Source organism: Barbus barbus (genome assembly GCF_936440315.1).
Source record: "Barbus barbus genome assembly, chromosome: 5".
NCBI lineage: Eukaryota > Metazoa > Chordata > Actinopteri > Cypriniformes > Cyprinidae > Barbus > Barbus barbus.
In genome coordinates, this window is record NC_136733.1 from 19,447,626 (window position 1) to 19,569,521 (window position 121,896).

The window sequence follows — 121,896 nt, forward strand, 5'->3', positions numbered from 1 at the left end:
TTCAGGCAGTCTTCCTCAGCACTGCCTCTACACCAGACTCAGCTCACTGCAGAAACTCAAGGTACAGCTCAAGACTGACTGACAATATTTCTTTAGCTAGATTTGATTTACAATACATTTTTAATTCAAAACTACCTTGATACCTATTTTTTCTTCTAATGCTTTTCTTCCTGATTTACAGGAGGAACTAGCTTTCACTGTCTGCCTGCAAGTCCAGTTTAACTTCCTAGATGACCTGGTCCAGTGGAACATGGACGTTAATGTCGGCAAGCCCCTCACTTCCAAACTGGATCTCAACCGTCCCACCAGGAAGAACAGCTGTCAGCTGACGTGTCACATGCCGCACAGCCCCTCGACCAGCCCCAGCCACAGTCCCGCGTCTGATCGCCGCTTCCACAGCCACGGCCCCTGCATGCCCCAGCAGCATACCAACCCCTACCTCAACGTCTGCGAGCCCCTCCACGGAGCTGTAGGGGGTTACGGGGACTTTCAATTGTACGTTGACCATACATATCAATATGAGAATATGCCGTGCTCACCCCTCCTGAACCCACCAAGTATTCCCATCGAGACCACTGATGATATTGACGACATGCAGAATGAGTTCATGAATAGTTTGCAACTCTATAACCATCCCTGAGTGAGTACACAGCATTAAACAGATGATTAAATGGATACTCCTCACAAAAATGAAAATTCTCTCATCATTTAGCCATCCCAGATGTATATGACTGACTTTCATTCGATGAACACAGATTTTTTTTTTTTTAGAAAAATCCATCTCTGTGAGTCTTTACAGTGGGGGAAAAAATAATTTGATCCCCTGCTGATTTTGTACGTTTGCCCACTGACAAAGAAATGATCAATCTATAATTTTAATGGTAGGTTTATTTGAACAGTGAGAGACAATAACAACAAAAAAATCCAGAAAAAAACGCATTTTAAAAAAAGTTATAAATTGATTTGCATTTTAATGAGTGAAATAAGTATTTGATCCCCTATCAATCAGCAAGATTTCTGGCTCCCAGGTGTCTTTTGTACAGGTAAGGAGCTGAGATTAGGTGCACTCTCTTAAAGGGAGTTTAAAGAAACACAAAATAACTATCAATCTCCCTCGGACTGGGGCTCCATGTAAGATCTCACCTCGTGGAGTTTCAATGATCATGAGAACGGTGAAAAATCAGCCCAGAACTACACGGGAGGATCTTGTCAATGATCTCAAGGCAGCTGGGACCATAGTCATCAAGAAAACAACTGGTAACACACTACGCCGTGAAGGACTGAAATCCTGCAGCGCCCGCAAGGTCCCCCTGCTCAAGAAAGCACATGTACAGGCCCGTCTGAAGTTTGCCAATGATTCAGAGGAGAACTGGGTGAAAGTGTTGTGGTCAGATGAGACCAAAATCCAGCTCTTTGGCATCAACTCAACTCGTCGTGTTTGGAGGAGCAGGAATGCTGCTTATGATCCCAAGAACACCATCCCCACCGTCAAACATGGAGGTGGAAACATTATGCTTTGGGGGTGTTTCTTCTGCTAAGGGGACAGGACGACTGCACCGCATCAAAAGGACGATGAACGGGGCCATATACCATCAGGGCCAGGGCATTGAAGAAAAGCGGTTTTCTGTATTCTCTCACTGTTAAAATAAACCTACCACTAAAATTATAGATTGATAATTTCTTTGTCAGTGGGCAAACGTACAAAATCAGCAGGGGATCAAAAAAAGTTTTCCCAACTGTATGGGACCACCAAAGACCACCAAAAAAACCTCACACAAAGTGAACTTGATGGTAATCCATGTGACCCCAGTTATGGAAGCAAAGGTTTGTTGTTAAAAAGTAAATATTAGTGTTTTTTCTCAAATACATGTGTTGTTTTGCTTCAGAGAACATTGATTCATTAACTGGGATCGTATGGATTAAAGTTGTGCTTGCTTTGTGTGGTTTTTGAAGCGTCGACTGTCAAAAAAAAAAAAAAGAAGTCATACATTAGAATGGCATTAGACCCTTTAAGGACTGTGGAGTTAGTATATTAAAGGTCAAGGGTGTCATTTTTCCATATATATATTTTTTAAGATGTTATTTTTGGTATTTTTGCCTTTATTATGATAGGACAAATCAGAGCTGACAGGAAGCTAAGGGGGGAAGGATTAGGAAAGGTCCTCGAGTTGGGATTTGAAGTAGTGCAGCAGTGATATATGACGGCGTTCTGCCCACAAGGCTACTGGTGCCAACATCATTTTTCCATGTTAAAATAGTGTCTATCGATTAATGTCCACTCTATAAATCAACTAAAATGAATTCTTTCATACATTGATCGCATTCTTTTGCATTTGCATTTGGTGGTGGTTGTAATGCAAAAATGTATCATCTCAAGTGATTTTATCTCTAACAGATTTCAGTCTTTACTTTAAAGGGGTCATATGATGCGATTTCAAGTTTTCCTTTCTCTTTGGAGTGTTACAAGCTGTTTGTGCATAGATAAGATCCCTGAAGTTGCAAAGACTGAAGTCTCAAAACCAAAGAAATATTCTTTATCAAAGTTAAGACTCGACCACGCCCTGCAAAAACGGCTCATTCAAACACGCCCCCACATGTCTACATCACGGTGTGGGAAGATTTGCAAAACACCGCCCAGATGTATACGCGAAGAAAGAGAGGGTGGAACTATTATTCTCGCTGTAGTCAAAGACTATAGAATACCTAAGACATGTCACTATAGTTTTGAATGGGGATAATATGGCCGCTCAATCGTAGGAAGCCCCGCCTTCTGAATGAAAGAACCAATCGCTAATCAGTAAAGTCAGCGCGTCACTGCAGCTGCAGTTAGAAGTCCCGGTTGGTATAGAAACAGTCAGCGCTCCGAGACGTGCGCTCAGGTCTGCGCATGCGCACTGGCTGATCTAGCCTGAGAAATAAGCTTTTTATAATGCTATTTGAGCAAAAGAAACAACATTTATGACACAGTTGTTGTCCGATTTCATTGGTGATTTCAAATATTAAATTTAATCGTAAGCTTGGTGAACCGTTTTGGAGAATTTGAGTGACAGGACTTGTCTTAAAGAGACTTTGCTGTAGTATTGTTGCTGCCGCCGGCACCATGTCCTGGAGACGCTGTGTTTCGTTGTGAAAGAGAAAGTATTTTGTTTGGGCTTCCAAAAGGACAGAACTAGAAATCAGTGGTTAAGTTGTATTTACAACACTGTTCCAGAACAGTTTGTGGGATTACAAATTTAAATGGGTGCTATTATGCTTTTTCACTTTTTGAATTTTAGTCAGTGTGTAGTGTCTATGTTTGGGTATAAAAAGATCTACAAATCTCAAAGTCCACTCCCAAGGGAGAAAAATCAGAGTACACCTCGCTTCTCAGAACGATGAGCTTTGTAAAAAATCGACACGTTTCAGAAAGGCGGAGCATAGAGCAGCAACAATAATGTACAGTATGTGGAAAATTAATGTGTTTTTTTAACCTTAAACCGCATAACACATTGCATTACACCAAATACACACAATAATGTTCTTTTTAGCAACGTCATATGACCCCTTTAATGTGACTAACTTATTACGGCACCTTCAAAATATTTTAGCGTAAAGAAAATACTGTAGCACTCTTACTGTAAGTATTTAATCATTTAAAATGATCATTTATGTTAAAAGTCCTGTCACCTTATTGCATCTCAAAACATCTCTTTTTTCATATAGATTTTAAACATATTTAGAAAAATAATCTTTATTTTTAAATAAAAAGTGCATGAATGTCATGATTATCTTTTAGCATGTTGATATTGGTCAGTCACAATTTGATAAAAAAATGTATTAATTAAAACAAGAAACAAAAGAAAAACAAATAATTTATTAAAAAGAAAAACAAGAAACCAAATGAAAGAACTCAGAATAAATGCACAAATTAATTTCTGAACAATGACATTCATCTCTTGTGTGATCAATATTTCTCAGGAAATGGAAACGTAATAGTTTCACTGCATAAGCAAATGTGTGTCATCAAGACATTAGACAACTAGATGACTTTGACTTCCTCAACACATTACATAAGAGTGCACTTCTCCTCAGCCTTGGATTTCATCTCTACTAATGTGGCCTGAGCCTTTTCTTTGAGCTGCCCCATATCCATGTTCTGAAGGTTCTGCATTTGATCCATGATGGACTCCTTTTCTTCCTCCTCTGGTGCCTCTCCATCCACCATCTTGATCATTTCTTCTGGCACGTCAATGTCGTCTCCAGCCTGCTGGACCATAATCTCATCCTGTTCACTCTTAGTAAAACAAACAGCACGTCAATCAAACCTAACAGATAAATCTTATAACACTTCTTTGCTCATATAAGTAAGAATTATATACCCAGAACCCATAGTTTGTAGACATGCCTCAAGCACGACTTATAAATAAAACAGCATGAGGTGATTTTACGTATTTAAACTACTTCAATAAATGGCCACATTGTCTCTCAAGATACTGATTTGATACTTATTTGTATTTTTTAAATGTTTAAATTGTTGATTAGAGCAATATACATACAGTCATGGCCAAAAATATCGGCACCCTTGGTAAATGTGATCAAAGAAGGCTGAGAAAATTAATCTGCATTGTTAATCCTTTTGATCTTTTATTTAAAAAAATTCACAAAAATCTAACCTTTCATTGGATAATAAGAATTTAAAATGAGGGGAAACATCATTATGAAATGTTTTTCTCAAACACACGTTGGACACAATTAATGGCACCCTTTAATTCAATACTTTTTGAAACCTCCATTTCCCAGTTTAACAGCTCTAAATTTTCTCTTATAATGCCTGATAAGGTTAGAGAACACCTGACAAGAGATCAGAGACCATTCCTTCATCCAGAATCACTCCAGACCCTTCAGATTCACAGCTCCATGACGGTGCTTCTTCTCTTCAGTTCACCTCACTCATTTTCTACAGGGTTCAGGTCAGAGGACTGGAATGGCCAGAGCAGAAGCTTGGTTTTGTGCTCAGTGACCCATTTTTGTGTTGTTTTTGAGGTTTGTGTTTAAATTATTGTCAGGTTGGAAGATCCAAACATGGTCCATTATAAGATTTCTAACAGAGTCAGTCACTTATTGATTTTTTTATCTGTTGGTATTTGATAGATTCCATGATGTGTCTAAACAAGATGTCCAGGACCTCCAGCAGAAATATAGGCCCACAACATTAAAAATACAGCAGTATATTTCATCGTACACATGGGGTGCTTTTTATCCCTGTGTTCACCAAACCCATCTTGAGTGTTTGCTGCTAAAAATCTATTTCATCTGACCATAAAAGCCAGTCCCATTTGAAGTTCCAGTCGTGTCTGATAACTGAATATGCTGGAGTTTGTTTTTTGATGAGCTAGGAGAAGTTTTCTTGAAACCCTCCCAAACAACATGTGGTGATGTAGGTGCTGTTTGACTATTTCTTTTAAAGGTTTTCTGACCCCGAGACTCATCTATTTTCTGCAATTCTCCAGCTGTGGTCCTTGAAGAGTCTTTAGCCACTCAAACTCTCCTCCTCACCGTGCATTAGGACGATATAGACACACGTCCTCTTCCAGGCAGTTTCATTACATTTTCTGTTGATTGGAAATTCTTAATTATTGCCCTGATGGTGGAAATGGGAATTTTCACTGCTCTAGCTCTTTTCTTAAAGCCACTTCACTAATTTGTGAAGCTCAATTATCTTTTGCTGCACATCAGAAATATATTCTTTGTTTTTTCTCATTGTGATGGATGATTAAGCGAATTTGGGCTTTGTTTTCCCTCCTATTTATATTTCTGTGAAACAAGAAGCCATGGCTGGATAATTTCATGTTCATAATCACCCTGGAGTACAGTGGCCGAGATAACGCAACACGCTGCAACTTCAGAAAACACATGCAAATAGAAGAAGCACCAGCTAATCAAGAAAACATCTTCATCAGTTTGACAGCAGGTGGTGCAAATGCTCACAACACAAACAAATAAAGAAACATACTGCAAATGCTTACAATACAACCAAATAAATTTTATTTGCACTGCGTTTCTTTGTTTGGTTGTGTTGTGAGCATTTGCAGCGTGTGCGTTGTTTAAATTGAGGAAGTTGTTTTCTTAATTTGCAGGTGTTTTTTTCTATTTGCAGCGCATTGAGCTCTCTCGGCCACTGTACCGGAGTCCTCAAAATTGTGAATATGAATGGGAATATACTTCAGAGATAATTTACTCATAAGAATTTCTAGGGGTGCCAATAATTGTGTCCAACGTGTATTTGAGAAAAACATTTATTTCATAATGATATTTCCCTCCATTTTAAATTCTTATTATCCAATGAAAGGTTAGAGTTTTGTGATTTTTTTTTTTAAATAAAAGATCAAAAGGATTAACAATGCAGATTAATTTTCACAGCTTTCTTTGATCATATTTACCAAGGGTGCTAATATTTTTGGCCATGACTGTATATGTTATTATTATTATTATTATTTTATTAAATTTTTTGTGCAGATTCTGGCCATACCTGAGACACTTCTTTAAATATTTTTGCAAGCCAGTTTGATTACGGACAATGAAAAATAAAAATAAGACATTAATTAAATTAAATAAAAAGAAAGCTTTCTTTGAAATAAAGGAAAAGTAAAAATGTAGATTATAAAAATACTTGAACATTTTATGATTTTGAGTTATTTTATGTATGTATAATTAACAGTTTCTTTAAAAATGTAAAGAGAATTTTATATTATCAGAGAATAGAATAATGAATCATTTGCAACTTTATGAAGGCCTCGCAATGTAGAATAAAAAAAGGACTAGGCTATCTGTTTGTTTGTTTATTTATTTATATATTTATTTATGTTTAATAAATATAGTTGCTTATTTAACTTATCTCAGAAAAAAATCTGATCTTCAAATCCCGAATATATGGTGACAGCTTTGTAAAAAGTTAAAAGTTTATTTATTTCTATACTAACCCTGAGTGTCCACTACATTACATGTGTATAGATTTTATATCAGTAGTTCACAACCAGGGGGCCGGAGCCAGGACCACTAGGGGGCCTTAGTAAACTTATAATGGGGACACAGAATTACTCACATTTAATTTAAAATTAGACAAAAGTATTAAAAGTCAAGATATTTCTAGGACTATAGAGGTAGCTTAAATCTAAACGTGTAACTTCTAGACCTGGAAAGGTCATGTAAAATAATAAATCCATTTTCATTTTTATACATTTTCCCTATGGAGTTAAATGATCTCTCCATCCTCTTTAGAATGGCCGGCATAAGCTTCCTTATCTATGAATATTTGACTTCAACAGACGTCACACATGAAACTGCAGCCGAATCACACAGTTTGAAAGCTCTACAGCAGTGCTGTTAAAGCTCACTTTAGGGATTAAGCACCGCAGGTGGTTAAGCCCTGAACATCCAAACTCACTATTTTAGTTTACTATATTGTGCCTTAATCTCCTGCCACAATCTGCACTGCAGCCTTAACACACTTGATAGCTTAACCATCTCTGCAAACTGATGCTATTCATGTGCTGCTTAAGCACAGTCAGTCAGGGACAGGAATAACTAAATTACTGAAAGAGATTCGTTTATCTGCTCCTGGGACTCTCACCTTTGGAAGTCGATATTTGTCTCTTAAACAAGTCCTCAAACAAGCCCTTTCTGCCTTTCTTGTAGCATATTCTGCATCTCTCTCCATCCTTTATTCCCAAAGAAGCAGGCAATGTACAGGAGATGAGAAAAGCACAAAGAACAGAAGCAGAAAATGAACAGGAAAAGTCAATACCAGAAGCAGTCAAGAACTGTTACAACATTGTTATCAGAAAACAGCACAGCATCAGGGTACTTCATTTAATTTAATACATGTATTTACAATAGGGGAAAATATAGGGGATGCGATTTCTTTCACCGCTCAACCAGTGTTAAGCCTTACATGAGCATCATGTGAAAGGTATACTTCACAAAAAATGTGTTTGAAGATTTATTTCAGTTTATTCCATGTTTACAAGATTATGAAAAGCCTCCTGGACAGAATGGGCTTGAATAGCCAATGTTTTTAAAAGAGTTTCAGACTTACTTTTCCTCCACCATCTGCTTCTGATACTCCTCATATTCTTCTCTGGACATTCCATCATGAGACATTATGCTAGTTGTTCTTGTTTCTTCAACTGGCTGATCACAATGAATGAGAACTGATGTTCAAAAAACAAAAGATACACTACTCCTTTCCCTTTTTTCCCAAATCAAGCTTTAGCTTTAGGATTGGTCTGTCCGAGTAAATCCAATGAGAGGCTTTTCTGTGCGACAGCCCTGCAGTTGCATCACCAAGAACATCCTGACAATGACCCTGGCCAAAAAAAGAGTAACCATATTCTGCCAAATTCCATCAGCTGTTCTGTGCCCTTTGTTTCTATTGTCAGAAAATAAATGAATTCATCTTTTGCTCATCATTTGCAATTTTGTCAAGGTCACTACTAATAATAATTTGCAATCATTAATTGTTGTTAAATACTACTACTAGTAGTAGTATAGTAGTAGTAGTAGTAGTAATAATAATAATAATTCTATCTCAGATTATGAATGTGGTTACAGTCTCTTATAAATTCTACTAGCTAAACTCTAAGCCAAAAACTTAAGCAGTGGCACTATATTTTATTGCATCACTATGTATTTTATACTTATAAATGTTTTTTTGCCAACACAGTTTCATTTAAAATATTTATAAAAATACAGAATATATATAATTTTGAAATATATATTTTTGTCCCATAAAACAGTTGAACTACTGTGCTTCTTAACAGTGAGGTGTTAACAATGAAATACTGACAAATTTACCTCTGTTTGAACCATGTGCTTACACAAAATAAATATATAAATATTTTTTCATGATATAATGGCAAGAAATGTTATAAGAGGTAAAAGCATAACAGTGTTGAACAGAAAGTACAGAAACTCTTCATACTGTCAGTTTGCAATTAATATTAAAGAACTGTAAGTAATACAATCCTCCAGTGCAGACTACTTTTCTCAGCACCTGACCAGCACATAAAATAAATAAAAGGCTACACTTATAACTACATCCACATTTGTGAATACAGAGTGTCCCACACAGTTGAGGTGTGAATCTGAAGTTGTCAAACACCAAGTTGTGCCAGCACTGGTCACAGTACCTGCTCCGTCTCAATAGAGGGTGATGTTACAGGATTTCAAATCATTTGATCAGGCAGTGCTGTTGGCCGCCTCCTGGCACTCATGGTTAATTTAAAACAGGAAGCTGCAAGCATACACCAGTCCTGCCAAGTCACCATGACTGCAGTAGTGAAGGGAGGAGGGAGGGGGAGGGGGGGACCTGCTTCTGAAAAAGACGCACCAGAAGAGATGCCTCGCCCCAGCCACACACAGCACAGCTGCAGCCAAAGAGCTCTCTTCTCCATGGCTAGCGTCAGACATCTCATCTTACTTCTTCTCTACTGTGATGGGATGAACACCGGTATGTGCATGTCTGCTTTTTAGTGTAGTGAAACATTTATGAGGCGTTGTTGTTGTTTTTTTACAAGCTTTGACATTATGACCTTGTTATCAGTTTGTCCCCAGATCTGTTGGTTTTTCCAGTGTTTTTAGGGGATTTGTAAAATAATTGTAAAATCATTCCTTGGTGTTTTATTAAGATGGATTGGGGCTTCTCAGTAATGCAACTTTCATTTAACCTTGACTAGGCCCATCTCTGTTGCAGAATGGTGAGTTGGTACTGTTGTTTATTCAGTGCAGCATCATATGGCATGTCTTTTTTTTTTTTCATTTTCTTTTTTTTTTTTTCTTCTTTTTTTTTTTTTTTTTTAGAAACAACCCCTTCCCCACAGTCTGATTCTGTAATTACAACACGAAAAGCTGTATCCAAAGGTATGATTATCCTATCATAAAGTCTACTATTAGCCAGAATAAGTATGCATTTGACATCTCCAGATAACATCAACAGATCAACAGATATTTGTAAGCATACAAATTATAAATTTATTACAGGAATGTTTGACCAAAAATAAAAATGTGCAAAAAAATAAATAAAATACAAGTATTCACACTCAGACCATCCAAGATGCAGATGAGTTTGTTTCGTCATTAAAACAGAATTGGAGAAATTATCATTATATCACTTGCTCACCAACGAATCCTCTGCAGTAAATGGGTGCCGTCAGAATGACAGTCCAAGCATCTGATAAAAACATTACAATAATCCACAAATAATTGACAAGACTCCAGTGCATCAATTAACATCTTGTGAAAAGTTGCATGTTTATAATAAACAAATCCATCATCAAGATGTTTTGAACTTAAAACAGTTGTTTCCAGCTAAAATAAGTGTCCTCTATCCATTTTGCTTTCTGTTAAAAAAGGACTGTTTTCAAACAAAAGCAGTCTAAACAGATCTAAACTAATATGTCAGTGGATTTTTGCTGTGAGAGGACAACAGGAGATGGACTTTTCCACTGGAAGAAGCAATATTACGGATAGAGGTTGAGTTGTATTTTTGCCAGAAGCAACGCCTTAATAATGGATTTGCTTCTTACAAACATGCAACTTTCTGCTTCATAAGACATTAATTGATGGACTGAAGTCATGTGGATTACTTGTTGAATATTGTGATGTTTTTATCAGCTGTTTAGACTCTCATTCTGACGGCACCCATTCACTGCAGAGGATGAGCCAGTGAGATAATGCTACTTTTCTCCAAATCAATTTTGATAAATCAATAAACTCATGTAAACCTTGGATGGCCTGGGGGTGAGTAAATGTTCAACAAATTTTCATTTCTGGGTGCATTTTTAAAAAATGTGAATAATAAGATTAACAAAAAATAGCTTCATTTCCTAAAGACAATACATTAAATTGTACATAATTGCAGAAGTTTGGTTTGCTGATTGGGCTACAATTTCTTGGCATACAGGTCAAAATCAAGTCATTATTGAAGAGCTTGCAATCCTGACATCCCAGTATATAGAGCTTTTATGTAACCTAACTGATATACCAAATAACCCTCCGTACATTACTGGCTATTGGACTAAAGATGGACAAGAAATTGAAAACTCTGAAGAAACTGTAAATAGAAACAATGAACAGTATATCCTTAAAAAGACGTAAGTGGATGCCTATTTCAGAAAATAATCATGTCTCGTTTCTAATAAATTCAAAATAATGCCAATAAGACATGTTAAAGAAGTAAATAAGCAATTCAGTACCAAACAATGACTTAACACTGATTTAAGCTGTTTAACCTGCTTCATAGTTTCAATATACAGGCCAGAGACCTGGGAAACTATTCCTGCATCTTCAGAGAAAATCAGGCACAAGTAACATTTGTTTTAGATGGTATGTTGTCATTTTTATGGACATATTGTGTTGTTTTAAATGGTTTATACTATCATATTTATAATTTAGATTGTTAAACTGATGTATTTTTCTATACAAAATTTATATATATTAAAATATTTTGCCCCCCCACCCAAGTTCCTGTAATAAAAGACAAAAAAGACAAGCCGGTAGTGAGCTACATTGGAGATTCAGTTGTACTGGAGTGTAAAGTCAAGCACACACCAAACACCTGGAACTGGTACAGGGCAAACAACACTGAAAAGGTGAGAAAGAATTGGGGAATATGAGATTATGCTACTTCAACCTAAAGCTATTTATTTATTTTTAGTTTTTACAGTTAAGTTTTTCAGCTAATATAATTTATGTTTTATCATTTTCTTTCATTTCCTTGTCCTTGTTACACGTTATATGTACTTAATAACAATAAATGATGCATAATTACATGCAAGTAACCCTAAGCCAAACCCTAACCATATAATAAGGACATGTAGTTAATTAATATTAATACTTAGTACTTAAATGTATAATTACACTGTAACAAGGACACCTTAAAATAAAGTGTAACCAAAATTATTTGTAATAGTTATACTTAATATTTCATTAACAATGACAACACTGTTCATATCAGTGTTTTTGTCTTCGCAGGGGCTCATCAATGTTACTGCAAACCCTCTGGACTACAAGATCTTCATTAATGGAAATGAAACAAAACTGACTGTACTGAATCTGACTGAAGAAGATTCTGGAAAGTACATATGCAGCGCTGAGTTTAGTATCAAACCCAGCGAGTCTTATGTAGAGCTGAAGGTCTTGTCGTATACTGAGCCTCTCAAACCCTTCATTGCTATAGTGATTGAAGTTATTGTCCTTGTCACACTGATTTTGCTTTGGGAAAAATGCAACAAGCCGCAACACGACAACTTTTCTGCAGGAGGTACAGTAAACTTTAATGAATAATCTTTAAATAGAGCTGTCCCCAATGACAATTAACAAAGGATTTATCCATTTGCAGAGAAAGATCTCTGCTCTGAACAAACCAGCAAACTGTAAGTGTGTTCAGATCAGTTTATATTATTTTAAAAGATTCACTGAATGTTTGGTAAAATTTTTAATAGTTACACTTGCTTGGAGACATTGGCAGTGATGGTGCTTATTTTTGTTCTAGCACTCGTGATGAGAGCAATGGAGTGGAGAACAACACAGCGAGACAAAGAAAACTGGAGCACTGAGGTTTTCATTTTAATAGATGAAAAAAAGAGTGCGCAATTATGTCATTTTATTCTGCTTTAGAATCTTGTGGCTTGAATCACAAAGTAACAAGCAATAAGGTTTTTGCCTAAACTAATTCTGTCACAGCAATATATGTAAACATATATTTTATATTATATTATATATATATTCTCTAGATTACATAAACATAAGGCATGTTTTAATAATCTTTAATAGTGTTATTGTCAAGGTTTTAAGTGTTCGTATGACCTTTTGGAAGTCAATTTAATAAAGGTCAACTAAAGAAAATACTTTTCTCAAGGTTTTATTTAAGGATTAAATCACTTCATGTGATGTTTAAATTTCAAATTGCTCAATTCATAGATTACTTTATGATACATTTTTGTACTTTGTGATGTGTGAAGGCTTTTGGTTGCTTGGACTTTCAAATGTCTTCATTTGTGTTTCAAACATGAAGAAGTCTTATGGGTTTGGACTGACATGAGGGTGAGAAAATTACAGAATTTTCCTTTATGGGGAACTGTTCTTTTAAATACAAATATGATAGTGATTCTTCAACAAACAATGTGTAATATTTGAATTTTCAGTTCTATTTTGGGCACTTCAATCCAAAGCAAAAACTGCTTTAAACAAATTATTAAACTTAAATGAAGACAAAAATAACATGCAGCTCCATATATTGTTTATTGACAGAATTTTCAAAACTGTGGGTTGTTCAACAAAAACTGCAGCAACAGTTTAAGAACAGCATCATTCAAGCCCACTACGTCTCCGTCTGTGATTCTCTCATACAGCTGCATGCTTTCTGTGCCCCAGCATAAGTTCTTTCTGCTATTGTTGCCGTCGGCCCTTGGACTCAAAGCCAGAGTATTGAGCTGATAGCAGAAAAATGAGAAGAACTGCCCATCTGTGATGACAGCCTGAGATACAAATGGCCTGCTCACATCCTCTTCACTCCAAAAGCCTGGGCAGATCAAAACATTTAGTTATTAAGGAAGAATGCATGAGCTGATTATAAAAAAAAAAATAAAATAAAAAAATTAATCGATTCAATTGAAAAGTGATCTTAACCTGAGCTCAGTACAATTCTGGCACTATTAAAAAAATCCAAAGATTACATAAATGCCAACCTTGATACATAGCCTGTGCCCCTGTCCATGCAAACAGGCTGGCAATACTGTTGGCTCTCAGTGACGCCTCCACCTGATCAGAGAGGCCTCTCTTGCTCATTTTGTCCCTGCGGAACCTGTCAGGCACCACGTGAAACTGTGTATGGCCATAGCAGCATGGATCTTCCAGTTTGGCACCTGTGGAGTAAAACAACACGCATATACTTTCAGAATACTGTCACAGATTTAAACTATATAATACTGTTATAAGGATAGCAAGTTGCTATTTACCTTTGATGTAATGCAAGTCAATAAAACTTTTTTTTTATTAGCATTTAAAAAAATATTTTAATATTTAATAAGACTAAATTAAAGATTTATTGGGGCCCCCCAGTGGCCCCTGGTTGAGAAACACTGCACTGCAGTGATTTAACAAGTGTTCTTATCAGGGCCCGTATCCCTAAAGAATTTTTGTGCAAAAAGTGGCTCCTAGCGGCCAAATTCTAAGAAAATTCTCAGAGTCATGACGTTTTCTTAGAATTTCCCCTAAAAGTGACACGAAAATCCCAGTTAATATAAAAGCTATTCCTCAAGATTCCTAGCGCTTAAAAGGGCTCCTAAGGCGAGATCTGCTAAGAGCAGGGAAGAGGACTTTTAGTGTCTTAGGAGTTCCCCTAAGCAGCTGCACAAAATGGCCAACAGAGGAGGCAGGAGAGATGTCCTGCAAACACTGGATGACAGGGAATTATTGAGACGCTACAGATTGGATCGTGCAGGAATCATGTTTGTGGTGGATCTCCTTAGAGATGCAATTACTACTTCATTAAGGACAGCCCCTTGAGATAGGCCATCTTGTTTTCAATGGGGTCCATATGGGAGTGAAAGTACAAAATATGCCAGCTAGGATATTAATATGAGCAAATAAGACACAAATCATTATTTGAACAGGGTGTAATGAGCTTAAGTTTTCACATATTTTAGATTCTAATGTTAGGCTATAACCCCTACAGCTTACTATTCATTTTCCAGATATTTTCTTGAATGTGAAATATTATTTACAATTACAGTCTGCATAAGATTAGAGTGTATAATTATGTTTATTGATTTGAGGGTACATCCTTTGCTCATTATCACCAAAAGTTCATTTTCATCAAACTTGTAGGATCAACCAATCACGGCTTTTGAAATGATGACTCATACCTAGCAACGGGGTCAACCACACCTCCTCACTAAGATAGGATTTTCCATCCATTCCTTGCTCAGAGTTCACTGAAAATGTTCTGGAATCACTTCTAAGCTAAAACTCCTGGCAAGGAATTTTTAGGTTAAGTTAGGAGCTCTCTGAGAGGATTCTCAGAATCTTTAGGGATACGGGCCCAGATGCTTTAGTACAACTGGCAACATCAAAGCGATAAGACACTAATGTTCAATAAATTGTTTACTTTGTTAATAACCAAATGACATTTAATTTCTAATAGTAAACACTTCTTTTTCTATGTAATAGTTCATTAGCCTAAATCTAAGCCCTTTACAGTTACAAAGCAACTTTCTCCAGTAATACTGAATGTGCAGCAACTTTTGTGGCTCATCCAATCAGCATTTAGAGTTGCAAATATCTGTTGCTTCATGGGACATTTGAAGACAAAAATCTGGGACTAGACTAAACTTTATCTTTAACTAAAACTATTAAAAAAACATTTCTGGTAAATCGAAATAAGATGAACATTAGATGAAATTAAACAAAACGAAAATCAAAAGTATAAGTGTTGTCTCTGGAACTAAGATAAAATAATCTAAAATAAGTACAAGTACTAAAACTGAGATAAAATTACAAATGCTAAAACTAAAATGACCATATAAAAGTAAAAGTTAATTCAAAATAATATAATGTCCCGGTTTCACAGACAGGGCTTAGCTAAAGCCAGGATTAGGCCATTGTTCAATTAGGATTTTAAAGTAATTTTTATAGACATGCCTTTGAAAAAACAATACTGGTGTGCATCTTGAGACAAAACAAGGGCACTGACATATTTCAAGATCAATCAGTACAAGTTTCTTTCAGTTAAAACAGCTCAGACTTAAATTTTAGTCAGGGACTAGGCTTAAGCCTTGTCTGTGAAACCGGGGGAATATATACTAAAAACACTGGAACACACCAACCTATGAAGATGTTGTTGTCATACTGTCTCCTGAACAAGGGGAGCAGGTCGGGAGCCAAAGTGATAACGGGAACTTCAGCAGAGATTTCTGCCTCAAGAGGAACAAACTGCAAGATATCACATCACTATTAAGCACATATCACACATTAATGCTATTTCTCCCAAGTGCTGCATGCCAACATTACCAGTTAACATTACCATAGACTTTTACATTGTAAAACAGTTGCATTCTTAAACTGCATGCACTCATGATTGAAATAATTTACACAAATTGGATTCATACAGCACCCTACCCCAGGAAGCTGTTGTGGGATCCTGATCTGACTGTGAGGTTTGTCATCAATCTGGAATCTCACTGGCTCGATCCGTCCTCTCCTGTGGCCCTCTGGAATAGTCCTTTCTCCCCGTAACCAGTAATAGTTGACATGAGGGTCAAAATCTTCAAATAATAAACAAAAAAGCACAAGTTAAAAACCAGAAAGCACGTCATATACGTTAAACACTATAAAGAGAAACCTGCGTTGCAGAAAAGTGTCAAACCCACCTAAACTTGACTGACTCAGCACGGGGTTTTCTTTGGCCAGAAGGTTTTTCAGACCACACACCGCGTTCCTTAAAAACGGAGTGACGAGTTGCTCTTGCTCTTTATGGATGAAAGTCCTCCCTTTCTTCGCGTGCCAGTGCTCTTGTAGGATGGAGTTGCAGACTACAGATCTCACCTCAGACAGCGCAGACTCATACACTACCGGCGCAGCCTCAGTGGCGTATTTTTCGGGCAGACCGCTGAGAAACGCAGTTTTTGAATAGTGCTGATACCATTTGTCCGCGTTGAGAGCAAATGTTTGTGGGTAAATCACATACTTCTTGCGCTGAACACGAGTGAGCGCTCGGATCTTCTCCTGAGCCGTGCACGAGCGCAGCTGCTCGAAGAGCTCCGTGACCACGCGCCGCTTCGCCGAGTTACTCTTCGCGGTGCGGGAAGGCAGAACTGGTGGATATAAACTCTTTGCTGTGGAAGCTTCAACCTGGAGGTTTCTGTTACAGGCGAGGCGTACTGACGCTCTGGAGAGGAAAGGATGCAAGGGCAACCTGCCGCAGGACGCCATGTTTCTCCCACGTGATCTTCAGAGTTCTTCTTCTTCTGTCATTTAGTGCCACTGTTGTGTGTTTGTCTGCTGGAGCGGAGGAGAGGAGAATAAGAGCAGTCTGATTGGAAATGTGTAAATCTCTCATACACAGATCTTTATCTAGTAAACCATTCTTTACAGAAATAAAAATAATAAATATAAACTAAAAAAAACTTATATTTTTTTGTAATAGCTATGAAACTATCTTGCTTTTGGCATTGTACTTATTCAGTTATATTGTGCTGTACATAATTTTCTAAATATACTGGATATTCAAAAAAAAAAAGAAGAAAGAAAAGAACGAAAAGTTTAATTTTAATAAATTACTTAACTTTTATTTTTGACCAAATTTCACATTTCTGAGTTTTTATAAACTCTTGAATAAGAAAGGTATAGAAACTTTAAAAGTTCGTGAGCTTTACACAGTATTAAATATTTTTATTCGACACTGTTCCCTTATTCTGATTTTTATACGATTGATTGATTTATGTATTTATTTATTTTGTGTAGTTCATTGTCCTTTTTTTGTATAATTTGTATGCATAATTGTTAATTCAATACACAAATTGTGAATTTCACGAAGATGTTAAGATTTTTTTAAATGTATTTGTCACATACACAATTATACAGAGTATAACCAGCAGTGAAATGTAGGTGTTAAGGGACATATCTCACCTAAAAATAAAAATAAAGAATAAACTATAATGAAGTTTTGTTGGTTTGTTTGTCAGTTATTTTGTACTTCAAAATAATTAACTGTGAATAGCGTGGAGGCTTTTATTTTGAAAAGCACATAACTTTTAGAACCGGATGTAAACATTAAATAGCACACTTCATAAAATGGGTAAACATGAAACGGGGAGGTGTGAGTTTTGTGGACAGGAAGAGACAGTAGAACATGTCATACAGTATTGCCAGAAATATGACAATGAGAGGAGAAGTTTAATACAAGAATTAGGTAAGAGGAAAATACAATTTATAATAAGATATATTTTACAAAATAATTCGAATAATGAATGTTTTAGTCTAGTTTTTCAGTTCCTTAAAAAAACTAAATTGTGGGATAGAATATAAATATACATTTAAATAAAAAGGGGGAGGGAGAAACTCATTTTGATTCACACTCCATACCAGTTGGTGGCGGAAATACACCATTAAGTTGTTTGTCAACCGCCAATAAAATCACATGAAGAAGAAGAACCGGATGTAAACAAATCTTCAGCAGCAGCACGTGAGAGGAGAATTTCCATGGAATATGGACGCTGTTTGTTCTTAAACAGTGCAATGACAGCTCGCAGTATTTTACTAACCCGGCAGGTTTTGCCTCTTGGAAATCATTTACGGCGTGTCTTTCCTGTGAAGGTGTTTAATTGTCTCTTATGCACACGCTGTCAGAGTTTAAGCGCGGTCTGTGAATTTGAAGTGCTCAGAAGACTTGATCTGCTGTGTATATGTTGTAGATATTTAGAAATGCTGTTTCTGAGGTTTTGTTTGTTTGTTTGTTTGTATCAGACCTTTTGCTCTTCCACGCGCGATGAGGTTGTCTTGGCACAGGAGGCCAGCAAGAAATACGGAAAACCTGAACCCACTATATTTTCTAAAATAATTGACAAAACTATCCCTGCAGCTGTCATTTATGAGGATGACAAGGTAAGTTACAGACCACAAGCCTTTAGGAAATTTGCCTAATGTAGTGTTAAGTAACATATTGGGATTTATTCATCTTAATTGAGTTTTTTTGTAAAGTTGAATAGTATGCATATCAGTTTGCATATAATATATATAAATGTTGTTGCAGTGTCTAGCTTTCAGAGATGTAAATCCCCAGGCTCCTGTGCATTTCCTGGTTATTCCAAGGATTCCCATTCCCAGGATCAGTGAAGCACACGATGATGATGCATCGGTTTGTCTGTCCATATACATTTTATTAATTTCTAGTTTTAATAATTACAGAGGATGACATACCTCTAAGATCTTGACATTTTTCTCCAGCTCCTGGGTCATCTTTTGATAGTGGCCAAAAACATAGCAAAGAAAGAAGGACTGGATGAAGGATACAGAGTTGGTGAGCAAGATATGCTTTGTTAGAAAAGGGTCCACTTAAGCATCTATATAATCTTTACGCTGTAAAGCTTAGCATATAAAATAATAGTCAGAAAAAAATAGTGGCTCAAATAGTATGTAGATAGAAGAATATGGAGCTCATAATCAAGGCGGAAAAAAACACCTCACTAAGCAAAAATAGGCAATTTGGTGCATTTGCTGATATTTTTAAGGCCAAAAAGTAAGCTGCCATTCTGTTAGCTTGTAATGTAAATTAATGAGGTTTTTGTAACAGTCTAGCAGACCGCCTACATAAAATACATATAAATACATTGATGTATAGATAATCAAGTAAATCTCATTTGAGTCCAGTTAGTGTTTATTTTGAGATATTACTCAAGTTATTCTTATGTTTAATTTATAAAAAGTCGCATGTAGACACGTACTGTATAAGGACATAAAAGGTTGACATTTTTACAATTATACTAAAAGGTCTTTACTTGCTAAAAAAGTATAAACTATCAGTCAGATGACAGAAGAGATGTATTAGATTGAGTACAATAAGTTTTGATAATGTTGATCATTTAAAGACTGTAGAAATGTGTGTATCAAATACAATACAGAAGGCTTTATAGGGTTAATATCTGCAGTTTATTTGGTATAGTACACTATAATATTAACATGTCATTAATTATCTGTCATTGTTATTTACAGTCATTAATGATGGAAAAAATGGGGCACAGTCCGTGTATCACCTTCACATTCATGTTCTCGGAGGACGGCAAATGAAATGGCCTCCAGGATAGATGGACCTTCTGTCAGAATAAAAGTAATGCTCTGCAGTTTTGGAGGAGACGAGCATAACTGATATACAGAATGATAATTTGGTGGAAATTACCAAAAAATGTTTGTCAAATAATGAGAAAGTGGGAATTATTTTCTACATTAAAATGAATTTTACTGGTTTTCAGTCTGCAGTTGATGTTAACAAGCTGTTGGTAACCTGCTGTTAACTGGGTTGGGTTACCTTTATGGTTGTTTATTGTCATCACTGGGTAATAAAAACCTTCTGGTGAGTTTTGCAAGTTTCACAGTTTGATATGGGCCTTTTGCACAATGGATATTAAATGTTTGGCATATGCAAAAACAAAATTCTGTAATTAAGTACAGGAAATATATAAATAGGTAGTAAAAGCACAATGGTTTTATTCATGAAATGCAAGCAAAACGAATTTCTTGCAAAAAAAATTCTTGCATAAATTTTTTCATTCAAGTCAATGGGACAATGTGTTTATACCATTTCAGGACATGCTGAATGTACAATCTGAAATCTTGTATTAGACCTGGTTTGGCCTCAGCTAAGATCTATTAACTCTTGAAGGTGGTGTGATGGAGTGACCTTGTTGGCCAGTAGGCTGGTTTCTATGGGTCAGTCATTAGTGTTTATATTTAGTGAACTTTCATCCATATTTACTGAAACATCAGATGCATCCGTACAGGCATCAAATCATGTCTGTGCTCACTAGAAAAAAAAGGCACAGTAAGACAGAACGATAATAATTTTCATATTTTAAACAACTATAAGCCTTTCACAATTCAGTTTAAAACATGTTAGTAACATATTAATTGAATCTAAATTTAACAAAAAACATTGGGAGTGTAGTAAAAATATAATCGTCATTTTATCTGGCATTTTGTTTGGATTTTTTTAGGTGAAGGTTGGAGAATGGCAAATGTCCACAGTTGTCTTATCAATAATGAGTTTTGCTTTATCTTATCCGCTCGAAAGCTTAGTGAAATTATAACCTCTCAGCTCTTTCATACTATTGACTTTGTGACCTTGGAGCTTACGTAACAATCTTAATGAACAACGATCAATTAACAACTCTTAAGTTAACTTGTCTAGCAATCTCTATTATCTGAAATATCAAAAGAATGTTTGCAAACATGAATGAGTGAATATTAATACAGAAATGTTTTGCAAGCATTCGTGCAGATGCCATATTTGAATTGTAAGTTGTTTTAGAATTAAAATTATATTTAAATATCAGCTGTAGAAAATTTACATGACATGCCAGATATAATCAAATTTCTTTAATTTCCGTATTAAGTCTGTGACAGACATTCATAAGTTGTATGTGTATTGTGAGCGCAGACACCAGCCGTGTGAAGTCCTGTCACCTGCTCCACACGCCACCTGAGAAAATATGAAGTAGTGCATAGGGCAAAATCTGTTTCATCCACTCCTGCTCTGAAACTACACAATTTCCAAAAAAATAAACCCCCAGCGTGAACACGTAAGTGAACTTTGATCACTTTTTGTTAACATTAGTGAATGTATATGTTATAAAGATTATAATATGTTTGCAAACTCATAATACGAATGACAGTGCCTTTCATTCTGCAAGTGTGTTTGAGCTAAACCGTCAGGTTTGTAGTAAATATTCAGGTTAATATTTAGGTGTTTAATTAACATAGAAGTGATATGTTGAGTGAATTCATGTTTCAATAAAGCCTAATTGTCACAAGGTAGATATTATTTATTTATAGCCTGTTTTTCAAATGTCTGGTTGAGGCAAGTTGTCACGTACGCTTTAAAAATGAAATGTTTTAATGACATTATTTGCGGGCCAAAACTATTTTGTTTGTCATTTACCTTGTTTGTTATTTCAATCATTGTGTTTAGCTACATTATTGATTTCCACTGTGATTTATCCAACCGCGTGACAGCCTACCTATAGATATATATATTGTATATTTTGTTATATAATGAACCTGACACCTGACAGATTAGGATCCAATTTCTTAGAACCATCACATTATTTCACAAGATTACTGAGACCTCTGTTGTCCTTGCTGGTAATGAACTGTGTCAGTCTCAGATTTTTTTGTCATCTGTGGACAAGTTCAACTGGACACAGATCATGATGTGGCCACACCTGTGTTGTAATTCTCATTAACTTTGTCCTTTTGCAATCTGGAGTAGTCAAGTTATGAACTTCTCGAGGCATCATTCTCAAGATTTAAAAAAAAAAAAAAAAAACTTTTATAGAATTGTAAAACGTGTCTTCTTTTGAGTACACTTATTTTTACATTGAGAGTGAATTTGCTCCCTGGCCCAATATCGCAATCACAAATATAAAAAATATGTCTTATAAAAATGCAATGTCCATTCTATTCAACTTAAATGAATAGTTCACCCAAAGGGAAAATTATGTCATCATCATTGACTTACCTTGAAGTTGTTACAAACCTGTATGAGTTTCTTTCAAGATATTTTGAAGAAAGTTGGTAACAAGCAGTCGATGCCCTTGATCCCTTGTATGGGTAAAAAAAAAAGAACCCACTGAAGTTAGTAGCTACCATCAATTGTTTGGTTGTTTGGTACCAACGTTCTTCAAAATATCTTCTTTTGTGCTCAGCAGGAGCTCATACAGGTTTGGAACAAGTGGAGTGGGACGGATTCGCCGTCCACACGAAAACATGAAAACGGCGTTTTCAAATTTATCCACCCTGGGACCCGGTTTCAAAAATGATCGGTTTCACTCTTCGAAAACGCCGGTTTCGTGTGGACGAAACGCCTATACGGTAAAAAATGTATGCGTATACAGAGAAACCCGTCTTCGTGTGGACGGGGCCTTGACAGAATTTAAATTTTTGGATGTACTGTCCCTTCAAATCTCAGATGTGTTAATTACTTTGACATACTCTAGATGGCATACTTACACAAACTTCACGAATGCACATACTGTATGTTGTATGACTAAACCTTAGCGAACACATGTATTTCTCATGTTTAATTCTAGATGTAAAGATATGCACATTTGTACATTAGACTATTAAACGTAATAGTGTCTTAATCTGAATTTCCTAATGTTGGTGAAAGACAGTAATCTCTCGTTTGCTTCCATCATCTGGCACTCTATCCTCTGGCACATATTGCTTAGTATTTTGCAAGAGCTGGGGTACATATAAAAGATAAATTATATTTTGAAACCACTAGTGTTAGAGTCTTTTGACTGAATATGAGATATTAGACATTTATATTATATTTGTATTTATTGTGTTTGGTCACTACTTTGTGAACGCAAGATTTTGTAATAATATTTGATTTTGTTGTCATCTTAAGACTCTGTACAATGTCTGCCGATGAGTGTATATCACAGAGTGATTCCAAGGAAATTCCTGTCTCTGGAAATGATACAGAAGGCTTGATCAATGAAAAATGTAATCTCTGTCCACCTCAAATATTGTATTAGGCTACCTGATAATGTACTGATATTTAGCTTCTTTTTTTACTTTTTTTTTAACTGATGTATATATTATGATATCATGTAACAAGTCTTATTTGTCTTTCTTCCTAGTTCTGTTAAAACTGAAGAATATCAGACCGTAACACTCCATGACTCCAAAAACCAACCAAATGGGGATTGTTCATTTCCTGTCATGAAGAATAACACAGGTACAATCTTCACATGAATGTTCACTATATATTTTGCATATATGCTGAAGAGCGTTCAGTGTGCATCGGTCATGTTCTCCTTGCTGACAAAAAATAAAAATAAATAGATTTTTCACAAAATACATTCTTGTGAAAATGACAAATTATATGATTTCTGAATGTCACTTTTGACTTTTTCATCTTATAATTACAACCATTAAAAATTAGGCAAAAAAAGGAAATATCTAAAATATAATTATAAATGTAGCTGCAGCAGAAATAATTTTTTGAAATTGTAAATTATTGGAGTTTTTATTTTAATGTGATACTTGCTGATTCTTTGTAAAATATTAAACTGTACAAGTTAATGATAAAAACTGAATTTGTTCTGTCTATTGTTTTTGAACCTGTTATACATGTGAAACCTGATTGGTGAGAAACACATACCATATCCTGTCAGTAACCTGACCTATTTCTGCACTCTTCAAAAGCTGTTAGTTCCTCTGTGTTTATCCGAGTGTGTGACAGCAGATGAGGACAGCTGCCTGAGTGAACTGATCTCTTCTTGCTTAGCATACAGAAGCTTCATCTATAAATTTTTACTTTTAGAAGCACTTGTAAAATATAATCATGTCTCCTGTGTGTCCTTGCTGTCCGGATCATAAAGGCGATGAACCGGCAATAGCGTTGACGACTGGAGATGTGCGTCTTGCTCAAGCCCAGGGGCTGTGGAGCACAGCCAGAGACAAGCCTGTCAAACTGAGGATGGAGACATCGGGACTCGGCTCAGAACCTCCGTTGACGATCCATCAGATGTTCCTCGCTACAGTGCAGAAGTACGGAGAATATCCTGCCCTCCGTTCAAAGAAAGATGGAACATGGGTCACTCTGACCTATAAGGAGTACTATCAACATGCAAGAGCGGCAGCCAAAAGCTTTCTGAAGGTTCGACTTCACATCTTTTCATCTTTAAAAATGAATTTCAAAAGCTTTTCAGAAAGATTTTTTTACAGTGTATTGTTACTTGATACTTGATAGCTGTTTTTATCAAGCTTGTTTGTTTTGGAAGTTCCTTTAAATGACATTTCCTATATCATTTGTGAAACGATCAAACTATTGGCTTGAGGTTTTAAGGATTCAAAGCTTTTACAGTTCTAGTTTCATTGTTTTACCAAAGTTTCAAACAGCTCTAGGTGGTGAATTGCTTTTGCATATTCAGTCATCGTGCTCTTTGTGTACTCTAGCTTGGCCTGGAGCGATTCCATGGCGTTGGTATTCTGGGCTTCAATTCTCCCGAATGGTTTATTGCTGACATTGGATGTATCCTAGCAGGGTATTGACTGAGTATTCATTTAATCTGTTAAAAGTTAATCTACATCAAATTAAAGAATGAGGAAGAGAAGTTTCAATGGAATGTGGATCTGATAGTCTAGTTTTCTGAATGCATATCTTGTTTTGTCACAGGGGATTGGCCACTGGAATCTACACCACTAACTCGCCAGAGGCCTGCCATTATGTCGCTCATAACTGTGAAGCTAATGTTCTAGTTGTGGAAAACAACAAACAACTCATCAAAATCCTCCAGGTAGTTGAACAGCTTTCATTTAGTAGATGATTAATGCTATAGGTGATTCATCCTAGAAAGACATTAACATGAGAAGTGATGCAGTAAAAAGTCCTAGAATTGCTAGTACAGAGGTATTATAATAGTATTCTTTTAATAACAAAATGCGTATTAACAGTTATGTGTCAAGTTCTCAAAAATAAAAGGAAAGATATAAAACTTCAACAAGAAAGCATACTGGTTTAATAATTAAATGAAATAATTAGATTACTAAATATTAGGACTATCTTAGAGTGTGGAACAGTGAGTTAAAATAGATAGTTTAATCATTTATCTATTACACCACCTGTAAAAACAACTCTACTAGACATGTCACTTCCTTCAGATATGATTGCTATTATGAACAAGCGTGATCTTTTTAGAAAACTTAGCATACTAATGTTTCCTGAATGCAGTACAAGAACCCGGTCACATTTTTGTAATCAAGTCTGAAAGTTCTTATCTATGAATCTTTTGTAACACTTAACAAAAGGTTCTGTATGTTAACATTATTTATTTTAGCTAGCATGAAATAACAATGAACAATACGTTTGCAACATTTATTAAACCTCACTGATGTTAGTCAGTGAAAAGTCAGTCAATTAATACAAATTTTAAGGTATTAAAGTAATAACCTTAATGTTATTACTTATTACAAGCATTAATTAACAAAGAATAATTGTGTGTGTGTGTGTGTATATATATATATATATATATATATAATACTGAATCTTCTTATAAAATACTAATCGGTTTTCTTTCACTGTCCTCACAGGTCACAGATCAGCTGCCACATTTGAAGGCTATTGTTCAGTACAAGGGTGAACTGGAGCAGAAGTTACCAAACGTATATACAGTAAGTTTTTGCCAAATAATACAATAAAATGGCTCTGAATGCCAAACTGTTGTACAAAACATGTACATGTAAGTAAATACAGATAATGCAGGTTCACTGATAATTACAATATTGTTTGTTCCCAAACAAGGAAGTATCAGAATGTACAGTTTTTTCCCCACAAAAAGCCAGTCAAGGAAAATGAATGTAAACAGCAAAATATTTCCAGTATGTCTACTAACCAAATAATCAAACATTGCTCCTGATATATGCTTTAATTCTATGTTCTCTCAGTGGGCTGAATTTATGAAGTTTGGAGCGAATGTCCCTGATTCTGAGCTGGATGTGTTGATAGACAGTCAAAAGGCTAACGAGTGCTGCACATTAATCTACACATCAGGCACCACAGGGAATCCCAAAGGGGTCATGCTCAGCCATGATAATGTGAGTACCAATTAAAGTGTCACATAAAGCGAATAGTTCAGCTCTTATGTCAATGCCAAATGTAATTAATCACATTTGATAAGTAGTGCTGTGCCTCACATTCATCACTCCTCTGTCCAGATCACTTGGACAGCCAGTGCAGCAGGTCGCATGATCAATCTGAAAATGGCTGAGGAGGAACTCGTGACCTACTTGCCCTTGAGTCACGTGGCAGCCCAGGTCCAAGACATGTGGATCTGCATGAGGTTTGCCGGCATAACCAATTTTGCCGAGCCGGATGCCCTGAAGGTTAAAATCCAGCTTTTAAAATGCTTCCACTATTTATTTTTGCAAAATATTTATTTTTCTAGATTTATATTAATTCATTCAGCAGACACTTTTCTACAAATGAGTAAACACAACTTATTAACTGTTAAACTTCACTGTAGGGCTCCCTGGCCAACACTCTGAGAGAGGTGCGTCCCACGAGCTTCTTGGGAGTTCCTCGAGTGTGGGAAAAAATGCAGGAAGCAATGAAAGCCGCTGGTGCTAAGTCGACTGTCACAAAGAAGAAGATTGTAGACTGGGCCAAGGGGATCGGACTACAAGCTAGCTATAATGCCATGAATGGGTGAGTTTTAAACGTACCATGGATTAAATTATAAATTGAATCATCTGAAAGAATCTCACAGCTCATTTTATTTCTTTACAGTGATTCCTCAGTGCCGTGGGGCTTCACGTTGGCGAATGCCCTGGTTTTCAAGAACGTAAGAAAAGCTCTGGGTCTTGACCGCTGTAGGGTTTGTTTCACAGGCGCAGCTCCAATCACCAAAGACACACTGGAGTACTTCATGAGCCTTTACATCCCCATCTTTGAGTTGTACGGCATGAGCGAGAGCACTGGACCTCACTCCATCTCCTGGGCTGAGGGTTATCGCATTATGAGGTCAGGAGCATGATGTGCTTTACAGTGGGAAAAAAATTATTTAATCCCTTACTGATGTTGTTTGATCCCCTACTGATGTATGTTTGCCCACTGACAAAGGAATAATCAGTCTATAATTTTAATGGTAGGTTTATTTGAACAGTGAGAGACAGAATAACAACAACAAAATCCAGAAAAACACATTTCAAAAAAGTTATATATTGATTTGCATTTTAATGAGTGAAATAAGTATTTGATCCCCTATCAATCAGCAAGATTTCTGGCTCCCAGGTGTCTTTTGTACAGGTAAGGAGCTGAGATTAGGAGCACTCTCTTAAAGGGAAGGACTAAAATCCTGCAAGAAAACACATGTACAGGCTCGTCTGAAGTTTGCCAATGATTCAGAGGAGAACTGGGTGAAAGTGTTGTGGTCAGATGAGACCAAAATCCAGCTCTTTGGCATCAACTCAACTCGCTGTGTTTGGAGGAGCAGGAATGCTGCTTATGATCCCAAGAACACCATCCCCACCATCAAACATGGAGGTGGAAACATTATGCTTTGGGGGTGTTTTTCTGCTAAGGGGACAGGACAACTGCACCGCATCAAAGAGACGATGGACAGGGCCATGTACCGTCAGGGCCAGAGCATTGAAAATGGGTCGAGGATGGGTATTCCAGCATGACAATGACCCAAAACATATGGCCAAGGCAACAAAGGAATGGCTCAAGAAGAAGCACATTAAGGTCCTGGAGTGACCTAGACAGTCTCCAGATCTTAATCCCAGAGAAAATCTGTGGAGGGAGCTGAAGGTTCGAGTTGCCAAACGTCAGCCTCGAAACCTTAATGACTTGGAGAGGATCTGCAAAGAGGAGTGGGACAAAATCCCTCCTGAGATGTGTGCAAACCTGGTGGCCAACAAGAAACGTCTGACCTCTGAGATTGTCAACAAGGGTTTTGCCACCAAGTACTAAGTCATGTTTTGCAAAGGGGTCAAATACTTATTTGACTCATTAAAATGCAAACCAATTTATTTCTTTTTTGAAATGCGCTTTTCTCACTGTTAAAATAAACCTACAATTAAAATTATAAACTGATCATTTCTTTGTCAGTGGGCAAACGTACAAAATCAGCAGGGGATCAAATTATTTTTTCCCCTCTGTATGTATTAACGTTCCTGCTGTATTTGAAATTACATAGATGTTTTAAATTATGTTTTGTTGTTGTTGTACTCTTTAAAGAACACATTTTTAATTTTTAACAATTTTTTTAAAGAAAAATTTGTAACAGAATTTTAACTTTTGGATGAACTGTTCCTTTAAATGAGTAAAAGGCATTGTTTGATTGTTTTAGTTTATGTATCTTGTTCCATATGACAGAAAGTGCTGTGCACAAAAAAATGCTGTAAAATTAAAACAATACCATAATAGCATGAATATAGCAATGTTAAAATAACACTATAATACTTCACCTCGTCCATCCTGCTACATATCATTCACAATATTCAGGCTTAATCAAAAGCCAAAACAAATAGAAATTCTTTAGGCCAAAGGTGTCAATACATGGAGAGGATTTTATAGATAGTGGCAATTTATTCCACCGTACAGGAGCTGGAACAGAAAAACTAAAAATCTCCCTTACTCTTCAAGCAGGACCACCGGAATTGTTTGATACATTCCTCCAATATGTCCGTGTTAATTTGATGAACTCTACTTTTGTGAACTTGACTTCAAACATCCACTTATTGGTTAAAAGTCATTGGTTACATTAGCAGTATTTGCAGATGACAGTTGTATGTGACATGTTTTGATCTCTTACAGTTGTGGTAAGGTGTTGACTGGCTGCAAAACTAAGTTAGACAAGCCAGATACTGATGGGACCGGTGAGATCTGTTTCTGGGGGAGGCATGTGTTTATGGGATACCTGAACATGCCAGAAAAGACTGAGGAGGCACTGGATACAGATGGGTGGCTTCACTCAGGAGACCTGGGCAAACATGACAAAGATGACTTCCTGTTCATCACTGGCAGAATAAAAGGTAGAAATACAGGGTAGAAAAGGTAGAATGGATGATTTCACCTTTGTAAAATAAGGGTAAAACACGTTTTTTTTTTCAAACTTGGTTCCGCTGTATTTTTCTCACAGGGATTTAAATAAAGTCTGTTAAAGAGTTATACTTTCTGTACTGGAAGCTCCTGACACCAAGACGAATTCCTTGTGTGTGTATAAACACACTTGGCAATAAAGCTCTTTCTGATCCTGATTTTGAACTTGAAGAAAAAAATGTATCTGACCTAAAGATGAAGGTGTTTTTCACCAGCCATTTAGCTGTTAAACACAATAATTGAAAAAAAAGAAGAAAAAAAAGTGTGGGCTAATGGCTTCTACAAAACCATATACCATCAGTTAACAACTTTATATCTCACAATAGGTCTGTCTTCGGATGTTTATGAGTCAGTTCCCTTATGGAGAAAATGAATGGGATTGTTGCTTTCTCTGCCTTTGAATAACGCCCATATTACTATGAGAAGAATTTAATTAAGATAAATGCATAAACTGCAGTGTGACAACCTGTAAACATTTGTTTATAGATGTGTATTTAATTACCTTATTCTTGCAGAATTAATCATTACTGCTGGTGGAGAAAATGTTCCACCCGTCCCTATTGAGGATGCCCTAAAAGAGGAGGTGTCAATCATCAGCAATGTCATGCTGGTTGGAGACAAAAAGAAGTTTCTGTCTATGCTACTCACACTCAAGGTGAGTCTACATTTACTTAAAGGAATAGTTCACCAAAAAATGAAAATGTGCTGAAAAAGCACTCACCCTCAGGAGCTTGTTGAACAGATTTGGAGAAGTTTAGCATTATACTTGAGGATCACAGAGGATCCATTGGTGAGCAAGAGACGTAATGCTAAATTTCTCCAAACCTGTTCCAATGAAGAAACAACCTCACCACTTTGGATGGCCTGAGGTTGAGAATTGTTTTTTTTTTTTTTTTTTTAGCAAATTTAAATTTTTGTGTGAACTATTCTTTTAATGAGACCATTAAATGTGCGCATTTTATCAAATTATATGTTCATACCATCAACTATCAAAAAAATATTTGCTAAAGCTCCATGTTTCAGAATGTTGTTAATTTTCTTTTATTTTTAGTGTAACATTGATGACAATGGAGACCCCACAGATGAATTGACCCCATTAGCGGTGGAGTATTGTCGGCAGCATGGTGTAATTGCCAGCAAAGTTTCAGAAATCATTAACAAAAAAGAACCAGCCATTTACAAAGCCATCCAGGAGGGCATAGACCACATAAATGCCAAAGCCGCATCCAATGCCCAGAGAGTCCAGAAGTGGACCATCCTTCCACGAGACTTCTCCATATCTGGCGGTGAACTTGGTGAGTGTTATTTCCTCATAGAAAAGGATATAAAACAGAACAAGTTGTTTTGTGGTCAAGTTGTATTGACAAACTGTATCTAATACATGGATGTCCATGATTATTATATTTTTTTGTAAAGTACTTTTATCTGTCAGTGACAGACAACTATGAGAAGCATTTGTGTCAGTAGGTCTCATGTTGGACATACTGAACATATATTTGCCTAACTGCATTCCTAAACGCATGATTATAGTCAGCCGTAGACAGTCTGATGGATCTATGAGATGTGAATGTGAAGTTTTTTTGTTGTTGTTGTTTTTCTCAGGTCCAACCATGAAGCTCAAAAGACCTGTCGTCAGTAAAATGTACGAAGAAGCAATAAACAAATTTTATGGTGAATAACAGAAGAACTGTGGGAATTAAATGGCTGACTACACTGGGATCATATTCTTTCGCCTTTAATAAATAGTAATCTGTATTTTGCTCACTCCAGGGCTTCCAATGGACCTCACTATTATAACAGTCAAACTTTAGATCATTTTATACCAACAGATTTATTACCTTCGGTACCACTTTATATTAAGTGGCCTTAACTACTACACTGTAAAAAAAAAAAAGTTGAGCCAACTTAAAATTTTAAGGCAACCAGCTTCAGCAGATTTTTGAGTTTTCTCAACTTGTATTTTAAGTTTATACAACAAAAAGTTGAGAATCTCAAACTCAAAAATGTTTATATATATATATATATATATATATATAAGTGTATTGTAACAAATAATTAATTTAAATGTAAGTACATATAGTTAAGGCCACTTAATATAAAGTGGGACCTTTCCTTCTACAAAGTTAATTAATCAGTTTTATATCTATCTATTGTCATTATAACTGGTTCTGTATATTCTGTATATGTGAAATTGGACTTGATACTGTGCGTATTATTGTGCATATTACTGTTAATATAAAATCTGCGATGAAGTCAGTTTGTATAAATAGAAATAGGCTAAGATTGAGTCTCATATGATCTGTACAGGTTAATACTGTTGCTTGCACACGGAGTATTGTTGCTGTCAGACAGATACAGTCTTAACTGTAAAGAAGCATGTGTGACAATTGTTTGTTCTCTTGCTATTCAAATTTCACCCAGCACACTGAATATTTATGAGCGTGGAGATTATATGCTGGAATATATAAATAAATAATATTATTAGAACTCTATGAGTGAAGTATGCATTTGTTCGGTTCCTTTTATATATGACTACCTTATGAAATAAAAAATAAATTTGAGAGGAGTAAACTGTCTTTGAGGGAGAAAGAAAAAAATCTGAATTGTGAGATATTTCCTCAGAATTATTAATAATTATGAAACTCTATTGGTTAAGTATTTATTAGAATCTCTTTGCTTTGTTTCTTTTATGAATGTATTTTTTTTAATCTATTCTGTCTATGGGAGTGGCATTAGTGTGAGTAGGTGCAGGGGAAAAAACCATCTCTCTGATAAGGTACAACACGGGCACGCTGTTGTTTAACTCCTCTCCACCCCCCAGCAATTGTTTCTATTGTGTTCCCGAACCAGTTTTGAGGTATTGTAGAAACACAAGCAAGAAATTTCATCCCTTCATAAAAGGGATGAACTTTTTTCACTTTTCAGACAGTTTCATTGAGACTGATCTGTTTTGTGTTCTGCATTACCAATTGTTGGAAGTTCTTTATTATAAATGAACATGTCTGGTGTTACATGCAGCTGCAGAAGCCAATGAGCTATAATTATTTAAAGTATTTCTTCTGACACAGATGATATGTGAAGTAGCTGAGAGATTAGATTTTAGGATATACAATGACACCTAAGTGAAATTACAGCTCATTATTGTATTGTATTACTCATTATACAGCCTATATGTATAGCATTCTTACTTTTATAACGTGACTTCCTAACTACATCCATCTGAAAAATTAATCAGCTTTAATTCCCCTCTTTCAAGTTTTCAAGGCTTGTACTATTCTGAACAATGTCTGAAACTTTGTATTAGCAGGTCTAATATTTGTGTTTATTGCCTCCTTGAGATGAATCACTTGTTGTATTCTTCAGTTTTAAGACGCTTTGGATAAAAGCTTCTGCTAACTGAATAAATATAAATGTTAAAGTATAAAACACTTTGGAAATCTCAATGCAAAAGGAATCACAAACGCTGTCCTAAAAAAGCTGGGTAAGATGTGGCAGGGCAAAATGTTTTGGCATGTGACCATTTATTTAGAAAGGGCCCATCAGATGCACAAGCAAATTTTGAACATGGCAGACATAATAGATATTTTAATATTCTTTTTAAAAGAAACATTTTTCTGAATTATACAGTATACCTGCCATGGCTTGTAAATAAAATAATAAACTTTAAGATTTGGGAATGGTTTGTGCTTTAGTAACTTTTTTCACCTCAATATTTTTTATACCTAAATGTAAATAATTCTCATGTCCCTCAGTTATTGAACTTATCCCTTCAACATGACACATTAATCATGTTCCTCAACAGCCTAGTTATTGCTGTTCCGATCATCAAACATGATATCTGTCCATTAAGGACAAAGTGCTCAGATCACAATCTATGTACAGTACATTCAATCAAATTAAGTCATCAGTTCACCTTGCATAACTTCACCACCAGTAATAATAATAACCAGGAAATGAACCATTTTCATTCACTATATCGCTAGAAGACATCAGAAACTGGACTTTGATTCAAACACAAGAATCAACTACATCAATTCCCACCGTCTTACACTTTTGTGCTCAAAATGAATATAATACTAATGTAATAATTAGGTCAAAGGTTGTGCATTTCATCCATCTGACCTGGGCAGTTTTAGCGACTGGTGAGACTGGATCAGTCTGGAATGTCCCCTCATGGGGGTGCGCTGATTGCCTTTGGCTCTTGCAAAATAGACTGACTGACGTAAAAGCTTTGTCCCCACAAATGACTTGCGTTGGTTTTGGATTTTACTCTTTTATTTAGAAGATTACAACAACCCTATTTACTGAGTGAAATCTTAAAATGATAGTTGATCCCAAAATGAAAATTCTGTCATCATTTACTCTCATGTTTGAAACCTGTATGTTTTCTTAAACTTCCATGCAACAAAAAAAGTAAGTCTTGTTTAAAAAGTAAATGTTCAAGCTGCTCTGCGTTTATAAAGTTTTTTCTTTTGACCTTTTGCCCTCACTTCAACAATAAGAAAGCTTTTCTTATTTTTTTAACCATACCTTTATTGTCAAGAACGATAACAAGAGAAAAGAAAAAAAACTATTTTATTGGGCAGCTATACACTTAATGTGAGACTTGATCAAATATTCTCAAGGCATAGGCAGGGTATACAAGCAGTTGATTAAAAACAGAGCAACACTGCACTCATGTGGTCGTAAGACACTTGGTTCACACCAGCTGCATAAAGTTCATTGCAGACTGCATCTCAAAGAACAATTTCATTCATTCACCTGCTCAATAACAAACAACCAGCAATAATGGCAAAGAAGGTTCTGTGTGTTCATGCTAAACTAGCTGTTTCACCAAATGCAAGCCAGTGCTTCCAGTGGCTTTAAGCAATGTGAAGAGCCATTTGTGTAAGCAACCATGAGTGTTTTGTTGTAGTGTACTTCATTGATGCATTTTTGCATTTTCATACATAGCTTACAACTATATGTTTAATAGTAGTCCAAAATCAGTGTGCTGATGCACTATTTCACTTTCAAACATAGTCATAATTTTAAACTGAACTTCTAAAAATGTAAGTAATGCAACTGTAAAACCTGTAGTGTGCTGTAAAATAAAAATCAATAGATAATACATAAATGAACATAAAATATTCAAAAAGTAAAAAAAAAAATAATAATACAAAGAAATCAATAACCTGCATTGTTAGACAGGATTATAACTTAGAAGGTCAAGAAAGTTTTCCTAATGATGTTCATAGTTTGTCAGTAATATATTGTGAAACTCTTAATGAGAAAAGTTAGAAAGGACGTCACAACACTGATGTTTTGTGTTATGCAGTAAATCAACACACAAATATGCATATAGGCTTGATATTAGTAAACTAATAATGATTATAAATGAGTACGTTTTCTTATTAAAAATGTGGCTGTTGACATTTAATTCCACAATTCATATACAGTATGTTTGAGAAGAAAAGAGCTCATGGAATTAACGCTCATTTCAATATCCATTTACATTACAAAATGTTCCAAACAATGAGCAACAAAATGTTTTATGAATGATATTTTCTTGTAATTCTGCTAACCCTTCTTTGGTACTGAGAAACCCCTTACAATCCATTAGAAAGTAGTATATGGAAAATGTCTGTATATGACAAACATATTATTAGCATATTATTTGCTAGTCTGACAGTCTTTGCTAACTGCTATGTGTGACATAAAGCCAGATGTACTGAAGAAGAGCTGTTAAATGCTCTTTGGCAAGTGACATAAAAGTAATGAAAGTGAAATGCAAACTCATTTGGTGATGATAGCAACAGCTTTCTTCATCCAAGCATTGTTACTGAGTAGAGAGAGCATGAAACGAGCCACATCTCCTCTTGACACAGACTGACCGACCGGCAGACCATTTTCATCAGGGACATAATAACCTTCATGAGTGAGGAACTCGTTGGCTTTGAAAACAACAAGAAAAATAACACTAAAAATTGTGGTAATCTAATGGCTTTGCAGCAAAAGCAAACTTCCAATGATTCATTTTTCAATAAGCATTTTACATATTAGTTACATATTAGACCAGTTTTGTGTTTTTTTAATAGATCCCACCTGTTGTTGGCATATTCTTGAGTCCCGGAGGATGGACAACAGTCCAGTTAATGTCGTCAGTCTGCTTGAGAAAGTTTTCTATTTCATTGTTGTTCAGAACACTCCTAATCATGGGAAGCAACATGAAGCGGACGGGGAAGGAAGAATTGGAGCCTGAATTAGCTGTGAAGAATGACATAGCAATCCAATTACTACACCAGTCAAATGATCAGACCAGAAATACTGTGAGGTAAAGACCCTTCAGTTTTGCATACCGTACATAATAACAGCACTTACGGTCAGTGTACCATGAGGTCATGGTGATGATTCGATTGACTTTAACTTCACGCATAGCATTTAATGCTGCCTTCATAGACTGGGTGTAGCCAGTGACTGTATAAAAATGAGATCGGACAGGACAACACAGCATCCTGACCTTTGAAGTGCGGTTTCAGGCTGTCTTCTGAGAAAATGTCTGCTTCAACCACCTGTCACATGAGGGCATGCGGTTAAACAGTACATGGTTGAGGCTGCATGCTAGTTGCAACTACAGATTACTGAAAATCTAAGAGATGATATCTGGAACACATGAAATATTATCTACATTATTGCACTGCCACAGGAGGCAGCGTGTGTGAATTGTCTCATAATTTGGAATTGCTGTGTCTGGATATCCGTCCATAAAAATCTTAACTTCCTGCTCAAAAATGTGGGGCAAGCAAATCATATGATGGTATCAACCCATAAACGAAACACATTGAAATTTTATGCCACCTTTGTGACCTTTATGCAAAACAAATTTCAGTGAAACTGCACAAAAACTATAGCATTTAAATTAAAAGATAAAAAAGATAATCATTAAAAAAAAACATTCAAAAGTTAACATTTTCACTTTGGTGACTTAGAACTTTTTAATATTATTCCAATTCTAAACCAAACAGCCATTGTGCAGACTTTAGTCAACCAGATAAGAAAGAAAATATGAGGTAATAAATAGCTCAGACTATTATACTCATACTTCATATTTCCTATTCATTTTGTCATGAAGGACCTTGCAAAATGATGTTATTGTGAACCTGCAGTCCAAGCCATTACTTGCACCTGGGAGCAATTCATGAAGAAAATTTCACTATGCTTTTTCAAAAACAATAACAATATGTAACTTCAAGCTTTCCTCCTTCAACTTACCTTGAGGTTCTCGTGCGTCAGCGTCAGTTTTCCCGGGTTTCTGACGAAGTGTCCTTGCTGAAGAGCCTGATTGAGCAGCTGCTGGTCGGTCTGACCAGTAATCCTTTACCTGGACAGAACCTTCCTGCTAAAATTACAGCTGCCATCACAGTCGCACTCGTTTGTACAACACCCCAGAGAAAGACCACGGTCAGGCCAGCCTCCACTTTCAGAAACACGGTCATTCTAGCCGCCGCGTTATTTAGAGGTGCGCGCATATACTAGGCGTTGCGGTAATAGCGTGTAAACTCAGATCAAAGCAAAAGCGATCTCTGGCATTCATTCAGTCATTTCTCTGTCAATAATGAATGAATAAATTAATTAATAAATAAAAATCACGTTTTTATTAAAAAACGGGTCTGTGGAAAAAGGGAGTTTCCTTTTTAGAGCTATCTGAATTTAAAGACAAAACTGGTCATATATGAGATGTTGGGTAATGCAACATCTGATCGTCTTGAAACTGGTTGAGTGCCACCCTGGGGTAGTGGACTATTAATCTGAATTGAAACTGGTCTGTGGAAACAGTGAGTTTCCTTTTTAGAGACATCTAAAATCAAAGACAAAATATGTCATATATGAGTTTTTGGAGGGCTTTTATTTTGTAACAGAAAATCAGACAGCCCTGACATTGGGCCAATAACATTCTGGAGTAGTGTATTATTAATCAAAAGTGAAACTTTTTTTTGGAGACAGGGAGTTTTCGTTTTATAACTATGTGAATGTACAGATAAATATGGTTTTATGCAAATTCATGAAAGGCTTTTATTTTGTTATTTCTCATCAGACAGTTATTTTCATATTATTTGGAAATTCTACATTTAATATTACTCAACATTTGAAGTCTCTTAATTTTTTCAGACCGTTTTTTTAAACATTAGTATTATTTAAAATGTATTTATTTATTCGTTCATTCATTATTGACAGAGAAATGACTGAATGAATGCCAGAGATCGCTTTTGCTTTGATCTGAGTTTACACGCTATTACCGCAACGCCTAGTATATGCGCGCACCCCTAAATAACGCGGCGGCTAGAATGACAGTGTTTCTGAAAGTGGAGGCTGGCCTGACCGCGATAGAGAACGGGCCAAAAATACGAATAGGGTTTCTTACAGGAATAAGGTTAATGGAAAAGTTAGTTTTGATGAGCTATCTTCTTGTGATATAACCTGCTTAGCTAATGTCCGGAAATGACATTTATTATATCAAGACTCCTCCTCAAGGACAACTTTAAATGTATATGCGGACAGGGAAAAACACACTTTCCGAGGTAAGAATGTGAGCATCGACAAATAAAACATTTGTTATAGGCTACCTGTCGTAAATGCAGAAACACCTAAGAAAACAACAAACTTATATCGCATGTAATCGAAACGCAGTGTGTAAATGCAGTGCAAAGAGCCCAATGTTCATCCTACATGGATGGCAAAAAACACTTATCAGTAAATATATTTCTAACAATGACCAAACTCACTCTAAAATCGCTCCTGATTGTGTGGGTGGCAACGCAACAGTAAACACATGCACGTCAAACAGCTGCTGATAGAACTCTTGTGGACTCGAGTGCGCATGCGCCTTACGAGAATTCCACGCAAGACTTCTTTCAGATAAAAAATGTCTCTAAAAAAGAAAAAAACAAAAACAAACTAGTGATATTATTAATACATGACATCACATTATATTATAATAAAAATGTCTCATTCTGTTTTCTTTTAAAAATGTAAAAAATAAAAATAAAAACTACAGCAAAAATAAATAGATTGTAACTTTTATTATACTTAAAAATTGTTATGCTTATTTTTAAAAAAACGTATGTTATGCTTATAATCGGTAACTAAGAACTGTGTGTAACTGTGTGCAGTTTACGTTCTACAACAAATGTCCATGTATTATGCTTACGGACCGTATTCTACTCATGAAAGTGAAAACCAAAAAATATTTTGCACAGACTATGCGTTTTTTTGAAGTCTGAATAAAGAAGTGAAAACGTGTTGCCACTGTCCGTCACTATCCAATGCCAAAAATAAAATATATAAATAAATAAAACATCATGTGCAGTTCTGCATTCTGTTTGTTCTCAAAATACTGCGACCACAGAAATATGTAAATGGGGAACTAATTAAAGTCTTCAAAAATTCACTGTACTGTACTGAAATGATTCCAGGATTTGGAAACATTAAACCAAGCTTCACGATTAACAGAACCTTTATTCACAGAAGCACTTTGATTTCACACTGCAGTAAAACAAAAAAGGGTCTTTAATTAGGCACAAGTATGTGGACAGTGGAGACCCCCTTGTGGTTAATATGTTACTGTCAAAACAATCACTTCAGTTCCGCTTTCAAATGCAGAAGTTGGGGAGAGTGTGAAGGACTCTTTGGTTTCGCATATATTCAAATGTCACCATCACAAGGACAGCTAGTGTTCAGTATTCACCATGAAGCTACAGATTTGTCTGCTCCTCGGCGGGACAGTTTTCTGCGTATCGACAGCTAATTTCTCTCCTCCAGTGGTAAACATCAGTCTGGACGAGCCTGCCTTTCAGCGATGGGCTCCTCTGAAGAACCTCTATGACATCGACTTCTTGAGAAAAGCTGCATCTGAAGTGATCGAGTAAGTATCAGACAGTCTGATAACCACACGCACGCTACGAGAAAATGTTGCTTTCGTTTGCATTCTTGCAATTTTGACCAGAACCAGATTAGCCATTAGATCATTTCACCTAGCTGACAAGTTTAAAAAGTTTACGCGCAGATTTTGTAATCAAATACAGAATGTCACCAATTTTTTAAGTCTGCAACGCATTAAAATGCAAGAGATAAAAATATAGATAAAAATAAAGCGCAGCTGACATTTCCCTCTATTTTGTAATATTATTTTAAAGTCCAATTCTCGCCTGAATAAACTTCTAATTTGTTATTAATAATTAGTAAGGCAGTTATTAAGTTTAGGTCTTGGGTAGGATTAGGGATGTAGAATATGGTCATGCAGAATATGTGCTTCATAAGTACTAATAAACAGCCAATATGTTAATAATAGTCATGCTAATAAGCAAAGTTGAAAATATAGTGAGAATTCGTCTCTATACCAAAGTGATACTTCTTTAACTTTGTAAATCTTGTTTGTCATCACCCTAGATACACATTTATGTCTTGAAAACCCTCTTTTGCAGCTCAACGGTTCCCAAATGGGTTCATGATGCAGTTAAACCTATAGTGAACTCTCTGGAGAGATACATCCCACAGCCGTATGCTGGAGAAATACAGGGCATGGCATCCTTCTATGGCACTGACATTGCAGATATTGTGCTCTTGAACTTTGCCTATGAAGTATCTGCGTAAGTAATACAGTCTTTGGTACAGTAGCTCTCTTGAAGTGTTTTAGTTGTGACCTTTATTTCAACATTCATTGTGGTGGCTTTGCTTTTTTTTTTTTTAGCTTTTGCACCAGTATTGTAACTCAGGATTCAAAGGGCAATATATACCATGGCAGGAACCTGGATTATCCCCACGATGTGCTCAGAAATCTTACTCTAGATGTACTTTTTATTAAAAATGGAAAGGTATTATTATATTATATTATATTATATTATATTGTATTATATTATATTATACACTTAGGTCGTATATTATATTATACACAAGTCGTTTCTCTCCAGGTGGCATACAGAGGAACCACTTTTGCTGGTTATGTTGGGCTGTGGACAGGACAGAGCCCCAATAAGTTTACAGTGTCTGGCAATGAACGCAGTAGGTTGATTTTTGATTTTGAATAGATGGTCTAGTGACTTTTGTGTGGTTTTCATTTCTATCTATATTTCTACAGATAAGGGACATTGGTGGGAGAATGTAATTTCAGCAGTTTTATTAAAAAGTTCTCCAGTTAGCTGGCTAGTGCGAGAGGTGAGAGAATGCATATAAAATTCTAAATATAATTCAGAATGTCAAGGTACATTTACTTACTGGTGCAAAAATGACTCTTTGACTGTTAAGACTAGAGACTTTTGCACTGAATAAATCTGCATATTTTTTTATCTTTTATAGACTCTTGAAACAGCTGTGGATTTCCAGGATGCAGCATTGAGACTGGCCAAGGTGCCGATCATTACAGATGTTTATTACATTTTGGGTGGTGTTCATGCTTCTGAGGGTGTGGTCATAACCAGAGACCGGAGCAGATCAGCTGACATCTGGCCTCTGGATCCACTTTATGGAAAGTAAGCACCAACCATCATTTTTAAATGACAAATTAGATCGAAAGACATAAAGTGATGCTAGTGCAACATTAAGCTGTCATTCATATAATACTAGTGTTTTCCTTAAGGTTTTTACATTACTAAGCCTCTGATTCTTACTGTTGCTTATTATAGCTGGTATAGAGTTGAAACCAATTATGACCACTGGCTACCCGCTCCTAAACGAGACGAACGAAGGCAAGCAGACAAAACATTTTTATCAATAACATGAAAGCACCAATGTGTGATTATTTAACTGAAAAAATGATGGATTGCTTTTCACATTTCCTGGTCTTTTTTCAGAGATGTGGCCATGAAAGCATTGAATGCCACTGGTCAAAACCATATTAGTATGGATTCTCTGTATCAGGTAAATGAATAAATCCATTTTGGCTGCCTATTATTGTCATAGGTTGTGGCATTTATTTCTGTCCCACATTGTTAATGTATTACAAAATGTGTTCTTGTTTGTTATTATCGTAGTAATCTCTGGATTTAGATATTGAAAAAGATGAAACTTTAATGAGACTTCCCTTATGTTTGTGAAAGCATGCAATCTTATTGCATAATTTGTTGACTGATGTGTTGATTAAGTGACCATTTCTTTTTCATTGTTACAGGTTTTATCCGTGAATCCGGTATGTAATGGGTAAGGAGGACAGTAATGCAGCATTTCACCTATCACATGATATTTTATGGTTGTGCGATGCCCTCATGTAGAGTGCTAATTTCTCGTATGTGGTAACCAGTACTACAAACATAAGCATACTTCCTCCTCATGGAAGTTATAATATTAGAATATAACCATGCAATGCAGAATTTAGGAATTTTCTGGAGAGTCTGCAGAAACGAGTCATGTGAAGCCTCTGCCTTTTCACACGTACAACTTCACAGACACTCATTGTTTAAGCCATTCAGCTGTAAATTAGAACAGTCCAAGCATTGATTTCTGTTGAACTCTCACCCTCTTTCATGTCTGGTGCCCAACAACTCAACACTGATTCTTAAATCATCAAGCGTTACTAACTTACCATTTTATTTGTCAAAGTTGATATATTGTCAAGTGGCACTGGTGGGTACTCTGCAGAAATGCAGAGAAGAAAGAGAACCTTTGCCACCAAAATGCCCTCAAAAATGTGAAATATGAGTTTCTGTTTTTTATATATATATATATACACACACACGCACACACACACACACACACAAACACACACACACACACACACACACACAAAGGCAATTGTGAAAATAAATCTGCATTGTTTATCCTTTTGATCTTTCATTTGAAAAATTCACAAAATTCTAACCTATCATTGAAGTAAAACAATTGAAAGTGGGGGGGAAATCTCATTGTGAAATAAATGCAGGGCTCTACGCTTACTTTTCTTTTTAGGAGTGCTTGTTTAAAATGTTTAGGAGCATGGTGAAATATTTAGGAGCACCTTCAAATCAATAATCAAAAATTCTGATCAAAAACTAACCTTCCCATTACGAGGTGATATTTGACTCCTTAAAGTGATTTACAATGAATTTTGTTTTTACCTTTGTAATGGCATTTTTCTAACTTTATTAAAAGTATGTCATCTTTTATGTCAAATTCCAAAAAATATATTTATAAGCTTTTTATCATAAAACAACAGAATAAAAACAAGTAGAATACGATACCAATCAAATGAAATCAGTATTTAAGAAATACATTTGTACAGAGGTGGCACAGAAGAGCACAAGTGGCTTGTAGATGTATTTTCAGATGTTTAATGTGGCTCAGAGGTTGCATAAGTGCAATTAAAGTCATAAATTCATCTTGAGGTTAATGTTTTAAATATACAATCTTGAATGTAGAAATATTAAATGATTTAAATAACAGAAAAGATACTTTAAAAATTAAACTAAAACTGCCGGTAGGTGGCGGCATGTCACTGATTTGATCACTGAATCATTAATTTAATTGATTCACTCGAACGGCTGATTCATTCAGGAATGAAGTACGTGACTATCTTTATGAATGGGTGATTGAATCATTGACTCACTAGATTCATTTAAAAACGCAGTTCATTCATAAACGAAACACCGCTGTGTTTTAATGGAGATGCGCAGCAGCCTGGCTGGGACTTTGTTTGAAACTATTTTCGTTGATGAGATAGAGCAAAATAAGGCAATAGTGTTGTAGTCAGACAATATAAGTAACTTAATATTAACTTCTTGTTTAATGAACTGTTGTATTAAATCAATATCACATTTGCAAACTCCCTTAATAATCATTAAAAGCTGTCACTCATCTTAGTTCATCGCGATCTCACCAAACTCCATTATAATCAACGAAGCTCCTTACACTGCACAATGAATCTCTTATTTTACACTCCGTCTACACTTTTTTTGTTACAATGAGAGAATGCGTCTGTGATACATTGCTCAACGTTGCAAAAACACTCAAGTACGTTAGAAACCTTTAAAGCTCCCTCAGCGCAAACACAAATATGCTGATCTGGTCAGTCACACCGGTGCTCCTAAATATTTTTTCATAGTCGCACGCAGTAGTTTTCAGTCGCAAATGCGACTGAAATAGTCGCACTGTAGAGCCCTGAAATGCTTTCTCTAGTTCATGTTGGCCACAATTATTGGCAGCCAATTATTGCAACGTCATTTTTCCAAGATAACAGCTCTAAGTTTTCTCCTATAATGTCCGAAGAGTTTGGAGAACACCTGACAAGAGATCAGGGACCATTCCGTCATACAGAATCTCTCCAGATCCTTCAGATTCACAGCTTCATGTTAGGACTTCTCTTCAGTTCACCCAACACATTTTCTGTAGGGTTCAGGTCAAAGGACTGGAATGGCCATGGCAGAAGCTTCATTTTGTGCTCAGTGACTCATTTTTGTGTTGTTTTTGAGGCTTGTATTGGATTATAGTCCTGATGGAAGAGCCAACCATGGCCCATTATAAGATTTCTAACAGAGGCAGTTAGGTTTTTTTTTTTTATCTGTTGGTATTTGATAGAATCCATGATGCCATGCATCTAAATAAGATGTCCAGGGCCTCCAGCAGAAAAACAGGCCCACAACATCAAAGATCCAGCAGTATATTTAACCGTGGACATGGGGTACTTTTTATCCCTGTTTGTACTAAACCCATCTAGTGGGTTTGCTGCCAAAAATATATTTTTTTAGTTTCATCTGACCATAGAAGCCAGTGCCATTTGAAGTTGTGTCTGACAACTGAATATGGAGTTCGTTTTTGGATGAGTGAGGAGAATTTTTCTTGAAACCCTCCCAAACAAGGCTTTCTGACCACAAGACTAATCTCTACAATTCTCCAGCTGTTATCCTTGGAGAGTCTTTGGCCTCTCAAACTCTCCTCTTAACCGTGTATTAGGATGAAATAGAAACATGTCCTCTTCCAGGCAGATTTGTAACATCTTTAGTTGATTGGAACCTCTTAATTAGTGCCCTGATTGTGGAAACGGGGATTTTCAATGCTTTAGCTATTTTTTACAGCCACTTTCTATTTTGTGAAGCTCAACAATCTTGTTCTGCACATCAGAACTATATTCTTTGGTTTTACTCCTTGTGATGGACAATTGTGATGCCCATTTTCCACAAGTTGGTATGATACTTTAGGGTCTCAATTTGATAGTCTATAACATACTTTGGTTAAAATTTCTCAATGGTAGTGTAAAAAAATGCAGTCATGTATTAGTGTCTTTTCCCCCTGTCAAAATCAGCTCTGTTTTCAGCAAGCCGATTAGTGCATGCCCCTTTAAATGCTAATGAGCTCTGAGACAGTTTACTTTAGGCTAACTAGCACATTATTAGGAAAGGTGATTTGCAAAGATTCATAAAAGAACCTTAAACTCACTTCTTCTGTAGGTGAGGCTGGATCATGAATGATTTGCGCGAACATAAACGCATTTAGGTAGATCGGGGGGTGCATTCCCTTCAGAAACAAAGGTAATGTGTCTTCAGTGGGCTCAGATGTCAGATGTAAATGACGACAGCTATGTTCATTATTACATTCAACAACAAAACACCTCAATTGCTTAGGAGCCATTCTTGTCTACTCCTGCTCCGGCATCGAAAGAATGGCAGACAGATGACAGCTCACTCAGGGCGGGTCTGTGCTAAAACGCTAGTGTCAATCAACAATCGTGGGAGGGACTTGGGTCTGTGTGATGGCACACAGACAGGCATCTGAGAACGGCTTGATATGAGAAAGGGAAAATTATTTAACGAGATTAAAAGAAAAAACACAGGGTGGATCTTTATCATTATAGGGTGGTTGTGTACACACACTGCCAACACACATTTCAGTTCAAACTACTTATAAAAGTGCATGTAGAATCGATGACCCCTTTAAGGGAATTTGGCCTTTGTGTTCCTTATATTTATTATCCTGTGGAACAGGAAGTCATGGCTGGACAATTTCATGCTCCTGGTCACCCTGGTGCGCTAAAACATTTATTACTTCAATTATAGGTTAGAATTTTGTGAATTGTTTGAATGAAAGCTCAAAAGGATAAACAATGCAGATTTATTTTCACCGTCGCCTTTGCTCATATTTATCAAGGGTACCAATATTAGTGGAGGGGACTGTATCTCCTCACTGTGTAAGTAAGTGTTAGTTAAAGAGGTGTGTCTTAAGATCACATTCTGTAATAAAGCTTTTTAATGTGAGTATGATCATATGACCTTCCTTCCAGGATCACTGTTTATACAACCGTCATGAGTGCCGCCACTCCTGAGAAGTACACAACAGTTGTCAGAGATGTAAGAACAAACCATAACACTACATGATTTTTAAAACATATTTTAAACTTAAAAAGCAAATATTTTTTCATTAAACATATGCTGCTTAAGATTGATTTTACATATGTTACCACCATCATGTTATGTGGTATGCTTTCATGAAGTCCAGTTGGCTGGTTTGGTGATATAAGTGATTTTGTTGGATAAAACAACATTTCTGTCATAAAGTAAGAGGCTGCTATGGCTTCCCTGTTATTATTTTGACATTAAGGGCATTTCGCAGTACTCGGTTGACATCAGTCTGTCAGCTTTTGCAAGGAGCATCACATGAATTGGTGTGAATAACTAGGTCACATGTCTTACCTATGCTTTGGACACTTCTGTTTCTTGCAATCATTAGTGATGGAACTGCGAGTGTTCGGTCTTACTGACATTTTTTTAGGTTTTCTTTTTCTTTATAAATAAAGTTAATGGTCTTTCCTTTCTGTTTACAGATCTGTATGTGATGGAATGACTCGTTCCCTTGACCAACTCGGCCATCATTTTCACCCAGCTTAGTTCTGAACTACCCAACAACTTCAGCTTCTCTTTTGCTTTTCACAGTGTTAATGAGTCGTATTTTAATATCTTAAAAGTAGGGCTGCAAGATATTGTGATACAGCCTATATCCTGTTTCAATAGGAAAAATACATGATTTTTTAATTGATGACTTGAATAGCTGTATTTGGAAAGATAAGGATAAGAAGTTAATATTAAGTGACTTAATATTACTAGAAATAACATTGGCTGTTTTTTGCTCTATTTTGTCAACACACAAATGTATACTTCTGTAATATATTACAGCAATAAGCCCCAAGAAGCTGTAGTTTACAGTGAATTTATAACGCGGTGTTAGGCATGGCACGGAGCGCATTTATAACATTGCATGCATTACTGAACGTTTATAATACATATTTATACATTAAAAACATGATGGATTCTCCCTTATACATGTAATACACAACTGAACTGACTGTACTGAATTTAACTGAATAAAATCTATTAAAATAATTGTTCATTGTAATCATTGAGGGCTTTCTGGATCTTATGCACATGCCAAAATCATAACAAGAAATGCTCTTTATTTTTATGTCTTGCATTATTTTGGATTTATTAAATGCTATACTTTACACAGCAACAACATGCTTCCTTTAGGAAAGTGCCATTTCCTATACAAAAGTCCAGTTAAGTTGCATCAGGCTATTACCCTTAATCCCTTCAGGGCTTGTTCACTTAATTCAGCTTCACAGATGAAGACTGTTAAGATGCAGACAAACAAACACACCTACTAAAAGCCTTGGGAGTTTGACACAAGGCCTTCTCTTATTTTTGAATGAAAATATTGGATTTTTGCTCAGCATGTTCCTCGGGGGACATGGGGAGGCGTGTGACTATACTTTCTTTGTATCCTTACAAGCAGATTTTTTGCATTTCTACTCTTCGCATTGACTAACTCAAGCACCGATGGAGTACAGAAGGGGGATACATTCCTTTGGGTGACATATTGTGGAAATTAAGCTTCCGGGATTTCCTTGATTAAAAGAGAAACCCACCAGGTGAGTTTTACCTACCATGATTTATCACCTATTGCTGTAAGCTTTTATGGCTTGGCGTTTTAAGCACACAGTTTTGCTGACATGATTTACACAGCCCTTCATTTTATCATTCAGTTCAAAGAAATACATAGAAAAGCTACCAAATACTAAAACTAAATTAATGGTGATACTGATAAAATGGCGTGAAATCTATAAATCGTTTTAATAGGCAGGATTTAGTATAGGTTAAATTATGTCAAAAATATGTCTTATTTGTAGAATTCATAGCATATTTTTCATTGTAGCAATCTTACTTCATTTTACTGTGAGCAAGATTCAAAGGCCACGTCACATGAGCTTTTATCAACAGCTCTCTTAAGAGGTTTAACCTCAACGAGCATGTCTGTTAAACTACACTTAATTATTGTGATGTCTGGTGAGCTAATGAATATCCTTCCTTAAAAACAAGTCTATAAATCCATAGTCCATAATCCCCAGTTATTCTGTATTTTCTCAAAAAACGTTAATAAAAATGCCTTAAAATACTCTGACTCTTGATGTCTATTAAAAATTGTGAGATAGATACTCATACGTTTTTAAAATGTTAACTATTTTAATGAATAACACGCTGGTTTATAGTGAAGCAGGGCCATTATTGAGAGTTTGAAGCTTGTGGGCTTTCACAGAGGCACAGGTGCATGTTGACGTCGTTTGCTCTATAAAGAGGATTGAGAGCAATGAATCCAGATTAACTCGCTCTCTGGATCTCACACATGCAACAACTTGACATTTAGTGTAATCTGTTGTCAAAAGCTTGAAAATATTGTACAGTATACAGTAATATGATTTACTAGAGTACGTCTGTTGGTCTAAAATTTTGTATTTAATGAATAATGTAAATAATGTGTTGTGTAAAATTGTATATTACTGAATTAGGTGTTTTTTTGTGGTTGTTTTTTAATTAATTTTTAAAAAAAATTTACAGTACAGTGGTACAATGTTTTCTTAACCATTTAGCAAATCCAATCCACATTATTTTGTAAAGGGATTTGTATCAAGTAGATATAAAAAATATAAATCATTGTTGTTTAATAACAGTGCTTGTTATACTGAATTTCATATTTTCTACCTTCAGGGGAAACCATGGGGTGTGGTGTCACAAAAAACTTAGAAAATTTGATAAATGTAAAATGTTTTCAAAAACAATAATATGAATGCTTGTGTCATTCAAAGAATGATATATGCTGCATGTGTGAGTTTTGTTTATTCAAAGACTATTTATCTTGAATGTAACTTGACCTAAATGAATTCTCTTCTTAAAACAGATGGAAATGCCACCCCAGGTGAGTTTTTACCAGTCCAGCAAAGCTTGTGTAAAACCTTATCTCTCGCAGCTATAGAATTAGAACACGGTTGTCTATTTCTGTGTAGTGTCAATATATAAGTAACTCATTTATATTTTCAACATGTTTTCTTTTTCATGCATGTCTGCAGCAGCCATAAGTAAGCAAAATTCATATTTTATGACCACTATGATGTCTGTTTGACTATTGCTGGGTATTAGATAGCCTACTATACACAGAGTTATAAGACTATCAATACACTAAAAACTGTAGGTTATAAAATAAATATTGAGGTATGTTTTACAAGAAAGTAGCCTGCTATTTAAGTCTTTTTACTTAATTTACTTAAATTTCACGTTTAATTAAAAGGATTAACAGCTGCTTCTATGTAATTATTTGTGAAATTTACTAGCAAAAATGTTACAAACTAATCCTACACCAATTTCTTTTTTTCAGTGTATAAATAATAATCTCTCAAATTATGCTAAACTGGGTGTAATTCTAGAAGCCCGACACAAAAACTTTTGCATTTGTAGCAAATCTGTTTGATTATATTTTTTTTTAAAGAAAAGGTAAAAGGCCTTTCTGTTCTCTTGAAAGCAATGAAGTCTGCGGTGCTGATCCAGCGCTGGTACCCACAGTATGTGGCTCGCGTGGAAATGAGACGCAGATACACCTGGAACATCTTCCAGTCCATGGAGTACGCAGTCCTTCAAGATCAGATCAAAGTAAGAAATCCCTTCTCCACACTACATTAACGTAAGAGCTGGCGCGGCTTCTGGTGTCATGCTTCCAGTTATTATACCTATACAAAAACAGAAACAAAAACAAAAACGTTTTGCTGCATAATATTACAAACTGGTATTTTCTTTCTCTTATTATTTGAGTAAATTATCATAATCGTAAACACACTGGTTTGTATCGGAAATCGTTTTACTTTTACTGCACTTTGACAGCCTTCTGTAGCTGCTGATGAATCGGAAGTTACGCACATTCAAATAGTGTGCTTCCGCGTAGCAAACTATCTAAAACTTGCAAACTCGCAGGTTTCAGAGTGATAAAAATGAATGAATCAAGGAGTTACTTAATTAATTGATGATCTACTCAATTCAACTCTGAAAACGTGAACAACTATGTGACATATTTCTTTTCTCACTTTCTCACACAGTTATACAATTTTCTTGGTTACCTGATGGATAACTTCACTCCATCAAGCAGTGAACGTAAAAGAAGCTGTTGTATATTAACACATAACATATTTATAGTTTTCCCTGGGAATTTATCCATGCTAAACACATCATATATGTTCTACCATGTAGGAAATCTGATCTCACATATCTTCAGAGAAAACAAGGTTTGCAGAGATGCAGAGTGGGAGAGATACTTCAGCTACATCAATATCGATGTGCCAGATATCTACTCTGGTCCATGGTTAACCTTTCCTTTAGATATGGATCAGGCTGCTGATCTTGTAGAGGCCTTTAAAAACAAACAAGTAGGTGCTCCATGAGGATGCACTAAATATATGTTTAATGATAGTCAGATAATGTATTTAACCATGTACGCTTCTGGTTTCTCCAAGCAGGAGCTTCACTCTCGTTATGTTCTTCAGCTTCTTCTGAAAACATGGAAGTTGCTCAGAGTGTTGCCAAATATCAACCGAGTCTCTACATGCCATAGCAAAGAAATAAGCATTTGTGGTGAGAGTGGCTGACACATTTAAAGTTTTTATTATAACACAATTCAATGCAACGTCTAAATACATTTATGAACATTTATTACAGGTGATTTACATGGACAATTAGAGGACTTACTACTAATATTTTACAAGGTATGTATTAAATAATTTTACACTCAGCTACAAGATTGTTTTAGTCTGATAAAGCATGTCTTTAAGTATATCTATCCCAATGGATTTGGGCTCTGTTTATTTAGCCAGAATGGAATGCCGTCATTGGAGAAACCCTATGTTTTCAATGGAGACTATGTGGACCGAGGCAAAGACTCCATAGAGATTCTGCTCATATTGTTTGCTTTTCTACTGGTGTTTCCTGGAGATAAACCACGAAGATCACATCATTAATTTGAGGTAATGGAAATGTGCTATGTATTTACTAACACGCACTATATAAGATACTCTTAAAACTTTGTTCACCACATGTATTTTGCAGTACCCCAGCTTAGTAAGTATCATATTATTATTATTTCGCTCTTTAACTCTTTCACTCCCGTTTCACACATGCATGTTTTATGGACATTCTTGAAAAACTGTTGATTCTGAATTGCTAAATAGTCTCAAATAAGCCACTTAAAGAAGGGTGTCTATAGCAGTGGTTCTTAACCACAAGAGGGCTTAAAGGGAAAGTTCACCCAAAATGAAAATTCTGTCATTAATTACTCACCCTCATGTCGTTCCAAACCCATAAGACCTTCGTTCATCTTCAGAACACAAATTAAGATATTTTTAATGAAATCTGAGAGCTTTCTGACCCTGCATAGACAGCAAAGTTACTGAAATGTTCCCTGATGTGACGTCAGTGGTTCAACCTCAGTTTTAGGAAGCTACAAAAATACTTTTTGTGTGCAAAGGAAACAAAAATTCTGTATGTTTTACTGATGTCCTTACTACGTTTCTGGGTCTGGGAACATTGTTGCTGTCTATGCAGGGTCAGAAAGCTCTCTGATTTCATCAGTAATACATTAATTTGTGTTCTGAAGATGAACAAAGGTCTTATGGGTTTGGAACGACAGTGAAATTTTCCTTTTTTTCATCCCTTTAAGCTAATTTACAGAGGGGTACAACATTAAACTGAGATTATTGCACTGAAAAAGAAAATAATTTGGTGTAGAAACAATTTTCACTTAGAAATTGCTAGTAAATTTAACAATTAATTACAAAGAAACAGCAATATCTCATTGTAATAGTATTTTCATGGAAAACATACTCCAGTAATCTTAATTTACCTTATTTACTGTACAACTTCAAAAAAATCTTTTTGTACAGTGTACAACAGAAGTACCAGAGGTACAGAAAGGACAGCCTTCAAATAGGAGGAAGTCCTTGGAGTCAAAAAGGTTGAGAACCACTGGTCTAGATGAGGCAGTATACTCATTTTTGTGGCACTATAATATGATCATTCACACTTTTACAAATAAATTCAGAACTATAAGGGCAAGAATAAAGACTGTGTTTTCATCTGAATCCCGCCATCAAATTAAATGGCCAAATCAAATGAACTTTTTCCCCTTTCTCACAAGAAAAATCTTTTGCCTCTTTGGATTTTTGTTTTTGTGAAAACATGTCATTTTCTCCTCAAAGGTATGGCTTCACCAAAGAAGTACTGAACAAATACAAGGTAGGTCATTGTATTGGCCTGCATCTAATGTCTGTGCGCTGTAATTCCTCAGCTTCCTGTTCCTAAGAGTTTGTTTACCATATGGTGTTAGCTGTTTATCTCCATTATGAAACAGTAAGGGATATCCTGACACTTTCTTTCCAAGAACATCACCTAATAACAGCAAGTGGCCTGCTCAGACATACAGTTTAAAAGGGGAAACTCTGGTCAGTTCTCCTGCAGTCCTCAGTAAGAGGATTACAACAAGCAGGCTTCAAGACTTTTTGTACTCTGTCTCTGGTGGCTGTTAACTGCCAAGATAGTAACTGAACAAACCTTTGACTGCATATATGACACCTTAGTAGGAAAGTAAATATATGGATGAGTCAGTTTTTAACATTGGAAAGATACTATATTTTTATTAGCATTTTAAAGAAGTTGTGGCTGTTAACTATAGCTGGTAAATGAATAAACTTTTGATTAGCATGAAATTTAATATACGGCTATGAATCATTTGTGGAAAGATTCAATATTTATACTAGTAATCTAAAAGAAAATTGGGAAACACTTTACTTAAAGCATTTATGAATAATGCACTATAAAGGTATTCATAATGTATGTTGTATGCATTATATCTTTTCATAAATAATTTTAACCAAAATTAAAATGCTTTATAATATTTAAAGGTTTGTTTGTTGTGTTTTAATGCATTATACTTTCTAAAGGTGTAACATTGCATAGATAAATATTATAATGTATTATCACAGTTGTATACAATTATTCTTGAGATCATACAATCATGCATTACTAGGTGCATTATGAGGCATAATTAATGCATTAAAACTACTTTTATAAAGCATTATATATATAAAGGCTTTATGTAAAGTGTTGGGTGCTCTTTACTAGTCAAGGGTTGTTTTTGGCATGATCAATGGCATTGATTATAGCTTTTGTTCATATTTTCAATTAGATTTTATTTTCTAATGTTTTCTTTTTCTTTTTTTAAGATAAGTTAAAGTTTTAGGAATTTGTTGTGTGTTTTGTCATTAGTGTTTTATTAGTTTTGTTTATTTTTGAATATGTCTATGTAGTTTATATTAAGTTGTAGTTTTTTGTATTATTGATTTTAGCATTTCAACTGAAACAAAAAATGAGTATTGTTGTCTTGGAAACTAGTCAAATTATTTCAAATTTATTTAATTTATTTAGTTTTTATATATAGTTGTAGTTTTGTATAAATATAGTTTTTATATTTATTTTATTTCAATTAATGTTTATTTTAATTTGATAATAACTAATGTGTTATTCTCTGTTCTTTTGCCGTGTTTCTGCTCTAAGCATCACATAATGGGGAAATTTATTTGATGTGCATTGTTACCATAAATCTCTCATCTGTTCAATTGCTTTAAGCTGCATGGGAAGCGTATCCTGAAGTTGCTCCAGAAAATCTTCAGCTGGTTGCCTTTAGTGACAGTAATCAGCCAACGGGTGCTGATAGTCCATGGAGGAATCTCAGATACCACCGATCTTGCTCTGATAGCTCGAATGGACAGACACAGAGTGAGTCGAACAACATGTCATTAAAGCATGAACATCATCTCTTTTTTTTTAACTGATGAATGTTGTCTTTCTATAGTATGTCTCTGCTCTGAGGCCTCCGAAGAAGAAGACTCCATCACGCACTAATGTATGCAGATTCAGAGCGTTTTCAAAGACGCTCCCTTCAAGACTTCTCAAGCACCGTGGCTCGGACGCTTGAGGTGGAGTTCGAGGTTCGCCGTAGACAAGCAGAGTTTAGCTTGTCCAACTTCAGCAAGTCTCACCGCATTCTGAGCTCTGCTCTGTCATCTGACTCTGAACCAGAATCATCAGATTTCATCGACACCAGCAATGATGAGTGGAAACAGGTTGGCTTCTTTTGTGCTATTGTACATACTGTTCGGTTCGTGGTTTGACTGATTTGCAGTACTAAATGTACTAAAACAGTGGTTCAGCTTTTTTTTCCTCCATTTTCCATAACAATACTCGATGGCCCAGTGATTTTTCCAGTTTTACACAATTTTACACAAAGAGTGTTTTTGAACACTCTTTAAAATCAAGGTTTGAAAAAAATATATATATTTTTTTGCATTACATTTATATTTATTCATTTAGCTGACGCTTTTATCCAAAGCGACTTACAATTGCTATATATGTCAGAGGTCGCACACCTCTGGAGCAACTAGGGGTTAAGTGTCTTGCTCAGGGACACATTGGTGTCTCACAGTGGATTCGAACCCGGGTCTCTCACACCAAAGGCATGTGTCTTATCCACTGCGCCATCACCACTGACATAGAAGAACCATTTTTGGTTCTGCAAAGAAGCTTCTAGTAAAGAGCTCTTAAAATATTTTTTTTTTCTTAATGTGAAGAACATTTTAGTAATCTGAAGAACCAATTTCCACTGTAAAGAACCTTTTGTGGAAAGGAAAGGTTTTGTGAATGTTAAAGGTGCTTTGTGAAACCATCAATGCTAATAAAGAACCTTTGATTTTAAGTACTGTTTAACTAGAATAATGTATGTTCATAAAATGTATCAAATGCACAAGGAGTTATGAGGTGTATTCATTTATTTGACTTTTCCATGTGTAAAAAATAGCTTTTATAAATCTTCAAAGAAAAAAAGTTGTTGAGAAGGCGAATTAAAATAAGAAATAGCTTTGTTCAGTTGTTTAGACTTATTTGAATGTTTTGACAATTTGAGGCCCCCTAGTTGACCCCAAGTTTTTCACCATTAATTTAAACTCAAACCTCAGTGTACAAAATACACACAAATTGCATTTGGAGTATTTCAAATAATGTATGGAAGCTTTTAGGAAAGCCATTGCATGAAAATAAATAATAAAATGCACAGAAATTATAACAGAGTAAAAAGGTTCTGAAAGTATATTCACAAGACAAATGTTAGCACTGTATGTGACTAGTGGGATAAATTTGCATCTAATATGGAACATTAATTTTAAAAGCAATACAAATAGTTTTACTTTCTCTTTTTGTTTTTATGTTAATGCATATATCATCCCACTGATATGAAGTCATTTGTAAGAGACATCTAATGTTTGGTATCTCTTGTGTGCCATCAGATTTTAGACCTGCTGTGGAGTGACCCCATGTCTCAGGATGGTTGCATTCCCAACGAGGTCCGTGGCGGAGGCTGTTATTGGGGTCCTGATGTCACAGAGGGATTTCTGAACAGGCACAATCTCCAGCTCATCATCCGCTCACATGAGTGCAAACAGGACGGATACGAGTTTTGCCACAATCATAAGGTCAGGAATGCAGTGATCTGGGCTTTCAGAAAAACTTTAAGAAGGAAATAATGATGACTTTGTCAGTTTGGCTAAAACTGAAGCAGAATTTTTATGCAGTACGTGAATTTATATGAACATGCTCCTCTAAAGGCTTTACACACAGTCTTACATTTACGTTCATGTACTTATGACTGCTCATGTTAATTTAGAGCGGTTTTTAGGACACTGTGTCCTGTGAGTAATGTAGTAATTCTCTTGCTGAGCTCAGAGTAAAATTATTCTTCAAAGGTTGCCCTTTCATAACTAAAGCAATACAAGTTCTCATTTACTGTATGTTCCACAAGCATTGTCTCAAATGCTTCTCTTAAAAATATCCATTTTAGTGATACAAATTAGATAAAGGGTTCTCTTTGTATTTTTCCTTTCTTTTATGAGAACATTAAGATCATTTTAATTTATCATAATATAAATTGACAAATCCTAAAATCATTTGCTGTATTATAATAAATTCATTTTGTGTTTCACCTATGTTTCAGTCGTGCAAATGGACATTTGTAGTGTAACTTAAATGTCCAAACATTTTTTGTATGTTTGTAGAAATGTTCTTGACAGGTTGATTTGATTAGGTTGATTATGGTTGTCCCTCCGTGTATTTTTTTCAGGTTCTGACCCTTTTCTCAGCCTCTAACTACTATGAGGCTGGCAGTAACAGAGGAGCCTTCATCAGGCTGGGTCCAGATCTTGTGCCTTACTTTGTTCAGTATCAGGCCACCAGTATGACCCGAGGACTGAGCTTTCCACAAAAGTAATCAACACACATACTACCATCAGCCATTTGACTAACTAAATCTGTGCTTCTCAACCTTCTCAATCTTTCTGACTCCAAGGCCCCTCGTTGTCCACAACAATAATCGAAGTCCTAATGACTTCCAGTTTTTCATGAATTAAAGATTTTTATTTAATACATTTAATATATTCCAAGTCTATAAATCACACTTTTTAAATCCTTATCTAGTTTTTTTTTTTTTTTAGATCATGGGAATTCTGGATCGTCAAATAAAAAACTAAATTGTATGAAATGAAGATTTTTATATTTAGTTGAAGATGACTTAAAATTATTCAAAACAAGCATTACAATAAATTTAAGGCTTGTTTTGAGTCATTAAGTCATCTTGAGGCCTCCTTGGAAGTTCGCTGAGGCCCCTAGTGGGCTCCGGCCCCCTGTTTGAAAACCACTGAACTTGAGGAAGGATTTTTTTATTCACAATTTTAAATGTATTGTTTGGTATTGACTTAGGATTTGTTGGGAAACTACAGCAGATGTTGTGTTGCAATAATTTTGGATACGAATGTTACCATTGCGGTTTCAGTGTTAAGAGATTCATTGTCATGTTTCTGGCTCATTTCTTGATGTTCTTTCAGTGTAAAACGCACAAAGCACACAGCTCTCAAAGTCCTTCGAGGGCAACTGTTTGTGCACAAGTCAGATCTCCTGAGGGCCTTTCAAGAGATTGTACGCACAACTATCTGGCATGAAATGCATGCTTTAATAGAGTACTGCAGTATTCTGCCACCTAGTAATTTGATGACTAGGTATATATGAGAATATTAATGGAATTTAGACTGTTCAGTATTTGTAAACAGTCCTCTTGTTAAGTCTGACATCACATTTGAATGTTTCCAGATCCAAATGCTCTATCAGATGCCAAAAGCAAGCAACAAACGGTGCTAATATACTCTCACTGTGTGCTGTAATAATACTGAGAATTCATGCTCCTAACCTTTATCATCATACTGAAATCTCAGATGGCCAGATAGTGATTCATCTTTTATGAATCATTAAAATATTGGTGTCTGGGATGCTGTGAGCTCTAAGACAATAGTGTACACTGTGAGTTTTTATAAAGTTTAGTTTAAATGTGTGATATGAATAGATAATGCTTATAAACAAGGTATGAGAACAGATGGTATTCTAAATTGAAACGAGTAGAGACTTGGACTCAGAAACAGTATTCCTTATGTCTTGACTTAACAAGCAAGTAGGTTTTCTAGTTACTTGGTGGCTGGTTTTGCAGTTGTTAAAATGTCAAAGTAATGTAAATGTCTCATATGAGCAGAAGCATTTCATAGTTTCTCTATCTGATCTTTGACCTGACAGGACTGATCTGTTTGAATGACTGGGCAAGTGCAATCGAGCGAGTTCTTCACCTGGATCTGCCCTGGCGTGTGCTTCATCCTCAGCTAGTGTCCAGCACCACTGATGGGAAGCTGGACTACCACGGCTGGTTCTGTGATCTTGCCCTAATAAAGCCCAGTTCTGAGGTAAAGCAGATCACTTAATGACTGTCTGTTGCGTTAGCATTGTAAAATGACTTTGTTGTTATGTTTCAGAAGCCACTGTCCTCTTTTCTCACTACAGCACATTGAGCAGACTATGCTGGAGACACTGTATAGACACCACTCCACACTGGAGACAATTTTCAGAATAGTGGATAATTCAGGTATGAAATAATATAAGCTGGTATTAATAATACTAATAACTCATTCTAGTTGGCATAAAATGAAAATTACTATTATGTAAAGCACTGGCCCTCCGGGACGAGGTTTGAGGAACACTGGTGTAAATGCATTTCTAGATCTTATTATGAATGAGTCGTCAATGTATACGTTTCCTTTTTAACGCTTTTCTGATCTTGTTACGTTTAAAGGGATAGTTCACCCAAAAATGAAAATTCTGTCATTAATTACTCACCTTCACCCTTTGTTCATCTTTGGAACACAAATTAAGAAATGTTTTATTTTTGGCGCCAGTGTTGGTGGAGTGGCTGTTGGATGTGAATTTATCAATTCTCACTAGCTGCTGCCTATCTGTCAGAAAGCTGGTGATCAACTGACAGATAGAGCTAGGGACAGAGAGCTGGGTTAGTTTGGTCTGGAGGAGAGTTAGGATGATGGTGTTGAAGGCCGAACTGAAGTCCACAAACAGGATCCTCACACAAGTCCCTGATTTGACCCTCTACTGAAAAATATCACAATTTTTACTTTATCAGAATGGTATTAAACTTTTGACTTTTGCGGCATGTTTAAAATACCCTGTTCAAGGCCCAGAAAGGTAGTAAGGACATCAGCAAAATAGTCTGTGTAACATCAGTGGTGGAACCTTAATTTTATTAAGCTATGAGAATACTTTTTGTGCACAAAGAAACCAAAAATAACAAATATATTCAATGATTTCTTCTCTTCTGGGTTAGTCTTCACCGCTATTTGTGAGAGTACCAGGACGCATGCGTGTGCATTCCTCTGCTTGTGAAGAAGGCACAGTGCATGCAGCTTCTACGTCAGAACGCCGGCTCCTGCGTCAGCAGCACCACATACATGCATCATGGTACTCTCGTGAATGTGCAGCAGAGAATGACACGGAAGAGAAGAATTAGTAAAAGTCGTTATTTTTGTTTTCTTTGAGAAAAAAAGTATTCTCGTAGCTTTTTAACATTACAGTTGAACCACCAATGTCACATGGATTATTTTACCAATGTCCTTACTACCTTTCTGGGCCTTGAACAGGGTAGTTCTGGTCAGAAAGCTCTCAGATTTCATCAGAAATTTCTGAATTTGTGTTCTGTAGATGAACAAAGGTCTTATGGGTTTGGAACGACAGAGTGAGTAATTAATGACAGAATTTTCATTTTTGGGTGAACTATCCCTTTAATCAAAACAACATTAAAATGTAATCTTCCAGTGAAAACGGCAGACTTCTCTCTGGTGGGTGATGCATCCCGGACTTTTCACAATCTTTTAATCCACTTAAAATTTCAGGTCAGTTGCTACTTCAGTGTCATCGTGACTTTACAAAAAAGGTTATTCAGAAACCAATGACTCGTATTTTTGAAATGTTCATAAGGACGTAAACTCAGATAAGATGAAGACTCAAATGAGATAAATAGATTAAAGTCAGCATGAAACATGTTGTGATTGTCTTTTCTTCCATATTGTGACCTGTATATTTCTTCCATATTGTGACTGTCTTTCGTTCATTGGGAATTTATTGGATTGTTGAAAGATTGCGAGGACACGTGCATGAATAAATAATTTATGATTAACACTGCAATATTCCATTAAAATAAGAATAGTCCACTAGTTTTGATTACACAGTGAAATGAACAATTCCTGCTAAGAACAGACAGTGTAGTTGGGTGGCTTTGAATAACACACTCCCATGGCCTGTGTTTCTGTTTCTCTCAGGTCTCATCACTTTTGAGGATTTTCGTCAGACGTTGAAACTGCTCAGTGCCTATCTGAAAATGGAGATTTCTGATGAGGTCATCAACCAGCTGGTTATTAGCACCAACACAAATAATGATGGTAGCATTGACATTGATGAGTTTATGGAGGCTTTCCGGCTGGTGGACAAAAGCAGACTCGAGAGAGGTAAAAGCCTATTAAAGCTCATGCTGGACAATCAGAGCCTTCCTCAGGAGACAGAAACCCCACAGACTGTTGACTTTACAGCTCCACAGACTTCAGTGTCCAGCTTCACAGCCTGCAGATCCACCAGCTTCACAGACTGCAGACTCTGCTGGTTCACTCACTGAAGCCTGTCCAGCTTCACAGGCTGAAGATCTCTGCCACATTTCTGTTGTTGTTGCACCACAATAACTGCTGACTGTTGTAAAATTACACTGCTGTATAGCCTTCCCTGGGTATTTAACCCTCCAGATGAACCTTTTTTAGCCTTTAACCTTCCTCAGGTTCAGGTTTAGAATACACCTAGAGTGATCAATAATACATGTTCTCCATGCGTCATTGCTGTACTGTATAAGCTGCTGATATTTCAACGATTTCTGCATTTGTTTTTATCTGCCTGACAACTGGTCCAAGATAAAGAGGCTTCTAGAATTTGCCTTCACTGCCTCTGACAAATATGTTCACACATTCTGCATCAAAATGAGCCACAAGTATTTTGATATGTCCATGACATAATTATTTTGCATCAGAGTATTTGTTGTTCATAATGTATTCTAGTAGACAGAAATGGAAAACTTTTTGCTTGCAACTGAGCTATTTTTAATAAGAGGCATGTTGATGTTGAGCTCTGTGCTTTATTGCTGTAAGCAAAGGCATTGTCCTAGAGAACAGACAGTACAAACAAACAGTATTTCTTAAGCATTTTATAACCAGAAATACATCTCAGCCAACCCATTGCTAACCACCAAATATGGCATTTCTCCCCTCAACTCACCACGTAAGACAGTATTTAACGATATTTTGTCAAAAGTATATGATTGTTAATAACTGTAATTTGCCACTAGGGGGCGGTGCTCTGGCATGTCTGTGTAAGGACTGCGGTGTTTAGAGGAGTTGAGAGTCGTATGGCTGTCTGCTTGTGTGGGTGGTGGGAGGCCTGGACAAGTACAGCTATCAAACAGCGCTAGTCTTCACATGTCTGCTGTGAGTCACTGCATATCACTAAAAGGTGTTTTTTTTTGTTTTTTGTCGTCAGGTTTCGTCAGACCTCCCACTCCATACCTCTCTTTAACATCAGAGGTTATCGCCACACGAGTGGTTTCAACACTTTCCTGTAGTTGTGACCAAATGGGTTGGTTGTTTTAACGGCCAAGACCTTTTTACATCTAGGTTATTCAAGTGACTGACGCATGACAAGCGTTGCTTAATTTAATCGGATACTGGACCTTGAGTATAGACCATCAGGTATTATGTGACAAAACACTCAAGTCCTTCAACTGGGGTTCAGTGAAATGTCACAAATCAAGACATTGACAAAAAATCTTCCCCTTTGGACAAATATGGTGATTTAACAATTTGGCCATGCTGTTCCTCATTAAAGAGGAAATGAATAAATTAATATGAATAATTATTGTCATTATTTAAGCTACTCATACATTGTCATTCCAAACCCTATAATTAGTAGAGGCTTTAGTAAACTAGTCTTAAGGGAAATAGGGCATTAATAGTCATATGGACCTTTTTTTGTTTGTTCTTTCTGGAGTTTGATAGAGATGCACAGAATAGTTGTTATTTGGAAAAATCTGTGTAAATATTCTTTATTTTTATTCATGTTTCCCCCAAAATAAAATTAAACTCTAAAGTTTTCATACAGATTTGGGATTTGAGTATACCAGATACACTACAGTAGGAGTATATATATATATATATATATATATTTGATTGAATGATAATATTTATAATGATATGGAAGATTTCTATTTCAAATGAATGCTGTTCTTTTGAAATTGCTATTCATAAAATAATAATAAAAAAATCACTTTCCCCAAATGTATTAAACTATTTTAAACATTGTAATAAAAAGTATTTTTGAGCAGTGAATCAACATATTGAATGATTATGCAGGATTATGTATACTGAAGAAAGGAATAATAGCTGATGAAAATGTACATATTAAAATTGAAAAAAAGTTTTTACAGTATTATTTTAATGTATTTTGATCAAATGCAGCATTTGAGAAACTTGTTCAGAAAATAAATTAGTGTAAAAAAAAAATTCCACTTTCGTAAATTTATTGAGTCCCTCTATCTGTAAATGCAACAGACAAGAAAGCAGAAACACCACAAAAGAACTAGCAAGAATTTCAACATTTTTTATTTTTTTGCAAATAACACTAAAAATGTTTACAAAAGCATTGTAGAAAGATTTGTGCAGTGTAAATTATCAAAACTAAAAATTAATATTACTTGAAATGACTTTGCACCTAACATGACAAGGATTGTCATTCTCAGCAGCAAAAAACGTAATGTATCTCAGGAGGACACGAAGTGTTCAGTGTTTTTAAAACCACCCTCAAAGATGTTGTGAGGAATTTACCAGCCCTGAAAAGAGGTGGGGGGTGGGGGGGGGGGGGTGGGGGGGTGGGGGGAGACAAAACAGCTACACTGCTTAAACATGTTGCTACTAAAGCAAGTGAAGTAAACAAGGATGGTATGGCACTAAAAGCTCATCCCTGAAGGAGGGCATCATTCATCTAAGAAAAAAAGGTTAGGTTGCAAGTGGAAATTTCCCTTGTACCCAACATGCCACTATGGCAATCTTCCTAAGTGGAACTCAAAGACTCTCAGCCTTCCTTTTGTTATTCCAGTTGGACAAACAGTGTGTTGACAGCTTGAGAGTTGTATAACAGGAGATCATTACACACATAGGCTCACACCCCACAGATACAACACAAGCCTTTCTCCGTCGAAGTTAACAGTTTTTACAACCACACACCGTTCCATCTCGAATTTAGGACAATGTTCACTTGGTACTACTTCATAAATCTAAAGGAAAATAAAAATACAATTAAGAAGAAAACAGAAATGTGTTTGATGACCCCACTTGTAATGTTACAAAATAATAAAACAATATAGAAATGAACAAGACCAAAGAAAAGACCTTACAAATTCAGATAATGTACATATCATTGAACATATGAATACATAAATATTCGTCTGTCTGATTACAAAACCTATTTACTTCATTATAAAATTTGCTTTTTACATATCGTCGTATTGCTGTGTCAATACATAATACTGAGTTTCTTTGCACTCTGTGGCAACACTTTACATCTTAAGTTCTTTGCTGTATTAAACACATTATAGACTCACATAGTATGCTCTGGAAAATATTTTGTGACTTTTTTTTCTTTTTCTTATTTGCCCTTGTAGACAATGAGGTTCTAATGCTCTTGTAAATGGGAAATCGATGGCACTACGTCTATCTGTGTGGAAAGCAAACAAACCAGTTATCTACCAAACTGATGTAATCTTTGGTCAAGCATATAGGGGCAAAATTCACCATAAGGAATCTGGAAACTGTATAGAAATGGCTCAGGTTCTTAGATCTTTCATACTCAAGTCACATGTTACGTCTCACCACAATAGTCCAGCGGGGTCTTTCACAGACGGAGCTGAGCAAAGACCATATTTACATAAATGTATATACTAACTGCGCTGACAACAAAACTCAAAGAGCCACTCCAATGGACTGCTAGTTAATTACACTAAAGCTTGAATTACTTTCCCTCAGTTTTGTTCACATACAGCTGCATAAGACACTGCACAAACACAGTGTTTCCAGTTTAAACCTTGCACTAAATACATGGCACAGGCAAATACGCAACAATGTGCAATGCAATCCACGAAAACTGCGGTTGCAATAAGTAACAGATGGTTTACGTCAAGTAAAAGTAACAAACATCAGCTGATTTAAAATATGGCCTCAATTCATTTTTTAGCAGTAGCGAAGGCTCGGAACATCAAGAAAAGAAAAAGCAACACAAAAATAAACTCAACAGACACAAGCAGTGATTCAAGTGCTAGAGTCTCTTTCAGCCACAGAGGGTTAATATAAACCAAACGTGCACAGAACAAATGTGCAAACTTCACCGATAACCCCTCAAAAACCTGCTGACCTTTAACCCCTTCCACTCTGATTCGACTGTGGGTTCAGTGGACTGTAGTTGTGCTCTCGATATTACAGAACAGACGTGTTTTCCTGTGAAAAGGGATGGACGCCACTGATTGGCCAATATCTGTCTGACATTTCGTCTAGTTCCACTTTATACCTTCCTTTACCATGCAGCAGAATCACATTGTGTTCATAAGTGTTTGTAAGGCAGAAAAATTCAAGTCTCTCTAAGTGTAAGTGTTCTACGTCTGTTGTTCGTTCATTACAAAATGCTGAAAGCTAGTACGATGTCTGTAATGCAATGCCTTAAAGGAGACTGTCTGACCTCTTTTAACAGCCATTATCACTGAAATGTTTCTGGCATCAGAAAAAACGTGACTCAGATACTATGAAATGAAGAGGACTGCTGAAGTCACTAGTTTCCACTTGTTGTCACACTGCATCGTGCAAAACGGTGGACGGTGACCCACCAGAGCAGTTCACCACAGTGTGACAAAAACATGCAAGCATTGACATACCTGCAGAAATACACACACATACTGGTATGTACAATCACACACACAAGTTCTGGATAAGACCCAGATTTTTGTTAGCATATTAGACCTTTTAGCTCTCTAATACTCTTAGAGGAGGTAAATCAATAGTTTATCTGCTCATTATCAAAGGGTTTGACGTATGAAGAGCTGTGTTAGTTCAAGGTCTGCCTGTGTAGACCTGTATACAGTAGTGTGGGAAGAGATCAGAAACACTTTACGAGCACAGGCTGCTGTGAACCCTTCACACTCTCTCATGCTGAAAGGGTTTATGACCCTTCAGGAACTATGGACTCTGTGAGCATGCAGTGCATATATGTGATTTCAAAAGGCAAGAGAGTGTGTTTCAGGCCTCTCAGGACGAGGCAACAGAAACCTCTAGAAACCCAGAGACGGTTGTTCGAAACTGAAGTGGGTTTACATATGTTTTGATTGAAGATATGGCAGATTGAAAGGCCATGCTCAAGGAAACGAAAAAAGTCACGAGTCAAGTAAGTGACCCTCGGCAAACGGTGGTGAGCGTGCAGGGACTGGCCCCCGAAGACGAATCGCACAGTGAAAACTAACATATAAAAACGGTGAGAAGGATAGACGTGATGTCCTCAGGTGAGACCCCACCAGTCATCTTCATCAACACTTTTGCGCCTCTACGGGCGACATGGCAATGTAAGATCCGTTTCTCAAAGGCTGATTGGTGCGGTTCTCTGGCGAATCCTCCGCTTTGTTGCTCACTTGGGTATAAGCCGTTTCGTCCTTCGTCGTCTGTACAGAACATGCAGAACTATTAGCTTGTGCATTGTTAAAACCATGTAGATGTCATAGTGAAATCATGTACCACATGGACTATGTAGATAAACATCTAATCTAATAATATAAAACACTGCAGAAGTATATTACAATCACCATGCAGGAAAAGCAATGAACATGATTTGCAGTAACAGGAGATATTATTCATATTCATAACTTAAATGGTCATTCATAATGCTTAAAATGACCAAATACAATAACGATACAACAAGCAAATTTGAACAAAATAAAAGCAAAATGTGTGTATAAGGGAAAATGAAGACTTACAGCAAAAGAATGAAAAGCTTCAGTAAAATCAATACGTTTTACTTCATTCTGAATTGGAACAAAAAAGGGGAGGAAAAATGTTACTAGAAACGAAAACATAACAGCATTATGCATCATTGGCAGATTTAAAGTAAAAATAAACTCTATAAAATAACTTTTGAGCATTAGTATATAAATGTGCAAAAGAGATGTTTTCCCCAATCCACCATTCATTAAACCCAACTGATAATTACTGTATATTGCAAAGAAAAACTGTATAATAAAAGAACATTTCATAAAATAATACGTGCACTAGAGCACATGCATTCCCTCATGCAGGTGCATGCATGGGTATCGAAGCTAAGGGTAGTGCCGTCAAGGTGAGTGACATTTAATTGACTTTCAAGTCTAGGGTGTGTAAAGTTTGAGGGGATTTTAAGGGCTTTTCCATACTGGCTTTTCTAGAGAATATTAACAGTAACTCCATTAATATTTCTCCACTGAAAGGTATCATTGACCTTCAAATGACATTTCTACTCTTAAGTAGGCAATATAAAGCTCATACATTTTTTACCTTTCTCTGGCGGTTCCTGCAGACGAGGAAGATCAGGACCACAAGTAAAATGGCTCCCAGTCCCACAATGATGACTGGGAAGTTGGACACAACTGTTACAATCAACAGAAGCGTCCTCATCTGGGCTGCAGACTCATCGTCGATAGTTGCCGTCTAAATATTCAACAGAAAACAAAACTAAATTTTTTGAATAGAAGAATTTATATTCCGAAGAAAACAAGGATGACATGAAAACTCACCTCGTTGACATACATGATGGGGAAAATTGTCTCATTCAGGAATTTTGTTTTGCTGAAAAGGAAAAAAAGGCTAATGAGACTTCCATTTTTTCACTCCATAACCTTCTTTAAGTTGTTTTTGTAACGATTTTACTCACGGGAAGCCAGGGACTCGCTTCAGTATGACATTGAGCTGAGCTCTCTTACAGGCACGAATGGGAACCCCTGTGGTCTGCAGAAAAAAAGCAATGGGACAAGTTACTATTGGAAGTCAACCAATATTCACAGTCTTGCTCGGTTCCAGACGAAACAACATGTGGAGTAAGATGAGTCTGTCAAACACCAACTTAATGAGTCGATTTTCCATCACGACAAGCAACAAAAACAATCACTGGGATTCTAGGTAGAGTTAGGTCGGTGTAGTTTCACATTCACTTGTGGTTATCAGAGTGAATCACCTTTTTCCTGTCATGGTAAGGACGGGTGTATACTACTTTCAGATTATAAACCACAAGAGCCCTAACAAGTCAGTACTGTCGCTGTAAAACAGCGTCTGCACTGCTTACCGGGTTGATGTCGAGGTATGTTTCGTGTTCTTCCTCATTTGGGTTCATTCCACCAATGGCTTTGATGTACCTCTCATCTGCTTGATAGAAATGAGGGAATGACACAACAATGGGTGCACCTGTACAGTGAAGGGGAAATAGGAACAGGAAATAGGCATTAGTTGCTGTTCTTTTATTCATATCAGTGGTTGACAATCACCCATTTAGGAAAGCTCTACGGTGAATATGCAATAATAACAACTTCTTTATCAGCTATTGCTTTATAATCACTGGTCTTAAAGACCAATTAAACCATAAAGATGATTAAAGTCATGTCAAGTCTCAGGCCAACAGACTAGTCCAGTTGTTCAGATTTTTCCTCAGTGGAGCAGGTGACAGTTCAGACTGCAAATCTGCAGTTTTTGACATTTTCCATTATCTAAAATAACGTCACTGCGGCATTGTCTGGGACCTTTTTTTTTTTTTTTATGCACACTAACAGAAAATGAAACTTCCTTTTTTGTTGGCACATACTCAAAGATAAGACGGCAAGTACATGAACACCCACCAAAAACACAAAATACTACTATTAGGTGCGAAGACTATCATTAGCTAAGAGTAGTATGTACCATATCGCTGATTTATATCCCATATCCCATTCCTTAATAACACTCTAAATATAACTATTAATGAACCGTCATGAACCCTTCCAGGAATGATGACTAATCAAAACATGTGCGTATTTCGACAGCTGTTTCCTATCATGAGCCCTCACATGATAAAAGTGAGAGTTTACATTCGTTCAATAATAATATTAGCCTACTAGTTTATGGCAGAAACAATAGAGGCCGAGATAGCGTAATCTGTTAGCGGACACCTACAGTGAATCAAGTGCTTGAGTCATAAAACTGCACTAAAAGTTATTCATTAAGCATTGAACCCTGATTTCCCTTTCATAGTCCAAGAGTGTGCAAATAAAAGCAGACCAATTTAACTTGAACTCAGGTTATGAGGCCACCAATCAGTAACCATAAACCGTGAAATTCAATACTATTTACACAGGCTTGGTTTGCTTTGGTTGAATGTCAGTCTGAACCAGCTATTCAGGGCACCCAAATCTTTAGCACACTTAGACTGCTTTACCATATTTTAAAAAGTTACCCTATTTTCTCCATGCAATTCAAGGAAATTACTTCTTTTGAAAACATCCCACACCTTTTTCATTGTAAAAACCTACTCCAACAAACACGGCAGGCTTACCTTGCCGACAGACGCTGACTTTGAGGACTCCTTTTCCTAGACAATCCCCAGCAGGCACGCAGAAGCCAGCGTTATTGGGATTCACATCTGGAGGAGCGAGTACATCTGAAGGAGGGGCGAAGCGGAAGGCAGGGATGCCCTTCACTTCTGTGTCAGCCACGTAACCCAAATGAATGGATCTACATGTAATAACAAACATAAGCAACCATGTACAAGTAACCAAGTACCTTGCAAGTGTTAAAACATGTTACTTACCGGCACAGATCAGCTGCAAAGATGTAGAGGAGCTCTTTCCTGGACAGGAAGGTGTGGAAGACACTGCCATCGGTACCATTGATCATGTTGCTCTGGTTAGACGACCACCAGTTCATCCGACTGCGAGTGAGAAAATGAATAGATGTGAACATTGTTATGGGGTAACCGAGAAGCGCAGGAGCTCTTTTCTTGGACTTTATACTTTGATATTGACTTATCTAGCATCTAATGCAGACATGCTGTATGTTTAACCCAATTTCCTAAGGTAGGAGAACAGACGCCAAGTGAGCATGCAAGAATTCTCACTATGTCAGCAAGGCAATGCAGATTACGCAAGCATTGAGGTACCTGATGCCATTCCACGTGTCAATCTTGCCGTAGTCCATGTAGTTCTTCTCTCCAGTGTGGAAGACAAATTCACCCTCATGGGTTCCATTTTTCTGTGGTCAGCACATAAATTTAATTTAATAATGCTTCAGCCTTTAGCAAGCAATAATCACATAAGTCACAGAAGGGTAAAGATGACTAGAAAGCCCTCAAAGAGTACAAAAATAGGTTGTTTGGCGGCCATGATATGAATGCAGAGTGAAAGACTAAATGTTTTATTAATGTAAACTGCTTACTAGCTGGTTCAAGGCACTGACATTATACTTACGATTGCACAAACTGCAGATATTTAATATCTGTCCTAAATATAATACAAATATAATCCCTGAAGAAAGTCTAAAACCCATTAGAGTAAACCAGGCCACTGTGTCAAGCCTGACACACTGGTCAACATCTGCAGTCTACGACGGACAGGGTCATGATAACGTCATTTGCTTATCCTGTTCTGATCTTATACGTGATTTAAAGCTTGAGTGTGCTACTTTGTGTTGGTTGCACAAATATATGACCCATTTAGGCCGCATTTTATCTCCATTTAGACTGACTAAGGCACTGAATATGATGAAACTGCAGATTCTCACATTGTACATCAGGCCGAAATGCTCATCCACTTCTGGTCTCATGGCGTGGAGTTTGGACAGCAGCGGATCTTTGAAACCCCACAGGACCTCATGGACTGTGCGATTCATAAACACCTCGATGCCCATGGATCCCATCCACATAGACACAGCAGTCCTCAGAAAGAAGGAGTAGGAGTTTAACTCGTTCATCACAGCCTGAAACAAGAGGGAAACAATTCAAAAGCAAATTCTTTGCATTTGGATCAAAGATAATCAGTTTAACAAATGCTATGGGCAGAATAAATTTAAAATGCAAAATGATTTGTTGCCAATGCAAAACAAAAACATCAGTCCTTCTTACAATGAATGGAATGTTAACCGTTATCACACGGTCAACCTCAGGATCTCCCGATGACATGTTGCGAAGAAACACAAAGCTCTTGGGATTTGTGGCAAAGATTTTTGTCCCATTCTCAAAGAAAGTGACATTTTCCCTGGGTCGATATTCCCTGATAATAGAAAGAAGCATTTTATTTAATTTTCCAATCAAGCCTGCATATATTTTATCAAAAATATAGTAAAACAGTAATATTGTAAAATACTACAATTTAAACAAAAATGATTACTAATTTAATATATATTAAAATGTAATTTATTTCTTTAATGGCAAAGCTGAATTTTCAGCAGCTATTTTTCCAGTCTTCAGTGTCACATGATCCTTCAGAAATCACGCTAAATCATGATTTGCTGCTCAAGAAACACTCCTTAATATTTATCAATGTTTAAATTATTTTTTCATGAATAGACAGTTAAAAAGACAGTTTTTTTTAAACGGAACATGTCTTCACTGTCGCTTTTGATCTTTTCAATGCATGCTTGATGTATAAATGTATTGATTTCTTTACCAAACACATATATTTTGTACAATAATAACAATTTTACATGTTTAAGTGCATGATAACTATTTGACATTTAGTTTAAAGTGGGTAGGTGAATGTTTCCTGTTTTTGTTTCTACTAAAAGCCTGAGTCATTTCTAGACTTGGGTGCCAAACTTGTTGTCACTGACAACAGACAGTATCGTTTAGAAAACAAAACACTTCAGACGGCCCAGAATCAAGAAAATTAACATCTGAATGTTGAGTATATTTCAAGACTGGAAAATCATCACATATAAAGATGTGTAAATCACCTGTAGGTATATGGCCCTATTTGAGTGACTTTGGGCTTTTCCTTCCCAGCCAAAAACTCCTCTGGGTTGGTAACATTGAAGAAGAAATACTGCATGTAAACAGGTGGTGGTGGATTTATCCAGCCCCCCAAAACTCGACTGTTCTCAGCCAGTGTGATCTCCTGTGAATGAAACAGAGTCAGAGGTCAAGAGAGAGCACTAAAGGACCAGAAAATGCAGTGTCTCTTCAAAGCGGTTAAACTCAATGTTTAAGCTGAGTTTCAATAAAACTTAGGGAAGAATGAACACAAAAGCTGAATGCTGATTTTGACTGATTCAGAGTTACAGAAGAGGAAGAAAAACAGCATCCACGACACACGTTTCTCTGCTGTTTGAATTTTCCATCAGAACGTAGGTTCAGCAGTCCCACTTCTCACTTCTTGAATGTCGTGATTTGAACTCAGACGGAGGAACAAGGTTTATTTTGACACAACAAACTAATTTCAGAACAATGTCATTCATGACTACGTGTGACAGCACAACATTTTGTAGTAATAGACAAAACAAGGCTCCAAAGGGTGACTCGTGACAAACTCATAAAATCCAGAAGGTTTTACTCCAGAATGTTGCCTTGAAATGCAGATAACGCTATCTAGAATCGCAAGTCATGACTTCAGCAGTGGAGCAGATGCTTCAAAACAACAAACATCACGGCCCCCCTTCACTGGACCCTCAGCATCTCAAAGGTCCTCACAGGAAAGTGATTTGCTAGAATCACTAGTTAAAGAAGCGCCTTAGGTTGAAAAAAAAAGTAGTTTATTTGTTTCAAACTCAATCATTCTAACATATAATCTGTATCGATCTGAAAATCACCAATTGGTTCGTGACAAACTGTGCATTCATTTTACATTATTATGACCCTGAGAAAAAACTAAAGGTGTCTTTGCTCAAACAGGTCATATAATTTAAGAGTACAGCTGTCTTTTGTTTTTTTTCTTCTTCTCACTTATAAGCTCTGAATGGGATCTCTATCATTAGGAGGAACCCTGTGCTTTACCATAAAGTAAAGTACTGGTATAGAGTACTAAAGAAAATCTGTGGCTATTCACCTTGTTCAACCATGTGTAGTGAAATCAGACTAAAGCTTTTCTTTAAAGTAAGATTATATCGCGCCACACCCATTGACTCTCTTTTCTAATCTTTCATGGTTTCTCTGGAGGTTTGTCAGGGTATATGTGACCCTGGATCACAAAACCAGTCTTAAGTGGCTGGGGTATATTTGTAGCAATAGCCAAAAATACATTGCATGAGTCAAAATTATTGATTTTTCTTTTATGCCAAAAATCATTAGGACATTATGTAAAGATCATGTTCCATGAAGATATTTTGTGAATTTCCTACCGTCAATATATCAAAATTAAATTTTTGATTAGTAATATGCATAGCTAAGAACTTCATTTAGACAATTTTAAAGGCGATTTTCTCAGTATTTTGATTTTTTTTTTTGCACCCTCAGATTCCAGGGATGATTTAGTCTTGCATTTTAGCTTATAGACACCAATTAAAGTTTAATTGGCTAAAAACGCCAGGCCACACCTTAACAAGTACATTTACGCTAAAAGTTGGGGTCAGTAAGATTTTTAAATGTAAGTCTCTACTCTCCAAGGCTCCATTTATTTGATGCTGTAAAAACTTTTTTTTTCTGTTTTCTGTTTTAAACCGTTTTCTGAATTGTCAGCAGACATTACTGCAGTATCACACCATCTTTCAGAAATCATTCTAATAGGCTGATTTGGTGCTGATTTATTATTATTGTGCTTTTTACTATTTTTGTGGAAACCATGGAATATGTTTTGAATATTACTAATTATTTAAAGATTACATACCTTCATACAAAATGAATCAAAAAGGTTAAAACACGATTACAAAAACTACTGCATTAACCTCTACACACAACCGCGTGCTCAACAACCTTGAGAAGAGAGATCTTTGAAGGTCCTAATAGACATCAAACTGTGTTAGAAAATGTTCAAAGCCTTGATAGAGCAACTACAGCCAAGGTAAGAAAAACAATAAATGTTTGTATTTAGATAGTGAGATTATTTGTCCTTTTCGCGGGAGTAATTAACATTACAAAATGCCAGTAAAGTGGATACCAGAGCCGGTCTTCTGCTTATGAGGGTACCAACAACTGGAAATTATATTTTTATACATAACTGACCATGTTGTACCAAAGTCCTTACACTGCCAAGAGGTGCAGATTTTAGTGAATTAAAAGTAAACATGAATCACAGCAAACAATGAATACATTCATAATCCTATGTCAAAGCCTGTATTTTAACTTGCGCTAAAAGCAGCAAGCAAAGGAAGTATTAACTGTCAAAAGAGATAAAACACTGAAGAACAACGGCCTCAGAGCGACATACTGTCACATACACAAACTCCTTAAACATGCCTCTCTCTTTCCACACCCTACTCATATCACCTGAGGGATTGAAAAAGTAGTTTTTTCAAGAGAACTTAAGCCTGACGGCTCAATATGACATGTTTGAGTGCCAGAGTTGACTTATTGAATATGAAAAGTGCACAGTTTATAAGCTCAGTTATAAGGCTTTGAAGCAACTGTCAGTAAATGGTCCAACATCCAGCAAAGTTGACTTTGCCCACAGACCACCACAAACACCCACCCATGAATTCCAGGTTAAGGGAATCACACTGAACACTGAATACTACACTTAGTTAAAAATACTGAGGGTGGAGGTCAGAATTCCAAGTATTTTTCCAAGGAGAACCGGCTGAGACCCTCCCCCACAGTCACACATACAGGCTAGCACACCTCCCCCTGCCATTTACATGCTCTGTGAATGAACAGCCTTTCCCGTTACATTAAAGAGGAGGAATGCTCTCTCCGCTATTTTGCAAACGAAAGCATTTCATTCGCAGACAGACAGCATCACTGCTGAGGTGGGTTAGAAAGAGGGACGGGGGAAAAAACGGGTTTTCCGCAATATGATAGGCTTCGTGGTCACAGACAGCGACCAGCCCACTTTAATCAGGGTTACTAACAAACCCACATTTACATCACGGTAATTTAAGATCATGTTTTGACCAGCTACACGCTAAAGAGGGGGCATTAAACGGCCACAAGACAGGTTTTTAGTCTACGTAACGTGAATTAGTGTAGTCTGGGTCTCACCGCGAGGAAGAACAAGAACTTGTCTCTCACGTAACGTTACAGAAACATTGAAGAGATTAATATGACAGCATGTAGACTTGTTTGTGGTATGATTTCGCAAAGCTTATATTAGCGTGATGCTCGGAAGCCTCGTGTAGGACAAAATTAGCCCTGAATCACTTTAAAAGCCGGTTTTACAGCAGAACATCCGCTTTTCGTAGAATGAAACACTTTATAAATGACTTACCTTTTTTATCCGTTCCTGAATCATTGTTTGGAAGACTTGAGCCACCAGAAGGGCGATTCCCAAAATGAGCAAATGAGCGCACACGATCCCGGTTGCGTAAATGGCGCAAGATCTTCTAGTCATTTTTGATGTTTCAAATTGGCTAATCTGTAGAAAAAAATACCAATAATAACACTATTCTTTCTTTCTCTCTCGTCCCGAACTTCTAACGTACTGGAGAACCTCGCGGTGTGTTTTTTCTGATAGTCTCAAAGGCAGAAAGGTTTTCCCTCGTCTATCATCGGGAAGTCGGCGTTCACGATCCCAGTGATGTGCGATTAGCGGGAGTGTTTCTCGGATGCTGAGATAAGAGACTATCAGCTCTAACGCAGAGGAAGGGAGCTCTCCTCCTCCCTCACCAGTACATTCAAATGAGCCAGTCATGCATGAGAAACACAGTTTTTGGAGCGAGGGGCGTGGTCACGATTTAAAGGGGTGTGTGCCTGTCAGGACGACAAAGTAAATATACAGCACACTTCTTACTGCCCTGACGCAATTTATACGTTAAGAAAAAGGCAAATAAGTGTTTTTACTAACGGCAAACATACAGAACGGCAGATATAATTCATGTTTCGTTGTAAAGGTGTACAACTTCGTATCTAGCCTGATCCCAAATACTCTAGCAGTGCATTGAATGTATTAATATAGTACATTAAGTGCTTCATTTGGATACATGTGCGGTGAAAATATACAAACTTGTCATTCAAACAATAACACTGCGCCTAATCCACTGGAACAGACGTTAGAACTCAGCGGGACGTTTTTGTGTTTTTAAAACACATCAGTCCTGAGACCGTTAGGTCTTAATTTGAGTTCCGCTGTCTACTGTCGTGTCTCCTTAAATGAGCAGTGAATGATCATGAATAAAGGGCGGCTCGCGAGGTAACCGATGATTGTCGCATCTCTTTTGTCCGAGGAACTCGCGATTCTATTGGATGACGTCTTCCCGGACCACCGTCTAGGACCGCCCCCGGAGGACGGTGATTGGCCGAGGGCTCAGAAGTGCGATGCAGAATTTGATCGACTGATTTCGGGGCGGAGTTTATTTAAAGGAAGCCCTCAGCGCTGAAGCACGCTGGAAATCTGATGTTGCTCGCATCCTGCACCCACGTTTGACGAAGAAGGGAGTGGGTATCTCACTACCACAGAAAATAAAGCTCCGTGTAAGATTTTGAAGCTGTTTTTCACTATTGTAATTAATTATAATTTTTTTTTTTCGATAAATTTGAAAATATTTTACATGGGCTACCCCTAAATCCTAATCCCAATTGCTAGTTTGGACTTTTTGGATATTTCTTAAAATATACCAGGCTTACTGTCACTTTATGAGTCAGCATAACTCCTAGGAAATGGCTGTAGTTTCCAAAGTTGCTGATTTGAATTCATGGATCACTGGAGTAGTTTAGAAGAAAACAACTGTGTAACCTAGGAAACTGAATTACCAACATTAGTACCTATTCTAACCTGTAAAAGGGCTGGAAAATACCTCAGAGACAACTACTTTACTGCTGTACTTTACTATAACATTTAACAGATATAAGCATACAGCCCATGTTGCTGATAAAGATGGTGAGTTGATGTGAGAGTTGTTACACCAAGACACTTGACATAGTATTTGCAGGGAAAGTCTTTCAATATTTTCCTCAGAAATTGGGCCCACTTTTAAAAATAAAGGTTCCAAAAGGTTTTTTTTTGCAGCGAATAACTATTTTGAACAACTTTCTACTTTCAGTGAACAGTTCTTAAATGAACCATGTTTTTTTTTAACTATTTGTTTAATGGAAAGATTCTTCATGAAACCATAGGTGCCAATAAAGAAGCTTTATTTTTTAAATGTGACCCACCCCCATCCTCTCACATGCCTGCATCCCCTGGGGTCAAACAAAGCTTTATTTTACAAATGTGACAAAATGTCCATTTGACAATGTCCCTGTATAGGACACAATTAAACTTTTTAGCGCTTAATATTATCATGCTAAAAACTTCCTTAATGTAGTTAAGGAGTTAATGTAGTGCACTCCTCAGTATGCCCTATATGTTTTGACAGTAAAGCCACATCACACATCATGTGATATAGTAAAGTCATGAAGCTTAAAGAATCCACTTTAACCGTACTTACTTGTGAACTGTTGTGAACTTACTGATCAAAGACAAAGTTAACTGTTAGTTAAACTGAAGGAAAAGACAGTTATGCCAAACCTGATTTGCCTACTACTCCAAGCGGGTTAATGTGACTTTTATCAAAGCTCTCTTGGGGGGTTAAGGATGCTCAGGCCAGAAAGCATCTGTGAAAATAAGAGAAGTGAAAACAAACCACTATAAGCACCAGGAGGTAGAGGAGAAACACTGCTCTAACAAGACTATGCCTTCACAAAAGTAGAGTTAGTTTCAGTAAACTTTAATGAATGGATTGTCAAATCAACTGTAATTCAAGTACATTCATTCAGTTTCTTATTACCCACAATGACCATTTAAATTTATATAATGTATTTATTCAACTACTGTTGTATGGAAACATAAACAATAAAAAGGTAATTGTGACATTTTATCTCAGAATTCAGTTTTTTGTTTCCACCGCAGAGTAAAAAATAAGGTATGCGACTTTTTATCTCAAGATTTTATGTATTATTTTTTTAGATATTATATTATTTTATATTTCACAATTCTGACTTTTTTCTCAGAATTCTAGAAACTACAAAAATTTGACACTTTTTTCCTCAGTATTGTGAGTTTTTTTTCAAAATTGTAAGATCAAAAGTTTTTTTTATAACTTCCCTAACTATAAATGTCCCCAATACGGATAAAAGCATTACTTGACACGTGAATAGCATGACTTGGTGACCAGAATGTAATATTTTAAAATAAAGAAACATTTTTTTTACATGCCCGCCTGAAGACTCCAGTGCGTGTGTTGATGACGCAAAACCGCTTTCAGTTGCATCCTGTTGAGTACAGGAAAAGGAAGGGTTTGAGAGGGTTATGTAAACATTTCCTTATTCAACATCTTAAACTTTACTTATTTATTTGTTTAGTGTTGTTTCGCTCTACACGTTTAAAAATGACCACACATTAAAGAGGAAGATGATGAATAACAAATACATCACAAAAACAACAACTGCCTTGCAAGAGTTGAATGAACGTTTCCTTTTTCGTTCAAAGAATGACAAGCCTTTTGTAAGTCAGTAGGTTTAGGCATGCTGACTATACAAAATCTTTATCTATAACCAATTTAAAAATGATATCATCCTGAGCAGTAGCCAGCAAAGCCATTCCATATCTTCACTTTTTAACTGGAACGGATAAATAAATCACTGATTACCTATAAAATGATGCACTATGGTGTTGTAAAATGTGAACAGTGTACAGTGCATCCACGTTTCTTTACTTCATAAATCTGGCTAGCAGTGTATTATATTTTTGCCACTTTTTACATTGCATGTTGCAATATTCCTTGACATCTATTTGTTGCAGTGCAGTAAACTACAGTACATATATTTTTGCTCTTTTTCCTAAACCCACTTGTGGGAGAAGCTAAAAAAAATGTTGTTTTAACCTGAACTGTACAAATGCAAACTGTGAATAATACAACCATTCAAAAAATACAAAGGTCTTTTATATAAAGATGGTTTTGAACATGGATTATAGCAGAACATCATTTTCTTACGTATATCCCCTTTGATGAAGATACAGAGCTTGTGATTGCTGGTCTGTTGATACGACCTCTGGCACAACAGCGAGAGAGAGAGTCACGTTCTCTGTCTGCCCCTCCTTTCACAAAGGTGCATTTTCACTGGGTGCTGCACTTCTGCATGTGGAAAAAGGCAGGACAGCAGAAGGGCGTAAGTGACATTTTTGGACAAATGGAGATATATACATCAAACGAAAGCTCTTAATGAGCTCTTTCTACTGTCATCCATGAGTGTACAAATTTGGATTATAAACAATTGAAATCAGTACACAAAGTCAGATCAAACTATGGTAAATTTTTAGTTTTGGCTCTCCTGTAAAGTTGGTGAAATGTCACTTACGCCCTTCTGGTTCTCACCCTTCGTTATAGTCTTGCTCTCGGACATCCACCTTAGTTTTGTTTACACCTACCTGAACTGGCTTCACTTTATCTCTATGACTTTCCTTCTTCTATGGAACACAAAACAAGATAAATCTCAAAGTGTTTTTGTCCATAGACTCTTACGTTGTGTGAACAAAACAGTTGAAATAACACAATCTCATAGCAATTCGTAACTATTTGACCAATCAGTGGCTAAGTTTTATAAGTGTTTCGTATGATCTGCTTATGCCCCATATGATTATGTTTAGAAGTCAAACTTCATGCTTACCTTTTCCTAAAAATCATATGGTTTTGTACGATTCACATTGTGCAAATTCATACAAAGTCACCACCTCATATGTATGGAAGCTTGCCATGGGATAAAAAAAAAGGTTATGGCAATTTTTATCACTCTTTTTTCTTGCAATATCTCACAATTCAGACTTTTTTTTTTTGCAATTCTGAGGAAAAAAAGTCATAATTGCAAGAAATCAATTTAGAATTGTGAAATATAAACTCACAATTGTGAGCAAAAAGTCAGAAACGTGAGATAAAAAAAATTGTAGTTTCCTTTTTTTTATATTTTTGTTTTGTGGCGAAAACAAAAACAAACATATGTGAACTCAAAATTCAGAGAGTTGTGAGATATAAACTCAGAATTGCGAGATGTAAATTTGGAAATGTGAAGAAAAAAAAATTCAAAACACAGACTTTATATCTCGTAATTTTTTCTCAGAATTGTGTGGCAGAAATGGGCTTCCATATGGGCCTATAAAGGCTTGGAATGACATGAAGGTGAGAAAATTATGACAGAATTTTCTTTTCATAGGTGAACTATCTCTTTAACCAGTAACAGTAATGCCTGCATATTGTGACTGATTTAGCTTTGTTACATAAAAAAGGATGCACTTTGTGCCATCCGATGAGTTATGTATGAAGGGTAGAAAGTTGTCTGTAAATGAGACAGCAGTCACCTGACAGCAGGACAGTCCTAGAGCATAAGTGTTGGGAAACAAATATAAACTGTGGTTCAACCTGTTCCTCCACTCACGGAAACCTGGTATCAGGCAAATGTGTCATTCAGTTTACCGTAAAAAAAAACTATAACCTAATCTGTGTTTTTATACATTATCTTTCTCATTGTTTTCAGTGTTTAAATGCTCAGTTGTTTTACTACAACCATATAAAACACTATTTGAAATCTCATCAGTCCCTCTGGATTTTTCATTGTGATACAGTGTGGAGCTCTGTACAGGATGGTACAATGTGTTTGTTTCAGCTCCTAAAAGGCTCTTGGCACCATCCAGGATGGGCTGGTGCAGACTGTGGTTAAGGAATGACTGTGGGAGGAGTGAGAAGAGCCAGACCTTTTCAGGAGATGTGATTGATGTTGCCTCAGACCATTAAGTGCAATGGGAGGAAAAGAATGTTGAATTTATATTTGTGAGGCTCTATTCTGCAGCTCACTGAGGCCACAAACGGACCCTTTATGAACACTGTGTATTTGCCCGTCTTTTTAGCTCGTCATAAAAATGAGAAATAGGTGGGAAAGTAGAATTTATTTCTGAGGGAAGTGTTGTGGTAAATTATTCCCTTCATGTATAACATATCAATAAAATGACAACTTGGGCTTTAAACTATTGGCCTATAATAAGGAGATTTTTTTCGTGTTTGTATTGTTCTTTGTTTACGGTGTAGTGAATCTCTCACGGCTGATAGAGAAGTTACACAACTACAACAAACTACTGTTTAAACATAAGGAATGATGGGATTTGGTGGAGGGAGTGGATGTGGACTGACCACAGATCCACATGACTTAAACTATCAGGTTTGTCTGAGAAAAAAAGTGCTTATACACTAAAAAAAAAACAACAACTAATTGGTCAGAAATTGTTAGTAAATTTCACAATTACAAAGAAATATAGCACATTGAGTTAAATGTGAACAATTAAAGTATAAAAAAATGAAGTAGTAAATTCTTGTAAAACAATCTTTGTTTTATTAAAATGTTTGAAAAATCATTGATGATTTACTGATTTAAAGTAAGTATAAATAACACAAAAGTCCTGTATAAAGTATTTGAATGCTCCCAGAGGAGAGGTGCATGTTTTGGGAAGCTGAAAGTCATTACAGTAATTCCGCTACCTTGAATCTCTGGAAAATGTACAAGTAGGACCTTTTGATTTTTACTATAAACAAAAAGGTGATTGGTATGTTCCCAACTTCAATGTTTCCCTTCTTTGTATTGACTACCAGCCTAACATTCCTGAATGATTTGTGTTATCCTGTTACTTTGAAAGTTCTTTATAGTATCATTAGATCAGTGTTTTTAATGTCAGCCAAATTGCAAATAATAATAATAAGAAGTGTTTCTTCAGCAAATTAGAATGATTTCTGAAGAATCATGTGACACTGAAGACTAGAGTAATGGTTGCTGGAAATTCAGCTTTGCCATAACAGAAAGAAAAACATGTTAAAATATATTTGATCAAATAAATGCAGCCTTGGTGAACATAAGAATCTTTTTTTTTTAATAACAGTAAAAAAGTGAAACCCTCTACATGTTCTATTGCCATTTGGTATCTATTCTACATTGGCTGTCCATTTAACACTCAGAGCATCAAAGGGACCATTCCTCCTTTGTGTGCTTTGTCTCAAAACTTACATAAGGCATTTGTCCTTTGTGGGAAACTGGAGCTTCTCAGTTTCTGGCCATCACATGCTCTGATAAATACTTTTCATAGGGTTTGGCTCTGAGGAAATTCCATTGGCCCTGTAGGGTGGCCCACTTCTACCTGTCTCAGCAGCAGAAGTGAACCCATGGGAAAACAGCTCTATCTTCTGTGTTTTCTGTTCAGTTCATTTCTCCTGAGTCTGTGATAATGGAGGAAACTTCCCACTCGGGAAAATTCAAATTCCAGCTCTTGCTGCTCCAGCATTTTATATTTAAAGACATTTTACATATTTGATTTTTGCAATACAAAATAGGGGCAATTTAACAAACATTATTCAGAAGTTTGTGGTTATGCTTTTAAATGAAGTCTCTTATTCTCATAAGACTGCATTTATTTGTCCATAAATACAGTAAATATTGTGAAATATTATTATGATTTAAAATAACTGTTTTCTATTGTAATATATTTTAAAATTGAATTTATTCATATGATGGCAAAGCTGAATTTTCAGCAGCCGATACTTTAGCCTTCAGTGTCACATGATCCTTCAGAAATTCTTTGATCAAAAAAGTTCAAAAGAACAGCATTTATTTTAAATAGAAGTTTTTGTAACATAAATGTCTTTATTGTCACTTTTGGTCCATTTATTCCCTCCGTGTGCAATAAAAGTATGCTGGAAGAGAATAAACTATGGAGTGAAAGGGATTTGATCTAATGTTCAACTCCTTGCTGGTTGTATAGGGTGCACCGGGCTACACCCTCAACACACGGATTCCTGGAATCAGTCACGCCACCACGTTAATTCTGAACAGTCTGTGAAGTTTGTTCTACTGTAAGTGTGCGCATGAACAAATACACAGCATTTAAATTTTCTTTGTGTTTACTGTCAAATGTTTAAAAGAGCTTATGTAGGTGTCACGCACAAGCGTCACATTACTGCAGATGTCAAGAAAAGCTCACATGAAATTAGTCGGCCTTACTCACTCATTCTGTTTGGGAAGGAAAAGGGAGTTTGATGAACCTTAAAATTGTTGTCAACTTCCTTATCGGTTACTGGAAGCTTGTGTTTCACACGGATTATGCATATTGTATCTTAAAGGAATAGTTCACTCTAAAAAACTGAAAATTTGCTCAGAATTTACCCATCCAGGATTGTTTCTTTATGAGAACAGATTTCGAGAAATTTAGCATTACATCACTTGCTCACCAATGGATCCTCTGCAGTGAATGGGTGCCGTCAGAATAAGAGTCCAAACAGCTGATGAAAACATCACAATAATCCACACCACTCCAGTCCATCCATTAACTTCTTGTTTATTATAAACACTGCTTTTCACTTCACAAGTCTTTTATCCATAATAGTGCTTTCTCCAGTGAAAAAGTTGTCTGGTCTGAATCAGGAGAGAAATATGCACAGATCCTGCACCGTTTACAAGCATAAAAGTCCAAAACAGTTCTAAACAAATATATCAGTAGATTTTGATGTGAAAGGACAACAGCCGATGGACTTTTTCATTGGAGGAAGTGATATTATGGATTATAGACCTTTGGTATTTTGTCTAAAGCGACAGTTTAACATTAAAATGTGTTAATGATAGATTTGTTTCTTGCAAAAATGCAGCTTTTCACTACTCAAGATGTTGGAGATGTATGGATTACATGTGGATTATTGTGATGTTTTTATCAGTTTGGAACTCTCATTCTGACGGCACCCATTCAATGCAGAGGATCCATTAGTGAGCAAGTGATGTAATGCTAAATTTCTCCAAATCCAACAAAAGAAAAAAAATCTCATTAGCATTTTGAATGGGCTGAGGGTGAGTAAATTTAGAATTTAAATGGATAGTTCAGCAAAAATGAACATTTAGTCATAATTTACTCACTGACTATCCAAACCTGTATGACTTTCTTTCTTCTGATGAACACAAAAGAAGGCCCAACAACAACATCAAAAGCACTAAAGCACAAAATATCTTATTTTCCACAGAAGAATAAGTCTACATTTAGGAGGATATGAGTAGCTCTAAGTGAAGTTTAACCTCAAAACAGCTACACGTGAGAAGATCCCGTGATCCAGGCAGGTAGAGCACATTAAGAATAAAGACATATCAAAATTCTGCTTAAGGGCTCTGGGCTCCTGCCAGCTCTGATTCATGTTATTCCTTCTTAGAGATGATTCTCCACTCCCTGAACACCTAATGCACTCATTTCCATATTTCAAAATATAAGCTGACTCATTGCCAGAATTTAATGATGATTTCTAACTGCCGTGCTGTACTTTTCCCAAGGATCTAATGTAGAAAAACTTCTGAAGCTGATTAGATGAGAAAGTTTTAATTACTCTAAAAGGGTGTTCTCCAGGGAATGTTTAGATCTCCTCATGCTGAGGACATTACTGTAATGTTTGGAAAAGCCTGACAGTATTTTTCCACAGCTGTTCCATAAACAACACGGAGCATCCTCTGTGCCACCCACCGGTCATTAATCATCCCCTCTTATTAAGTGTGAACTCAGACTGTAACCATGTGCCTAATTAGAATTATTAGCTTATTTTGTCCAGCTCCACTAAGCTGATGGATCATTAATTGTTTTGATGTTATTTGTGAGATTTGAACAACAGAACTCAATGGTGCCAACAGAAGGTTCCTGAGCAAAATCTCACTGTTGTTGTTTCCACATCCTGCTAAGAGTAAATCATTCATGCAAGAAGTAAGTCGAGCAAGCTAATCAATGCAAAACTATTCAAAAATTTCAAAGGCAAAAACATCTCTTTACCCACAAGTTCCACTGCTGTCTCTTCCTGTTCTTTGCACTTAATACAAAAAGGGGCATTGTTTTAGGGATACTGCACAAGACTGCTAATATTAATGATAATAAACAAATCGACACATTTCTGTCAAGTTTTCAGTGCACTCATAGGATGAGCATTCAAAAATACATGTGAAGTAAAAGTAAAAAAATAACAATTTCAGTGAGAACCACAGTAGTGTTTTTAGATTCATATTCAGCAATTCAAAGGTTTAATTCTATAACAAGCGTTCGGTCAAAATAGTGTTTCTATCAGCTGTACTATTATCACAAAGCTCCCTCTCGTGGTTTAAACGCTCCCTTCATCTTCAGTGGAGGCACTAAAAGAACTACAAGTACCAGAGCGTTGTGCTGCCATGGCAACAGAACCAACTCACCAGATTTTACCGTGACTTTCAGACATGGGGATAGTTTAATAGCGTTGTGTTAATCAACACACAGAAAACGAATCGTTTTAAATATAATACACAAGTATTATACGAGCGAAATGTCTTTAAAAAATGGACAGGTGGAAAACATTAAGTTCCCTTGGTAAGTTGACTTTTTTTTTTAATCATTTCCAAAATCAGTTATAACTAATGGGTTACTAAAAATAACTTTTTTAATTAAATTGTACCAACTTTTAACATAAAAAAACAAAACGTTATAAATAATTATACAATAAAAACAGGTTTTCTTGGAAATATACACTTTATAAATATACTAAACTGACTCTCAAGTTTCTCCTGGGCAATGTTTGCCCATCCTGTTAGGTTCAGTCCGGTTTGTTCATTTTCTTGCTAGTGCAAGATCCTCAGGCCATTTAGGATTACATCACTTGCTCCAGAATGGATCCACTGCAGTGAATGGGTGCCATCAGAATGAGAGGCTGATATAAACATCACCATCATCCACAAGTAATCCACACGTCTCCTGTCTAGCAGTTAACATCTTGTGAAGTGAAAAGCTGTGTGCTTGTAATAAACTAATTAATTCCCTAATCACAATATTGCTTTCTCCAGTGAAAACAATTTCTGGTCTGAATCAGGAGAGACATATGCAAATATTAAGCACCATTTACAAGCAAAAACAGTTCAAAATAGTTCTTAACAAATATGTTGGTGGATTGATGTGAGGACAACAGCAGATGGACTTTTTCACTGGAGGAAGAATTATTATGGACTCGTTTTTTTTGGAAGTTAAAAAGTTTTGATTTATTTGTTTATTACAATTACAAACATGCACTTGTGACGTTTTTATCAGCTGTCTGGATTCTCATTCTGACGGCACCCATTCACTGCAGAGGATCCATTAGTGAGCAAGTGAAGCAATGCTAAACTTCTCCAAATCCAAATTAAAATTTTCAGCCAGTTTTCTTTTTTAGCGTGAACAATTTCCTCAAGTGAAAGAGTTCATCTGTTACTGCATAAAAGGAATGACAACAACTCTTGTCTTTGTCTTCAGGTTTAAGGAACGGCTAAAAACAAAATATCTCAGGGATCTAAGGCAAAAGCAACAGCTATCTGGGTCATTAGATAGTCGCAAATGGCGCTTTTTGTCCCCAGGCCTGGATGATTTTAGAGATGGTTACCCAACAGTCCATAAAGAGCTCTTCACCCAGTGTAAGAGTGGACCCTCCCCTGCAGTCTTTGGGATGCCAAATCACGCTTGTTCAGTGAAGTTCCCACAGAAGAGGCTGAGTAAAAATCAAGTGTGTTACTCAAAGCAGAATCCCCAGAGTCAAGCTCAGCGTGAGTTCATTGACGCTGTTGAGTACAAACTCAAACAACACCCCCTGGCCCTCTATCCTCATCTGGAGAGCAGTATGATACCAGAGGTAGCCATGTTTAATTGTAGTCATTATGATTTAATAATTTTCTGCACATAAATACACTTCAACTCATGTTAAAGTTGCTGTTAGTCATTTTTTTAAATACCACTTATAAAATCCTATTAGCTGACAAATATCACTGAAGCAGGCCACATTTTGAGAAACACATTTCTGACAGCCAAAACAGATAAATGAATCAGAATATGGGCTGCACATATTTAGCCAATCAGAATCTATAATCTTTTTGAATATTTAAAACAAATTATGAACATTTATTATTGGTGTTATTTTACCCTCATATTAAATCACAAAAACGTTGAGTGTTGCAATGGGTTTTCTAATACAGTTGTTTAGTGACAGTAAATTTGACAACTTTTTCTCTTCTGACCGGTGTAATTAATTTCTACATATATTTTTCTCTCTTGGAAAGTCATGGAAATTAAACAATGGCTTTCTCCTGCCCCTTTATGTATTTTTTTTGAGCAACCACTGGAAGCTGGGGGAGTGTTTGTGAAACTGGTTTAGAAACAGTCCTCGTTTTGCGATTCCATTTGGTACTGCTAATGGTGTAGAAGCCTCTAACAGCAGCAGCTTTAAATATGAGAGGAGACAAAGCAAAGAATAGTACATGTAATATTAATTGCAATGTACAGTATAGTAAATGCATCCAAACGTATTCAACTTCTTCAATAGCTATTTGATCAGGTGTTGTCAGTTCTGGATCCTGATATGTGCATGAAGGCAGAATTGTCCATGACCTCTCCAATGGAGCAACTAGAGGAAAGCAGTGCACAATGTGAAATCTCAGCTCCGGAGACTATAAAACTGCCCATCACCATCAAGTGATTTTCCTTCCTTCTTTTGAGCACATGTTTCTGATTTTGGTTCTGATCCCATTCCAAAATGATGAGACAGGCCTCAATTTTAGGTTAAAAACAGTATTCCTATGTAATGTCAAATTTAATTTGGTAGGTAACCAGATATTACACAAGTACACATTATACAGTATATATTGTAATACCATTACTGATACCCTACTTACGTTTCCCAAAGACCACAAAAGGAGGTCAGACCAAGAAATCCTTATGAATGGCAGAAACTCAAAGAAACTTTGGGTGTCGAAGAGGAGACGGCGAGTGTTAAACACCTACACTCTGTAGTGCAAGAAGATGAAAAGCAGATGATTATCAAGCTCTTTTGTGAATGGATTACTTCACTGGTAATATTTCTTTATGTACACATTAAAGTATACAGATCAAATATGAAGCCTAAAAGGTTATTTAACCCGTTATCTCAGGGTGGAGAGACCAGTGATCTGACAGAGTCAACCATTTTGGATCTGTTTAAGAGTGACTATGAAAAGAAACCCTCCTTGGCCTTACCTATTAAGAAGACTCATCCTAATCAAACTCCAGCAAAACTCTCCAGCTCTGTAGAGGGACATCATAAAGACGCTAAAGAGTTAAATCAGGTTGTGGAAAATGTTTTGGCCCTTAATGTTTAAATTTTGTGTTGTTTACCCAAAATTGTGGATCAATAAGTCGTGTCTATGTTTGTATGGCAGGTCTATAAACCCAAGAGACCCCAGGCTGCCAATGATCCTCTAAGAGCCCCAGCAGATATCACAGGAAGCCTGGACTTTGAGGAACAGCTGAGTGAGAAGGTGACTTTATAGCGTCTTTTAGTTATAAAAGGAGCAAATAATGTGACAGCTGATGATGAGATAAACCAGCGAGTTCTATTCATATTTTACTGTCATCTAGGATGAAGAGCTGAAGCAGATTCATGGCATTCAGGCATTCAGAGAGTTCATTATCAACAAGGGAGTGAGAATGCCGAGGGTAATGCTGTTCACATTCAAATTAATTCATAGCTGGATATTTTATGAGATTACATTTCAATAATGTTTCTTGTAATTAAACATATTATTGTTAATTATATAATAAGACATAATCATTTTATTTGTGTCCCATGTGTAGTTTCTCAGCACGATCTTCTCTGAGGATGAACAGAAGAACAGGATCAGAGGCTCAAACACCGCAGGCTCCACTTCATCTCATCTAAAGGGAGAGCTGCCCATTAATCTCTTTAAATAATATTCCCTTATGTTGTTTTATTGAACATCACTTCACACATTCATGGATCAGCTGCTGAGTGCAGTTCCCCAGACTACAGTTTTTTGAGATTAAAGTAACATTTCACCCCCAAGCCAGATTTCTGTATTGTTATTTTACGATAAATAAATAAGAATGTAACTAGGACATATTTGGCATGGTTCTCTCTTCCTCTAGTTTTCTTCATTCATTCAGAAAATGTTCAGTGAAAAACAAACACTGTGTTCTCAGCATCCTGGTGGGAATTACAAGGGCTTTCTAAGGATTTTTAGGTAGACAGCCTGAAGTCGGCTCTCATGAATTCTGCCATGCTAATGAGCTGCACTTGACTGAGTTCTACATGGTCTTCTAGTGCTTTCAGGAAGAGAAATTTCATTTAAAAAAATTCATACTTCATTAAAAACTAAATATTTTGTATATATACTGTACCACTATAACATCTACAGACCCTGCTGTTACTACGCCCCACCTTCCTTAGCTACAGCCGCTAACTGTGAACAGCATCAGCAGGAAAATATGCTTGTAAAACAGTACAAATTGACTGGATATTATTCTAACATGGGCTGAAATTAATGTTTTTTTTTGTGTTTGATATGTCCCGCCCTGTCTTCCTGTTTCAGTGTAAATTAAGTCAACAAAACAAACTGAATAATGCTGCATGTTTCAAGGCATTTCAGTGGGCCTTTAAAAAAAGATGTCAACAAAAGACTGGGAATAGCAAAGGTTCAATGTTTAGCAGGTGAGTTATACTTCAAAGCGGTGCATGCTGGTTAGAGATGTCACTGTGTCATTAAGTATGGCCTCACTTTATTGGTATTTTAATATTGTTGGCATTTTATGAACTATTTTTGGTATACTGGGGCTGTATAAAGCAATGCATAAAAATTTTTAGTTTCTACATTTCAAATTCAAATGTCTGTTTAGCTGACAAATATTACATCTAATCCACTTTATTTGCAATAAAGAAAGCAAACAGTGAGAGCATCACTATATGTCTGTTTTGACAACTCCATTTTCAACTCCTCAGAATTCAAATGTCAAATTTCATCAATCAGTAAGACCAGCTTCAGTGACGCCTACTGAGACTAAAATAAACAAAAACAGACCATTATCCTTCAGCTGAAGATAGATTCTACCTTCAGTAGCTTCTACGGCCTGTCCATCTTGATTTTCTGAGATGCCTGTCCTGTGAGCTCATCTTGATTGTTGGCAGCTGATAAAAGACCAATAAAACTCCAGCTTTATAACCAATTAATCACTGACTGTGATTTACAACATACAATAAACAAATGAAATCACTGGCTTATTGGCATTGTTAAATAAATCATCCAGGAGGCACCATTTATCTGTTTGAATTTCATAAACGGCTCTAATTGTGTTTGATGTGAAGTGAAGCTCACATATCTGATTAGCGTTGACAGGGCGCTCCATCTTCAGCCAACAGTTTCTGTCAGCGGGCAGATCGGAAGTGAGGAGAAGATGCACAGGAGACCTGCGTCCTGTCACAAGGTTTACTGCTATACAAGGTTTATCTGCTAAACAAGAGACATTTTTTATATTTAGGCATTTATCCAAATGAAAAGGGATCAGTTAATCATTTTTTCATCATTGATCAGTGATTGATCAGTGTAGCAGCACAGACTCACTATCATCTGATAAAGGGCTGTTGTTATCGTGCTTATTAGGTTCAGCCGTTCTGAAAGTTCCTGGCTCACTGCATCAAAGCACACATGCAACACAAGCAGCACATGCATTAAATGTGTCTCAGAGCACTAACTCTCGACTCAACAAGCACTGCCGAGAAGCACTTAAATGTTACAAAATGGTTTCACTGAGGCAAAGCAGCTTCTTGAACATCAAGCATCTGTGCATGTGTGGTTAGATGTCATGAAACTAATGCAAATGCACTTTTTCCTCTTACCTGTAACTGGTTATTCTCCCAATTGACCTTGTGGTACTTTCGGCACCTCTAGTTCCTGTAGGTCTGCAAAAAGAAAATGTTAAATAACACTTTAGTGCCTTACAAAACTCTGCTTAGACTCATCCATTCCTTGATGATGTAGCCTTCCCTAAGGTGATTTCCTCTCTAATGGCTTTTGTGAATGAGACACTCACTGTCTAGGTTTGTGGTCTTCCTTAGGTCTCCTCCTGAAGCTCAAGGTAGTGCGTGGTCTTTGCTCTTCAGCAATCCTACCACGCAGCTCTCTTAAACTCTCCAGCTCCACAATGGGGTCAGAGACTCTCATCTGGAAAGATTCCAGAGGGAAATCCGTTCCAGCACATCCTGTCAGTTCAGATATTTAAGTGTGTGGGTGGTTGGAAGGGCTTTTTTTAGGCCATTAATGTTATGCTGAGCAAGGTGAAGATGAGTATGGCTGCTGACTGGAGATCTGGGGATGTTACACAAGTTCTGGCTTTGCAATTCCTAACCAAAAAAACACATGGGGAGATAGCATAAGAGAATAATAAAGTCTGACCAGAAGATGATATAAAAGAATTACTACTACAGTAAATATGTAAATTTTTACCTTAATATCTAATGCATACTGCAGTTTCAGTCTCGTAAGCTCCTGCTCCTGCTTCTGAATAAATTCTTGGCATTCAGAAAAACTGTCAGACATCTGTACATAATATATTTTAATGTTATGGTTTACAATGTCGGTGATATAGAACATCTGTTCCATCATCTGTTCAGTACTGCTGTATTGAAATAAACATCTGTTTAACACGAAGACCATCAGACACCTTGTATAGAGCTGCTTCCAGTCTCTCAGCTTTGCCTTTGAGCTCTCGCTCTTGTGAGCACAGAGCCTCCACTTCAGACTCCAGTCTTCTCCTGCTCTCCCTCTCTGACAGCAGCTCATAACCAGTAATGCCTGACGGTTCTTCTCCTATAAGACACAAACACACTTATTTGCAAAATATATGCAAAAACAAACATAAACAGAAGAAAGTAGCTCATTGGACTATGCCAAAGAACTCTGGGCATGTTTAGGGAGGTTGATATTTGTTCTTGCACTGTTAAAGCTTATGTCTGGAAAACACATCTGTTATAAATGTTATTCTAAATGTTCTACTGTTCTTTTCATTTAGAATAACTAACTCTCAATGAATTGTGAAACTCCTTAATACAAGAACACTGTAATATGTTATCCATTTAATCCTGCAAATCAACACATAGCACATAATAAATTTATCTACAAAATGTTAATAATTAAAAAAAAAATGTGAGTGAGAACAACATACAATGCTTATCCTGTTTAAAAGTTGACATCCACCGGCTCTAAATGCATCATGTTTCCTTCTTGAACTTCAGTAAATGTTTGCAACTTTTGCAATGGTTGTGTAGAAGTTAATCAGTTGTCCTCAGTTTGAAAAGATGGATCTCAAAACCACAGTCACTGTTGAACAGTTCAAAGATGCAGAATATGCTGGAAAACCAAAGAATATGCAGGACCTGAAGTATTTTTCTGAAAAACAGCAGGCCGTTTAAAAACAAATAACTCATATACAACTATCACAAAACAAAATTGTGTCTGATTCAGTTATTATTTTGTCTTAGGGACTATATATATCTGTTGTGTGAACTAGCTTACTCAGGTCAGTATTACATCTAAGAACATTTTTTTTTAATCTGTAACTTTTTGCAGATTCTGCTATGTGCATATAAACTTATGACCACTGTACAAGTATAGTAATTAAAACAGTGATTGGCCTGGAAACGGTCTCTCTCAGATGATTTCAAAATCAAAAATCATTTCTAACAAGTATACCAGATCAAGTTACACCTACATTCAGGCCATGTTTCCCACTGTCTTTCTGATAATCCTCACCAATAAATATTGCATGCATTTTGGTGATGGCAGAAGGGAATCCCTGACAGTGCTTTGTAAAAATATAAAAGTGCTTGACGGTCAATAAAATGATAAATGATGTTTTTTTTTTATCTGAACATTATCATATCAGATGTGTTTCCAAACTGTCTGTAATCTAATCTCCAAATTTGAATAGCATCTTGAACAGTCTGGGTCTGGACACCACATTTTTAACATTGAAAACAGTGGTGGACAGTATTTTTCATCACTGTACTTTTTGCAAGTATCTGTACTTGATCAGAGAATTTTTATTTTAGGAAACTTTTATACTTACTTCACTACATTCCAAAAGCATAACATTGTATTTTCACTCCACATTTCATAAAAACATATCATTCCTCACCACCTCCTCAGATTTGTTTCTTTTCAATGAGCTGGTTGAATTCACCAGTTACACTGAACGATCCATTTGCAAATTGTACAGTAATTTTTATAATACTAAAACCATTTCATTTATATAATAAAATTTTTTTGCACACTTGAATCATCAGTAATTTTCAGAATTTTTTAAAGTTTAATATTTTAATGATGTATAAAAAGTTATGGTAACAAAGAATAGCTGGTTAGAATAAATAATAAATATGCAGTACCTCTGGATTTTCACTCGTGTAAAACAAAATATAAAAGTGTACCGGTAATATTTTAGGGTATCTCAAATACTTGACTTGTGTATTTCATCCACCACTAACAGACACATAGACACACTCATTTGTAACAATGTGGTATTCTAAGAAACAGAAAGGTGTTGATGCACCCCACCATCTTGAGCTTCTCTATGTTCTCCTCCAGCAGCTGAATTCGGCTTTGCAGGAAATCAGTCTGCTCTCTTTTAGCAGTGATCTGTTTCTGCATTCCCAGAGCAATCTTAAGTCAGTTCAAGTTCTCCAGTCAGTTCAACCGTGGTAAGTACCACGAATAAAACTCTCTGAAAAATAATTATTCACTGTCCTGTCCAGGGGCGGACTGGGACAAAATTTCAGGCTGGGAAATCTCACACTCATCCAGGCCATCTCATACATCCACAACAAATTTTGAAAAAAGTTTAAATCCCTAATCTGGGGCCGCGCAAAAATAATTAAATGTTATCTCTTGAACTTCCATTTTCCTTTTTAGTCTCTTCATTTTCCCTGACATCTCTCTGTCCCTCATGTGGTTACTTTTTTCTTGTACCTGTCACTTTTTCATAAACACATCTCCACCTTGTTGCAAAACAACCACCTCATTGTAATTTGTTTGCACATAGTATACATAGTATTGTTTTATCTTGCCTAAATGTCAAAATTAGTACATTAATAGCTACATCTTGAATATATCTTTACAGAAAAATCTTAACACTGAACATGTTTTTGCATTATTATGGGTCATGTTTTGTCCTAAGTAAAATTAACCATGGTGTTATTAGGCCTATGGTAAAAGTATATTTACCATGTTTTTTTGGCGGATTGATTACCATTTGTTTAACCAAAGTTTTACTACAAATACCATGGTGAAACAGTGTAGCAAGCCCATTGTTAATTTGTGGTTAAACTCTTAAAAATAAAGCTGCTTAAAATGTTCTTCATAGTGACGTCATAGAAGAACCATTTTTGGTTCCACAAAGAACCATTCAGTCAAAGGTGCTTTAAAAAACTCTCTTGTTCTTACCTTTTTATAATCTGAAGAACCTTCTTTAGCCACAAAGAACCTTCTGTGAAACAGAAAGGTTCTTCAGATGCTAAAGGTTCTTTATGGAAGCATGTAGACAAAAAGGGTTCTTCTGGCATCGTGAATGAAGCATCTTTATTTTTAAGAGTGTAATTTAACTATAGCAACCAAGGTTTTTGGTTTTATTTTTAGTAAAACCAGGCTAATTTTCGTAAGGGTTGTGTTGTTGTCTGCCTTCCATCTAAACCTGTTATAAAACGATGTGAATATTTGTCTGCTATTCCTACTCTTTACAATAGTAATTACGTCCTTATTGACTGTTACTGCTAACATTTGCTAGCAGTTTAATGTTTAACTAAGTAAACAAAGACTAAACTACAATAGTCTGTTTACAGATGTGACTGACCTGAACAGGACAGTTTAGCCTCTCTGTGTCACAAGGATGAGTCGAGAATCCAAGAGCGAGTGCAAATGGTTTATTTAGTAACAACCAGGAACAGACAATCCGTTGTAGAATCGTGAAGAGTATCCAACTCTGTGCGGGTAAATCCCAGGTGAGTGCAGAATAGTCCAGTGCAGGTGGATCGTGAAGCAGGAACCCGGAGGGCTGACAAGAAACGAGACAACATTAACGAACCGACAACACACACTAAACACGCCAGCCTGATATAGGCAGCGCAACGAGCTGCAGCTGGTGCGCTCTGATTAACCAGCCAGCTGTAGCTACTAAGTGATACGTACATACACACGAAGCAAGATGAACACACAGACCCATGAACCGTGACAGTACCCCATTCCCCTAGGAGCACCCCCTGGCGCTCCCAGGAGAACCTACCTGGCGATTGAATTCGTCAATGAGAGAGTGATCCAGTATGTCTCTAGCAGGAACCCAACTTCTCTCCTCAGGACCGTAACCTTCCCAGTCCACCAAGTACTGAAAACCTCGTCCCCTCCGCCTTGAGTCCAGAATACGTTTTACCGAATAAGCTGGTTCCCCATCTACGAGACGCGGCGGGGGAGGAACCGGGACAGGCGGGTTAATGGTAGAATGAAAAACGGGTTTTAATTTGGATACATGAAACACCGGATGAATTCTCCTGTACGCCGGAGGAAGTTTGAGGCGGACTGCCACCGGACTAATAATCTTAGTGACAGTAAAGGGGCCAATAAATTTGGGAGCAAGCTTATTACTGACGGATCGGAGAGGAATATTTTTAGAAGAAAGCCACACTTTTTGACCCACGACGTAAACGGGAGGTTTCGACCGGTGGCGATCGGCCTGCACCTTGGTGCGCGTCCCCACCCGGAGGAGGGTCTGTCTGGCCCTGCTCCAGGTGTGGCGGCACCTCTGGACAAAGGCGTGGGCAGAGGGAACCGCGACTTCGGACTCCATACTCGGAAAAAGAGGTGGCTGGTACCCTAAACTACACTCAAACGGAGATAGGCCCGTAGCAGAAACTGGTAACGAGTTATGTGCATACTCAACCCATGAGAGTTGCTGGTTCCAAGAGGAGGGATTCTGAGAAGCCAAACATCGCAACATTCGTTCTAAATCCTGGTTGGCCAGGTCTGACCGTTACTCTGAGGATGAAAACCAGAAGAAAGACTAACAGTCGCCCCCAACAATTTACAAAACTCTCTCCAAAATTTGGAAACAAACTGAGGCCCCCTGTCAGAAACCACATCCATCGGGAGGCCATGTATGCGAAAAACGTGGTCAATGACAGCAACCGCTGTTTCTCTGGCAGAGGGTAATTTGGGCAGAGGAATGAAATGGGTTGCCTTCGAGAACCGGTCCACCACGGTCAAAACCACCGTGTTACCTTGAGAGGGGGGGAGGCCCGAAACAAAATCTAGCGAAATGTGGGACCAGGGTCTCGAAGGAACTAACAACGGCTGAAGGAGTCCAGCAGGGGGTCGATTGGAAGACTTAGAAACAGCACAGACTGAGCAAGCCAAAACAAAAAGGCGAATGTCACGAGCCATACCTGGCCACCAGAACCGTTGTTTAACGAGAAACATGGTACGATTAACTCCAGGATGACAGGCTACCTTGGAACAATGACCCCATCGGATAACTTCGGACCTTAATCTCTCTGGCACAAACAAACGACCCGGTGGGCATCCGGGCGGGGGCGTTACCCCTTGAGAGGCCGTGCGGACCTTCGACTCGATTTCCCAGGTGACCGCAGAAATAAAAACCCTCTGCGGTACAATGGGCTCAGAAAAAGACGGGCGCTCTGAATGATCAAAAATACGGGATAACGCATCTGGCTTGATGTTCTTAGATCCAGGACGGTAAGAAATAGAAAAATCAAATCGACCGAAAAAAAGAGCCCACCGGGCCTGCCTAGAACTTAACCTTTTGGCCGACTTGATGTATTCAAGATTCTTGTGGTCGGTCCAAACGACAAAAGGAACCCCCGAACCTTCCAACCAATGACGCCATTCTTCCAAGGCCAGCTTGACTGCCAGCAACTCTCTGTTACCAATGTCATAATTACTCTCGGCGGAAGACAAACGATGAGAAAAATACGCGCAAGGATGCACCTTGCCGTCTGCGAGGGAGCGCTGGGATAGAACCGCACCAACCCCCACCTCTGACGCGTCAACCTCCACCACAAACTGCCGGGACGGATCAGGGGCAACAAGGATGGGGGCTGAAACGAAGCAGCTTCTGAGTTTAGAGAATGCAGCTTCTGCTGCACTGGTCCACCTGAAGGCAGTCTTGGTAGAGGTTAAGGCAGTCAAAGGGGCGGCTAGCTGGCTGAAATTGCGAATGAAACGCCGATAGAAATTGGCAAAGCCCAGAAACCTCTGCAGGGCCTTGCGGGAATCTGGGGTTGGCCAATTTACCACAGCCTGAACCTTGTCGGAATCCATGCGCACCCCCTCAGCCGAGACGATGTATCCCAAAAAGGGAACAGACTGTGCATGAAAAACGCATTTCTCCGCCTTGACAAAAAGCCCATTCTCTAACAGCCTCTGAAGCACTCGCCTGACGTGCTGAACATGTTCCTGGAGAGAATGAGAAAATATCAGTATGTCATCCAGGTAGACATAAATGAACTGATCTACCATATCTCTCAGCACATCGTTGACGAGTGCTTGAAAAACCGCGGGGGCGTTAGACAGGCCGAAAGGAAGAACCCGATATTCGAAGTACCCCCTGGGGGTATTAAAAGCAGTTTTCCATTCATCCCCCTCTCTTATGCGAACCAAATGATAAGCGTTGCGGAGATCCAATTTCGTAAAAAATGACGCCCCCTGCAGACGCTCGAAAGCCGACGACATCAACGGCAAAGGATAAGTATTCTTAACCGTGATGTCGTTCAACCCCCGATAGTCAATACAGGGACGGAGAGAACCGTCCTTCTTTTTCACGAAAAAGAAACCCGCACCAGCTGGAGAAGAAGAGGGACGGATGATCTTGGCTGCTAGAGAATCAGAAATATATTTCTCCATAGCCTCCCTTTCCGGAGTGGAAAGCGAATATAACTTGCCCTTAGGCGGAGACGTCCCTGGTAATAAATCTATAGCACAGTCATAGGGACGATGCGGAGGTAGAGAAGCGGCCCGAGACTTACTAAACACTCCCTTCAGGTCGAGGTACTCACATGGCACGTTAGACAGGTCCGTATGTTCATCCTGAAACACAGAACCAGACACAGGAGAACATGCAGACAACAAACAGGAAGAATGACAATAATCACTCCAAGCGAGAATAGCATCTTTGCCCCAGTTTATGTGGGGATTATGGAGCTTGAGCCAGGGGTGTCCCAGGACCACAGGAGCAGCGGGAGTGTCAGTCAGGAGAAAGTCAATTTTCTCTGAGTGTTGTCCAGAGGTAATGAGTCTTAAAGGGGCAGTAGCATGTGTGACTGAAGGTAAGGATTGGCCATTAAGCGCTACCACAGAGATAGGTTGAGAGAGCGCCATCACAGGTATCTTGAGGCTGTGGGCGAGACCAATGTCTAAAAAGTTACCCTCTGCTCCCGAGTCCACTAAAGCCTCACAATCATGAGTCCAAGACTGCATCTTCAGCTTTACCGGAAGATGAGTGGCTGAAAAAGAGGATTTGTTAAATGAAATTCCACCCGTCAGTAACCTCTTACCTACTGGCGGGCACTGGCTTTTACTGGACATTGTAGGGCGATGTGACCAGCAGCACCACAATATAAACACAGACCCCTTTCCCTGCGTCTCTGCCTCTCCTGCGGTGACAGACGAGATCTGCCCATCTGCATGGGCTCTGGATCTAGAGGAGAAAATACAGACTCATCAGGGAGTGATGAAAAGTGCCCGTGTGGAAAGACCGAAGGTCCCCGGAATGTCTGCTGGCCCCGCCTCCGCAACCTGGTATCCACCCGAATGGCCAGATCAATGATTTTATCCACGCCGGTGGGTAAATCCGATGCATATATCTCGTCCTTCACGGCATCAGAAAGCCCAAATAAGAACATGTCCCATTGAGCTTCCGAATTCCAGCCACTCTCCGCAGCCAACGTGCGAAATTCAATGGAGTAATCGGTTACGGTGCGTTCCCCTTGACGTAACTCCGCGAGCAGTCGCGCTGCTTCTCTGCCCGAGGCAGCGCGATCAAACACCTTCTTAAGCTCCTGAGAAAATGCCTGGAAAGAACAACAGCACGGAAGCTTCTGCTCCCACACGGTAGTTCCCCAACTAGCTGCCCGTCCTGAGAGCAGCGTGATAACAAAAGCCACCTTAGATTCCTCAGTGGGAAATGATGAAGGTTGGAGGGAAATATAGAGCGAGCATTTAGCCAGGAAAGGACGACATAACTGGGGCTCCCCGGAATAAAAGGCTGGAGATGGTAGACGAGGTTCGGCTGAACGGACAGGCTGATCCACAAGAACAGGAGGGTTAGACGGGAGCGGTTGCTGAACCGAAGCGGTTTCCACCTTCAAACGCTGAAACTGAGTAGTTAACTCAGAAACCTGGGTAACCAGGACCTGGACCGCACGCCCCGTGGCGATCATTTGCTCTTCCTGGCGCTCCATGCGGGTGTTGTTGCTAGCCAGAAAGTCTCTTAGTTCCGCCGCACTCGCTGGATCCATAATTGGTCGGTTCGTTCTGTCACAAGGATGAGTCGAGAATCCAAGAGCGAGTGCAAATGGTTTATTTAGTAACAACCAGGAACAGACAATCCGTTGTAGAATCGTGAAGAGTATCCAACTCTGTGCGGGTAAATCCCAGGTGAGTGCAGAATAGTCCAGTGCAGGTGGATCGTGAAGCAGGAACCCGGAGGGCTGACAAGAAACGAGACAACATTAACGAACCGACAACACACACTAAACACGCCAGCCTGATATAGGCAGCGCAACGAGCTGCAGCTGGTGCGCTCTGATTAACCAGCCAGCTGTAGCTACTAAGTGATACGTACATACACACGAAGCAAGATGAACACACAGACCCATGAACCGTGACACTCTGCTCCACCTGGGCACTTCCACTCCATTCTCGAGTCTCTGACACGCGGATGCGAGGAGCGTGCGCGAGGCGTATTGCGTTGGTAGTCAAGACTAACCGACTCATGGTTTATTAGAGTTTTATTATTGAATGGCGAATTCGGAAATAATCACTTTAGTACATTTACATTACATTTACATTTATCCATTTAGCTGACGCTTTTATCCAAAGCGACTTACAATTGCTATATATGTCAGAGGTCGCACGCCTCTGGAGCAACTAGGGGTTAAGTGGCTTGCTCAGGGACACATTGGTGTCTCACAGTGGATTCGAACCCGGGTCTCTCACACCAGTATCCACTGCGCCATCACCACCCCGGTACATTCGGCAGGCAACAAAAACAACAACAATATAATAAATAAATGTAGGGCAGCTGGCCAAATAGGCCCTGGTCCTGTCTGTGAAATGCTTGAGATTCAAACTGAATGAACTCAGGTTGTTATTTTAGCTGCATCACGTTCTCAAGACAATAACTTGAATTATACTGTTAATACATTGTCTTCTTTTCAAAAAAACACTTTGTCCAGTGAACCAATGAACTGAAACTTACGTCATATGAGACCATTTTCCCATTCAGTCCCTCTCACAATTGAATAGGACAAAATGAAACAATGGAGGGTTACAGAGGTCAGACCTAAGAAATCATAGCTACATTATGTAACGGCCCACAACCACAGCACACAGCGAGAACAAGTGTTCTTTAACAATGTCTCAATACACTGATGACAAACAGCTGAGAACATTGTCTAAATGTTCAAATGCTATACTTTATACAGATTAGGTGATGGAAAAGTACATGGTGGAATAACAGCGGGAGGGCATGGACAAGATCTATAATCTCAGTATGCCGTCTTCCTGCCATTATCCAGAACGCAGAACAACAAAACGATGGCCACACACTGGCTCTCTGTAAAGAATGTAAATGAATCCAGTAACGTAAGGTGTGGTCTTCCGCCCTTTATTTTATATACACTTGGCCTAGTTCTGGTTTTTCCTGAGGTAACACTGTAGACGGTATAAAAACATCCTTATTTTAAATGTCAGCAGTGCTATGAATGGGTACAGATGCCTATATTTGTATTTGAGCGTAATTAGGACTTTCCTGAAATATTTTCTCAAAGCTTTGATCTCAGGGGCCAGTCCTGTGAGGTTATTGAGTGCGAATCTGAGTGCTCAGCTAAAAGAACTGATCGTTTTTCATTTAAAACGAGGAATTTCTGTGTGTGTTTGTACAGTACCATGACCATCAGCTCCCTCCAGTGTTCTCAAGGAACTGTTGGCCTGGTCCAGTCTTCAGCTGGGTCTTGAGTTTCAGGTTCTCTCGTTCCAGCTCACAGGCCTTATCGCTGAGCAGCTCTTTCAAAGCTTTCTGTCCCTCTGATGAGTTTTTGGGGGACAAAGTGAAAAAATGTCAGGGTGATACTACTGACAAGAAAAAAAAAACTCATTAAAAGAATGAAATGATTGAAAAGAAAACATTATTAAGCATTTTGGGATAATTACTTTATTGTTACTTCTTAGAAAATTACTTCTTCAAAAGGGTTTGGGGTTGGTAAGATCATTTTTTTATGTATTTGAAAGAAGTCTCTTCTGCTCACCAAGGCTGCATCATTTTTTGACTGTTTAAAAAAACAGTAATATTGCAAAATATTATTACATTTTAAAATAACCTTTTACTACTTCAATATATTTTAAAACATAATTTATTCAGTGATAGAAAAGCAAAATTTTCAGCAGCCATTACTCCAGTCTTCAGTGTCACATGATCCATCAAAAATCATTCTAATATGCTGTTGATTTGTTGCTCAAGCCAATTTCTTTTTATGAATGTTGAAACTGCTTAATATTTTTGTGGAAAATGAGATAGGTTCAAAATAATATAATTTATTTTAAATTGAAATATCAGATGATTTGAGCTTTTTTTAAGGCAAGGTTAGTAAAAGTAAAGCCACTAACCTAAAATGTTTAGGAATTGATAATTGATGAGATTTGATAGAAAATAAAAAGTTTACCTTAAATATTACTGCAAAGACATGTAAAAAAAAAAAATTTACTCTCTCACATGTATTCAAGATATAAGGAATACGTTATTCTTTTTATTTGAAAATAATATTCTAATATACTATGTATATATCACTGAGCCAGATGACATTTGCTTTGAGTTTTTGTTTCTTCCAAATGATGTATACAATAAAAATCCAATAAAAGTAGTTCAAGTTTTTAGGGACACTACTTGTTCAACACACACTTTAAAGTCAGTTCATATCAGGTCTGTGGTTTGAGATGCGGTTTGGGATTTAGATGAATCTGTGTTTGTACCTTTTAGCTGGGTAAGCTGCATACACCGCACGCCCAGCTCAGCGGTCATCTGCTGTTTTTCTGAAGTAAGCTGATCAACATTGCAGATCTTTTCTGACAGCTCAGCGTGCTGACAGGCCTTCTCTCTTTCCATTATGCTGAGTCTGAGCTCTGCTTGTCTCAATGCAGCCTGTTAAACCAACCAGTATACAGTACGGATGACATGCAAGAAACACTTATGAGAAGAAGTGCAATATAAAACACTCAGCTTGGATCAAAGGAAATATTTGTGTAATATATCTTCATAGCTCTTCCTGTTCCAGCCATTGAGCACCAACAATGTCCATGAAAGGGGTTATTTAATCTATAATCGGTTTAACATTTAAACAGAAACTACCTAATAGCTGGTATCCTATATTGTGAATTAGTTGTCACAGGAATAGTCTTACTCAAAGATTCTTCCCTAAATTTCCCCATGCACCTTCAGTTGCTGATTGTCCCCTCTGAGCTGCTCGAACTGCTTAGTCAAATACTGTTGCATGCCCACAGTGCAGCTGTGATTTGGGATAATATGCAGGACATTTTCCAGTTCTGCGCTCATCAGCCAGTCATCTGCCTCTGCCGTCATGACCTTCAGCAGACCTTGAACCTCTTCCAGCTGGACATGGACCTGCTGCACTTCATGCTGCTTCAACAATGCCTGCAGATGACTTGTCTCCCACTGAAATACACATAACAAAAACTGAAATGAAATCACTGGATAGCCCCAAAAAAAACTGAAATGAAATCACTGGATAGCCCAAAAAACTGCCAATATTCTATGAAGAACCAGTTGTTCTCAAACGGTGGATCACAGTCTGTTATGATTGGGTTTACAGATATATAGAAAGAGGCAGTTAAAGCAATTAAAGGAATATTTCACCCAAAAATGAAAATTTGCTGAAACTTCTCTCAACCTTAGGTCATCCATGATATAGATGTAACAGCACGGCCAGGCTCTCATCCCACTCAACCCCCACGATCAGCCTCACCTGCATTCTTAATCACTCACACCTGCACCTCGTCACCACCATCATCAAGGACACTTTAAAATCACTCACCTCAGTCACAGTAGCTGTCTGATCTCGTTGCTTCAATGTGGACTCCTCTACAACGCACCACAAGCTGATGAGTATACCTTCTGACTACTTACCTCTTAGATTTACCTTCTGTTCTTCATCCTGTTGTCTCCCCTGTCTGCAGACTCGTCTCGGTTGGGAATTACCTCATCTGACTCTGGCTCTCTTCATCTGTCTCGCTCCGTCAACCTGTGAAGCAAAAGGACCGTATCAGTTCAGTTGCCTGACTCTCAGACATCAAGCCTCAAGATATAGTACTCACCCCATCATGATCTCCTGCACCTTCACTTTGGAAATAGTCACTGTGTTATCACTTACCTTTGTGTCCGGCTGCTTCTGTGACAGTAGATGAGTTTATCAGAACAGATTTGAGCAATTTAGCATTACATCGCCTCTGCCGTCAGATTCAGAAACAAACAGCTGATATAAATATCACAATCCACAAGAAATCCACAACTCCAGGCAATCAATCAACATCGAATGTAATAAAAAGCTGCATGCTTACAAAAGAAAAATCCATAAAGATGTTTATCCTCAATGTTGCTTCCAGCTAAAATACAAATCCTATAACCATATGGTTTTCTCCAGCAAAAAAGTCATATCTCAGTCAGTCCAAAATAGTTATAAAAAAATGCAGTTTTTCACTTCACAAGACATTATTGATGGACTGGATTACTACTTGTGTTTTTTTTTTTTTTTTTTTTTCCCATCAGCTGTTTGGACCCATTCACTGCAGAGGATCAATTGATGAGCAAATAATGTAAAGCTAAATCTCTCCAAATCTGTTCCGATAAAGAAAGGCACTCATCTACATCTTGTATAAGTAAATTTACAGCTATTTTCAAAAAAAAAAGTTCCTTCAATATAATTAGGAAGATGCAAAAAAATTAAATTGCCTATCAACTTTTAAAAGGGAGGAGAAAACGCTTTTGTCTATAGTATTAAGTTCATGGTGATATTTATCATTTAGTTTTATTTTAAGGAGCTTTTTGTTTACTTTTGTAGGATAAGCAACTTTGCTACTTTGGTGGGTATCTTCAATGAAAGCAAAACCACTGCTATAAATAATGTGAGTACAGATGATGTCGCCTAATGTCAACATGTGTCAAGTTAAAAATTAATAACATGTATCAATGGTGTTGAAACCGTGATTGCTCTTTGCATCCTTCTGAACAACCATAATGAATGTTCAATGTGGTAAGTCCTGTAATAGAAGATGCAGTTGCAGTAATTCCTGTCTGAGGCTGGTACAGGCTGTGCTGACCTGCAGTTGAGCTGCCTCTCTCTTGGCTTGCTAAAGCTTTCAAATCAATTCTATCTGACTGTGCAGACCTGACAGCTCGACCAGAGACTGTTCTGTCTCTGCCAACAGCTTAAAAGTGTCTTATACTCACCAAGGGTGCATTTATTTAACCAAAAATACAGTATAAACAGAAATATTGTAAAATATTATTACAATTTAAAATAACAGATTTCTACATTAATACATTTTAAAATGTAATTTATTTCTGTGATGGAAAAGCTGAATTTTCAGCATCCACTACTCGAGTCTTCAGGGTCACATGATCCTTGAGAAATCACTCTAATATGCTGATTTCTGCTCAAGAAACATTATTTTTTTATTACTAAGATAATATCACTACTTTTTTTTTTTTTTTTTTTTTTTTTTTTACAAGAAACTCATTATCAGTGTTAAATGCAGTTTAAAATTTGTGGCAACCGTTTTTTCCCCAGGATTCGTCAAGAAAGTTCAAATGAACATCACTTATTTGAAATATTTTGTAACATTATAAATGTCATATTGTCACTTTTGATCATTTCAATGTGGCCTTAGATCTTTTGGATGGTACACTTGTCAACAGGAGATTCTACTATGGCATCTGTAATAAAAACTTCTGCTTTGGTGTGATACCGCCAATGTATATCAGTATAAGGTTAAATACATCTGATCAACACCACTTACTGTTGACAACATTTCTTAATGCTGAAATGTTTTTTTTTTGGCCCAATAGTGTCCCCTAGTGGAACTGCAAAAATAAAGACTGACCCCTCCTCTGCCTGTCATTTGGTCAATCAAATAGATAAGCCTGTCCTAATCTCACACCATTGGTTAGACTAAAGTTGCATGTGTTTGGGCTAGTCTAGATGCACGAACAAATTTGATCAATGTTTTGTTAGTGTCACAGAGACACAGTGTTAATATAGAAAACTCCTGTTGACATGTCTGTAACTGTTGTTATTAATATCCTTTTTTTTCTGAAAAAAATGAAAAGAAAAAGCAAACATAACAAACTTGTTTTAAACACCGCTGTTTATTACTGTAACTTAAGTTGGCAGAGTTGTTTGTAATTGGGCTGAGAGGTCCCTTCCTCTCACGGCCTTCTTGGCCTGGGACTGGGATTGAGCCAACTCCTCTTCCACTGACCTGAACCAGAAGCCAACTCCGTTACGTTCCAACAAACCCTTCTCTCATTGGCAGAGTACAGCCACACTGAGCATATGAAGGCTATCAAGCATACCATATGCATCAGTCAGACAGCGCTAATGTGAAACATCCATCATCTCAGCATCTAAGTTCTCCAGTTTTTGTGTAAACACTCGTCTCATTACCTTGTTGTTTCTCTGACTCCGGCTCATTTATCTTTCTCTGGTGTAAACATGATAAACTTTCAGCTGGTTTCCTCACTTAAAAATTAAACAACCATTTTAATCAAAAAGTGACAATGAAAAACAAAATAATTTAGTTGGGAGGATATACACATGAGAATTTACTGTAACTAAAAAGTTGCAGACTGGTGTAATTAGTCTCAAAGCACCAAAATGTCTCAGTCAATATCGCCACCTTCTGGTCATTACTGGTTATGAGTTGCTCTGGTCTGTAACAGAACAGAATGTAATGTGATGGATCATCCACAGTATTCCAGTTAAGTTCTGACACTCAGTGAACCTTAAAACTCAGGTACCCAGAGAGACAAATACAAAGGACATTCATTAAAAAAAGAATAAAATAAAATCACAGACTTTTGAACACAGCTTCAATTCACATTTGAATTTGAATTATTCAAGTTATCACAATGTTTTTATTTTAATAAACACTCCTTAAGTATTATAATCTATCTATACCTACATACCATCACCACTCCAGCACTTTCAAAATCTCAATATCAGTATATTCACTATCCGCTCCATCTATATTATGTAGTATACTTTGACAATAGTGGTGTGTACACTGTTTTTCTACTGTGTACTTTTGTGATGTTCTAATAAACATGATCAAACTAATCATCATTATTTACTCTTATTCTAGGTTGATAGCAGCTATAGGTAAAATACAATATAGAAATCCACTAAGACTGACAACTACCGACCTCTCGGAATCTAATAAATGAATAAATAAAAGACAAATGTTTTGATTTCTTAGCATATTTGTGAATTATCCAAAGCATATTTATTAAATGGATTAATTTCCACTTGCAGGGTTTAGAGTTAGGCCTTTGTTCAACTAACTCACATAGTTTGTTTGTTCTGGAGAAAGCCTTCCGGTGGACAGCAGGTGCTAAAGTCATCAGCTTTATTTATATCCTGTATAAGCGGGATATTCGCTTTCGCTACAAATTAAATTGGAAGTACAACCAGTTTAAAATTGTTTGCATTTGCAACAAGATTTGACCAAAGCTATCTAACTTGCTTGCTAATTTGCAAACAGGCGCAATGAAGCCACCATCACCACCATAGCAACAACAGAGCTAGCAACAAGCTAACCAATTAGCTCGTAAAACACTCCCTACGGCTTTCCATTCATACAGCCAAGGGTCTTTGATATTTCACCAACTAGGTGGCCTGTCTTTCTCACTAAAGTGTAATTTCTTGCCTGGCAAGTTACCTATTTCCTTATCTAACTTCCATCAGCAATGTCTTTCATGGAAATTGTGTTTTGTCCATGGTTTCTCCCCCCACAAAGTTCTCCTTTCGCATAATTCTGATGTAACTGTTAGAAATCAGTCTCTTTTCCCCCCTAGATGGTTTAATAACAACTTGAACTGTATTCTATCTGTGTTTGATAATATTTTAACATATGAACAATTTATGAATCTCCATAATTTTCCAGTCCCACCAAAGGAATATAACTTTGATGAGAGCCAGCCGTGTTTATCCGGCTTTATGTTTGGGTGGTATCGATATTTTAGATCGGAAATGCAATAACAGACATATTGGCAAAATATTTCAGACCAAGACAAAGATTATTCCAAGAGGGAATTCTGCTGGGGTTCTTTTGTAACAAATATAAATTGGAGAAAGGCCTGGCTTTTGTCAAGTAAATTTTGCATATCTAACAAGGTTAAGGAAATTCATTATAAAATCCTTCATAAAATTGATCCCACTAATTTGTCTATTTCTAAATATTCTGATGTTGATGTGTCTTGGTCGTTTTGTTGAGGAAACAGCTGCCCATTTGTTTTTTGATTGTGGTGTTAACACAAAAAATTATGGGTTGGCTTAAGCACCTATGTTTCTAATCTTACAAATGTAACTCATACCTTCGTCCTCAAAGATCTTATTTTTTATTATGAAAATCCAAAGCTTTTATCTGCTGAATATGTTGTTCATTTTCTTATACTGAATGCAAAATTCTTCATTCATAAGCAAAAATTGCTTAAATCCCCTTTGTCTTTCCCCCTTTTTCTTGTTGAATTTGACTCTCTTGTTTAATTTCGTAGACTTACAAATAAAGAGTGTCAAATTTTTTATGTATTATGACAACTTTTCTTAAAGGGTGTAATTTCATTTTTGTACTTGTATGTATAGAAAATACCATAATTTGACGCACGCAAATCCAGAATATTTGTTTTCTGTTCTTATTTTTATGATTGCTCTTTGTTGGAATATATTCATGACTCGCTTCCCTGTTTTTGTATGTTTCTACAAGTTTTGCAATAAAAAAAGCAGAACTTGTATTAAAAAAAACAAACAGGCAAAGGGACTTTGATACAGGCAATTGTAACAAGTCGATTGGAGTTTAATCATAACATAATTATATAAAATAATCCAGTGCGCCTTTACCATATGCATCATCAGAAACATGCAATATTTGTCACAATAATCAATGTTGCAAAATCATTCAATTAAATGTAAATAAAAAAGTTAGAGACATTCTAATTGGTTAAGTGTAGTTTGCCTTGCCATACACGGTAATAGCCTAAAAGACATTGCTGTGGAAAATAGAAAAATATATTAACAAATATATAATAAACAAGCATGAATATACAGTGAAAACATATTATATATAAATATTTTAATATATTATATTTAAAGGCAATTATGCATTATTTAGTTGAAAAAAAAGTGTAAGTTCTCTTGCCACACACATTAAAAAAATATATGGAAAAATGTAAAAATATATTAATAAATATATAAATAAAAAGGCATTAATTATAATATAGCCTTCAGTACAATGTTATATTATATTCAATCTAAATATTTAAATATATATATTTAAAGGCAATTAGGCCTATGTATAATTTTGTTGAAAAACACGATATATTTTAATATACTTTAATCATATTAACATTATATTATTTAATGACACAGCAATGCTAAAATATAGACACATAAATGTCATTAGTAGTTTTGTTTTTTCTTTTTACAAATACATGTTTTTTTATTTTGTGCTATCTTATTATACTGCACTTTTGTCAACATTTGTTGTATTTTTATGTGCTGTTGAAACACGTGTATAGACAATGATATAAATAGATTTTTATTTTTTTGGGAAATGTTTTTTTTTTTGGTTATACAAAAAAAGATTCTAAATGAAACTTAATTTTTCCAATGTTTTTGATAAAATTGTTATGCTACAGCAAAATATTTATCATTCAGCAGTTGTAGTATTTATTGTATAAACATACATTTGTATTATGCCATGCAAAATTATGTCTTTTTTTTATTAAAAACTACGTGTTTTGGTGTTCAGTTGTTTATAAAGATCGGTAGATTTTCACTCTGAAGTAATGATACGCACCAAAGAGCGCGTGAATGTTGTCCTTTCAGCATTAAAGACAACGCAACACAAATGTTTCGTCATGGTAATAAATATAATATTTACCACAGAAGATGACATTATAATTTCACCGTCTTGATAGAGAGGGAGACCCGGGGGTGTGTGTGGCCTCCTCTTCCCACGCACCCCTCCCCCGCCTGTCCGCTCGCTCTGCCCAAAAAATGTGAAACTAAATCCGAGCAGCAGGTCACAGAGCCTAGTTATTTTAAAACCAACACTGAACTACCTCGACAGGACGATGGAAGTAACGCGGAACGGGCAGTTTAAAGAAATAATCGTCGCCGTGAGAGAGACAGAGTAAAATGAGGGAGCGCCGCTGTGCTCGTTTACTGTGTTTTGTTGTTGTTTGGCTGCTCGCGGGTCCCCAATGTCTCTGCCCGTAGTTCTGCCTGGATCTTGCTGTCGTTTAACGGGGGCTGCTTTGGCCCATCATCTCGCAGACACCTCTCACAGAAGCCGCAGCCGCTGTGTGTCCGCTCTTCCGTCCCGTATGTCCGGATCTCAGACGCGGCTCATCCCGGCGCTGCTGCCCGCTCGCCCGCTGCTCTCCCTCGGCTTGCTGCAGCTGGTTCTCGGCTGCTCCATGGTGGCGCTCTCTTTCGGGGCTCTGTCCCTTAGCAACTCGCCCCCTATTAGAAACTCCTGTCCGTTTTGGGCCGGATCTTCTGTGAGTATTACATTACTGGCCATAATCAGAGGTCCTAATGCTTTTATTTTACGGTACATATGCATGCTAACGTTACTCGTATTAAAATGCATGCTTGTCAGTATGCCACTGTATTAGTCTACAGCTTTTCATCGCTCCATTACAAACCAACAGGTATAGAGGAGAAATTTTATTGTGGTCTAATGTGTTTCCAATGCAGTCTGATACAGAAACGTGGTGCTGCACTTTTAGTTCAGTCTATTTCTGAGTATATGAGCACACCAGACACTGTTATTTACCAGTAATGCACTATGATAAACCATACCGATCTGTCAATATGTTGTAAATTATTAGCCAGGTTATTAATTACACTTTTAAAAAGTACCCTGTAGTTGTTGCCTCAAGGAAATATTTCAGCTTGGCCCATTATTTTTTACTGGTGTAGCCTAATGCAGTTAGTTTGGTTTAGTCAAATAATGGTTGATAGTTAAATAATAATTTAACTGGAATTTGACTTACTTCAGATGTTACCACTTGAAGCACATATTTAGGATTGAAAATTTTACTGTGAACAGTTTACAGTTAAACATTTTTACAGTATATAGTTTCACAGTGTAGTCTAATGTCCAATCTACTAACCAGATTTCAATGAATGCCGATGTCATTTTTACTTTTATCAGATTTATTAGTCAATATGACATGAATAATTATTTAGATCCTGGCACATTACCAGACTTTTAAGCTTGAGTACATTTTACATTAGCATTCATGTATTTGGCTGTTACACACAGCAAATTATATTGTTTTAATTTTTAATACCTTAAACGTATTGAGATTGTCCAGTTTCTTACGTTTTCTAGATATTTAGAAACTTCCTTAGTGCTGTGGTTGAATTTGGTCAAAGTTATCCAAAGTTATGCAATTTATAATATTATTTCCCACATTTTCGTATGGTTACTATTTGTGGTCATTGGCAGGAGTTGAGTCAACTGGTCCGTGAAGTCGTGGCTAAGTGTGAATCTCTTTTACTGCCTAACACTCTATAGTGAGTTACTGTTTAGAAGTAAAGCTACCATATTATGCATACCTCTAACCAAGTGCAAAACAACAACTAGTTAAAATCTAATGTTTATTTATACTTCTAAAGTTGAACTCCATTACTGATGAAGAAAAGCAAACACTGATTAAAATAATTGTGATTTCTTACAGAGATGGAAATAAAAATGTTGTAATGATGTGAAAAAAATTCACAATGTTGTATTGTGAAGTTGATTACAGAATATTGTTGATTTGAATAAAATCAATGAATTTAATTACTTTTAATAGATTACCTCACAAAGCATTTTACAGTTAAGGATTTAGTGAACTGCTTTAGTGTCTGAAGAAAAAAGAGAGCTAAACACAAGAACCCATCAGCTGGTGTAATTGACAGGAAGTGGCAGGGTTGAGAGGGAGCCGAGAATGGACAATGGTATTTGAATGAGGCTGCTGCAGACAGCTCAGCCGACAACACACTGAGTGAGATGAGTCATTAAAACAGGATTTAAAAGCGCTGAAGGCCACCATCTGATGAGTAATAATGGGTTCATTATCAGTTAATCTGTCTGTGAGTGTTTGCCTCTTTGCCGAACGGACTGATTGTTTTCTGCAGGTCATCCTCTCTGGGATTATAGGACTAACCACATGGAAACGGCCGATGCTTCTGCTGGTATGTGTGTTTTGACAATCTAAGACTTCTGGTCATTGAGGCAGCAGCCTAATGTTTCTATTTTAATAATCAGATGAGTTTATTTAAAATTGTTAGATGATTTTTACTACACCAAATCAGATCTGTATTGTCCTGAACATATGTTTTCCGGGTAATCTTCTGCATGTCCGTGTCCTTACAGTATGTTAAAGGCCCAGTTGTTTGGCCCTTAAAAGACCTTTTAAATAGGATCTGTGTCCATCAGACATTCAGTTAAGACCTTGTTAATTAAGTCTCAAGCCGACCATCATCTCCTGCCTACTGCCATTCATATACAATACAGTTCAAAAGTTTGGGGTCAGTGAGATTTCTATATTTTTTTTGAAAGAAATGAATGCTTTCAATTCAGCAAAAATGCATTAAATTGAGCAAAAAAAAAAAAGTTCAAATAAATGCTCTTCTTTTGAACTTTCTATTAATATAATATTAAATGATAATAATCAAATGTTTCTCGAGCACAAAATCAACATCTTAGAATGATTTCTGAAAGATCATGGGATAATGAAGAATGAAAAGAAAATTCTACTTTGCCATCACAGGAATAAATTACGTTTTCAAATATACTATAAAAAAAGTTATTTTAAATTCTATTTCACAATATGACTTTTTTTTCTGTATTTTTGATCAAATGAATGCAGCCTTGGTGAACATAAGAGACTTCTTTAAAAAACATTAACAAATCTCATCGAATCCAAACTTTAAACAGTAGTGTAAGTGTCATTTTCTAATTCCAGATTTGGGGAAAGGGGAAAGGGAAGTGGTGTGTGGCCAAGTATGGTGACCCATACTCAGAATTTGTGCTCTGCATTTAACCCATCCAAGTGTACACACAGTAGTGAACATACCCCGAAGTAGTGGGCAGCCAATGCTGCGGCACCTGGGGAGCAGTTGGGGGTTCAGTCCCTTGCTCAAGGGTCTCACCTCAGTCGTGGTATTGAGGGTGGAGAGAGTGTTGGTTATTCACTCCCCCCACCTACAATCCCTGCCGGACCTGAGACTTGAACCCACGACCTTCTGGTTACAAGTCCAACTCTCTATCCATTAGGCCACGACTGCCCCTAAAGTGCTAATATTATGTTAATCAAATACAGATTTCATCAAATTTCTCAAATCTCTCTGATTTTGTTAAAATGATTCACATTTTCACAGATTCTGCAAGGGGTTCCCAAACTTTCGCATGCCACTGTAAAATGGCTTACTAGTATTGATCTTGCTCTGTACCATTACCTCGTTTCATCTCATTTCTCTCACACAGGTAAATCTGTTTGTATTGCTGTCAGTGGTCTGTATCCTGCTAAACCTGGCAGGCTTCATCCTCTGCTGTCAGGGGGCTCAGCTGGTCTCCAGTACCATTAACTGCCAGCTGGTGAGGAATCTGTGCATTTGGACATGTGCTGTGGTAGAGATAATAACATCAGTAATGAGTTGTCAGATGACTCATGTATTGCCGATTGTATTCACAAACCTAGATGTAAAATATAAACAATCACCAACTGAAGTGGGGCAAACCTTATTAATACATATGTACATTTATCTACATTACATTTACATTTATTCATTTAGCTGACGCTTTTATCCAAAGCGACTTACAATTGCTATATATGTCAGAGGTTGCACGCCTCTGGAGCAACTAGGGGTTAAGTGTCTTGCTCAGGGACACATTGGTGTCTCACAGTGGATTCGAACCCCGGTCTCTCACACCAAAGGCATGTGTCTTATCCACTGCGCCATCACCACCCACCCATTACATAATAGCATAGATGTAGTGTTAGAGTTAGCAAAGAATAATAAGTGGCATTAACTACATACTTGAAAGCAGCTGCATAGCAACCACATAGAACACCCTAGCAACCTCATTGCAGCACTCTGGCGAACACCCACGCACTGCACTTACAAGCACTACTAAAACTTTCTTCTAGAGTGTTATCGAAACAGTAACACAGGCTGATGGGCTGCTTGGTCGATTGGAAAAATGCACATCTGTACAGACCATCTGCTTAGAGGAATGAAGTTTGTCCAAGTCAAAGAAGCCCTGAATTTGAGAGTCAAAGCAGGTTCCAGGTTTTCTTGGAATTGATTTAGGTTTTGGGGTGCTATCTTGTCATGGAAATGTCCCTGCCATATTGGTGACCTCATATCTTTGAGCTGTTATCGCATGCAGTGCCAGACCACTCAAAAAGACAAACGTAGAAAGGTGCCTGGAAACTTCATCCTCAGTCCCGTACTTTGAATCCAGGCAGTTCTTTAAGTACGGTATTAGTAATACCATGTGATCAGATATTATGAAACAAACATAAGAAATGTGTTTCTGTGTTTCAGAATGAGAAGGGTGATCTCTGTTACTGTTGTTCAGAGATCCCAAGCACACAGTGCCAAGGGGACAAGTTGATTGAGATCTACGCAGGTCATGCATGTGGCACAATGAGAATCCTGCTTAAGGTGTGTTCATTTTATAATATATATATTTTTTTCAGTTCTATTTTGTGTCATTTGGACTGTTTTACGAAGCCGTATCCATGACATGCAGGCAAAAATATGTTTATTGTGACCACAAATTAAGAATTCAATCTCTAGTTCAAGTAAATCGTGGCCATGATTTACTAAATAAAAACAAGATAGCGAATTAGTACAACGTGATTTAATGAATCAAGAAGTTGTGGGAACATTTATCTGCCATCAGTTTGTAGAATGCCTTGACTGACCAATCAGAATAAAGTATATTATGTTAGGAATGAGAGGAATATATTCATGCTTGAATATGTTTTATTTACAAGCGGTAGATTTGGATGTTATAGAGCTCTGTCTCTTTCAGAAAGTGCTGTTTGCGTTGTGTGCGCTGAATGCTTTGGCCACAGCGGTGTGTCTGGTGGCTGCTGCACTCAGATATCTCCAGATCTTTTCAACCAGACGGCCCTGCATGGTGAGAAATCATATCATGGAAAATATGGGAAGAAAATAATGTATTTTGATTAAGTTCTTGGTCAGTGTGTAGCATAGGTTATTTAGACTCTTTAGACATGCTGTGAGCAACTCAGAGGTGTCTGATGTCTCTCTGCCCTGGTCAGATGCTAATAGTGATGTGATTATGATCGTCTTTGGCAGGAAGCGGCCAGGCCTGTTCCAGAGGAAGTGGAGGAGCAGACTCATCTTCCTGACCCTGACGAATTTGTCGCTCCGGCACCTCCTCCTTCATACTTCTCCACCTTCTACTCTTACACCCCACGCCTTGCTCGCAGGTATCACACACAAGCCCTCTATACTCATAGTTACACAGCACACTCCAAAAAATGTTTTAGGCTACCTAAAATGTGATATTGTCGAAATGAACTGTACATTCAAGTCAAAAATATGATTTAATTTAGTTATTATAACTGAACCTACCCGACTGCATTGAGTTTAGTTTTAAAGACACATAATGTAATATATTCTTTTTATTCCATGAATTTCAATGCGAACATTTAAAATAATCATTAAACATAAAATATATATCATAAAAATAATTATCTATAAAAAAAAATAGAAAATGTACAACACGCTGTTGTTCAAATGTTTGCGAGTGGCAAGATTTTTTAATTATAAAAAAAAAAGATGCTCACCAAGCTTGTATTTATTTGGTGCAGTAAAAACAGTATCTTTAAAATAACTGTTTTCTAGTTTAATATATTTGAAGTGTAATTTATTCCTGTGATGGCAAAGCTGAATTTTCAGCAGTCATTGCTCCAGTCTTGAATGTCACAAGATCCTTCAAAAATCTTTCTAATATGCTGATTTCTTCTTCTTATTATCAATGTTTAAAACAATTGTCCAACTTTTTGAGAAAACTGATACATTTTGTCAGAATTCTTTGAATAGAAAGTTCAAAAGAAGTGTTTATTTGGAATACAAATCTTTTGGGACAGATTTTTTGTGTGTCCTTGCTGATCCAAGTATTGGTTTCTTTCTTTCTTTCAATAATAATAAACCAATCAATAAAAAAACAATAAAAAACCTTACTGACACCAAACCTTTAAATGATAGTATGTACAGTAGTATATGGGTAGTTGACGTATTAATGTGTTCTATGGTATGACAGCAAAAATGTAAAAAAGAAACCTCTAACATTGAAGATAAACCTCTCTCATGTTATTTGTATGTTAAGTTTTTTTTTCTGTCACACCATATGACGCAGTCCAATTTTTATTTGTCAACTAGCCATATATATATATATATATATATACATGCATACATACTAGGGTTCTGTTCAATTCTAAATTTTAAGGTTTTAAGGTAACTTGTACATATTAAAGGTATTTCAAGGTAACGTGCATATTCGTGATTAAAATCTGTCCAGCGTTTCATGATCTGTAGCTTGCTTAAGTGTGTCTCACTCTCACTCTCACACACACACAAACCAGCACTTTAACCTTGAACTCTTAACCAAAAATACAGCAGGATTTAGCAGATTTGTGGGTGGGTGGCTCAGTGTTTGGCAGGCAACCAAAATGTTTTGGCAACGTTAAACAGGATTGAAGTTTGTGTGTGTGGGAAAGCATGATATTCTCCCGTTTCATTGGATGTTCTGATCAAACACTAATGGGTTTGTCTAGAAGCTGCTGTTTACTTTCATTATATCTTCTCGTGGGTTGTTTACAATGTGAATGTGTGTGTTTTGGCAGGATGTTTGGTGATGGTATGATTCCTCTTCCTCATATATATGGTGCCAGAATTAAAGGAGTGGAGGTCTTTTGTCCTCTAGATCCTCCTCCACCTTATGAAGCTGTTGCATCAAACCCAACAGCACAGGTACTGATTTACACAGTTATTATATGCCATCTATATGCTATCGCATAATCATCCCTGTGATGAAAATCAAAAGGCAATTCGCATTTACAGTATTAATTCCTGATAGCATTTGTAAATTAGACCTCGTATCAGCAAACATGGCGCTGTGTTCTGGTCTACCAAGCTTACATTGGCAACAGCTCAATCAAATACAGTCCTTGTCCGCTCACTGACCCTCTGTATTTATATCAGGCCCAGAATACTGAGGTGCAAATGACTGATCTGACTGAGGTCCTGACAGAGAGTGCAGAGGCAGAGACGCCCAGTGATGGTATGAACCACTTGTATTCTTATGTATAGGCCTGTGGAGAAGAGCAGTATTGATAAACATTGACATTTAACACTTACAGTTGTTTTTGCACATTAAACCGGGACAGGAGAAAGTAGTTTAGAACAAAAGTAGAAAACAAGCAAATAGAAAATTCCCATAGGAAAATCTGGAATTAGAAAATGGAGCTGCCACTTAGGCCTACATGAAATGTGTCATTGACACAGCTTAAATAAACCTAGTGCCTTTGGTACTCTGTTTAATCAGGATGCTCACAGCATTTCACAGTACCCATCCAAAATTATGTCATCTGTGTATTAAAAGACATGTGTTTTAGTGGTGTCAGTTGTATCTCCAGTGCTCTTCTGTGAGGGATTTATTTTTCTTTTTATAGCTGTCTGTATCCTTCAACACTTTCAAAGATAGCACAGTCCTGCATGAGACTTTCACAAGTCACAATATAGCAGCCAGCCACTTGGCTAAACGTTTTGCCGCCGCCTAATTTCATACATATTTTATCATTATCAATTAAATTATCAGCATATCAATTTGAAATGTTGAATTGAAAAATTATGCTTTAATGAAAGCGGAACTTTGAACTGCATGAACTCCACGAGCTTGTGTCAAATCTGATGTTCATGCAACTTTTTCTCCATTTTAGACTTTAAAAACATCTGATAACTTGGTCATATCCAGGCATAGATCCTACATTTTTAATGTGTAAACAACTGTTCAGAAGTATGGTGTCAGTAATGTACATTTTTGTAAAAGAAATTAATGTTTTATTCAGCAAAGATGCAATAAATGGACCAAAAGTGACAGTAAAAATATTTATATTTCAAAAGGTTTCTATTTTAAATAAATGCTTTACGCCGAAGTACACAAAAAAGTACTTTGGTTTCCACAAAAATATGGAGTACAACTATTTTCAACACTGATAAGAAATATTACTTGTTACCAAATCAGCATATGAATGATTTCTGAAGGATCATGTGACACTGAAGACTGGAGTAATGATGCTGAAAATTCAGCTTTGCCGTCACAGAAATGAATTACATTTTGAAATATATTACAATAGAAAACAGTTATATTACATTGTAATTTGTAATTGTAATTTCACAATATTACCGTTTTACTGTATTTTCAATAAAGAAAATGCAGACTTGGTGAGCATAAGACACCTCTTTTACAAACATTAAAGCATCATACTGACTCCAAATGGTAGTACGTATAGACATAAGTTGTTCATTATGAAGTAACGTGAGTAAACATCTCTTTAATTTCAACTGCACATTTCTTAAGATGTTGCTGACTCTTGTTGACTATATAGACTAGGCTTGTTTTGGCCAGATTCCTCTTATGACCAATTTGGCGTAGCAGTTGCTGACAGGACAGACATAAACAGACAAGAAATAGACTTGAAAATAAAAAAGTATTTTTACACTGTTCTTAACCCTGTTGTTCTAAACCTCTTTTTACTCGGGTTTATAAAACCCTGCTCTGGAGATTCAGTGTTAGAATGTTACGCCTAGATGTTTAGCAACAGACAACCAGTCGCGTGCCTCATATTCACATGCTTTGGGCAGTCACGCAAACATTGTATAAACAGTCGCTTCAGCGTTTGGGGGTAAAATGTCAAATGGTGACAGAAAACACATGAAATGGATTGAAGAAGAGACCGTTTTATTCTTAACTTTTTTATTAATATTATTATATTAATATTCCTACCAGGAAAGTCCAAATCAAGTTCAGGAAAAACTTGATAGTACAGTCAGCAGCAGGGGTGCTGCTAGGGATTCTGGGCTCCTTGTGCTGCACATTGCTTGGGATCCCCCTCTGTTGAGATTATTGACTGTGTAAGCAGTGTGAAACAAGCAGCAAGATTCTGTTTTTACCCAGGGTTAACTAATTTAAAGTGTGAAAAGCCCTAAAAGGGTAACATGTTTTGTCGTTTGTTTGTGTGTTTTATTCAGACAGGTGCCGTCAGACGGCCATATTGAGCCCCACACCCCCGGCACAGTCTAGACAGCCTCACAGCGCAGTCTCCTCCAGCAGAAAACCTCACAGACCTCGCCTCCGCAGGTCCAACAGCGACCCCGTCCTGCTAGACCTGACCGCCAAAGGTAGGGGGAGGAATTCTCATATGGTCTGTTATGTCATTTGTGTCAGTCTACAGTCAGAGGTTTTTTGACCCCCTACACTGTATATTGGTAGTCACAGACAACCAATTAAATTGGACTTGTTTTCAGAGGATATATGTGCTGCTTCTGTGTGTTTTAAAAGCCCACAGGCAGATTTGTCTCATCACCTAAATGTATATCAAATGAACGAGGTTTCTATAAAAGGTGGAAGCACAGCCTCTGACACAGTTTTTTTATGATTAGTTTATGACCACTGGCTTCTCTCTGATGACAGATGGAGGTTTCATTTTACTTGGTGTGTGTGTCCAGATCAGAGGACTTGGTTTGATACTTATAGAGAAGCTATAGCTGTCAGTGGTTACTTTAAGCCCATTTTAAATATAGGACTCTCTGTCTCTGTGTTGCTGATGGGGGTCAGCAGAGAGCGCTCATTTTGCAAAGATCTTATAGGCATAGATCAGGGGCGTCAAACTCAGTTCCTGGAGGGCCGGAGCCCTGCAGAGTTTAGATGCAACCCTAATTAATCACACCTGATCCAGCTAATCAAGTCCTTCAGGCTTATTTGAAAACTATATCATTTACTCACCCTAATTTAATTCCAAACATCTAATGTATGACACTTTATTCTTCTGTGGAACATAAAAGGAGATATTATAAGAAATAATTTTTTTTTTTTTTTTTTTTTACAAACAATGAATGTCGATGGTAACTAAAAATGCTTGGTTACCAACATCCTTCAAAATATCTTCTTTTGTGCAGAAAAAAAGTCATTCAAGTTTGGAATGACATGATGATGAGTAAAGGTTCATGACGTGTTTATGCTTCACGACTTCTCTGTCTTAATTGATACAACAGTGGTCTTAGTCGTTATACTGAATTATTAGGATTGTTTTGTTTATTAACTTTGTTGAATAGACCTGTTAAAATTTTAGTCCTAAAACCTTGAAGAGAATTAGGATTTTTGAGCCATGGGCTGAATATTGGTGTCTGTGGTTTTCTGGAAAAATAAACCTTCATGATTTAATGTTTGAAAATGAATTAAGACAGCAATAAATATTAATATTGAAATTATTATATTTCTTAAACACTTGATTGTATCATTTTACAGTGAAATATTTCAATAGTTATTATTATTATTATTATTTATATAGTCAATCACTAACATTTTGGCCAAATTGTGCAGCCCTACAAACAGTCACAACCATAAGCACAAATTTTATCAGAAAATATGTAAATACTTTTTATTGTATTATTTCTTAAATGCTCAATTTGTATTATTTCACATTGAAGTATTACTTAGTATTTCTTATCTTGTTTATTATTTTTATTCAGTTATAACAATTGTTGATGTTGTTACAGCCCGACAAACAAGCACATATTTTTTTCTTTAATTTTAAATTGCAATTACAATTTTTTTATTAGAAAATTTGCAATTAGATATTTTTCTCCAAATTGTGTAGCCCCACTTCATGTAGCCCCATGTATTTGTCATCTCTAGTGAGTATACATTATTTGACAAATATTTGTCAAAAACATGGCAAGCTGTATCTCATTGGATTCTGTCTCTTTCAGTTATGAGTTGTGAAGCAGGTACACAGACAGAATTAGGTCCTGGTTCGGCTCCTGCTGCAGGCTCAGTGACCGTAACGGAGCATGGGACGGTTACGCTACGACAGGGCCGTGGCAAACGGAAGCCTCGTCCCAACTCTATGGTGGACTACCAGAGCTATAGAGACACAAAACTGCTGGTGGCCTGTTTTTTGGAGCAGTCCTCCTGCAGCTTGACCCCTGAGGTACAGGAGCTGGTCAACAGCATCAAAACCGTGCTGCGCTCCGATGAGGAACACATGGAGGAGGCCGTTCGCTGCGCCAGCTTCATTGACCAGGCAAGACACATGGCATTAACATTTACATTTATGCATTTAGCAGACGCTTTTATCCAAAGCGACTTACATTGAATTCAAGTTACAGTTTTTACATTTTATCAGCTCTTGCTTTCCCTGGGAATCGAACCCATGACCTTGGCGTTGCTAGCGCCATACTCTACAATTTGAGCTACAGGAAAGCCATTAAAACACGTCAGGTTCCCTAGGACTCAAAGCACATGCTCTGATACATGGAGCTTTGGTGCTCAAGGGGGAAAATTGAGTTTGAATCCAGCATGTTTTTTGTTGAGTATCATAGTATGGCTTTTATGGCTCATATACAGTATGACACAAGACAATATGGAGCTCATATATGGAGAAAAAAAAGATCTTAATTTTATTTAGAGGCTCAAACTATGCAAAAATGTCATTTGGTGCGGTTGCTGATATTTATATAGCAAAAAAGTCAGATGAAATTCTTTTAGTTTGTAATGTAAATCTCCTATATTTAACGATGTAGAAGACTACTTGAATAAAATGCATAGAAATATTAGTTGCCACTCTGTATCTTCCAATTAAATGTCTTAGTAGGATGATATTTAAATGCTTATTTACACATAACAAAATGCAGTGCAGTACAGTGATGGAGAGATGTACAAATAAACATTCCTCAAATGCCTGATGCATCACATTTTTAGCATGATTTTCTAAAAAATTTAATAAAAATCAAGTTGCTACAGCCCAGTAAGTGCTCATCGTGAAGAATTGCCTACAATATAAAAAAGTTCTTAAATTTACTTAAATGATCTGTAAATATTTCACAGCTAAAAGACAAGTGTACCATGACTTGAACATTTTTACAATAATATGGAAAGGACTATAAAATATCAATCAAACAACAGAAGACATATAATAGATGTAATGTTCAACAGTTTTTTTGTGCAAAATATTTTTGATAATTTAGAGGCCATAGAAATGTGCATATCACTTATGATGCTATAGGCTGTTGGGTCACTGTTTGTAGGGTTACTACTGTAAGGTTAAAGGAATAGTTCACCCAAACATTTTGTAATCATTTAATCACCCTCAAGTCGTTCCAAACCAGTAGAAGTTTCTTTCTTATGTTGAACACAAAAGAAGATATTTTGAAGAATATTGAAGAACCAAACAGTTGGTCCCCATTGACTTCATTAGCAGGGACAGAAATACTACGGAAGTCAATGTGGACCAAGAAATTTTTGATTACCAGCATCCTTCAAAATATTTTATGTTCAACATAAGAAACTCATACAGGTTTGTAACGACATGAGAGCAAGTAAATGATGACAAAATGTTCATTTTTGGGTGAACTATCTATCACTTTATTATCCTATTTGTTCCAATAATTTCCTGACAGGTCATTTTCATTAATGTTTGCAGGCCATTACAGTTTCAGAGGTTGCACCAGTGCAGTCCACCCTCCGCATGCACGCGCAGATGGAGCTCACCTCCAACACGCTGCCGCTGCGCAAGCGGCCGGGGATCCTGCACCTGCGCAGCTGTGGCGACCTCAGCACCTTCACATGGGCACAGCTGCAGGCCGGGCCGGAGCGCAGGACAGGTTCCCATTCTCGCACTAACTCCAGGACCGGCTCTCGGGCTGGATCCCGTCGCATGGAACAGGAACGTCCTCACAGCCTTATAGGAGTCTTCCGAGAAACTGTCATCTGAGTGACGTCTCAAACTGACTGTTAAGCGAGGAAATAGACTGTTTCAGGTGAAGGTTATCGTGAACTTCACAACATGAAGGAAGCTAAGCTTTGTATAAAGTACAGATGATTTCACTTCATTTTTAAAACATCTGTTTTTGTTGTCAGTGTGTATACTGAATATTATTCATTTTTAACTTTTTCAGTTAGAAGATGTTTCTTTTCACATTTTGCATTATGATAAAACACTGGAAAAAAACAAAAACAATTTTTATTTACCAAATTTCCTTATTTAAAAATGATTTGATTATACAAATTGACTATATGAAAAATACAATATTATTAATCATTATATATTTATTTATCTTCTGTGATGTGGAGAATTACTCAATGCTGATTAAATCAGCATATTGTGAAGAGGATGAATATGCAACTTTTTTTGTTTTATTTTTAATTTGATCATTCTGAACTAATGTATTATTTCTACCAAGATGTATGGTGCATTATTACTGAATTTGAGGAGGCTCATCTGCATTATATGGGTGAAACCTACCATCCATATTTTTCCAAGATTAAATATGATGTTTAAAGCATCTGTTGTCTGGGTCTTTCATCCAATCAATAATGACATTTTGACAGTGTAGGATGAACAGTTTTTAACAAAACCTTTACTTCTTTTCAAAAACTTGGGCTTTAATCCTTTTTTTTGTTTTTTAAAGAAATTAATATTTTTATTCAGTGAGGTTGAATTACTAAATTTGTATTTATCAAATAATTCAAATTTTCAACATTGATAATAATAGGTAATGTTTCTTGAGCCCCAAATATAGTGTTTTCTGAAGGATCATGTGACACTGAAGGCCATCTCTGGAATAAATTACATTTTAAAATATATTATAATGGAAACGGTTATTTTAAATAACATTTCACAAATTAACTATTTTTACTGTTTTTGATCAGAATAGACTTCTTTCAAAAACATAAAATCAAGAGATTAAAGAGACATTCTCTGCTCTCAGTAGTTTGTTTAATGTTGTAAATACTGTTACAAACATTCCTGCTATGATAAAGGAATGTCTAAATAGTTCAATCACAGAAAAGCTAGCAAATAAATAAACATTGCTGTCGCTTTACAGAAAGTGTGTTTTTAACTTTTAGACATTGACAAACATATAATTG

At 36.9% G+C, this 121,896-nt stretch overlaps 12 protein-coding genes, 1 long non-coding RNA gene and 2 pseudogenes across 28 annotated transcripts in view; 8 read left to right on the plus strand and 7 right to left on the minus strand.

Annotated features, from left to right (window-relative positions):
• Positions 1 to 2,431, plus strand: part of LOC306870239 (mucosa-associated lymphoid tissue lymphoma translocation protein 1-like) — a 1,002,100-nt gene extending 999,669 nt beyond the window's left edge. For 2 of the 5 annotated variants that reach the window (XM_079417388.1, XM_079417387.1), the window contains exons 15-16: positions 1 to 61; positions 182 to 1,964. The exon at positions 1 to 61 is cut by the window's left edge and continues 65 nt beyond it. In XM_079417388.1, the coding sequence (XP_079273514.1) occupies positions 1 to 61; positions 182 to 640 (520 nt within the window). In that variant the 3' untranslated portion in view covers positions 641 to 1,964. Of the gene's footprint in view, positions 62 to 181 lie in introns of all 5 variants that reach the window. The other 3 variants (XM_079417386.1, XM_079417389.1, XM_079417385.1) reach the window with 2 other exon arrangements.
• LOC306870256 (complexin-4-like) lies at positions 2,097 to 8,249 on the minus strand. Of its 2 annotated transcripts, none has more exons than XM_079417417.1 (3): positions 8,075 to 8,249; positions 7,610 to 7,697; positions 2,097 to 4,273 (listed from the first exon to the last, which is right to left on the minus strand). In XM_079417417.1, exons 1-3 carry the CDS (start codon positions 8,137 to 8,139, stop codon positions 4,046 to 4,048), a joined length of 381 nt encoding a protein of 126 aa, XP_079273543.1. In that variant the 5' UTR covers positions 8,140 to 8,249; the 3' UTR covers positions 2,097 to 4,045. The 2 variants fall into 2 exon arrangements, with proteins under 2 accessions (XP_079273543.1, XP_079273544.1); XM_079417418.1 differs by having other exon boundaries at positions 3,614 to 4,246; positions 8,075 to 8,217.
• A 1,151-nt stretch (positions 8,250 to 9,400) lies between these two features.
• LOC306870253 (embigin-like) lies at positions 9,401 to 12,609 on the plus strand. Its single transcript, XM_079417410.1, has 9 exons — positions 9,401 to 9,487; positions 9,714 to 9,734; positions 9,838 to 9,897; positions 10,940 to 11,129; positions 11,279 to 11,361; positions 11,500 to 11,627; positions 12,010 to 12,298; positions 12,377 to 12,410; positions 12,530 to 12,609. Exons 1-9 carry the CDS (start codon positions 9,430 to 9,432, stop codon positions 12,591 to 12,593), a joined length of 927 nt encoding a protein of 308 aa, XP_079273536.1. The 5' UTR covers positions 9,401 to 9,429; the 3' UTR covers positions 12,594 to 12,609.
• A 650-nt stretch (positions 12,610 to 13,259) lies between these two features.
• LOC306870251 (large ribosomal subunit protein mL65-like) lies at positions 13,260 to 17,008 on the minus strand. The gene is made up of 5 exons (XM_079417408.1): positions 16,407 to 17,008; positions 16,156 to 16,301; positions 15,864 to 15,969; positions 13,725 to 13,901; positions 13,260 to 13,558 (listed from the first exon to the last, which is right to left on the minus strand). Exons 1-5 carry the CDS (start codon positions 16,966 to 16,968, stop codon positions 13,293 to 13,295), a joined length of 1,257 nt encoding a protein of 418 aa, XP_079273534.1. The 5' UTR covers positions 16,969 to 17,008; the 3' UTR covers positions 13,260 to 13,292.
• A 1,183-nt stretch (positions 17,009 to 18,191) lies between these two features.
• Positions 18,192 to 23,452, plus strand: LOC306870255 (putative HIT-like protein). 3 transcript variants are annotated; one of them, XM_079417415.1, is made up of 6 exons: positions 18,198 to 18,351; positions 18,502 to 18,639; positions 18,788 to 18,892; positions 18,982 to 19,054; positions 19,747 to 19,861; positions 23,397 to 23,452. In XM_079417415.1, the coding sequence occupies exons 1-5, from the start codon at positions 18,238 to 18,240 to the stop codon at positions 19,836 to 19,838; spliced, it is 522 nt and encodes a 173-aa protein (XP_079273541.1). In that variant the 5' UTR covers positions 18,198 to 18,237; the 3' UTR covers positions 19,839 to 19,861; positions 23,397 to 23,452. The 3 variants fall into 3 exon arrangements, with proteins under 3 accessions (XP_079273540.1, XP_079273541.1, XP_079273542.1); XM_079417414.1 differs by lacking the exon at positions 23,397 to 23,452 and having other exon boundaries at positions 18,192 to 18,351; positions 19,747 to 19,997; XM_079417416.1 differs by lacking the exon at positions 23,397 to 23,452 and having other exon boundaries at positions 18,207 to 18,387; positions 19,747 to 19,997.
• LOC306870241 (long-chain-fatty-acid--CoA ligase ACSBG2-like) lies at positions 21,232 to 31,918 on the plus strand. Of its 3 annotated transcripts, XM_079417397.1 has the most exons (15): positions 21,232 to 21,329; positions 23,397 to 23,494; positions 24,141 to 24,418; positions 24,718 to 24,806; positions 24,938 to 25,058; positions 25,852 to 25,932; positions 26,206 to 26,355; positions 26,476 to 26,643; positions 26,784 to 26,965; positions 27,047 to 27,280; positions 29,078 to 29,295; positions 29,878 to 30,017; positions 30,414 to 30,657; positions 30,965 to 31,205; positions 31,443 to 31,918. In XM_079417397.1, exons 2-14 carry the CDS (start codon positions 23,479 to 23,481, stop codon positions 31,039 to 31,041), a joined length of 1,998 nt encoding a protein of 665 aa, XP_079273523.1. In that variant the 5' UTR covers positions 21,232 to 21,329; positions 23,397 to 23,478; the 3' UTR covers positions 31,042 to 31,205; positions 31,443 to 31,918. The 3 variants fall into 3 exon arrangements, with proteins under 3 accessions (XP_079273523.1, XP_079273521.1, XP_079273522.1); XM_079417395.1 differs by lacking the exons at positions 21,232 to 21,329; positions 23,397 to 23,494 and having other exon boundaries at positions 23,970 to 24,418; XM_079417396.1 differs by lacking the exons at positions 21,232 to 21,329; positions 23,397 to 23,494; positions 31,443 to 31,918 and having other exon boundaries at positions 23,970 to 24,418; positions 30,965 to 31,244.
• A 2,000-nt stretch (positions 31,919 to 33,918) lies between these two features.
• On the minus strand, positions 33,919 to 37,281 carry LOC306870480 (annotated as a pseudogene). Its single transcript has 5 exons — positions 37,271 to 37,281; positions 36,614 to 36,716; positions 35,723 to 35,913; positions 35,447 to 35,608; positions 33,919 to 35,295 (listed from the first exon to the last, which is right to left on the minus strand). The product of its transcript is annotated as an uncharacterized misc_RNA (transcript).
• Positions 37,282 to 38,976: 1,695 nt separating this feature from the next.
• LOC306869925 (N-acylethanolamine-hydrolyzing acid amidase-like) lies at positions 38,977 to 46,688 on the plus strand. Of its 3 annotated transcripts, none has more exons than XM_079416878.1 (11): positions 38,977 to 39,263; positions 39,823 to 39,987; positions 40,089 to 40,212; positions 40,309 to 40,399; positions 40,476 to 40,552; positions 40,694 to 40,866; positions 41,020 to 41,082; positions 41,188 to 41,254; positions 41,505 to 41,533; positions 45,582 to 45,648; positions 46,122 to 46,688. In XM_079416878.1, the coding sequence occupies exons 1-11, from the start codon at positions 39,088 to 39,090 to the stop codon at positions 46,131 to 46,133; spliced, it is 1,044 nt and encodes a 347-aa protein (XP_079273004.1). In that variant the 5' UTR covers positions 38,977 to 39,087; the 3' UTR covers positions 46,134 to 46,688. The 3 variants fall into 3 exon arrangements, with proteins under 3 accessions (XP_079273004.1, XP_079273006.1, XP_079273005.1); XM_079416880.1 differs by having other exon boundaries at positions 41,505 to 41,522; positions 46,122 to 46,670; XM_079416879.1 differs by having other exon boundaries at positions 38,994 to 39,263; positions 40,309 to 40,387; positions 46,122 to 46,670.
• A 2,458-nt stretch (positions 46,689 to 49,146) lies between these two features.
• LOC306870482 (serine/threonine-protein phosphatase with EF-hands 2-like) lies at positions 49,147 to 59,761 on the plus strand (annotated as a pseudogene). Its single transcript has 15 exons — positions 49,147 to 49,272; positions 49,713 to 49,767; positions 49,864 to 50,039; positions 50,130 to 50,244; positions 50,329 to 50,375; positions 50,484 to 50,633; positions 51,864 to 51,900; positions 53,290 to 53,439; positions 53,516 to 53,786; positions 55,002 to 55,187; positions 55,832 to 55,974; positions 56,592 to 56,682; positions 57,300 to 57,491; positions 57,589 to 57,670; positions 59,412 to 59,761. The product of its transcript is annotated as a serine/threonine-protein phosphatase with EF-hands 2-like (transcript).
• A 2,006-nt stretch (positions 59,762 to 61,767) lies between these two features.
• Positions 61,768 to 73,978, minus strand: scarb2a (scavenger receptor class B, member 2a). The gene is made up of 13 exons (XM_079417554.1): positions 73,565 to 73,978; positions 70,164 to 70,324; positions 69,334 to 69,481; positions 68,994 to 69,188; positions 68,374 to 68,465; positions 68,026 to 68,145; positions 67,771 to 67,949; positions 66,532 to 66,650; positions 66,124 to 66,197; positions 65,987 to 66,038; positions 65,748 to 65,900; positions 65,195 to 65,242; positions 61,768 to 64,882 (listed from the first exon to the last, which is right to left on the minus strand). Exons 1-13 carry the CDS (start codon positions 73,685 to 73,687, stop codon positions 64,751 to 64,753), a joined length of 1,596 nt encoding a protein of 531 aa, XP_079273680.1. The 5' UTR covers positions 73,688 to 73,978; the 3' UTR covers positions 61,768 to 64,750.
• A 9,504-nt stretch (positions 73,979 to 83,482) lies between these two features.
• Positions 83,483 to 87,204, plus strand: fam47e (family with sequence similarity 47 member E). Of its 3 annotated transcripts, XM_079416827.1 has the most exons (9): positions 83,491 to 83,665; positions 83,918 to 84,030; positions 84,578 to 84,950; positions 85,638 to 85,786; positions 85,998 to 86,163; positions 86,242 to 86,415; positions 86,509 to 86,607; positions 86,708 to 86,785; positions 86,924 to 87,201. In XM_079416827.1, the coding sequence occupies exons 3-9, from the start codon at positions 84,768 to 84,770 to the stop codon at positions 87,038 to 87,040; spliced, it is 966 nt and encodes a 321-aa protein (XP_079272953.1). In that variant the 5' UTR covers positions 83,491 to 83,665; positions 83,918 to 84,030; positions 84,578 to 84,767; the 3' UTR covers positions 87,041 to 87,201. The 3 variants fall into 3 exon arrangements, with proteins under 3 accessions (XP_079272952.1, XP_079272953.1, XP_079272951.1); XM_079416826.1 differs by lacking the exon at positions 83,918 to 84,030 and having other exon boundaries at positions 83,483 to 83,665; positions 85,650 to 85,786; positions 86,924 to 87,150; XM_079416825.1 differs by lacking the exon at positions 83,918 to 84,030 and having other exon boundaries at positions 83,510 to 83,665; positions 86,924 to 87,204.
• LOC306869899 lies at positions 84,963 to 89,299 on the minus strand. The gene is made up of 7 exons (XR_013784217.1): positions 89,174 to 89,299; positions 88,980 to 89,042; positions 88,459 to 88,593; positions 88,195 to 88,271; positions 86,327 to 87,004; positions 85,987 to 86,098; positions 84,963 to 85,535 (listed from the first exon to the last, which is right to left on the minus strand). It is a non-coding gene; the product is annotated as an uncharacterized lncRNA (long non-coding RNA).
• Positions 89,300 to 89,345: 46 nt separating this feature from the next.
• Positions 89,346 to 91,785, minus strand: LOC306870483 (coiled-coil domain-containing protein 158-like; the record flags this gene model as incomplete). The annotated part of the gene is made up of 5 exons (XM_079417799.1): positions 89,346 to 89,483; positions 89,587 to 89,679; positions 89,804 to 89,949; positions 91,599 to 91,617; positions 91,693 to 91,785. 5 exons carry the CDS (start codon positions 91,783 to 91,785, stop codon positions 89,346 to 89,348), a joined length of 489 nt encoding a protein of 162 aa, XP_079273925.1.
• Positions 90,359 to 101,402, minus strand: LOC306870484 (uncharacterized protein; the record flags this gene model as incomplete). Its single annotated transcript, XM_079417800.1, has 5 exons — positions 90,359 to 90,489; positions 99,306 to 99,444; positions 100,387 to 100,555; positions 100,847 to 101,086; positions 101,397 to 101,402. 4 exons carry the CDS (start codon positions 101,400 to 101,402, stop codon positions 99,314 to 99,316), a joined length of 546 nt encoding a protein of 181 aa, XP_079273926.1. The 3' UTR covers positions 90,359 to 90,489; positions 99,306 to 99,313.
• Positions 101,403 to 107,276: 5,874 nt separating this feature from the next.
• LOC306869941 (endosomal transmembrane epsin interactor 1-like) lies at positions 107,277 to 121,310 on the plus strand. Its single transcript, XM_079416905.1, has 11 exons — positions 107,277 to 108,208; positions 109,839 to 109,895; positions 111,190 to 111,300; positions 112,254 to 112,373; positions 112,747 to 112,854; positions 113,037 to 113,170; positions 114,590 to 114,716; positions 114,948 to 115,026; positions 116,997 to 117,146; positions 118,737 to 119,050; positions 120,449 to 121,310. The coding sequence occupies exons 1-11, from the start codon at positions 107,909 to 107,911 to the stop codon at positions 120,737 to 120,739; spliced, it is 1,791 nt and encodes a 596-aa protein (XP_079273031.1). The 5' UTR covers positions 107,277 to 107,908; the 3' UTR covers positions 120,740 to 121,310.
• Positions 121,311 to 121,896: the final 586 nt, after the last annotated feature.

Coding starts and splice junctions, on each gene's coding strand:
- LOC306869925 (XM_079416878.1), top strand. CDS start 39,088: ATGAAGCTACAGATTTGTCTGCTCCTCGGCGGGACAGTTTTCTGCGTA. Junction 39,264..39,822: donor GCTGCATCTGAAGTGATCGA/GTAAGTATCAGA, acceptor CCTCTTTTGCAG/CTCAACGGTTCCCAAATGGG. Junction 41,534..45,581: donor GTGAATCCGGTATGTAATGG/GTAAGGAGGACA, acceptor CCTTCCTTCCAG/GATCACTGTTTATACAACCG.
- LOC306870241 (XM_079417395.1), top strand. CDS start 24,104: ATGTCTCCTGTGTGTCCTTGCTGTCCGGATCATAAAGGCGATGAACCG. Junction 24,419..24,717: donor CAGCCAAAAGCTTTCTGAAG/GTTCGACTTCAC, acceptor TGTGTACTCTAG/CTTGGCCTGGAGCGATTCCA. Junction 25,933..26,205: donor AGTTACCAAACGTATATACA/GTAAGTTTTTGC, acceptor ATGTTCTCTCAG/TGGGCTGAATTTATGAAGTT.
- LOC306870253 (XM_079417410.1), top strand. CDS start 9,430: ATGGCTAGCGTCAGACATCTCATCTTACTTCTTCTCTACTGTGATGGG. Junction 11,362..11,499: donor AGTAACATTTGTTTTAGATG/GTATGTTGTCAT, acceptor CCCCCACCCAAG/TTCCTGTAATAAAAGACAAA. Junction 11,628..12,009: donor GGGCAAACAACACTGAAAAG/GTGAGAAAGAAT, acceptor TTGTCTTCGCAG/GGGCTCATCAATGTTACTGC.
- fam47e (XM_079416825.1), top strand. CDS start 83,622: ATGTCTTTAAAAAATGGACAGGTGGAAAACATTAAGTTCCCTTG. Junction 84,951..85,637: donor AGAGCAGTATGATACCAGAG/GTAGCCATGTTT, acceptor CTTCTTCAATAG/CTATTTGATCAGGTGTTGTC. Junction 85,787..85,997: donor AAACTGCCCATCACCATCAA/GTGATTTTCCTT, acceptor CGTTTCCCAAAG/ACCACAAAAGGAGGTCAGAC.
- scarb2a (XM_079417554.1), bottom strand. CDS start 73,687: ATGACTAGAAGATCTTGCGCCATTTACGCAACCGGGATCGTGTGCGCT. Junction 69,482..70,163: donor ATAGGGCCATATACCTACAG/GTGATTTACACA, acceptor TTCTATTATCAG/GGAATATCGACCCAGGGAAA. Junction 65,243..65,747: donor GCAGGAACCGCCAGAGAAAG/GTAAAAAATGTA, acceptor GTTCCAATTCAG/AATGAAGTAAAACGTATTGA.
- LOC306870251 (XM_079417408.1), bottom strand. CDS start 16,968: ATGGCGTCCTGCGGCAGGTTGCCCTTGCATCCTTTCCTCTCCAGAGCG. Junction 16,302..16,406: donor GCTGAGTCAGTCAAGTTTAG/GTGGGTTTGACA, acceptor TATTATTTGAAG/ATTTTGACCCTCATGTCAAC. Junction 13,902..15,863: donor TGACAACAACATCTTCATAG/GTTGGTGTGTTC, acceptor TTTACTCCACAG/GTGCCAAACTGGAAGATCCA.
- LOC306869941 (XM_079416905.1), top strand. CDS start 107,909: ATGTCTCTGCCCGTAGTTCTGCCTGGATCTTGCTGTCGTTTAACGGGG. Junction 108,209..109,838: donor CGTTTTGGGCCGGATCTTCT/GTGAGTATTACA, acceptor TGTTTTCTGCAG/GTCATCCTCTCTGGGATTAT. Junction 119,051..120,448: donor GCGCCAGCTTCATTGACCAG/GCAAGACACATG, acceptor TAATGTTTGCAG/GCCATTACAGTTTCAGAGGT.
- LOC306870256 (XM_079417417.1), bottom strand. CDS start 8,139: ATGTCTCATGATGGAATGTCCAGAGAAGAATATGAGGAGTATCAGAAG. Junction 7,698..8,074: donor AAGCAGATGGTGGAGGAAAA/GTAAGTCTGAAA, acceptor TTGGGAATAAAG/GATGGAGAGAGATGCAGAAT. Junction 4,274..7,609: donor ACAAATATCGACTTCCAAAG/GTGAGAGTCCCA, acceptor TGTTTTACTAAG/AGTGAACAGGATGAGATTAT.
- LOC306870255 (XM_079417416.1), top strand. CDS start 18,238: ATGGAATATGGACGCTGTTTGTTCTTAAACAGTGCAATGACAGCTCGC. Junction 18,640..18,787: donor TCATTTATGAGGATGACAAG/GTAAGTTACAGA, acceptor ATGTTGTTGCAG/TGTCTAGCTTTCAGAGATGT. Junction 19,055..19,746: donor GGATGAAGGATACAGAGTTG/GTGAGCAAGATA, acceptor TGTTATTTACAG/TCATTAATGATGGAAAAAAT.